General features: G+C 45.2%; 7 protein-coding genes across 13 annotated transcripts; 1 reads left to right on the plus strand and 6 right to left on the minus strand.

Annotated features, from left to right (window-relative positions):
• Positions 1-8,805: 8,805 nt before the first annotated feature.
• On the minus strand, positions 8,806-36,240 carry LOC124470169 (alpha-2-macroglobulin-like protein 1). Of its 4 annotated transcripts, none has more exons than XM_047023932.1 (35): positions 36,149-36,240; positions 28,778-28,964; positions 28,391-28,547; positions 26,751-26,803; positions 26,490-26,510; positions 26,190-26,358; positions 26,002-26,086; positions 25,668-25,906; positions 25,444-25,553; positions 25,061-25,231; positions 24,737-24,967; positions 24,450-24,513; positions 24,225-24,370; positions 23,928-24,077; positions 23,396-23,545; positions 22,279-22,351; positions 21,991-22,102; positions 21,557-21,782; positions 12,673-12,799; positions 12,459-12,580; positions 12,312-12,363; positions 12,133-12,216; positions 11,767-11,943; positions 11,415-11,496; positions 11,166-11,322; positions 10,960-11,034; positions 10,713-10,878; positions 10,373-10,569; positions 10,056-10,271; positions 9,863-9,978; positions 9,637-9,727; positions 9,483-9,551; positions 9,243-9,348; positions 9,124-9,165; positions 8,806-8,968 (listed from the first exon to the last, which is right to left on the minus strand). In XM_047023932.1, exons 2-34 carry the CDS (start codon positions 28,946-28,948, stop codon positions 9,125-9,127), a joined length of 4,206 nt encoding a protein of 1,401 aa, XP_046879888.1. In that variant the 5' UTR covers positions 28,949-28,964; positions 36,149-36,240; the 3' UTR covers positions 8,806-8,968; position 9,124. The 4 variants fall into 4 exon arrangements, with proteins under 4 accessions (XP_046879888.1, XP_046879887.1, XP_046879889.1 ...); XM_047023931.1 differs by lacking the exon at positions 36,149-36,240 and adding an exon at positions 31,278-31,363; XM_047023933.1 differs by lacking the exon at positions 28,778-28,964.
• A 12,726-nt stretch (positions 36,241-48,966) lies between these two features.
• eif1b (eukaryotic translation initiation factor 1B) lies at positions 48,967-50,664 on the minus strand. The gene is made up of 4 exons (XM_047023396.1): positions 50,406-50,664; positions 49,694-49,857; positions 49,390-49,491; positions 48,967-49,173 (listed from the first exon to the last, which is right to left on the minus strand). The coding sequence occupies exons 1-4, from the start codon at positions 50,434-50,436 to the stop codon at positions 49,129-49,131; spliced, it is 342 nt and encodes a 113-aa protein (XP_046879352.1). The 5' UTR covers positions 50,437-50,664; the 3' UTR covers positions 48,967-49,128.
• Positions 50,665-50,750: 86 nt separating this feature from the next.
• On the minus strand, positions 50,751-56,632 carry zgc:163022 (putative ferric-chelate reductase 1). Its single transcript, XM_047023395.1, has 15 exons — positions 55,821-56,632; positions 55,544-55,674; positions 54,872-54,969; positions 54,577-54,703; positions 54,257-54,454; positions 53,493-53,594; positions 53,108-53,249; positions 52,744-52,854; positions 52,388-52,503; positions 52,066-52,152; positions 51,726-51,817; positions 51,554-51,612; positions 51,326-51,463; positions 51,202-51,227; positions 50,751-51,115 (listed from the first exon to the last, which is right to left on the minus strand). Exons 1-15 carry the CDS (start codon positions 56,005-56,007, stop codon positions 51,023-51,025), a joined length of 1,707 nt encoding a protein of 568 aa, XP_046879351.1. The 5' UTR covers positions 56,008-56,632; the 3' UTR covers positions 50,751-51,022.
• A 985-nt stretch (positions 56,633-57,617) lies between these two features.
• On the minus strand, positions 57,618-76,474 carry LOC124469892 (glycogen debranching enzyme-like). Of its 2 annotated transcripts, none has more exons than XM_047023394.1 (34): positions 76,389-76,474; positions 75,712-75,860; positions 74,847-75,057; positions 74,360-74,529; positions 73,586-73,789; positions 70,360-70,541; positions 69,001-69,112; positions 68,557-68,683; positions 68,252-68,354; positions 68,062-68,159; positions 67,823-67,962; positions 67,198-67,385; positions 65,546-65,669; positions 64,934-65,097; positions 64,729-64,830; positions 64,333-64,488; positions 64,039-64,189; positions 63,731-63,855; positions 63,080-63,192; positions 62,845-62,979; positions 62,549-62,679; positions 62,250-62,386; positions 61,674-61,807; positions 61,351-61,526; positions 61,100-61,202; positions 60,620-60,845; positions 60,317-60,428; positions 59,898-60,033; positions 59,607-59,719; positions 59,240-59,451; positions 58,818-58,915; positions 58,499-58,586; positions 58,260-58,393; positions 57,618-58,096 (listed from the first exon to the last, which is right to left on the minus strand). In XM_047023394.1, exons 2-34 carry the CDS (start codon positions 75,791-75,793, stop codon positions 57,979-57,981), a joined length of 4,605 nt encoding a protein of 1,534 aa, XP_046879350.1. In that variant the 5' UTR covers positions 75,794-75,860; positions 76,389-76,474; the 3' UTR covers positions 57,618-57,978. The 2 variants fall into 2 exon arrangements, with proteins under 2 accessions (XP_046879350.1, XP_046879349.1); XM_047023393.1 differs by lacking the exon at positions 65,546-65,669 and adding an exon at positions 66,734-66,857.
• Positions 76,475-77,578: 1,104 nt separating this feature from the next.
• On the plus strand, positions 77,579-84,421 carry frrs1b (ferric-chelate reductase 1b). Its single transcript, XM_047024014.1, has 15 exons — positions 77,579-77,666; positions 78,326-78,518; positions 78,667-78,818; positions 79,003-79,097; positions 79,333-79,474; positions 79,615-79,797; positions 80,014-80,112; positions 80,238-80,502; positions 80,972-81,087; positions 81,379-81,465; positions 82,318-82,415; positions 82,550-82,608; positions 82,703-82,846; positions 83,572-83,630; positions 83,734-84,421. The coding sequence occupies exons 2-15, from the start codon at positions 78,326-78,328 to the stop codon at positions 83,824-83,826; spliced, it is 1,785 nt and encodes a 594-aa protein (XP_046879970.1). The 5' UTR covers positions 77,579-77,666; the 3' UTR covers positions 83,827-84,421.
• A 46-nt stretch (positions 84,422-84,467) lies between these two features.
• On the minus strand, positions 84,468-93,044 carry LOC124470232. Its single transcript, XM_047024012.1, has 4 exons — positions 92,975-93,044; positions 86,150-88,172; positions 85,889-85,980; positions 84,468-85,705 (listed from the first exon to the last, which is right to left on the minus strand). Exons 2-4 carry the CDS (start codon positions 88,059-88,061, stop codon positions 85,619-85,621), a joined length of 2,091 nt encoding a protein of 696 aa, XP_046879968.1. The 5' UTR covers positions 88,062-88,172; positions 92,975-93,044; the 3' UTR covers positions 84,468-85,618.
• Positions 93,045-93,314: 270 nt separating this feature from the next.
• On the minus strand, positions 93,315-101,772 carry LOC124470541 (palmdelphin-like). 3 transcript variants are annotated; one of them, XM_047024475.1, is made up of 8 exons: positions 101,623-101,772; positions 100,289-100,369; positions 100,060-100,190; positions 97,873-97,987; positions 97,408-97,432; positions 97,096-97,212; positions 95,194-96,537; positions 93,315-93,834 (listed from the first exon to the last, which is right to left on the minus strand). In XM_047024475.1, exons 1-8 carry the CDS (start codon positions 101,665-101,667, stop codon positions 93,794-93,796), a joined length of 1,899 nt encoding a protein of 632 aa, XP_046880431.1. In that variant the 5' UTR covers positions 101,668-101,772; the 3' UTR covers positions 93,315-93,793. The 3 variants fall into 3 exon arrangements, with proteins under 3 accessions (XP_046880431.1, XP_046880432.1, XP_046880430.1); XM_047024476.1 differs by lacking the exon at positions 93,315-93,834 and adding an exon at positions 93,850-94,274; XM_047024474.1 differs by lacking the exon at positions 93,315-93,834 and having other exon boundaries at positions 94,551-96,537.
• Positions 101,773-103,258: the final 1,486 nt, after the last annotated feature.

Genomic DNA, 103,258 nt, shown 5'->3' on the forward strand with positions numbered 1-103,258 from the left:
AAAGTGTGTCTGTTTCTTAGTTTTACACCATTGAGACATATATTTAAAAACATTCAAAAATCAGTTGCGAGACTAAAGACGGATAGGCCTATGCTTTGTGTAGTGTTGTGTACTACACAGTCGGTGTCGCCAAGTTTGGTATTGGACCTGGATGTTGGCCAAGGGACGGCAGATTGCGGATCACATAGGCTACCCACAATAATCCCCGGGCGAATGCATTGTCATCTTGAGAAATTACTGCGACAGAATGCATTAGACAGACATTTGACTGACTTTAATGAGATTTTGATTGTTAAACCTGTACAAGAATTAAAATGTGACGGGAAATGTGTGACATGTTAGCCAAATAGGCCTAGCCAATGTGCTGTGAAACATTTCGTTTATATCCATCTCCATGTGGTGGAATCAAAAATACTCACATACTTTTGAAGGCGTAAAATAAACATTCTAGACCTATGCGAATAAATTGGTTATTTTAGACCAAAAAAACACATGGCTACATGCGAAAAACAAGTTTCTATATCGAAAGTCGGAGTCGAGCATGTGTTTGTCTTGAGACGTCTTTCTAATATCAAGGCCCAGAAAGGTGCAATAGGATAAATCAATCTGACGTGAAAATTGTTAAAATGTTTCCACATACGGAAACTTCAGGTGCTAGAGGCAACACGAAGCACAATTGTGAAGGTATAAAGGACTACAGTCAAATGTATCATATCTTAATAGTGTTTTATGGTTATGCTATATTGATAATAAAATGCAGCGGTTTGAGATAGTAACGAGATTCTCATGGAACGCTAGCCCAACATTTTGCTGAAATTCTTTGAGACAAAACAGTATTAAAAAAATCCTTGAAAGTTAAGCCAACAGTGTCAACAATAACTATGTTATACAACTATACTAGTTAGGCAGGCTAACAATGCTAGCTTAAGAAAGGCAGTCACCTGAGTATCTCTGGGGATGGCCTCCTAAATGATAGGCTATTAATACCATCGGTGTAATTAAAAGTGAGAAATGCTGTTCACTTGTGATGTTGATTTATCTGTGTTGGCTGATGATTGTGACAGTCAGCTGACACCTCTGCTGCAGTTGGCGAAAAAGAATCTCCCCCCCCCCCCCCCCCCCCCTCTCTCTCTCTCTCTCTCTCTCTCTCTCTCTCTCTCTCTCTCTGTGTCACTCTCTCTCTTTCTCTTTCCTTGTGTCTATTTCACTCTCTTGTTTACTTCGCCCCCACACCCCCTTACCCTATCTCTCCCCCCTCTGTCATCGTTCCCAAAATTTGCCAAAAGTCCCGTGCCGCAGATGGTGGGGGATGCAAAATGTCCCCCCATTAAGTTTGTAATGATCTGCATGTTTTTTGGGAGAGGCCTGCAGTGGGGCCTTTGGCGGAAGGATTTCTAATTTTAATTAGGAGGTTTAAGGAGCTAAGCCCTTTTGAAAAGCAGCTCCTTAGAGAGCTGGGTGCAGGTGAAACTCCAAACAGAAGTCACACCCCATCGGCAGCCAACTATTCGTTTGCATACTAGATTGGGGTTGGTTTGGCAGCAGTCCTGGCTAATACAAGAACTCCCTCTGTATCTGGACTTGGCACACTTTCCAGTTCTGTATTGGCAGAAAGGAAATAGTTTTACTATAAAGGGGGTCAGGGGTTCGTAGACTGTTATGATAAGAGGTAAATAACACTGTGAGTCATAGGTGTGTGTGTTAATGTGTGTGTGCGTGTGTGTGTGTGTGTGTGTGTGTGTGTGAGAGAGAGAGAGAGAGAGAGAGAGAGAGAGAGAGAGAGAGAGAGAGAGAGAGAGAGAGAGAGAGAGAGAGAGAGAGAGAGAGAGAGAGAGAGAGAGAGCATGCATACCTGGCTAACAAAAGGAAAATATACCTTCCCACAAGAGTGTTCAAAATCAAAAATGGATCAAAGTCAATTACATGTTTGAATCATGTCTGCTGTGCCATTCTTGATATTCAAAAATTGTATGAAATTGCTGAACTTCAACAAGTGCAGTTGATGATGGCTGTTGGAATGAGGAAACTGTATGAGGGCCACTGACATCATTTCTCTGTGAAGGTCATTAGTGGGAGCAGTTAGCCCGGGATTAAATATGTAAGAACTCTTCTTATCGGGACACATTGTATGAAGTTTGTCTGCAGTCGGCAGGGGCTAATCAGAGACACATTAACAGTCATTTGGAAAGGCTGTCTGACAGTGAAGCCATTTATATTAACAGCTAATGCTAAACCAAAAAATACTAATGACCCCAAATATTTAATTATTTTATATCTCCACTAATTTACCACACCGGGCAATATTTCATCGGATGTAAAGGCAAAGATAGAGATCAGATTCTGAAGAGTTAAGTCTCCCTGTGATAAAGTAGCTGCTTGTGTACAGGCTGGTGATGGCATGCGTCTTATTTAGTGCCATATTTGGTCACAACTACCTTTAGCAGTGCTGAGTCATGTTATTTTGCTTTGTCGTGGTCCTTGTCCTGTACAGAAGGCTATAATGAACCTGGCTAGGGCTGCTGGCTAGAGACCAGGGCTGGGCACACTGCTGCTGGGGCTCGACAGGGGGTTTGTTTAACCTTGACACACCAGTCGTTTAGTACACATCAATGTAAGGATAGAGGCTTGTTGTTCCTGTTCGCACATTTGTTGTTCCTCATCCATTTTTCTATTGTCTGTTCAATTTTTACTTGACTGTGTGAGTGGTTTTTTTTTTATTCAGCATGTGGTTCAAAACCTGGTACTTTTTAATCAATGCAATGGTTATGTTAGTCATAAACGTGTTTTGCAAGGTAGTTGTTCAAGATTAAATGTGATTTTCTATGGAATGTAGGATAAAACCCAGGGATAGGACATTATTAGGAACAGATTTTTGAGTGTTTATCTGTATGTGTGTGTGTGTATCTGTGTATGAGAGAGAGTGTGTGTCTCAGTGAGTGTGTGTGTGAAAGAGAGAGAGTGTGTGTGTATCTGTGTGTGAGTGTATGTGAGCAAGGCAAAGAGACAAAGACCAAATGCTCTCTTGGCAGGAAACTCAAATCTCTGATCTGCTCCACACACAGCCAGCATCCCACCCAAATTGGAGCTGTTCAAGTACGTTGTCAAAATAAGCTAAAAAAGACCAGTTACAAAGCTAATACCTGACAAGACACTCTCCATTAAAGCACCAAAACTGTATGAAATCAAACATGTGAAATCAAATATTATAAAAGCAGATCATGAATATACAACCTACTATAAAGCTTTACTGCGCAACTCATGCATATGTCTGAAATCCTTGGATCATGTTAGGGTTAGGGCATCTAGGTATAGACTGGTTGCATTCTATTCATCTGTGCCTTCTCTGTCTTTTCTGTCAGGAACAGACAGTCCAGGCTCTCTTCCCCCTCCTCCTCCCAGCGCTGGCTAAGATGCTGCTTGAGTGTTTGGCAGCACATATGTTGCACATTTCTGCATGTGAACGTGTGTGTGGGTGGGTGATGGGGCGTTACAAGGGTGCCAGTGGGTTGAAAGAAATCACACTGAATTTGAATGTTTCGGATTTTGCACTTCAATTAAGTAAGCTCATAAAATGTCTCTTCTTGAAATGGGATGCCTGGTGTTGATCGAGCTCACGTCTAAAAAGATCTCTTCACTTTTGACAGCATGACAAATGGTGTCTCTTGAAAGACAGGGTCCAGACTTGGCCCACGTGAGACAGAGACCAAACATATGGGCTTCTGGACCTTGAAATAGAACCACCAAAAAATGGAAGTGGCTTGCGGAAGAGACCATGATAAAATCTTCTATTAGGAGCCCAGTGACAAGCCATGGTGTTCTCCCTGGCATCATGCCACACACTCCCCCCACACCAAACCCCCCAGGGAGACCAGCTATCCCAGGATTCCGCGGGTGTGCATGCCTCACTGCAGCCTCTGCCCCATTATTGAGGCAGGAGGGAAGGGGGGCCACAGAATGTGTGTGTGTGTGTGTGTATTTGTGTGTGAGCGAGAGAGGGTACTGTAGAGAGCAATGAAGGGGGAGGGGTGTGCGGTCTTGCTTGTTTCGAGTTGGATTTTGGTCAAGATCCAACAAAGTGTCATGTGAGGACATGTCACCCAGAGGATGCAGAGATACAGAAGTAGGGAGAGACAGGGAAAGAGAGCGAGCGCGAGAGACGAAGGCAAAGGGCTCCACATGACTCTTCACATCGAAAAAGGAATTCTGTGGAGACGACTCATAGTGCCTGGTTTGCTGTGTGTGACAGAATTAAAAACCAGGAAGAGTGAATCCTGTGAAAACATCCTTGAAGTGAGTCCAATCCAGTGTTCATTTTTTAGATGAATAGGTGTCTGAAAAAGGGTGGAACATCCAAATGAAGAGTTTCTTTCAAGCATTATCGCAGTAAAATCGCCTAATGATTTTCTTTATTCAAAGGCAGAGCGTAACATGTTGGCAATTAATCCAAACAAACCCAACAGAACAGACTCCTCTAAAGCAGAGCTGCAGCCATTCTTACTCAATACAATTTTGGATTAAATCAAAGATGTGTTCTTGAAAAGGGGGGGAAAGAGTAACTGAGAAAAAAGAAAAAAGCGTGTGAGTTGTAAACAGGCAGAAAGGCAGGTGTTGTGGATGCAAATGAACCAGGAGACAGATGGCAGGAGACGTCTTTGCTCACCCTGTGGAGAACTGATAGATGTCATCAAATTCTTCAGTGAATTCTGGACTTTCTTCCGAACTTTCTCTGTCGACTCTCCATCAAACGGGCACCAAGACACAAAAAAAGGATAAAAAGCCTGACCGGTGACGTCTGTGAATCAACATCTTTTTCGGCTGTTGCAGCCATGGCAGTCTATGGAAACAATGTCCTTCTCTATTGTAATAAGTCACAACAAGCCTTTAAGTTAACACCCTGTCATGGATTCAGAATCAGAAGGAATGAAAGAGGTCCAAGAGGTGTGTGTTGGTGCACGTGTGACATCATCATGAAGACATATTCAAACACACCCTCACAGCAGTGTGTGCAGGGTGGGGTCAGCACAGGGTTGCTTGATTGCAGGAATTCTGCTAGTATCCTCTGGTGTTGTGGGTGCCAGCATGCCAGTCTGTGGTGTCATACCTTGCTGCTTTTTAAGATTGCTCTGAGGAAAAGAATGGGAATAGGGGGTGGTAGTGTGTGTGTGTGTGTGTGTGTGTGTGTGTGTGTGTGTGTGTGCGTGTGTCAACCGCTACACACTGCACTCTAAGATCCCAGGAGATTTGTGAGTGAAGGATCGTTGCCAACATGTTATGCCCGGGAGAGTGCATGGTTGGTGGGATAAGAGCTCAGGCCCAGTCCAGGACCAAGCACCACACTGGCAGCCATGGAAGAAGAAAAAGACTGGAGGCTGTTCTCTGGAGGTCACTTGAACTATCAGTGACTTCAGGAAATGCACATGTGAGGAAAGTCTTGATAAGATCTATACATCAGACTGGAGTGATGCACGGATATTTGTGTGCAGACATGAGGGCACGCCACAATTCTCGTCTTTATCGACGAATGGCATGTAGATGGCAAAATGTAAATGAGATGGTTATTACACCAGCGTTCATCAGGCCGGGCTGGAAAGACTTCAATAGCTTGATGAATATGCATGCAAATTTGTTAATTAAGTTAATTATTCTGCTGAAAATTCATTTGTCTTCCAAGGACTCTCCTGCAATGATTTTAACATGTTTCTGTCATTAGTCATGCACTATGCTATTTAAAATCACTTTGGTCCACTTTTTAAAAGTTTGACTGGGCCAAAAATGAGAGGGGAAGAGATAAAGAGAGAGAGACACTATTTTAGCAGGATGTATTTTGGGATTCCAGGAAAGAGGGTAATAAATGTCCTTGAGTATTACATATGGATATCTTAATACAACTATCCTCAATTTAGAACCACAGTTCCAAGCTGATAAATCTCAAATTTCAGTAAGCTGAAGAAAGCTTAATGCAACTACTAAATAAGCATAAGGTGCACTTGACATTAAGACTTTAAAGTACTAATAACTATTTGGTCATCAGAGGTTAAATTGCATTGAGACACACAATTAGATTATTGTATATGCACAATTTCTCTAGAGACTACAGAGATCCAAGCCGATATATCTATACAATATTGTTGATGTTATTTTGTCCAAGTTATTAAATAGACTCATAAAGAAATGAAGACATACTTTTTCTATTAATATAGTAACTGTGTAGGCTAGAGTAGCATCTGGTAAATGCTGACTGTTTGTCTGAGTGCATCTGGTCGTTTGAAGATTTAATAAATGTAATTTCCTTGTGATGTTTTATGTCTAAATATGCTACAAAGACGGCTCTTTGAATAACATTTGACTTGTGATACAATTCAAAGTGTTTAAAATCCTAAATACATTTTTTGGGACAATAAATTTCAATTTTGAAAGTTAATTAAGGCCATTTAAAAAACTTCTGACTACCAAACGTCGTGTTAGACGTGGTAAATGGCCGCTTAGAAAATAATTTTTATTTGAGTCTATTGAACAATTAGCTTTACACACGCAGTCTTGTTTTAGGCCTTTTTTTGCAACTAAGAAAAACCACGGCTGATAAGACGTTAAAGACAAAGCGCGAGCGTGAACGACACCCCGTGAAGCGATATACCGCAGTGACAGGTGTTGGAGAAAAGTACGGAGTGATAGAACGCCGTGTTCCTCCCTCCCTGTCATCCACTGTCAGTGGGACACAGCTGCCACAAATGGACTGAGCCAGCATTAATAAATAGAGCCATATTGTTGGTATTTTATTTATCGTCACTGTATGTCTAACACTATATTTCTGTTACCCGAGCTTTACAGCACACACGCACGCACACTCTGTGACAGAGAGAGGGACAAACCATTTAGCATGTTTTATAATCACATCATGAATGCTCAGAGGGGTCACCGAATTTGCAGGCAGGCAGCCGTCAGGGCAAACAGCCACACGCCAATGAAAGCACATAGTCCCCTGTCTTCCTAACAGACACTGTTCGGCTTCGCGGCTAAGTCATTGAAACTAGCTGTTTTGCTAACTATAAGGCTTACTATGCGGTGATTAGACTTTTAATCACACCTCTACTAATAACTCCCGCTGACTGGAAACATTCGAACTGATTCAACTAGTGAACAACAGTGAATGCTGTTATTACAATCCTTTATTGTCGTGTATGAGGAAGGAAATACGATAAAATACATTTTACCAGATCAGTATTAGCGAGAAACCTCATTCGCTTGGCTGCTGAAGTTTAACTATTAAACATTGCCATCTGCTGGGACTTAGGTAAACGACAGGGAAATACACCCAAGCAGACAATAATTTACAACGAACGTCATCAGATCTTCAACCAAAACCTATGAATGCAGGGACCTTTCAATGAACAACCAAAAAAGACAAAACATCTTTCAGGCATTTATTAAAGAAAGTTACAGTTGCCTACATCACCAATGCCCCTGTGTACAAAAAGTGATTGCCTCCTTGGTCCATAACTGGTAACACCAGTATTACTGGTTATACAGTACTCCAATCAAAGGATTTCGACAGTTATTTACGAGGGTCACATTACTGTGGAGGTATTTTGCCAAACTCTTCCTGCTGTGTGTTCAGCCTGGACTTGGATTTCCTTCTGGTCTTCCAACCCTTCTGAGGTAGACTTGCTTGTAAATATCAGCTAATCGTCTACTGCATAACCCAGCTACTCTTCAGGTTCAGTTTACGGGCAGATGTTTTAACATGGATAATTATGTGACACAAAGCAGAGTTAATAGCTCCTCAAATGATAGGAAGGTGTCCAGGTCCTGATTCCTTTCGTTATCCTTAGGGAAATTCGCCGTTAACATAGGCAGCCACTAAATTACGTTTTTAAGAAATGCAGTTTAATGACACACACTGACCTTGGCCAGGTTTCCCAGATTCGTTAAGAAGCTCTTAACGCTAAGAGCTTCTTAGGAGCGTTCAAAAAGAGTTCTAGAGCGTTCTTAGAACGCTCCTAAGAAGCTCTGAGCGTTAAGAGCTTCTTAACGAATCTGGGAAACCCAGCCCTTAACTGAGGCCAGAAAGGCCTCAAGTTCTATGGATGTTGGTCAATGGTTCTTTGACTTCCTGGAACATTTTTTACCTTGAGAAAGATTATGACCGGACAGCCACTCATTGGAAGATGAGCAACCATTCCAAACTTTCTATTTGGAATAATATGACTCTGCGGAGCTCTCGAACATAATAGCTTTGTAACATTTTGAAAAAGTCTCAGAAATGTTGTTTGTGGTATGATGCACTGGAAACTCTGCTGTGAAGTGCACTCTAGGTCCAACATCATATGACCATTTTGAAATGGTTAGGACAATCCCAAACAGGAGCTCAGCCATAATCACTGGCAAATTAATAATCACAACTTTAATTTGGTTGCACCATTCTAGGGGGCCAAATACACCATAAGTTCTCATTATTCCTTTTGGACCACGCATTCCAGAAACATTAGAAAAATGAATTTAACAACCACACTGAGAGAACTGAATAGCTGTTGGAACTGCTGTCCTGAATCATTGCAACATTGAGATGTCAGGACAGAGGCATGGTTCACCAAGCCTCTGTACCCCTGATGTCTATACTGGGCCTTCTGGCTGCACTTCTTTAAGTGTTAGTGCTCCATCATTTGTACATGGAGGAGCTAGCCTCAACATTGACTATGCTGATTGTAGGGCTAATGTTTTCCTTGTCCATCTTAAAATGCAGGTCCCATCTTGGGGCCTAGTCATTTAAATACCTTTGAACCTGTAACCCAGGTAATTGAATTAAAATTGCGTCACAAAAGTGTTTTATTGCTGGAACAACAAAGACTGTAAAATCGATGTATGTTGGCTCTTAAAAGCTGCCAATGGCAAAGTAGGTCCACTTGCACCGATGCAGCTGGGTCTACAGATGTCTCAGATTGATGACATCATGACCTGTGTAGATGTAGAACTGCCAAACCATGGACAGGATGTGTAATTTGGGCAAGAAAGAGAAATTAGTTACAGCAAAGGTAGTAAAAGGCCAGATTGCATCCATTGCGGGAAAACAGTGCAGCGAAAAGATTAGGTTACAGGAGTTGTAGTAAACCAGAGGTGATAACTTACTCTATACACATGAAGAGCTGTACTCCATAACCGCCTCATCACCTGAGGAGAGACTCAAATTTAGAACAAGCATATTCACGTATTACACCCCCCATGGTGTGTGTGATGCAGGTGTTTACTTGTTTTGTAGTAGTCGTAGACCTTGACCACTGCAGGTCTGAGGTTGTTTACACTGAAATCCTCCAGGATGACAAGGGCAAAGGACACGGGCTCCTTCTGCTTCAACTGAAAAACAAGGTCTTGCATTAGACTAAAATGCCCTCATTTGATATCAGGGGTTACCTTCTCCAAGATGTCCAGATTTAGACAGCCATCAAAATTGAAGATGTACAATTCAGACCAAGAGCTTTGTCACCTACCCTTTCTACATAGATGATCACATTCCCATCCTTTTCATCGACACGCTTTACCGTATTTGTAGTCTTAAGCTGTAAGAATAGGAATGAGTTCAACAGTTCAGATGTACTATACATGTCATGAGCCAATTCTAGTGAACTTCACTTCTGAACTCACAGCATCGAGTGAGCTCTTGTCCAGTATAAAGCCAGAAAGTAGTTTAAAGTCAATAATGACCATGTTGGTCTCCTTCCTTTGACCATTGTACCTAAAAATACATTTTAAACAGGCAGGTCATACCTCAGAATCAGAATACATCCTGCTTTAACCTGCTTTTAACCGTACAAAAATAAGCATTTCTATTGCATTCAAACTGCTCAAATTGTTCTAAAAGAATCAGTACCTGACTGTAACCACTACCTTGAGGGAGGGTTTGGGTTTACATAACCCTCCCACCTCAACAGTCAAGGTAAAGCTTGAGAAATCTGCACGAGGAGGGATGTTGTAATGGAGAGAGATCTGAAACGCATTGGACATTGGTCAGACAACCACAGCAAGGTTGGATCGGTGTCGTTTATGGGGTCCAGCAGTCTGACCTGGATAAACACGCAGCTCTGCCCTTCAACGCGGATGGTGTAATCTCCAGGAACATCCTGTAGTGGCTGTTGCTGGTACAGCAGACGGTTCTGCTGGTTCACCGTGAACTCTCCTCTCCAGCCACTGGCAGAGGTCACCACCACGCTAGTGGAACCTTCCGGACTGTAAGTGGCAGCAGCGTACTGGGCCAAGGCTTGTAGCGCCACCACAGTGTCCTAGTGAAAGACGGAAAAACACGGTCAGCTGATTCATTTAAAAACAACCCGACAGTATGTGGGTTTGGCTCATGCTAGAAGGTAGAAACGCAGGTTCGTACTTGTGTGGAAGAGAATCCTCCATAGGAGTTCTGTTGCTTGACTAGCCAGTGGACTATGGTGACTGCGTATCCCATTCCAAAGTCGTTCATGATCGGCCCAGAGAGAAGCGCAAGCAGCACGTACGAGGTCATCTCCACATCGATGGAGTTCAGGCGACTGCCAGGAGTGGCAGCTCTCTCCCAGTGACGAGCACCATCTGCAGGTGTGTGTGTGTGTGTGAGTTGCAGGGGCAATCACAGACTGGATCTCTACAAAAAAGTTTCTCCACCCAAAAAATGGTTGTACCCACCACTTGATTGCTACAAAACTATTTGTCCATTCAACCAACTGGCCAAGTACCTGCGAGGATGGAGGCTTGGTCCAGTTGTGTAACCAGCATTCTCCGTGTGACCTGGTCCCCCGCCAGGGTGAAGGTGTAAGACAGCAGGGCAACAGTGTAGAGGTTGTCCAGTGGGACCGCTAGAGCACTCCGCAAGCAGATCAGACATTTCGTCACCATGGGGTCCTGGGGACACAGCCAGAGTCAGGGTTACAGGTATGGTCATGGGTAGGTTACAGCAAGACCCGACAGTCATTTCCCACTCACAGTGGTGCTGTGTCCCAGCTCCAGAAAGGCAGCAGTGACATAGGCAGTCAGGGACACGTCATCGCTCACCCCTCCCTGAAAACAGACAAGTCACTCAGGAGAACTAGAAAACAAAGTTGGCCAATAACAGGTCGGCAATAAAGTGAGCCAATCATGGTTGCTACAATATATGGGTTGTAATGAACTGGTCCACCTCTCTCCTTTACCTGCATGTCATTGTGGAAGAGTTTCCCCACAGAGCTGATGCAGCCATCAGGCTGCTGCAGACTGGCCAACCATTCTTTCGCCATGGTGATGTGGACGGGGTCGATAAACATGAAGGGCTGCGCCCCTCCGAAAGACTTCATGACGAAGGTGGTCAACCTGTGGGCGTGCACACATTTATCTAGTGCCATCAGTTGAGAAATGTTGTAATGACTACAGCGTCATTGCCATGTATTGCACGTTTAACTCGCCAGGTGTTGCCAGACCCATCCCTTTCGCCAAAGGCGCTGTACGAGCCATCCTTGTGTTTGTAGGTGAGCTCATTCTGGTAGCCTGCAAGAACACCGCAGTTAACGAGAATGCAAAAGCAGAAAATAACACCAAACACCTTCATGAGCCAGCAAGCCAACCCCTTCCCATTCATCGAAGCATTTGTGACAAGTGCTGGTATTGTAGTGTACATATAGGTCATGGTCATCTTTCCTGTTTTTCTACAGCTCATAAAAGTGCAGACTGCATGGTAGGATAACCGACATGTCACCCAACTGTCCATCACCCAACTGTCCAGCACGTGTCACCTAACTATCCATCCCTCTGACTCACCACCCTGCAGGAAGGCTACGGCCCTGTCCCTGATCTGAGGCGTCAGCTGATGGGTGCTCTGCAGGTACGCCAGGATGTAGACGTTGGGAGCAAACTGAAGCATGGTCTGCTCCCCGCAGCCAGAGGGCATGGCCAGAAGGCTGTCCAGGTTCTTCAAAGCTCGGCCCAGCAGGTCACCTAAGAGGAGGGCAGCAAGGATCAGTAACGTTGTTGGGGAAAGTATTACATCTACATGGGATACTGTGGCACCATCAAGTCGAAATAACTCCCGCTTATGGGAGCCAATGAAATTTGGAAAAAATACAGCATCTACAGCAAAGTGGCAGAAGTACTGAAGTTTGAGGGTACAGTACTGGAGGTTCTTACCCAGGACAGAGAGCGATGCCTTTGCAGATCCAATCACAAACACGGCGGGCAGCCGCAAAGAGATGCTCTCCACTTTTGCACCGTCTAGAGACAAGTGGACAAGACCATTACCCATCAAAAACCTCAACCAACAGATCTGCAACCCACCAGTGTCATGACACCACCAGCAGCAGGGTCACCTGCAGGGCAGAGCAGAAAGTTGTAGCTCACAGTCTCCTGGGTGCCCTCAGCCTAGAAGAGCAAAGTACAACATTTCAAGGATTTTGGATCACAGGTTATACACATTAGGTTCAGATGGGCATGAACCCTTGATATGACTCACTCACCTCCACCAACAATGTCTGGATCACCGTGTCAATGCGACCCCTCTCGGGAACAATGGGCAACTCCTCACCACAGAGATCCGTGGTCTTTATAGCCTCTGCACTCACCTTCACACTCAGCTCCCCTAAAGACAATTTGAAACATTCAGAAACAGGATGCAAGTCTTTGCCTGGTTTCTCACCTCACTTGCCCCTCAGTCCCACGCTTTTATGTCACCTAGGGCAGTGGGGTGGATAATCCAACGGAGAGTTTGGCTCTCGCCGGGACACACACACAGCTGGAACTGGAAGGCACCACAGGGTGTTACGCAGAAATGGTCTGCTTCTGACAGTGTCACCTTCACCTGAGCAGAGGTGTCAAAAGTATTCACATTCATTACTCAAGTAGAAGTATAGATACTAGGGTTTAAAAATACTTTTGTAGAAGTTGAAGTATCAACTCAAGCTTTCTACTCAAGTAAAAGTGTAAAAGTACTGGTTTCAAAACTACTTTAAGTATAAAAGTAGTAATGTAAGGGGTAAAAAATAACATTAAGGCTTAGGCTGCACCACAGGGGCCTATAATGCACGACCCCCCCCCCCCCCCATTTGTTTTCCTAATGGCCATATTGACTATAATGTTATATTGAAATGTTAATGTTGAAAGAATTGGGCTGTACAATGCAAATACATTAAAGAACCATGTGTACTACTTAACATTAACATGTGTCGTGCATGGATCTAAAGATATGATGACTAGTTGCCTATAATTATTGTAATAGTGCAAAAGTCAAACTTCAGAGGCAAGTTATCAATAACCTTTATTAAAATTAGACAGCGAGTTTTTGAAAGCCATTAGCTGTGGTACTTGGGTGCGCAGAGTTTGCAGCGCATTCGAAAGTTGTTTTTTCATCCAACCATTTAAAAAAAATATTCCAGGTACGGCCAGGCATGTAGAAGGGTTGTCTGGTCTTCCCGGCTACCAACCTCCTGGCTGGTGCTTGGTTGGGACATTTTTTTGAGTCTCTGCCACGGTCATCCTAGGCTACATACATCTGCTATTTCCTTGCCGGAGTGTGACATGATTTGCGTCATGTGCAGGAGCGATGGTTTGCATACAAACCAATAGGGTGTCGGAATGGTATATGTTTATACTTCTCAACCAACCACAATCAAATTCACTCTATCCGGATGGCGCAATTTATCTGGATAGGTTATTATTTTGTGTTTTTTTGAACGATGACAAGCCGGAATGAAAACAAGCCAAACTGAAATTAGAGTAACGAGGCTATTTAAAAAATGTAAGGAGTAGAAAGTACAGATAATTGCGTGAAAATGTAAGGAATAGAAGTAGAAAGTCGTCTGAAAAATAATTACTTCAGTAAAGTTATGTAGCGACCCACGGATTGGTCGCGTGTTAACTCGCGCTGTTGGCGCAAAGGATTGTGGGTGGCGCAATTCACATACTTGTTTCATGTTTGGTTAATGTTGTATGCATGTTTGAGTTGAGTGTTGTTGTTCTGTCAATTAGGTTTGTCAGTGGATGATGTATGGATATTAGTAACTATAAGTTATCGTTGTTGCCATAACTGTGAATTGTATGTGAGTTAATGACTTGTTGTTGGCATTCACATGTGATTGGTGGTGTAGTAATAAAACCTGTAGTCGAGCGGTGTATGGGACACAGGATAAAAAGGTCTTCTTCTCTGCGTCCGATTATTACGCATCCACTCCAATATAGACCCCTAGCGCCATCGTTACATTGGTGTCAGAAGTGGGATGGCGCAACCACGCAGGATGGAGGAAAAAATCGCAGATCTTGAAGAGACCATTAAGAGGACTCAGCTACACCTGGAGAAACGTAGGCTGAAGATGGAGCGTTCCAGGGCAAGAACGTCGTCCCACGCTGATGGGTCCAGTGTGCCACGGCCTTGTCGCCCCCTAGAGGCCGGGAGTGGAACCACAGAACACACAGCCATAGCTGTGGACATCCAACCTGACCTACCTGGGGCGTCCCCACAGGTGGATGTTGGGGCCATCCTGCCCCGTTCCACTGCCATGCCAAGAACACCAGCGAAGGTGCCCAAGTTCAATGGAGAGACGCTCCTGGAGCCATATCTTGCCCAGTTCCAGTTGGCAGTGTGGCATGGTGGTTGGAGCAGCGAGGAAGCCGCCACTCATCTTGCCCTGGCGCTGGAGGGAAATGCGCTGCAGGTGCTCCTGGATCTGACCCCGGGAGAACAGCGGAACCTGGAGACCTTGACCGGGGCCTTGGAGAGGCGGTTCGGGCAGCCACCATTCCCTGACCAGAGTAGGGACAGGCTAGCCAGCTGTCGCCGCCAGGAGGGAGGGAGTTTGGGCGCTTTCGCCGCAGATATCCAGCTCTACGCCCGCCATGGCTATCCAATGTTCGACGCCGCTGCAAGAGGGGAGCTGGCTCTCCATGCATTCCTCAAGGGGCTTATGCCAGAGCAGCTACGCCAGCATGTGCGTCTCACCATGCCCAGAACCCTGGAGGGGGCTCTTCAAGAAGCGGTACGGGCAGAGGCGGTGCTCTGCACTCAGGCTGCCCCACGGCTGTCCCTTCCACACGTCCGGGCCATCGACTGTGAGGGTGAGGAGGCCGAGCCAGTTTGTCAGGTGCAGTTTCAGCGGCGGCCAGCCCCAGCTGGGAACCGTCGACCTCGATCCACTCTTCGGTGCTATCGTTGTGACGAACCTGGTCACATTGCCCGTGACTGCCCAGCACCAGCACCAGTCTCCAGAGCACCACAGCAGACGGGAAACGACGGGGGGGTGGCGCAGTGAGGGGCCCGCCACCCCAATCGTTGGCCCCTCCCTTAAGCCAAGAACTGTTGATTGGTCGTGTAGGCAACACTAAGGGACTGTATTTGGACTGCTGGCTTGATGGCCAACCCTGCCAAGCTCTAGTAGACACGGGGTCTACCGTCTCACTGGTGCGTCCTGGCGTCCTTCCAGGAACCATGGGGACGCTCTCCGGCGCATGGGCAAAGTCAGACACGAACCTGGTGACGGTGACAGGGGAGAAGGCTGCTACAAAGGGGAAGAAGCATCTGCGGATCCAGGCTGGGAACCAGGAGGCGGAGCACGAGTTCTGGCTTGCCAATATTCAGGACTCGTGCATTATCGGCCTGGACCTGTTGTCCCGTTGGGGTGCCTATGTTGATGTCCTGAGGGCAGCCATCACCCTTGGTGGGGAGACTGTGGCGCTCCAGGCCGGCCAGGACAAGAACACAAAGGTCAGAGACCAGCAAGCCAGCTGCCAAACAGCTGCCACCAGCGACTCCATGCCAGGTCAGCCTACCAACCATACATCGGCGGAGACGTCTGAGGCGGTGAGGGAACTCTGCCGCCGCAGCAGTGATGGCCTTGACCAACAGCAGTGCGGCCAGTTGAGGCACCTCCTAGAGGACTATGCAGATATCTTTGCAGCAAAGGATGAGGACTGTAGGCGGACGGGGTTGGTTCAGCATTCCATCGACACCGGTACCGCCCAACCCATCCGCCTGCGGCCTCACCGGCTGGCCCTCGGCAAGCGACAGGTGGCAGAAGACAAAGTTAGGGAGATGGCTGCTGCTGGGGTAATTGAGCCCTCTGACAGTCCGTGGGCCGCACCAGCTGTCCTGGTTCGAAAAAAGAATGACAGCTGGCGGTTCTGCGTGGACTATCGACGTCTCAACGCGGTGACCAAGAAGGACTCTTACCCCCTCCCTCGCATAGATGACGCCCTCGACCATATCACAGGCTCCAGCTGGTTCAGTTCCCTTGATCTGCGTAGTGGCTACTGGCAGGTGGAGTTGGCCCCTGACGCACGACCAAAGACTGCCTTTACCATTGGACAGGGACTGTGGCAGTTTCGTGTTATGCCGTTTGGACTCTGTAATGCACCAGCGACGTTCGAACGGCTGATGGAGAGGGTACTGGCTGAAATACCACGGAGTCGTTGTGTGGTATACCTGGATGACCTGCTGGTGCATGCCAGCGACTTTGACCGAGCCCTGGGTAACCTGCAAGAGGTCTTTGAAGCCATTCGTCAGGCTGGGTTGCGGTTGAACCCTGCCAAGTGTCGCCTGCTGACAAGAGAAACGCAGTTCTTGGGCCATGTGGTCAGCGCGCACGGGGTAGCTACCGACCCCGCTAAGGTGGCCGCAGTCCAGAATTGGCCACCCCCTGCCAACGTCACCGAACTGCGGAGCTTCTTGGGCCTGGCGTCCTATTACCGGCGTTTCGTCCGGGGCTTCGCCACGATTGCCAAACCCCTCCATCGACTGACTGACAAGGGACAGCCCTTTGACTGGGACGACGTGTGTGCCGGAGCCTTCACCCAGCTAAAAACTGACCTTACCGAGGCTCCCATTTTGGCCTACCCAGATGCGGAACAGCCCTTCATCGTGGACACTGATGCCAGCAACGTGGGAGTTGGCGCCGTACTGTCCCAGAGTGTTGGAGGGGTGGAGCGCGCAGTAGCCTACTTTAGCCGCACTCTGAACCGAGCTGAAAGGAACTACTGTGTGACCCGGCGTGAGCTGCTGGCAGTGGTCCTGGCACTGCGACAATTCCGGCCGTACCTGCATGGCAGCCATTTCCTTGTGCGCACCGATCATGCTTCCCTTACCTGGCTGTTGAACTTTAAGAACCCGGAGGGCCAGGTGGCTCGCTGGCTGGAGGCCCTACAGGAGTATGACTTCGAGATCCAGCATCGACCAGGGCGGTTGCATGCTAATGCTGATGCCCTCTCCCGCCGCCCCTGTGCAGTCTTGGAATGTCGGTATTGCCAACGACAAGAGGAGCGGGACCAACCACTGACGGTGGCAGCCATTCAGACAGCTGACTGCGAGGGGAGTTCTCCATGGACCTCCGCTCAGCTGCAACAATGCCAGGAGGCCGATGCAACCTTGGCGGTGGTAATCAACTGGCTGGCGACGGGGCGGCGTCCCGAATGGACAGAAGTGTCTGCCCACGGACCGGAGGTTAAGGCTTACCAATCACAGTGGGGCAACTTGGAGCTCCATGACGGGCTGGTGCACCGGAGGTGGAAAGCTCCTGGCCGGGGAAGCGACCTCCTACAGCTGCTGGTACCCCGTGAACTCCGCCAACAGGTCCTTCAGACCGTCCATGGCTCGGTGGGGGCGGGGCACTACGGCATCGCCAAGACCCTCCGCCGCCTCAGGGGCCGATTCTATTGGCCAGGTTGTCGACGGGACGTGGAGCTGTATGTGCACTGCTGTGACCTTTGCACTGCTAAGAAAGGGCCAACGCAGCGCTCCCATGCCCCATTGCAGCAGTACCTGGTGGGGGCTCCGATGGAGCGAGTAGCGGTGGACATACTTGGGCCCTTTCCAGCGACTGATTCCGGCAACCGCTACGTCCTCGTGGCCATGGATTATTTCACCAAATGGCCGGAGGCATACGCGGTGCCGGATCAGAGTGCCACCACAACTGCGGAAAGGCTGGTAGAGGAGATGTTTGCCCGCTTCGGGGTCCCTGCGGAACTCCATAGTGACCAGGGGCGGAACTTCGAGTCCCAGGTCTTTAGCGAGGTCTGCCGACGGCTGGGAGTATCCAAGACGAGGACGACACCTCTCCACCCTCAGAGCGATGGGCTGGTGGAGCGGTTCAACCGCACCCTGGCTACCCAGCTCGCCATCCTGACCAGCCAACATCAGCGGGACTGGGATCGCCACCTGCCCCTGGTCCTGTGGTCGTACCGGACGGCCGTCCAAGAGTCCAGCCAGTGCACACCAGCTGCCCTCATGTTTGGGCGGGAATTACGGACACCGGTGGACTTGGTTTTCGGGACCCCGCCCGAGCCGGAGATTGCTGGAGGAAAGGAGATGGATTACTACCGGAGGTTGATAGATCGCCTCCAAGTAGTCCATGAGTACGCTCGTCAGGCCCAGGCTAACTCTGGGGTGCGGCAGAAAAGAGCCTACGACACCCGGTGTCGGAAGCTGACCTTCAAGCCCAGTGACAAGGTCTGGGTGTATTGCCCTACTCGTAAGAAGGGGGTGTCACCCAAGCTATGCAGTCACTGGCAGGGGCCTAGTGAGGTTATGGAACGGGTTTCTGAGGTGGTGTATCGGGTGCGCATGCCTGGTCGGGGGCGTGTGGTGGTGCTGCACCAGGACAGACTATCACCATATCGCCCGCTTGCTCCAGAGACGGGTGGAGCAGAGAACGACACCAGCGGCACCATTCCCACTGGACAATGTAACCCCCCCCCTATGGCACCTTCTACCAGTCCCAGGAGGCCAACTCGGCGGCGGTTACGGCCAGGACACTTAAGAGACTACCTGTTGGGTGATGGGGTTGTCGGGGACGACTGACCCCTCAGGTGGGGGCTATGTAGCGACCCACGGATTGGTCGCGTGTTAACTCGCGCTGTTGGCGCAAAGGATTGTGGGTGGCGCAATTCACATACTTGTTTCATGTTTGGTTAATGTTGTATGCATGTTTGAGTTGAGTGTTGTTGTTCTGTCAATTAGGTTTGTCAGTGGATGATGTATGGATATTAGTAACTATAAGTTATCGTTGTTGCCATAACTGTGAATTGTATGTGAGTTAATGACTTGTTGTTGGCATTCACATGTGATTGGTGGTGTAGTAATAAAACCTGTAGTCGAGCGGTGTATGGGACACAGGATAAAAAGGTCTTCTTCTCTGCGTCCGATTATTACGCATCCACTCCAATATAGACCCCTAGCGCCATCGTTACAGTATAGATACCCAAAATTTCTACTTAAGTAAGGTCTTGACACCTCTGCACCTGAGGAGCAAAGGCAGGACCTTCAGGATTAGTCTGGTCCTAACCAGACTCTCGTACATTTCATTTGTACAGAGAGTCTGGCCTTGCTCCATTGACAAGCGTTGACTTCCTTGTAGGAGGGTAGTCAGTTGAAGTTTAAAACTATTGGATCTGCCCAGAGCCACTCTGATCTGCCATAACCAATCGCTAGCGTTCGCCTTAGCCAATTCCTTCACCACCACTGTAACAGAGCTAGCTGCCGTACCTGGAGAATCAAACCTTTCCCGAACACCGTGGGGAGGAGGGCCACAACATCATGGCCACCAACAAAACTCAGCAAAACTTGTTCTTGCTCCGGCTTTAGCTGTCGGATATTCGGCAGCGTTACCACAACGGACCGAATGGCTTAACTCGCATCTTTCTCCAACGCCATTGCGGAACTACAACACAAACTAACGACATCAACGTCATCGTTCTCAGCCACTCCCTCTTTTCGCTAATTGAGCGGAAGTACGTAGGACGGCAGAGCCAGGCTACTTCAGGATACCTTGCCCATCAAGTATCGCTCAGTGGGGGGCAGAGCTCCAGAAACTTCTGTTTTAAAAAAACTTTTTTTCACACTTTTTTATTTACTTATCAAACCCATTAATTTAAATCTGTTCAAATAAAACATGGAGAAGAAGAAGGGCACTCTCACCTCTCAGAAGGCGGCGACAGTACTAGCTACGAGGAGAACGACGCAGTTGCTAACTAACTCTGCTAACGCTACAATTCAAGACGTGCTATCCGCCATCAGAACTCTTAAGTGAAAATGTGGACAAGCGGTTTATAGAGTTGATGAACACCACTATCACAAGCTTGAGAGCCGACGTGTCGGATATCAAGGCCAGAGTGACCACTACGGAAGAAGCCACTGTCTCTCACGAGAAATGTATTGAGGATTTATACAGGCTATGTACTAATCTAGCTTCCCAGTCCAAGCAGCAACAAGCTAAGCTATATGGAAGACCGTGCTTGCAGACAGAACATACGTATTGTGGGCATCAAGGAGAAAGCTGAAAATGGCAGCTGACTGATTTTGTGTCAACACTGCTTCACACTCTTTTAAGTGAGGAGCATTTCAGTGTGCCAATCCGAATTGACAATGCATTTCGAAGCTTTCGAATCGCGAGCGATTTTCGCTAGCGATGGCCAATCGCATTGTTTTCTTGTTTCTCGTAATGTAGCAACCATGGTAAACATTTCTAGCTTTTAGTTTTTAACAGAGCCTGTTTAAGAAGATAAGCACCCCCCTCTCGTTTGCATGTGAGATCGGAAATAAATACAGCACAGAAATAAATGTGGCGTGGAAATATATGTGTAAATAAATGTGGTGCGTAAAAGTCTCAAAAAATAAATAAATGTGGCATTAGGAAATAAAAGTCCCATGAAGTAAATAAATGTTGTCTTTAAAAAAACATCATTTTGAAATAAATAAATGTATTTATTTATTGATGTCGGTAAATGGATTCAGCTATATAATTATATAATGCTATATTTATATATTTATTGCTATCTTTTTTATTTCACAGTTTATTTCATAGCCATATTTATTTATGTATGTATTTATCTATTCATTTATCTATTTATTTATGTAATTGTGACTAACTCGGCGTTCCATACTATGTTCAGTCCATAACAAGGAAAAAAGTATCGCTCAGTCGAACTCCTAGTTTCAGTGATTGTGACACCACTACATCAAACTCCAAATCCCCCGCATCAAACAAGATCAAACCATAGAGTTAATATAACTAGAGTAAGCTACTTTTGTCTTCCAAGATGGCGTCCCCATTCATTTCTATGAAAAGTGCTTAGTGGCGCAGTGAGGCAAGCGAGATCGCGAGACTGGACGCGGCCATCTTTCCACTTCCGTGTCTTCCTGTCTAGCTTTAAACAGTGGCTCTTTTTTTCCCTAGCTCCGAGAGCTCATGTAAATCAGCTATCGGCCCATGTGAACTTTTGTGCTCGTGCCCTGTTAGTATCCGCCAGCAAATTTGCAAGCAACTTTCATTGACTAAGCAAATAAATGGGTTGCTAGTTTACCCATTTTGGATTGGTTTCAAACTTAGCAAAAATCAGGAAAAATTATTCTATGAAAAAGCTAGTAGTATGAGCCAGGTTCGAGAATCAAACTAAAATTATTGGGGGAGATGGTCTTGTTAATGTTGAATGGAGTTAATAGAATAAAAACGACAGGAAGAGTCGGAAACCTAACCATACATGCAATACCACCTACATCCACCGGGCCGTTGCCTCAAGCCGAGGGGCGAGGGGTGGGGGCTTGGATCAAACCCGAACACAAAGAGTTAATATTTACCATGATGCACTTGGTGAGGTAGTTGAAGACAGTGGCCCGGAGGACAAACACTTCGCCGCGGATGACTGAGTACGGTAAGGTGAGACTGACGAAGAAGGGCTGGAAGGCCGTGAGGGCCGTACTGGGAGCCAGCCCTAGACCCACAGAGGACACGCAGAAAGCACCGGCAGCCCACTTAGTGATGGTGTCAGGTACGGTCTTCTGAACCGTCACTGAGCCAGAGTTTCTGGAGAGGGAGAACCTGGATGGTTAAGTCTGGAAGGATCCAACAGCATGCCCAGGCTACTTAGTAGTTTTCATTTGAAATCTAGCAATGATGATTAAGTTGGTCCAAGTATTTTGGGGAAGTTCCACAATAATTCTGACGCTGCACTTGAGCTAAAATGACCCAAGCTTATTTATTGAACACTACAAAAAATCTGTATTATCTTTACCCAACAGGCACCAGGTCCCAGATCCAGGTCTCAGGGAAATACGTTCGCACATTCTCATCTTGGACATTTTCGAGGGCTGGTGGGCTTGGGATGTCTTGTCGGGCCATCATAACTGGGAATTACGGTTCATGGTCAGTCCCAACATGTCTGAATTTCAACTGTATCCAGTAGAATTTTTACCGCTAAGGTTGACATCTTGTGTATGAAAACTACACCAGTAAGATGTAGCCTTTATATTCCAAAATGTTAACATGGGCCATGTTGTTGCATGTTAAAACATTGACATACTAGGCCAAGGGTACTCATCACAGTTGACAGGCTTCTTCACGTCAGAGTTAGTCAGGAGTTTCATTCCAATAGCCTGAAAAGAGAAAGCTACAGGTCAGAGCTGCACAAGTCCCTGGTCAAAGACAATAGTATGAACCTGCAGAGCCGGAGACCTGCAGTTTCAGGACCACAGTTCTAGGACCCTCGTTATGACGTGTCACTAGAGTACCTGTCACTAGATCGCAACAAGATAGGCTATTTGAATGGTTTGGGAGAGGCAAGAAACCAAGAAAACTGGGGAATTTGATCATTCAAATATGGATATATTTAATATATCTACACAATAATAAACATTGCAGTATCACATCCACCGCATCCCCTCCACCAAATACACCTGCATCGCTCCATCCAACTCTTCATCCTTCCCTCCACCCCATCAACCACTCTTGAGAGCAACATTTTGAAGGATTTCTAGATTTTCGCAACCACCAAAAGACCAAAAAGAGTGCGACCAAAGCAGTATTCCCCACAAACAATACTTTCTGTCTTCAACTTGGTTTTTAGTTGTATGTTTGGCAATCAGTGTAGCTCATAGGTAAAAGTAGCTAATGTGAATCACGTGTGGCTATGTATAAAACCTCTCCGGTGTCGTGAAATGATTGACAAAGTTGAAGTTAGCTAGCTAATGTTAACTTTATTGTCAAATTCAAGACACCAGAATCGTTTTATACATAACCACACGTGATTCAAATTAGCTACTTACACTCTGATTCTCGTCCATCTTGTAATGAAACAAGCTAGCCTACATCACTTCCTCTTCTTGTTATAATTTAATGTTGAGCCGTAACCTACATTCACTACTGCAGGAAAATATTTATTATCTTGTTCCGGTCCATGGTTATGTCAGATAAAACGAGGGTCCTAGAACTGTGGTCTTGAAATTGTGGTCCTGAAACTGCAGCTCTACGGCTCTGCGGCTCTGCAGGTACATGCTACTCGTCAAAGATGGAGAATGAGTCCATTTCAAATGACTACCAAAAGTAGTACAGTAACTAACATCGTTTTCATATTTCAAATGGATAAAAACGCACACACAATGTGTAATATATTTAAGATGCCATCCCTCCACAGGACTCACTCTGAAGACAGTGTAGACGTCGTTCACGTTGCGAGGCAGCCAAAAGAAGCCGAATCGTCTCCCATCTACAGCAGAATCACAGGATGATTCATCATCTTCTATATTGTAAACATAGCCTGACAGCTTCTGGACTGGGAGTAGACGATACACCTGCATACACAAAACAAACGGATACCTGGAACAACTCTGTGAGCAGGGACTTGTGTTGATATGGTGTTCACCAGGGCTTGAAATGAACTTGGTGGCACTGGTGCTCCTACATTTGTATAAAGATTTAGAAGCACCAAAATCTACAATTTTTATGTTAGATTCATTTTATGTGCTAGCTCGCTCCCTGTCACATTACAGAGGCTAATTAGCAAGTGTTTGGTAAAGAAATAAAGTAGCACCATAACGATCATTTGCAAAGACAACAAATGCTCTCCAAATATATTTTGAGGTCGCAAAGACAATTTCGGGAGCGTATGCAACCAAAAACTGTCAATTTCAAGCCCTGTTCAGAGTGTGTGGTCAGATGGGAGCAGTAGGGTACAGATTTGATGCTGAGCTCCTCTTCAGGCTGCAGCAGCAGGACAGACTGGTCGATGGCCCTGACGGAACAAAGGGAGCCGGGATGAGCCGTCAGCCTGAAAGATGTTCCCTCTCCAGGCAGTTCCTGGGATGACGCAAACTGCAGAGACACCTGCACACAAGGCAGATAAACACCAAGCATGCCAAATACACTACACATGCACTGTGACCATGTATACATCTCCACAGGGGAATTGATTGAGCATCTATGGAGAAGAGAAAGTCCTACATGCACAGACACTGATTGAGACAAGCCTACCTTGTTCTTGAGGCAGAGCTGTATGGGGAAGTCCAGGCTGTCGGCCACCACCACTCCACTGGGCATGATTGCGTACACAACCACCTGTGCAACCGGGGAAAGTTCAGCCACGTTCCGAAGCGGCACAAGCAAATTCCCTTGGTTGTCTAAGACATAAAAGCATGGTTAGGTCTTGTAGGAAGTGAGGTCATCTGATGGTAGAAGTGACTGATTTCTGGACTGTACCTGATTTCTTCTTTAGTGACACTGAGATACGCCCATGTCGCATCACACTGCCTCTGGACATCACCTGCAGAGTACAACCTCATGCTGTAACAGCAGAACACGCTTTCCTCTTTACTTACCATTAGTCAAGACACATCTTTAAAGCTAACGATTCACAAGCACAGGCTGGCTATAAACTCCCATTTCGGATTGGCTTGCTTTGAGTCGATGTGACATGATGAAGACAAGTCAGGAAGTTGAAAAATGTCCCTGTTTTAGCCCCAAGATGTTCTCATCTAGCATCTCACCATGTAAAAGAAGTCCAGAGTCCTTTGTTTTGCATCCCCTTCATTCCCCTTGATGATGTAGGTGATGAGTATGGCAGGATTAGCCTCACAGGAGAACACCTGGTTGGCATACTGGAGAGACACAGAGCTTTTGCTCTTGGAGTAGAAGGCTGTGATGTAGTGGGAGGCTGGGGGGTATTCAGGCCTGCGTTCCTGTCCAAAAAACATGTCTTCTTCCGGCCTAGAGCGAGCCTAAGACAGACGTGGTTCACAGTGTAGGTGTTTATGTGACATGGTAAAGAAGAAAAAAAACAGTTTATCTTTTCTTTTATGGAGAAGGCAGACCTGTAGAGATACACTGTCCGTCCACAAGGTGGTGACCAGAGAGAAGACCACCATGCCATTGCTGTCTGTTGTCAGGGCCCAGTTATCAGGGCCCAAAGACCCACCAGCAGTCAGGAACAAGAAGACCAGCTCGTTGGCAGCAGGAGAGGAGTCTGGTCTAATCATCTTGATCTGGAAACCCACAGATGATAAGATGACTGCAATACAGCTACACCAGAGCTGTCTGCTCAAAATTACCTCTATAAAATATACATTTTCAGTTTCCAACAGTATACATACAACTTCCAGAGCATAGGATGAGCAGGAATATTTGACCTTAAACCGTCAGTATCTCAAGTTAATTACAAGCTCCAGAACTCTATGGCTTATGTTCCAGTGGTCACCTTGCCCTGGTAGGGGACGCCAGGCTTGTAATAATCAGAGACGTCTTCAAACGTGACCTGTCTGATGATTCTGGTGAACGTGGCACTGCCACTGCCCTTCAAGACAACCCCTGCAGGAACAATGAGGGGACAGCTCACCATTAAAACAGGCTCCAACCTCACGGCTGTACCGGTGCCATTTCATCAATGTGTATGGGGCCTTTACTCGTCCCCCTCCATCTTACCTGTCCCGCTCTCTTCAATCTCAGCCTGAACCTTGAACAGGTCTTCATATCCCCACTGGGACAACCCAAATGAAGTCACATTCACCACTTGTGCTGCACATCCACTCGGGTCAGTCACACCCATGTTATACTTCTCGCAGATGTCGGAGCCTCCTCCGCCGGGCCTGCGAGAAAATTGGTACGACTTCCTGCAGACCTCTGCCGTCACGGAACCCAGGACTGGCTTCCCATACGTGTACCTGAGGACCAGCAAACAGACTTGGCTTAATGCTGATGGAATACTTCAAATGGGACCGAAAGGGAGTCATGTGACCAAGGTTGCTGTAGAACTTACTTTCCACACACCCGCAGTGTGACCTCTGTGTCCTGGATGGTGATGACGCTGGGCAGAGACACCGTGACCTCGTACTTGGGCAGAACTGGAATGACAGACGACCAGCATTACATTGCAGCACCAACCACATCGCCAGGGGCCTGGTCCTGGCTCGGACAGTCAGATGCACAGGTAAGGGCCATACTGACCATATTCTTTGAGGTCGAAGCCAGTGGAGGTCTGCTCGTCATTCTCGTTCCAGACGGTGATGATGTAACGGCCCTGAGCGGCCTCTGGGGTTGTGGGGTGAGAGAGGTCTAGGATAGCATTGACTGTTGGCTGGTTCAGCCACTGAGCGATACGGTTGGAGTTTGGATCCTGAGTGCCAATCAGAAATGCAGAAAGTGTCAGAATTCCAGAATAGAATCAATTCAGACAAGCTTTTGCTGCCTAGACAATGGCATCCATTAGGTTTTTAAGGTTAGTCGTTAGATATTAAGTATTCTTACCTGAATCTCCACAGTTTTATACTGAAAAAAAAGAAAGCAATGTTAAGTCTCTTTGTGCAAGGTGTTTCCCCTTCATGCAACTGTTACCCTCTGCATCTCTTCTTCTGAAACCTAGTATAAAACATTAATCCACAGGTCCCCCCCCCCCCACACACACACCTTACTGAAACTAGAAGTTCTTAAAATCTGGTCATTATGCCTCCTCTAGCTACACACAACTAACAGAGCAACAATATTCCATAGTCACAGGAAGTAGCTCACCATCTGGTCATGTGACCCAAAACCAGAAGTTAGTGAGACGACTCGAAACAGAACTGTGAATAGGGAAGACAAACAGTCAAATACAGGAACAATACCATGAAGCAAGTAGACTTGATTAGACTAGCAAGTGTGCCACAGACTATCCATCTTTACGCCATGCAACCCGGTGTTCAACACCATACAGAGCAATGTGACTTCAACAGCAGAGGGGATAGCTTGTCAGAAGGGTGTCATACGGTGGCCCTGAAGTGCAAATGACACCCCCTAATTTGAGTACGTCCCCCAAATGAAAATACTCCCCCCCAATACGAGTCAACTCCCCCCAAATCGGATGACTTGTTCACCTCCCCCCAAAAATGAAAATACTCCCCCCCAATACGAGTCAACTCCCCCCAAATCGGATGACTTGTTCACCTCCCCCCAATACAAAAACGCGCTCCCCCCCCAATACGAGTCAACTCCCCCCAAATCGGATGACTTGTTCACCTCCCCCCAATACAAAAACGCGCTCCCCCAAATGGAAAACGACATTAAATTAACTCAAAAACACATTACATTAACTCTGAACGGAAAGGGTAGGTACTACACTTTAGCGCTGATTGGATGCAGTAGGCTAACTAACAAGAAATAAGAAATTGATCGACAGAAGTACAAAATGCAATAGCCTGGCAGAGTTACGTGCACCAGAACATTTGTTTGGCTATCGAAGAATGTAGCAAATAGTAGGCTTCTTAGACAAAAGTATTTTGAGTTAAATGTAAAAATCGATAGCCAAACAACTATCCTGGTCCACGTTACTCTGTCATTGTGGCATTTCATTCTTTTGTAGTGGACTATTAGTTTTTTATTCTGAAAAGTCCTGATTCCTTCAACTGCGTTTTTAGCGTGCGCATAGGCTAGGCTACTTATATTGTGAAACGTTAACAGCAGATCTAAGATTATTTCATAGGAATTACCCTGATTAAAATAAAGAGTAGTGTAATGACTCTGAATTGTAAACATTAATGTTTCCTCTTTCCTTCAAATCAAAACGATTAATTTCATGATAATGACAGAGTTACGTGGACTAGTTGTTTGGCTATCGATGTTTACGTTTAACACTGCAATTTATGCTTTTGCATACATAGCCTATGCTACATGCTTCAATACCCAAATAAATGTCCTGGTGCACGTAACTCTGTCAGGCTGTTGCATTTTGTACTTCTGTCAATCAATTTCTTATTTCTTGTCAGTTAGCCTACTGCATCCAATCAGCGCTAAAGTGTAGTACCTACCCTTTCCGTTCAGAGTTAATGTAATGTGTTTTTGAGTTAATGTAATGTCGTTTTCCATTTGGGGGAGCGCGTTTTTGTATTGGGGGGAGGTGAACAAGTCATCCGATTTGGGGGGAGTTGACTCGTATTGGGGAGGGGGAGCGCGTTTTTGTATTGGGGGGAGGTGAACAAGTCATCCGATTTGGGGGGAGTTGACTTGTATTGGGGGGAAGTATTTTCATTTTTGGGGGAGGTGAACAAGTCATCCGATTTGGGGGGAGTTGACTCGTATCGGGGGGGAGTATTTTCATTTGGGGGATGTACTCATATTAGGGGGTGTCATTTGCACTTCAGGGCCACCGTAGTCTCAATATGAATATAACCTACCCCTTTGGCCCGGTTTGTAGATGGGCTTGTCTGTCTGGACAAGGGTGATTAATCTGGCAGGTGTAATGAAGATCTTGGTATCCTTGGCCATTGACTTCACCCCTCCTGTCACATAGACACTGAGGGTGGCCACTGTGTCAAGGACCACATGAGGTACCTGGAAAACATTTCAAATCTAGATTTGGGCAGTTTGGTTTGGCAGATTAGCTGGTGAAAATCATGAAATGTGGATACCCCAGCAAAGTGTGGAGTTCTCAGAAAAGGTACATGTATTGCTTTTTCTCGTGGCCTATACAAAACTACTTTGATAACAAAATGAAGTGCACGTAAATAAGAATGTATGAAGTAAGACAGGGACAGGCCAAAAATACATATAATATAACACACCCTAAAGGAGATGCAGCGATAAAAGTTATGCCTGATTCCAGGCTTCTCCAGCAGCGTGGCAGGCTGTGCCTGCCCCAGCTGAAGGATCACCCTCAAGGAAAGCAGCGCTGAGGGGTTGTGAATATGGGCACACAGGCTCTCCATACTCCCACCCACCACCTGGGAGCTCATAGTCACTACGTAGACACTGCAGAGGGGAGGGACATACATGATCAGGGGTCTCATTTATAAAACTGTGTGTAGGATTCTTACTAAAAGTGTACGTATGCCCAAAAGCCTAAAATGGCGTACGCACACAATAATTCAGATTTATAAAACCATGCGTACGCACACCTGTACGCAATGTTCCCTTTATAAATCACAGACTACCCACAAGTGTGCGTACGTGAATCAGCATGTTACCCCTCCCTGAACACGCCCATTTTTTTTTATCATAAATGGTCAATGCAAAGCACCTCATCAATGCTAATCTAGTATCTCATGACCCTGGCATTGTTCTTCACGCTGAATCATGGCAATCAAAAAAACGAAAGTGCTCAGATACTGTTAGCCAATTAGTGGAGGCCAGAAAACCAAATTATTTGGTGGCCGGTGGATCACCAATAAAAAAAAACTGCGAGTGGCGTCAACTGTGCCGGACGATACCCAGAGTTGAGTTACAATTTGAGAACAAACGTTTTTTGTTATGAACAGTAGTCTATTAAAGTCTGGACTGATAACGAGGACGTTGAGTGTAGCGATTGCACGGGAGCTTAACGACTGTATATATCCAGTTTTTGACATATGAGGATATTTGCACAGTATTAAAGAAATATATTTAGTTATACACTGTGTTCTGCAGTTATCTAAAGGTAGGATATGTGATGTTATCCTGTTTTCCATGCAGTCAGGGAACCTCCCCCTCCTGCACTCCCGTAGTGGACAATCTGATTGTGAGGAAGCGCTGAATTTTGATTTAAAATTTGAGTTGGATTGTACAAGGTGTTTATGGAACTAGTATCACTCAGTGCAAGCGCAAATAACTCTGCTGGATGTAATCTTCATGCTAATCATGAAATTGAATGAAAAAAACGTGTGTGAGGAAAACAAAATATGTAAATATTACGAGTAGCCTACTGTTCTTCCCACATTCAATGTCTGCAGTCTGACTACAGTACGGTCATCTGCGTCGCCAATTCCAACTGTTGTCAAAATGCCCGTAGACCTACGGGAGGTTCAGAGTTGGCGTGGAGGACCGCACAGGTGAAGTTAGTTTCATATTCGACATTTGACATTCGAAAAACGCAACTTTGCTGCGTTGCGTTAGGGACCGGTTAAAAACTACACATACAATTTTGAAAAATTATGAGTTACTATTTTTATGAATATAAAACCTCAAACGGACACCAGACTACGCTAACAATGTCTGGTGTACTTCCTCAGCCTTTACTTTTTCAATTAAGTTTCCAACACAATTATAGAAAATCAGTAATCTATGAAAATAGCTTAATCCCCACACATCTTAATAACGTTTTCAAAATTGTGTAAAAAAATCTCTAATACACACCACATTATTTTAATAATGTCTGGCCTACTTCCACATACAATACAAAATAAAAAATCTTTGGAATTCTACATAGGGCTGATGTGAGGGGAACATAATATTATTGAACAATGTGAACTTTCTGAAGAACAAATAAATGACTGACACAGGCAGCAATGAGCACCCAACAGTGCCTGATGCAATGTCTGCTCATCAAGGTATGTCCTCTGAAAATCTGTAAGATTTAATAAGTACGTAAAACTGTAAAGGTATGATATCAGTTATATTGTTTGTGTTTGTTATTACTATAGGAATCTATAAATAATGGACTGCTTATGGGTGCTCACCATAGCACATAAACAATGCCAAGCTAGCACAGAAAAATTGGGGGATTTCTTGCTAAATCTGGTCCAATTAGCACACCTAATGAGTGTCACTCGGGAAGCCACGCGCGTGGCCTTGCTTGCAAATATTTTGGACCAAATTAGACTTGGCCAAAAGTGTGCACTTGTAAAATGCAAATGTAAAGACGCAAGCATTGAGCGCTCCAAGTTAGAAGGTATGCCTAAATCTTTATCTAGCGCTCAGTTTTACAGTTGCAAATCTTTAACAATTCATTATCAAATTCTTCTGGTGGATGCATCCGTCGGTGTTGGGGCAAACTAAAGATGTATTCGCCTGAATGACAATGTTAAATTAATTTTGAATAGTTAATAATTATTGGACAATACGGCAATGATCGTCGGAACAAACAGAGATGAATGCACGTTTTCCGAACAAACACAGCAAAACTATTGAGGAGTCAAAATCGCATAGGCTACTTTTAACGGCCGGGTTTCCCAGATTCGCTTCTTAACGAATCTGGGAAACCCGGCCAACATTGGTAAGGATCCGTTCCCTCCCTGTTTCCCCGCGTGAATTCAGCCCATACACTCGTTTATATATATTAGTGCGCAGAAATACAGTAAATCAACTTACTCTTCGTTGTACTGGTGCGTCGTCACAGTTTGCAACAGTATAGATAAGATGACTAAAACAAAGCACAGCATTTTGAGAGAAAGTTGTCTGTTCAGTAGAGACAATCATCAAGCGCCCCTTTAGGAGAGTTTAAACCCCCAATTAAACGGCCGAGAACTCATCTTTATACACAGGTCCACTCTTCCTATTGGCTAATTCAGGGGCGTCGTTAGACCCTTTTTACTGGGGCACGTGCCCCAGTATAAATCTGGGGGGCCCCAGTAAAATCTAAAGTTTGAGTCTTAACAATCTACTTTATTAGTCAGTGCATTCATTTAGATTGATAATTCCAGAAAAAATAAACGCAGTATCTAAATCAACGCTTGTAAAAGTGTGTAACCGAAAACACAAACCGATGCATGCAGAATTCCATGTCATTCTGAGCTTACCAAATAGCCACTGCAGCACTGCGGACTGGGCACACAATTCAGAATTGAAGTAGGCTAAGAAAACATTACAAAACTAAAGATAGTTTCTAAATGATGATCATCAAAAACAATTAGAAGAAGCTCCAAAAAACTGTATTTGCACTCAAATGAATGCTTTTTTTTTTCCACATTCCCTTTCCAGCCGGACCATTCAAATATGGGAAACCAGTTTCCCATGGTTCACGCTTTACCGTGCGTGTCCACTACAGTGGAGCGGGCGCCACGTCGGCTTCCAATTCATTTTCAATGAAACCCTACGCCCGAATTGGAAGCCGACGTGGCGCCCGTTCCACTGTAGTGGACACGCACGGTAAAGCGTGAACCATGGGAAACAGTAACAGCACTGTAGCCTCGATTTTTGCTGATTTATTTGAAACTTGCAATATAATTTGCTAGATTAGGCTTTAAGAAATGTATATAGGCCTACCTTATTTGGCCAATTTGGTCGATTGTGTATGAAAGTCTGAACCTTTTTTAGTTATGGAGAGGTGTATCCAGTAGGGCTGTCCCCGACTAAGATTTTCTTTGGTCAACCAAGACTCGACTGAGCACTTTTGAAAATCGACTAATCAAAATTAGATTTTTTTCTATAAATGTCACAATGTTTTTCATCAAACCATTGTGTGTGATGTTTTACCTCACTGTTTTAAGAGATAATATGAAAGAAATACATACGTAAGAAGGGAGATTGACAACATTTTCCCGATCTGACTCAATGTAGTTGCTGGACATTCCAGATTCAGCCTCTATAATATTACTAATAACAAGCCTCATGTCACCAGTTCTGTTGTTACCAAATGCCGATATTATACAAAATGTCTGATTATTTATTATCTCTTACAATGTAATACAAATTAAAAATACTGTTTCTTTAACATGTAAATCAGCGCGCTATTCACTGCCTGAAAAAGTGCAGCATGCAAACTTACGTAGAAGCCGAGTGGGGAACGATGCAACAGTGAAAGATTTTGTTGTCTTGGCCGGAGACGATAATATCGTTCAATTTGGATGTGATTCTTATAATAGGCATATTCATTTGTCAACCCAGCACGTGTTAGCATGAGCTAAGTAGGCCAACTTATGGTTTTCAGGCGGTACGCCACATCATATTCAACGTAGAACTATGAAAAACAAACCGTTATTGGCAGAGTTTGCATTTAAAGTTTTTTGAGTCACCCGGTACTTTGTAAATGTAAATGTACTGTAAATTAAATGCTGCCATACAACACATTTCTTTGCCATTTTGCCTAATAACACTGACAAAGTAGGCTATAGGAGAGTTTGTAGTTCGGCAGCCAATTGTGCTCATGCCGTGTGCAAAAAACAAACAAAACAAAGCACAGTTTAACGAAAGGGAAAACAATAACACATTTTTTCAAATAAATATATGTATTTTTGTTGCTTTATTTGTCTTAAATAATATAATATACACGTTCTGTTGAATATTTCTTTAATTCTGCAATGGTGACAGATCAGATCTTACACTGCCATACGGCAGCTCGACAAAAAGAATCTTAGTCGACCAAGAGCATATCGTTCAGAAAATCGATTAGTCGACTGAGTGGGGACAGCCCTAATATCCAGCCAGAGTGCTACCTACTTTTTGGGGGAGGGGAATTCCGTTTTTTTTTATGTTCCACTAATCACCAGAATCGTCATAACTTTTAATGAAAGGATTTTGTTAATCTGTCTTCTGTTCTACATTGCCCACAGATGGAATTTTCCAGAATGTTGGCTTAGGCTGGAAAGGGTTAACTATTGACATCCTTGCCAAAGCTGATATCACACTTGTGTCCCTGAACTGTTGTATCGTGCTGCCTTCGGATCACAATGACTCGAAGGTTCACAACGACCCACGGTTGTGCTGCGACAAGTCTACCCAATGCAAAAACAAATAAAAGCATTTTCTTTTAACCTTCGGGTGTGTGACAGTCAGACGGTTAATAGAAAATGGTTCACTTTATTTGTGTATGAGTTGTCGCAACACGTGGGGGGGGGGGGGTCAAAATGACTGAAGGGTCACAATGATTCCAAAGATAACACAAGCAAAGAACTTATATTGACAAGACGTGAATGCCAATTTAACGTTCCATTGCAACACCGGTGCCCAGTAGCAGAGCTACGTTTCCGCCATTTTGGGGTGAAAGCGACTTGGCAGTCCACTAGCTTTCTGTTGCTTTTGGCAATATCAGCTGTTTTGTGAAAAAGAACGTAATGATGACAACACAGAATAACGTAATCACTAGCAGGGTTCTCAAGCTTCACGCATTGACCGTGAGACACACGCATTTCAGCCCCTTCACTCATGCCACACCTAGCATTTCTCACGCTGAGAAGGCAACGGCAGCCAAGTTGTCCTTGTATTCATTAATGGTCGCACAATTTTCGGTCTAGATAAGCAACATAGAGACTAACACACGTGACAGCTCACAGACAAGTCTTCCACTTTTTTCCCACCAAAGGTTTGAAATTGCGCTGATTGATTTTCTATTGCTCTGATTTGGCTGTGAGATTTGCTGATTTTGGTTGTCCAAGATATGATGGATTCTGAACTGTATCAAGAGTCCAGCCATGTAGCCTACAGGGCTCACCATTAGCTTGTCCGGGACAAGTGTTTTTTTGTACAGGTCTGGAAGAGAAATGTACTTGCCCCACTGGACAAGTTAAAACTCGTACAAAATAAAAATCATTACGTCTATTTTACCGATTTTATTTGACCAAATTCTGCATGAGCAAAACACGAAAAAAGTGGCTTTGTCCCAAGATCTCTACAGACCGTGCAGCTAATTTAAAGGTCACATAACATTAAAACTTCACTTTAGGAGGTTATTTAACATTAATATGAGTTCCCTTAGCCTCCCTTTGGTCCCCCAGTGGCTAGAATTTTCGATAGGTGTAAACCAAGCCCTGGGTGTTCTTCCCCGGCTTTGAAAAATGAAGACTCAAACTCTCTGTTTGAAAATCTGCTCCTTGTGACGTCACAAGGAGCCAGGCTACCGCCCTTCTCTCTGCTTTGCCCGCCCAGATAATCTGGCCCGCCCATGAAAAACTGAGCTACGATCGTGCAAAGGCAAGTGCGATATCGGTTTTTCCTGGAGAGACATGGCTAGCAAACGAACGAAGCATAACAGTCAGGGGCGGTTTTAGGCACGGGCCGACCGGGCAGTCGCCCGGGGCATCATTTTTTCATGTCACGTGGGGGGCGCACAAGCATAAAAATAATAAAAAATCTCTCCGCCGTGAAGCGGTTTTCTCTTATCTATCGGTTGACTATGTGAGAAATTGGCATATTGGCGCCCCCTTCAGGCTGCTGCAGGCACCCCTGCTTGCTCAGACTGTGCCGTGCAGTGCATCATTTTCCGTCGTTTGTATATCCACTTGTTTCTCCAGCAACCAACGGGTGCTGAACTACTTCCGCTTTCCGGTTTTGTGTTTCCTGTTCAGCGTCTAACTTCTACTAGCGTCCCATGATATCGACAGAGAAGGCAACATTACATTGATTAGAATAAGTTGTGTTTAATTAAATGTTGTTACTAAGGATAGGCGCGCTCTGCTTCCAAAATAAATTAAAAAAATCCAAATATTCCAAAGAGAATAATTAGGAACAGCAGTCCATTTAATTTCTGTGATGCAGCAGGAAGTTGCGGAGAAATGGTAGCCCACGCTCACTAAAATATACTGAGCACCTCGAGTGGAATAACTAATGTTAACCGCGGAAAATTAGTCTTATTGCCGAAAACAGTGGCAGCGATAGCCATGGCGAGGGAGCAACTTTCAATGAAGAAATTATTGATAAAAAGGGTTCGTCTTCTTCAGTTATTTGGAAGTTGTTTGACTTTTTTGAAATCCAACAACGAGCATAGCAATGTTCGGTGCAAATTGGTGTAGCAAACAAACAGGTGGCTTCAGTACCAAGTCTGGTAATACGACAAACTGCAAATGTGGACTCGACCTACGGTCTCGGTTAACAAACGTTTTAACAAATCCCTGCTTACAAAGGTGTTTGTAGATCTGTCGAAAAGTCCATATTAGTTTTTTTTAATGTAATACAGCTATCTGTGCTGTTGTACAGTAATTCCAGTTGGAATATTCACCCTAAAATGGCAGTGGCACTACCGAAGCGCAACCTAGTGTCTGTTAGTAACAGTGTTACCAAAAAAGCATCAGCGTTTCGCCTTCTGTTCTTCTATATTCTTTGACACAAGGGAGTTTTTAATAGCCTAGTGCATAGTGCGCCGCAAGCTTGAAAGAAAACAAGGATATGAATAAGGCCTGTGCCCCAGTAGAGTTGTGTGTCTAACAACGCCTCGGGGTTAATTGCTGCGTTTCCTTTTGCCGCATGATCATCTTGCTCAAAGCTAACCTACAAATTGGACACTCAATATCCTACATTCACCACCATACCTGGTAAACACTCACGTGTTACCCGGGAGTCTCCCGTATTTCACACCTATCTCCCGACCCGGTCCGTGTACCTTGTGGCCATTGGTTTTTCTATTTTGCAACCCGTGTTGACAAACGCAATATAGGGCCGTAATATCGTTTTGTAATTTTAGTAACTCAAACACACTTAAGTATTACGGCTTGTTTTTGGTTGTTTCGTTTTTTAAAAAATAATGAAATAACCATATAACACAAATGGTATAACGAGCCATTAATCGTTGTTTTGATTATTCCATATCCTTTATGCTAATATCTGCAACAACAAAAAAATAGCCTCGTAATATCGATTTGTTCATTTTGGATGTCAGAACCAGATTATGGGGAAAGGCTTGGTTTCCGTTGTTTTGTTTCATTTTGGAATTACGGAATATCCATATAACACAAACGGTATAACGAGCCATTTAGCCTACTCGTTTGTTTGATCGGCCGTATTGTGCATACTGGCACAAGTGAAAAAGAGAGGGAGAGATGATAAACGATTGGGAGTGTTATTACTTCCGAACACCAGAGGGCAGCAACGACCTGTGATCTGTATGCCTACACTCTTGACGACATAGCAGCAGGTTCTTTAGTAGAAGACCCACACCAAACTGGAAGCACATGTTGACCGAGTTTGCTACTTGCTACTTAGTTAATAAATCTTTGATGAACCCAAGTTTCTTTAATATATATTAGAAACATTACAAGACGGGGCTCCAGTGTGTGTTCAAACAAGGCCAAAAGGGCCCGATGGTATCAGTTGAAAAAGACAATCACACCTGTGCAAGAAACCCTCCCCAACCATCCCTCCCCCCACCTAAATTACCTTTCAGCTCTGTTGTACGTTTTAATGAAGTGCATTGAGGCAATCAGTGAGGAAATCTTCCCTTTTTTAAAATAAAAAACATAATATTTTCCATCAATGTACAACACTACACTTGTTTAGCCAACATCAATGCATTCCCGCTGTTACACACCATTTTAAAATGTCCTGAGAAAGGAAATTACTGTTCTGCTTGTGACGATTCGTATAGTAGTCTATACTTCTGTGCTTAAAGTTAGTATACTAGCTTGAGACCACCGTAGCCACAGGAATGAGAATGAATGCAATTAGAGGGGCGGCTGTGTCTACATACAATTTTTCTTGTTGTTTGTTCGTAATTTAAATATTAAGTTAGTTCCAACCAAGTAGGCCTACTTTAATTGTACAGGAGGCATTCCATGAGTGCTGATATTTGACAGCCTCAGACAGCATGTCTGCCACTGGGCCTTATGAAAAGGCTCTTGTCTTGATTTGCAATGTAGCTAGGCGAGGTTCTAGACCATGAGGGGGGGGGGGGGGCAGTTACATTGGGGCCAGTGGTGCTGTTAGAGGGGCCAGTTACATTAAACATTATTGTTGTCATATCGTTTTCTTCATTGCAGTGCAAGCATAAACAGGCAAAAGCAATGGCACCCCCAGAAATGTTTTATAGGAGTGGCCAGATGGGACCACTGAAATCTTGGGGTGGCACTCCAAAATCAAAAGCCATATCTGAATTTCAGGGATTGTATTACGCTGTTGTAGTATATAAGTTAGTTGAAAACAGCAGTGGGCTGGGAAAGGGTGATGGGATCTCAGTGTGGAGAGATATATGGATTGATATGCCGGATTGTTTTGATATACAGTACACAGTCATCTTTTATGCAGGATACAGAGAGAATAGAGTATAGAGACTTAAACAATTGGAAAGCGTGAGAAGGTAAAGTGAGTGGAGAAAAAGAGAAGCAGAAAAGTGCAACACCCTCCCATTACCATTATCTCTAATTCACTCTCATCTGTGTTGTATGTCTGCAACCTGCTATAGCATGGGCCTACACACACGTTATTAAAGTCATTGGACTTGTGTGGGGAGGATTTGACAAGTGTGATGACTGTATTCCTCCACAGATACCATGGGCTTGGATATGGAGTTGGACCAGTTACTATTCACTTTGACTTGATGCCTGTGACCTGTGAAGAATGAATGGCACCATTCAATGGTGAAGGGCTATAACCCAGGGTTGATTGCAACTGGTGTTGGAAAACACATGTAGTAGGGCATAATAGAGGAACTGGTTTGGTCCCTGGTTAGTCCCCAAAAATGTTGCAGAAACAGCTGATAATATGACATAGCATTGCATCAAGGCCCAATTGGAGCAGAATTCATAGGTTATTTACAATTGTAGTAGGCCAAAAGATTTGTTTTAAAAGTTCAAGGGTGTAATTTGTTGGATATAAAAGGTGTAGCACAGACAAATGAAATCTGATTTTCCTGGGAACCCTCTCGTTGCTGCTCCGTGTTGTTTATGGACTTTGAAGAAGTTGAATTTGGACATTGAATATGTTCAGAACTTTGAAAACAGTATCCACAACAGTGCCTCTGTCAGTTGTGTGTCTATGTAAAATGCAAAGGTAGCCCTCATGACCTCAACTTGCTCACTATGATTGCGTGGAGTGTTTCTTGCAAGGGTATGATTATCTTTTTCAACCGATGCCGTCTGACACTTTTGGCCTTGTTTGAACACACACTGGAGCCCCGTCTTGTAATGTTTCTAATATATTTTAAAGAAACTTGGGTTCATCAAAGATTTATTAATTAAGTAGCAACTAGAAAACTCGGTCAACATGTGCCTCCAGTTTGGTGTGTGTCTTTTACTAAAGAACCTGCTGGTAATTCTTCAAGATTGTAGGCCTACAGATCACAGGACATTTTTTTTTTTTAGCTAGTCGTTGCTGCCCTCTGGTGTTCGATAGTAATAACACCCCCAATCATTACACGTCTCTCCCCCTCTCTCTCTCTTTCACTTGTGCCAGTGTGCATAATACGGCCGGTCAAACAAATGAGTAAATGGCTCGTTATACCGTTTGTGTTATATGGATATTCCGTAATTCCAAAATTAAAATAATTCCATAAAAGCCGCTCAAAAAAGCTAAACTTAAAGTCCTGAACCAGACTTGAATAAGTTTAATTAGTCAAGCGGGGCTTAAGCGGTTCCATGAAGGCCAATTTCAGCTCACGCAGTCCTACCAATTCAAGTCAGATTTAAGTAGTCAAGTTTATTGCGCGTAAACTTGCTTTAAGGAACAGGCCTCTGGCAACCATACGACCCAGTTGTGCTGTTGATATCTGCGCAGGTAGACGGGAGAATTCGAATAGTAGACGGGGGAATTCGCAAGAAATGGCAATAAAAGTCCAAAGCTGAAGTGTAACCAAATACGGGGCAGCTATGGAAGGCATTTTGTTTTCTTTAGATTTTGTCATGCTCCCTCTTGTGGCCAACCCTTCGGCGACACCTGGCATTCCATGCAACACAGATGTTTATGATCTGATCCGATCACCTGGCTCCGCAAGACAGGAAGTATAACATCATTAATGTCAACGCTGTTAATGGATTTTATTTTTCCACTAACTAAATTATTGGGCGGAGAGGCAGGATTGCTGAATAGGAAATGTGGTCTTGAGGTGAACGGTGTAGCCTACAATGTATTGGGAGGATTTTGAACTAAACAAGTAAAAACGTTGCCTGTGGCAAATATCGACCAAATAAATACTTCATTCGTCTGCCAATAAAGCCCAGTGATGTTGTTCCACATTTGGTTGACACATACGCCGCATAACTCATACATATGCAAGGCCATCGTTAGACCCTTTTTACTTGGGCACGTTGCCCAGTATAAATTAGCCGTGCTGCTCCAATCCAAGTGAACTGTTCCTGCTGGAGAAGAGGTTCAGGGCAGGAGAGGATCTGTATCAAGTCGTCATTTTAAAGGGAGTTATTGTAGCTTCCCATTAAGGGCTGACAATTATGAGCAAGAAACAGAAGGGTACTGCACATTTTTACCCTTCTAGAATCAGAATCAGAATTCTATTCCTTACTCAACCATTTAAAATAATTTTCCTAAACCTTTTTGAAAGTGAAAGAAAAAGGTGCAGTGGTATGTCAATTTCTTCCAGAGATTATGTTAAATGTCTTACCTTCAAGGTAAAAATATTCACTGAACAGATAGGTGACCATGTCAATACAGGACATGCTAGGACTCTTGCCATGCCCAATCTCAATACCGATCTGTCACAAGGATGATACTAAGCGTTTTATTGGAAACACTGATAGACTCCATGTTTTCTACCCATACCCACCCAGAGACATACATTGTTGATTGATAGGGCTGGGATGTTTTGGTACATTGAAGTAAATACTGGAAATTGTGTTACATACATGGTTGTATATGGAGACTAGAGCCAAAAAAACCTGCCGGGTCCGCCCGTGCCTAAAACCGCCCCGAAGTGGGCGTGGTTTCAGCGACCTAAGCAAACACGCCCCCAGCATTTGAGATCTGAGAAAACTGCTCATTTTTAAAAGATTTTGATCACTTTACTTGGCTTCTTTAAAAAAAAACATTTGGCTGGGTGGTTAACAACATTTTTCTGTGGTGTGACAAGATCAGAATACATATTCTATTGTCACTTACAGAGACTTTAATTTGCATTATATGCCAGCTAAAACAATTTCATTGGTTCGTCATATTCATAACATAACAGGTCATGTTATAACAATTAATAGCTTTGATATTATTTTTTATTTTATCAATCCAGATGTTGATTCGGATTGTATATATTTGATCCAACTGCTGATTTTGATGGGTACATTTCATATTCTTAAATGTAAGTGGTCATTGTCCAAGCCAAATTTCACACACTTTATTAATGACTTTAACATGTACACTATGTCTTTATGCAACATTTTAAATACAGCTCAATGCTCTTAAGACAGTGGAGATGGTTGTGGACTTCAGGAAGAACACAGCCCCACTCACCCCCATCACCCTGTTTCATTGGAGATTGTCCATCAAGTCCACTACGTCCTAAAGTCCAGTTTAGACTACACATTTTGTCAAGTTTACATTGTAACAATATTTGTAGGAGTTTATCTGTGTATATTTTGTGTGTGACCATTCATTATTCTTTCCTCTATCCAGACATCCCAACCTGCAGACACTCATTTCCGGGAGGCGAATTCCCCCCCCCCTCCGGGACGCAATCCGCACACATGATGTAGGCTACTCCCTCAACCAGCACGTACCACCCCTCCCCCCCACGGGACGCAATTAGGACGCTCGATATGCACCTGTTTCGACCTTAATTGGCCATTGCACAGTCTTGCGCTCGCTCTAAATACAAAACGCATGAATTCTGGGACATTGTATAGCATTTGCGGGTGTCCGCTATTGAAATGCGGGAGACTCCCGGAACTTCCGGGATACTTGGGATGTCTGTCTATCAGACTCCCCGAAGAAAACACTAGTAGTCCATCTCCACTACAGCAAGCCCACGTGAAGCAGTGCAGTAATAATCATCAAGTAGTAACCATCAAAAAGCAATACCAAATGAAACACAAAATGATAACTTTATTGAGAACAACATTAAGTCAAGCATCTGTGTGAGCGAGAGAGAGAGAGATAGAGAGAGAGAGAGAGAAAAAACAATGAGAGAGAGAGAGAGAGAATGTGTGTGTGTGTGTGTGTGTGAGAGAGAGAGAGAGAGAGAGAGAGAGGGTGAATGTCTGTGTGTGTGTGTGAGAGGGAGAGAGAGGGAGAGAAAGAGAGAGCGCGAGAGAGAGAAAATGTGTGTGTGTAAGAGTCACAGAGACATCTCTGTGTTGTGAAAGACAGAGAGATAGAAAGAGTATGAGTATGCATGCATGTTTGTTACACATCTGAACAACAGCCGCATATGAGTTTACTCGACAGCCACTGGAGAAACCTGTCAATCATAAGAAAAAACATCAAATGTAATCTGCCATACCAGTACACATTCTCTCATCCTTACACTGAGGGTCTTACTGCCTTTACCCACATTATACCACCCCTCCCTTTAGCCTTTCTGCTATCTGTCCTCACCTCTTTCCCGCATTTTTCTTTTTCTTTTTTATCTCCTCCTTCACATTGTTTCCCTCTGGCTGTTTGTTACTGACTTCCAACACAGTCAGTTGTTTGACATACGTCTTCTCCCCTTTGCCAATCTTCTTCTCCTCCGTCACATCCTGAGAGCAGAACACAAGCTTACATGGACAAATCAATTGGCAGAGAAAAAATTGAACCAATGAAATCATGGTTCGTTTCCAGCCTCATTAGTCTGCAATTAACACAGTCAATATTGTGCAAATTGGGATTTATGCTTTAACAGTGAATATCATATATTTGCCTATGATGATGATGACCCACCTGCTGGAGCTCTTCCAGTTCTTGAAGCAGCTTCTTTGCATCAGTGCTCAAGTTTTGGATTGGTGCCAGACAAGGGGGGGCTAAATGCCCCACAGCAGGTGAAGTCTCAGGCCATGTAGGACTCACAGCTCCAACGGTGACATGGTTGAGGGGAGTCAAAGCCCGGGGAAGCTGCTGGTTGGGGAAGACGGCCTCGGGAGTCTGAGGATTCAGAGGGCGTGAGTCCGTGGCATCCTCAATAGCGAAGGGGACCACAAGAGTGGTCTCTGTCTCAGATAGATCCTGGGGAGACAAGAGAAGACATAACCTTTCGGCATGAGGGACCTGGGATCTTTCCATGGCTCTTTAGGATGATAATCAACAAACAGTGCCAAGCCATACCTTGAATCAAACAATAGCTGAATAAATGAATACGTACAGTCTCTGTATTGATTACTTACAAAGGGTTGGATGGAGGACTTCTGTTCCTGAGAGGGTTGGACCTGTGGTGGGGAACTACACACCTCGGGTGTTTGGACCCTCTCAGTGCAGGCCCTGCAGGCCAAGTGCAGCCTCTTAACCTCTCTCTTCCAGTCCTCCAGGCCCGTCAGATTGAATTCAGCTCTGCAGTCGTTTTGGATCCCTTGGATCAGCGCATCGAAATCTTGTCTGACCTGTATATACTTATGCGCCTGAATCCTCTGGAGCCTTTTCCCTCTGACGTTATCTACGAGTTTTCTCAGAGACGCACCCATCCGGCCTTGTCCCTGGATCTTCATACGAGACATCTCTTTGAAGTACTCGTTGGTGTTCAGGATGTCCGCCTTGGTTTTCATAAGGTCCTGTTCCAGGGCAACCAGGGATTTTTGGAACCTTTTCATGGCTCTTGTGGCACTAAGAGTGGCACTAACCCTAACCCTGTCGCCCCTCTTCTCGTCTACCATGGTGGGGTGCACGTCATTAGTGGCACAAGGCTTGGTCACGGCTCTCACAGAGGAAGGAAGATGGGCCTGGGCTTCGTCCTCCATAACATGATTCTAGGGAGACCAAAAGTTAAGTACAATGTGCAGGAACAGGGCAGAGAGAAAATGTTCAAATGTAAAGATCCATATGGTGAGGGAAAAGCTGATTCAGCACTAACAGAAAAACAGGCCAATCAATTGACCTTTTGTCAGACACATACCAGGCTTTTATCTGGAAGTGGATTCTCCTGGTGGTCACGGTCCTCATCAGACTGTGGGTTGGATGGGGAACATATTGTTCACACAGTGTATCTACAAAATGTAATCTACCTTGATGCTTTAGATGCACAAACTGACCAGAAAATCTGTCTCGCTGACTGAACACAGAGAGAGGTCATCATAATCTACGGTCTGTCGGCGAGTGTTTCCACCACTTTCCAGTTCCTATGTTAGAGACACAGTCACTCAGAGGTATTTGACCATGTTTGCTGTTTAACCATTTAAGTTTAAGTTCATACAAACTTGTATCATATTGTTACATCCATTTCACTTATCACTATGCACAGACTTACCAGAAAATCTTCATCATTAAAGGAGTGAAGAGAAAGTTGGTCCCAGTTTTTCCAATCCTTAGTTGTCCCATCATCAACTTCCTACATTAGAGACACAGTCACTCAGAGAGATATTTGACCATGTTTGCTGTTTAAACATTTAAATTTAAGTTGATATAAGGCTCTTACCATTTCTGCGTCGTTCGGCATGTTCGGCTCACAATGATTGGCTGTGAAGAAATTGAGAGAGAAAACTTGTAACCTTTGTAGTGCTGTTGAGGTTTGTTTTACAGGCCATTTGTGGACTGAGTCTTGTCACTTTTTAATGATGTCGTCAGTTATAACAAAACACAAAAAGAAAACCATGTATCAAAACTTGCTTTAACTGTATTTGATGCAATGATATTGACGGTAACTGCATAATGAAAGTGTGGATTAAATTTAGCATAAAATTATCTTTTGTGTAACATTACAATAAATACGGGAAACATTCATGTGTAAATAAGAATTACTCACCAAAAAGCACACAATTGTCTGAAGAGCCTGAGAAAGTCTTCTGAGAAAGCTTATAATAGTCTTCAAGTTACTATTCACCTACCTGTTCAGAAGAAATGTGAAGTATCTCTGTAATGTTTCAAAGTATAATATAGGTACACCATTATGACGTGTTCATAGCCTACGTCACATCATGTGTAGCATTCAGACATACTTTTATACAGATAGAACGAATGAAATAAGCATGTCAATATTCCTCATTAGAAATGTATATTACACACAACCATGTAGCTCAGATGAGTCCAATAAATAATACGCAAACAATGCCCACTATGCAAACTACAACACGTAGGCTATGCGATCATTGTTACTTGGCCCATCTGCAGTAAACGTTCCGTCATGTAGGACAGATTTGATTTCAAAATACATACAACCCATGCAGCAGTCCATTACATTGGCAACATCTTTCTTGTCTGTATAGGTACCGACCACCAGAGCCATCAAATCATTATTATTATTATTAAGCTTTATTGATTGATTTATTATCAAAACTTGCTTTAAAAGTATTGGAATTTTGAATCTGAGAGACATTTTCTTAGTTGTACAGCCATGATATTTACGGTAGCTGCATAACGAAAGCGTGAATTAAATTTAGCATAAAATTACGTTTTTTGTAAGATTACAATAAATAGGGGAAACATTAATGTGTAAATAAGAATTACTCACCAAAAAGCACAAAATTGTCTGAAGAGCCTGAGAAAATCTTCTGAGAAAGCTTACAATATTCCTCAAGTTACTATTCACCTACCTGTTCAGAAGAAATTGTGAAGTAGCTCTGTAATGTTTTATTTAAGTGATATACACCATTGTGACGTTTGTGTACGCCACATCATGTGTAGCTATAGCATTTGGACATGCTTTTATACAGATAGAATGCATCAAATAAATATGTCAATAATCCTCATTAGAAATGTGTAGTACACACAACCATGTAGCTCAGATGACTCACAATAATACACAAACAAACTACACGCACTACACTGCACTACACGTTCCGTCATGTATGACAGATTTTATTTTGAAATCCATACACAGCCAGCAGTCCTTAAATTGGCAAAATCTTTCCTGTCTGTATAGGCCAGGCAGAGCCATTTAATTATTATTACTAGGCTTTTCTTTTATTAATTTTTCAAGATAAGTAGTACGACTGCTCACGATTCCCTCGAAAACATTTTAGATATCTACTTTGCATGACACCATCTCTCGCTAGCTGGCCCCGCCAGCCCGTGCCCCAGCAAAATCTAAAGTTTGAGTTTTAACAATTTAATTCATTAGTCAGTGCATTAATTTAGATTGATAATCTCTATAACGCTTGTAAAATCATAGCAGTTTAACCAAAAACACAAACCGATGCCCGTAGAATTCCATGTCAGCGCGCTCTGAGCTTGGCAAATAGCCACTGGGACACACACAAGGCAGGTGTTTTATCTAATTGGGCACCCTGGGCAAAGAACAATTTTGGGACCCCAATAGCCCCCCCCCCCCCCCCCCCCCCTTCAGAATAAGCACTATATCCATTTTTATCAGAGTATAAACCGGACTTCTAAACACACGTTACCGTTGCACCATTAAGCAATTTATTATTAAATAAGCACATTATCTAAACTATAGACCATAGCATTACACATATCAAAACAGAACGAACACAACAATAAAACTCGCCTATTTAACTAAGCTTAATTAAGTAGCATTTCAGCTTGGGCAGGGCAGGGCATTCTGGGTACCAAGAGCAATGCACATTGTGTAACACCTGTGGATTAGCCTGACGTTTTCATACTCATAATTCTCGTCAGAATATGAGTCTGATAACTCTCCGTTGGGCTGTGAGTATGTTCAACCGAACTCTAAAACAAATACCTCTTCACTCAATTAGACCTACAACCAATCAGAGCAACGTAATATGTTGTTTGTGGAAAACAAATTTAACCCAAGCGCTCTTTGGTGACGTGGTTGATTAAGTTACTGTTGATCATCTGTCCATCATCGTATAAAGCCCGCCCTGACAATTTCATTGGTCCGAACAGCTCCTGTTCGGATATAGTTTTTCCAGGGCTCTGGTTTTCCGCCACCGAGCTTTTTTGGGGGGCGGGGCTAAATTGGGCTGGCAGCCAGGCTAGTTGTGAATAGTAGGTTCAGAAATGAAGCCAAGTCACTCATTTAGTGGCAGATTAGCTGTTCTTATACGGCTATTTGGGCTACAGTTTTGGGATAGGCTTAGCCTACCTGTTAGGTTATTAATCTATCAGATACAGAACCCTTGCTCTTTATTTAGTTAGACTTGTGTGTTTTAATTCCCCGCCAACACTAAAGAAAGTTTCTAAATGATAGGCCTACCGATAATCATATTTTGACTAAAACATAAAAACAATATTACGTATGAAGCTCAGAAAAACAGTAGGCTATGTGCGCCCAAATGAATGTGAAATAAATGTGCATGCTGGCATTAATTATTGATGTCCCGGCCAAAGCTGATATCAAACTTGTGTCCCTGAACTGTTGTATAGTGGGGTTAAGCAAGCAGAGTTTTTATAGCCTATAGTGCATTGTGCGCAGCAAGTTTGAAATAAAAAAAGGGATATGAATAGGGGCCTGTGCCCCAGTAGAGTTTTATGTCTAACAACGCCCCTGTGCATTGCCATTCTGTCAGCTCTACAGAACAATATTTTTTAAAGGTAGGCAATATCATATAAGTTGTATAAAAAATTTGCTAAAAATGTGTCTGGGTGTGTCTGTGCTGTTAAAAATTCAAATAAAACATGTTGTGTGAATGTGGTTGTCATTAAAACGTGCCTGTTGTGCTGAGTTGCAGGATGGAGAAACATCCATCATTAACTTTACCCGTCTCTCCCTGGTTCCCTTTGGCAGGGATTAATTGAGACGCACGGGGAGGAAAGTGGGTAGCCTGGGGCACCACCAACTCCCTCCCTCCTCCGTCTGTTACTTTCTGGAACCTCTTGAAACTGCTGACGACCATCAATTGTGCTGTCCCTTGGAGGTTGCCTTCATTGGGCATTGTCCCATTGTCCTTTATAGCTGCAGAACACACAGGAGGGAGCATGAACCAATAAGGGCCGGGTTTCCCAGATTCGTTAAGAAGCTCTTAACGCCAAGAGCTTCTTAAGAACGTTCTAAGAGCGCTCTGGGAAACCCGGCCAAGGGCATTACTGCCTGTGTACATTTTGACCTCTATGGGCTTAGAAGGAGGCTGGAGGGAGATCCGTGTACAGCTAACTGGATTACAGGTCTAGTCTGGTGGCCACAAGGAGACAAAGGTTAGGTGGAAGGAGGGATAGTGGTCTGTCTAGAAAGTGTCAACTAAGTTCCTTTAGTTCTAAAACTGTAATTGATTTGAAAGATGATGCACTGATACAGTTGTATTACACTAAAACACTCAGTCTGTCCTACTCCTCCAAGGTCCCAGACTGGTCAGGTTTGACTAAAGCTAAGGAGTTGTATCTCGGGGAGCATGCAGTCTGTGGCATGTTTAAAGCAGTATCAGTATTGCCTGCCCATTGTCAGTCTCTAAAAAAAGACACAAGTCAGAGGTAGTAACCAAATTGAAACAAGGATTTAATAAAGGTAACTTGATGCAAACAATTTGATCAAAACTGTCAAGACCATGGACCAAATAAACCAACAAAAAGGATTTGATAACTTTAACATGAAGACCTTGGTCAGGATATTATAATATATTATAGTGATCTTTGCATTATAGTCTTTACAAATGTAAACACAATGTCAAAGACTGCAGACCCCCATTAGTCAATTTGGTTTAATACTCCAAATCCATTTCCCAGGCCCAGCCCCCCTCCAATCCTTGGCAGTGAATGTAACCATGTGATTAGACTCCATTCCAAATATTCAACAGATTAACACAGAGGTGTCAAAGTACCCAAGGGATTAAATCTGGACTGGCATTGAGTCAGAGTATGACTCACGACCTGTATCATACAGAACAGATGGTCAAAGTAACCCACATGTGAAAAGGTTTACCATTCCACTTATAGCACCTATTGTCTATGAAAAAGACAAATCCATAGCAATATATCACGCTGCATGCATGAACTGTCTTGTCCACACTTAAAGGTTAATATATCTAGGGAAAATGTGGCTGGCCCGAACGATGAGATTACCTTGTAGTGTGGGATTAACTCAATTCAACAGTAAACTGAAGCTTCTGGAAGAATCTGACACAAAAATACAACACTGAGCATTGATATAATGATCAAATGTACCTAGGAACTATGGCAAGGTACAGAGCAGTGTACAGCTCTGGCTAAGATGTTTTAACAAAATCAGTGGATATAAAGATATTGCATAGTACAGATCACAGTATTTTGCTGAGTGATATATTTTGTGTGAGTACATAACTCCACATGTAATTCCACACAAAGTATCAGCCATGGATTCAGTCAGCACTGCTTCCATCCGAGTGGAAGCCACTGTCAAGTACAATCTGACAGCCAGAAAGAGAGAGACCGGGAGTTAAGAAGAGTCGAGATTGGAGCGTTTCGTCTTGAAAAACGGGGACATGGTGGGTGTCTTTATTGCCTCTCAGAGTGTTACATCAGACATGTATGTGGCTAAACTTGACGGGTCAAAGCATAATGAATAGACGACTACACAGGGGTGGTGGTGGTGAGGTCCTGGTCCGGAGGCAACAGCATCACGTTAAAATCCGTGGACTTTCAACTGCTCCTCCCTGACAATACCGATCTGGGGAAGGAAAAAAGCAGTTACACGCTGGAGCTGGAGACTGAAGATACAATTCAATTACCATTTCGTTGAGCAGTGATAATCCACAAGCACAAAACAAGACAATATAGAGCAAGACAAAGAGCAACAAATTGTAGTAAAAAGATATAAACATTTAGTGCACAGTGCTGTTTTTCTCAACATAAAAACAGATAGAGAGAATTGGAAGAATCTCACTTCAAGGAGGAATTGGCAGATGTTTTTCCTCTGGTCTCCTTGCAGCTGGATGACCTCACCGTACTCAGGGTGCTCAATCACAGTCCCATTGCATGCAAATTTCTGCCAAACAACCAGAGACCACACATTGAACAATACCCATATGCTAATATCACTGGTAACACTAAGTTAACTAGTTTATCGGTCTGTGTGGCAAAATACCCCAACATGATTGCATGAGTGTGATGGAAAGAGGAACGTATGCTTAATCATCACGTACAAGTTCTGGCAAAATTGCAAACCAATAAGAAACCGGCATTGTCACCTTTTTGAAGGCTTTCACAAGCTTCTTCTTGTCGTAGTCTGTTGCAATCCCTTGTACTGTGGTCAGGGTCTTGCGTCCGTTTCGTTGCTGTATCCTTATGTGGATTTTATCCTCAGTCCCGGCAGGGAGAAGGTCGTCACCCTTGGTTGCATCAGCAAAGGGATCTGAGTGTATGAAAAGCGAAAACAATACTTTAAGTCTGGCGGTATCGTTACGTAGCTATAATAGGCAATGCACTCTAGCACTGCTGAAACATATTATCTTAGGATGTATCTATCTTGCTACAGTCAGGGTTTGAATATTGCTGTTGTCTTTGATGAGACAGCTAGCATTGATTAACTAGCTATAATTGGAAAATATAACTATATCGTAGACCAGGCATAGCGCGTTAGAAAGTACAGTTCCCCTGCCAAATTCCATCCATTTGTTGGTCCAAGTACAGGAAGCTAGGCTAGCTAGCTTGCCAACGGCCTGAAAATAGGCAAGCTAGCTACATGACAAGATTTATTTTCACAATTTAGAGTAAGATGAATTTAAACATGATATATCAAAAATTACAAGGGGATGTGCTAGTATTTTTTTCAAAATGACTACTGTACATGTTGTTTACCGACAACCTACCTGCACTGACTAGCGCGTAACGAGCTAAGGCAGTTACTGCAGTGCTAGCGCCTTTAGTGCTAGCACTAAGCTAGCTAGATACCTTACTTACCAAAAGATTGGAGGTTCTGAATAGAGGACATGCGATATTAGGGCGATAACTTTGAAGATATGAAATATCTCGGCGCTTTAATGCCGTATGAATTAGTCTGTCCGAGTCGATTTAGCTACAAAACAGTGATGAAATAGGACAAAAGCCAAGACAACCTCAACGTTCGCCTTTTTGTCTCGCTGACGTAGGGAAAATGGCTTTTGAGTTCCAAATGCTTTCTCTCAACGATGGTGAGGTAAGCAACTCTCAACTCAAATATTTTGTACTGCCACCTATTGCATCGGAAGATGTCGGTGCCTAGCCAAGTGCCCCAACTACAATTAAAGGTGAAAGCACACAATTTGATTTTCATGTTTTGAATTTTTTATTACCGAACATCTGCTACACATTTTCCCAAAATACTTTCAACATTGTATTGATGTGATACTATTTACAGAGAGAGGTTTGATGGGAATAATGAATGTCAAGTTACATAGGCTATTGAATTAACTTCGTTTGTGTATCATCTTGTATCCTTTTCAATCAAAATCATTCAATAGGCCTATAACTTATTCCATAAAATACATAAATGCTTGCGAATTTCAGAATAATTTCAGAATTTCTCCAAACAGGGACCTTCATCCTGTCATGCCAATTCCCACAAGTAGCGCCACCAAAAAGACAATGTTTCCAAGGAAAAACAGGAGTAGTAACAGCCCTTTCATGCTTGTCTGTAAGGAGTAACGAAATGGACACGTAATTAACAAACAAACAGACTTGTACTTCATACAGGCTACTGATAAGTGAGTTATCTTACCGATTTAGAATCCACATCTTCACCTTCTACGAGAAAGCACAAAAAACATGTTTGAAAGGCTCCAGTCTCAATCACAAAACAACAATGTAAACATTACCCAACAAAAGAATATCGCCTATCTTACCTGTTCTGTTGCACCGGCTGTTGATCTCCATAAGGATGAAAAATAATGCCTCCCATCCAACAAAACCACCCATAACCTTTGGCATCCAGCTGTCTTCAGAGCTTTCAATTAACTCTAGTCCAGTAAATATTGCTGCCACTGCAAGACAATGTGAGGATCATGTAAAAATGTAAAGCCTACATGCAACCAGTTGTAGTTACATTACAACTTATATGATGTGTTCCTTACCAGCCAGTATTTTCATGACCAGTGCATTGATTGCATGTGCCCAGTTGAATATAAATCTCCTGCGAACACAAACAGAATAAATCTGTGTGTATTTTATACCCCAGTTGCTCGCTCATGCATAGACACCTATGTACACAGACACACACACCCTATTTGATCATAACTGGCTTACCAATGGTGATGTGGTCCACAGCGAAAGATTGCTGCAGTTGGTTGAAGTAAGGCGAGGATCATAACCAGACAACCGAGAACAGGATGAGCTCCCTGCAGACACATCAAAGTTCAATGATCTTTCATCTGAATCAATTTTGCATATAGATTAGAACCCAATAATTAACACTGAACTACAATGCCAGGAGAATGACACATGACATTACACATAAGAATTATATTTCAGAGGGAAATAAGCAATCCAAAATATTCAGTTGGATGTGTCTTCTGGACAGAGGATTTAGGTACAATAATTCCACACTGACGCAGAAAAGTGCAGTGCGGTAACCTGCTGTACATACCCCAGCCCAGTCCTTCGCAAATGAGAATGCCAAGATGAAGGCGATACTAGTGGCGACAACACTTAGGCTCATCAGAGAGACATGTGACTGAGGAGAATAGTCATATGAGCAGAGATCAGAGAAGGCATAAATTAAAATAGAATTTCAGAAATCAAATATTGTAGCTGTGCTAGGCTGAGTTTGGGTGGACAAAATCGAATGCAAAGTACTAGTTACAAAAGTGAACGACTAGTTAATGTGCCTCTTTGACAGTGGACAAGCAAGTGTTCGAAGCATGTGAACGAATGTGAAAATGAGCACAAAATATTGGACAGAGACTCACCAGAAACCAAACATCTTTGCCCCAGTATTGTGTGCCTTTGGCGAGGCCTTTGAGATACCTTGCTATGAGCATCCCTAGACTTCCTGTTGTCATCCAGGAAATCAACATCAAACAACCTGAGGCAAAACAAATTAAATGGATGACTAAGAACTGATTTTGCTTTGTCTGTATGTCATAAAAGTGGGTTTGTCAACACCTGAGGCTGCATTGTTTTCCCCAAGAGTAAGACTAATGTTCCATTCCCCAGGTGTAGTGCTTGGACCTTGGTAGGCCAAACACCGAGATTTGATCCCCACAGTGAACAAGTGTACATTTCTAGACAAGACGGTTTTGCTGTCTTCTAAACACAGCCTTACCATGTGCCTTGATGATGTTTGGAAAGACTTCATGTTCCACAAGCTGTGGGTTGGAAATGTCTATTGCCCTGTCACTAACAAAGGTCTGTGAATGAATCTGGATTTGACCACCTGCCAACAAAATATATGGAATAACATTACCACTTTGTTGAAATAATAATAACCCTCTTACATAATTATAATTAGATGGTGAAGGGAAAATATAGAGTCAAGCCTCCGTAATAATTAACAGTCAAGTTTACACTGAACAGCGATAAAAAACCTACAGACAACCTAGCAACCACGGAACAGAAGGTAATTTAAAGATAACAACAGGGCCGATAACTGGTCTGCATTCTCCAGTTTCTGTTGACCTTCTACTGACCATTGGTGGTTCCATAGACAAACATGAGGTAGTACGTTGTGCCGAACCCAGTACTCCGCTGAGTGGAGATTAGGTTCCAGGAGGTGAAGGAACAACTGATGACGCCATTACTCATGCTGGTTTTGACTTGAGAAACATTTCCCTAAAAAAAAGAGTAAAGATAGACAATGGCACTTTTAAGTGAATTTAACTGAAGGCATATTACAAGATACAGAGGAAAAATAGTTAGGCCACAGTATTGTGTACAGTGTTGACAAAAAGATATCAGGCTGGAGTTACTTATCAATTTGAGGATATCATTTAAGAGGGGTTTCAAACACATGGTTAAAAAAGTAATGTGTTAGTCTTACTACCATGACAAGCTGGGACATAATAAGAAGTGTACCAGAGGAAGTGGCCCTGGCGTTTTTCTTCCTGTGGAGTAGACATGTTGCAATTGGACAACTCCGTTATTGTCCAAACCACAGATGTAGATGTCATCACTGCCCTGCATAAAAGAGGAGTATGAGTAATGTCAAAGTCATTGACATCATCCTAATACTGGTGAAACACTTTGTATGGAGGATATTTTAACACAGACTGGTTGGAGACATCGCTAATAGTCCGTCATTGCCTGTGAATTCATGGACAGCACATTATTGGCATGCGGTTAGTATTAATTCAAATTAAACCATATATTGTTGATTACATTACATTTACTGTAGTAATTAAAAGTTATTTTCAGTCTATTGATCAATTTATGCATTAAACTATTAGCCTGTTATCGTTTCAGCGCACACGCTTATGTGCAAAATGCTAGATGACAAGGGGATGTACTAGCATTTTTTATACTGGATGCTGGGAGTAGCCATTTGGTGTAATGTGCTTTGAACCTTTGAAGAAGTTAATATACCAGTTGAACAGGTACTATGTTGAGCAATGGCTTTTCAGGAAAGCAACCTTTGTTAAATTGTCTATCCCCTATACCATCTAGCCTATAACACTTAATTCCATGTCATGACAAAGCTATTTCTATGTACCTACAATGTTTTTACTATGAGAATTGCTGTGGCAGTTTGTGACGTGCCAAACATGATGTCCTTGACTCGGATTCATTCAAGGTGCCCCACTCCATAGTAAAAGATCAAATTAGATGCTGAAGGTCATTACCATGATCTGGTCATCAGAAAAGCCCATAGCAACGTATCCTGTTGACGCACCAGCCAGCTCAAACTGGAATGCTGTATCGTTAGGTGAGGCCATCATGGCTGACATGAAGTAGCAGTTTGCGGTAACATTAGGGTCACAGTTGGGAGGTTGGCTGAAACACACCTTACTGATACCACATTCAGCACTTGAAATGGATAACTGTTGAAGAGGATACATGTAAAGTTGATATCTCAGTCACAGATCATTCAGTGTAGGATTCAAATAAAGCAGGACAATGTCTGGGTATTATCTACTGAGATATTATGACCATCTGTACTCACTGATGATGAGTATGAGGATGATGATGATGAGGATGAGAAGGATGAATTTGAGACTGCATTGGTACTTCTGAGCAGTGGACCTTTCACGCTAACCCAGTAGGTTTTGGTATCTTTCACCAAAGATGCACTATGAGGAAGGAAATTATTCAAAGAACATGGTGTGAAATGTTCCAGGCAGTGCCACAGTTAGATGGCAGTGCCTGTGTTTTATCTGGCAGTGCCTGTGTTTTATCTTGCAGTGCCTGTGTTTTATCTGTATCTTATTCCAAAAATTAAATTGCATGTCCTTGCCCACCTGAACTGGATGGACTGGACACTTCCTGATGCTGGAGCCTTCCATGTCCCCTGGATAGCAGTCTTTAGTGCACCTGACGAATGAACCAATGCCGAATACTGCAAATGGAAAGAACATTTTATCGTTTGTGTTTTGTACTACTGATCAATCACACAATTATACTGAAGTCTGATCAATCAGTTATCAGTTCCTTAATAAACAGATACATTTTTTGATCTGCAGTTACTTCCATCACAAACAGAAGCAACTTCACATAGTAAAACAAATCAAACAATGATAGGTATTTAAGAGGTCGTTTAAAAAGTATGGGGTTTTTAATTTGAATGATTACAAACAGTAAGTTGTCACAAAATCTTAATACGCTTATGATCGTTCCTTTTCCAAAGGGTAACTGTCTGGGACACTGCGTAACTGTCCAAAATTGCTGAGCTAAATCAAACAAGTGCGAGGTTGAAAGCAATGGAAATGAGACGTATATATAGCCTACAAGCCATATGCCTATAGGCATATGTGAAACTAGATCCAAGATTCCGCCCTTTCCAAGAAATTATCATTTTCGCCTCATATGGAAATGTAATGACTTCAACATGACATTTGGGAACATTCAAGCGCGTTATTTCGAAATAGAACCAGCTTTCATGAGAGCAGCGGGATTTTTGATAGTAGACTCACAGTTACTCCGTTGCAATTGAGAAGTCGAGTGCCAGATCCTATTGTGCTGAAGGACCCCACATTATTGTTACTTCCCACCTCTCTAGCTTGTAACATGAAACCTCTGAATTGGGTAGATGCCTGGAGATGCACTGTAAAACAAAATTAAACAAATAAATGAACTAAAACATATTATTGGCCCACTAACATTCAGGCGTATCCGACGTAATATTTAGAGTTTTAGACTATACCTGCTGATCAACCAGCAGTCCAATTTTGAGATTAAGATGAGGCTCACCTGTTATGGTCACGCCATCTGCATAGCTGGTCTGGTCGGCGGTGAGAGTGAACGGTGGAGTACTCTGCTGAGCAGTTCCGCCGTGTAGCGGTCTCATATCCAAACAACTTTTCAAAACATCACCTGAAGGGTAGCATCGCACGACCTGCACAATGCAGGCGAGTATTAAAATGGGTCGAAACATCATACAGTAACCTGATGGAGGTGAGTTACTGTAGCTGTGAAGTCCTTCGCGTTATGGTAATGTCTTCAAATAAACTGCTACCCATTAAACTCTTTCCCAGTCGGTGTTGAATCTGAGTCAATATGGGTGGGTGGATATTATCTACGAGGGTGTCAGTGTTGTACATTGTCACACACTGGGTGGAGACATCCCAATAGCCTAGTCCGTCATTGCCTGTAAATTCACGGACAGCACATTATTGTCACACCCCGATTCGTCACCTGGTGTTCCATAATTGTCTTAGGTATTTAACCTGTTATCTGTTCTGGCAGTTGCCGTATCGTCTTGTGCTTCACAGTCGTTTCCATGAATTCCTATTAGGCTACTAAGTATTCTCGTTTGCTCATTCCTGTTTTTTTCTGTCTTCATGGTTTTTGATCTCTGCCTGTTTAGTCTCCCGACCACAAACCTGCGTGCCCCCAGTGTACCTCTGCCTTGCTACCTTGTTGCCTTGATGTAGAAACAAATAAACTGTTCTACTGCAAACTACCCCGCTTCCTGTCTGCATTTGGGTTCACTATCCTGCTTTGTGTCCAATAATGGCACGATGAGGAAACCGAACATACTGTAGTTATTTTGTTATTTTCATTCTACTGATCATTTCATGCATTAGGCTATTGGTTTGTTATCGTTTTAGCGCGTATAGGCACATGCTATAACACTATAAAGGTCTGAATGAGAATGACAAAGCAGTTTTTATACTGGATGCTGGGAAAAGCAATTTGGTGTGATGTGCTTTGAACCTTTGAAGTTAATATACCAGATGAACGGGTATTATGTGAGCAATGGCCTTCTAGGAAAACAACCGGTGCATTGCTAGAAAGCAACAGGTGAAAAAAACAGTTCCGAGTTGATGACTTCAGCATTTATTTCTTTACTGATGTGATTTACGTTAGTTTTAATAACGAGAATGATTAGATTGCATGCTACGTATCACACAAGTGCATACTGAAAAATGATCATATTTGTCAGAATTTTAAGAGTGCAGATATGAGAATAAACATGCCACATTGTAATTATTATTAATATTGCAGATTTACTCAGATCAGGGTTCGAAATTATCTGACTCGTTGGGGTTCCCCAACAATTGTATCATAAAACCTTTTGATTAGTATTTTGTTATTTTATCCGTATCTTAATCACTTTATAATGTTACAAAATCTTAGGTTTGGAATTTGAATATTTTGTACAATAATTTAAGATTAGCCTACTTGATATTCACTGAAAATTATATCAAGGTCTACTGACGTGATACATAGTGAAAAATGCAAGTTTTGTGGAACCCTCAAAAAAAACCTATTGGCTAAATTATTGTGGGGGTCCTCAGACTTATGGAGGGTCTCTGATCCCCCAGCCCACCCTCATATCGACCCCTGACTCTGATGAGTGACAGAAAAACCATGCATGGCACATACGTAGAGGTAAACCACATTGACACGAAACAAGATAATCAGCATTGTCACTGTGACTCAGCATTAAGAGGTATCTAATGTCATCCACTGGGCAAAGCTTTCGAGTAGTGAGCTATGATGCCAATCTATGAGATTTCTCAGGTCACAATCATACAAAGTGTGTGTTGAGAATTTCTCTTTATCCAGGAAGTTATTTGAGTCCAGAAAGACAGGAAGGGTGGTACAGTGTGTAAAATCTAGTTTGCCTCAAAACACCAGAGGTATTAGATAACGTTCTTGCATAGTAGATCAGAGATAATAGGCTGACACACAGTGATGAAAAAGTAGACATCAGCTCGGTCACAGAGGAAGGCTATAAAGACTTGACAGGACTACAGTTGTGGTCCTCCATCACAGACCAGACAGGGAGGTCGTGTTCACCCTCCACAGTTAATTGAGTATTGAGGAAGCTAGTGGTTTTGGTTCACAGTTCATGGAGGACAGGCAGACTGGCAGAGAGCTGAGGGGACGAGGGTCTCGCTGGTCACATGTCATGCAGGACCTCCAGAATGGTGGCAATGGACCAAGCCTGGGTCTCACAGCTGAAGGGGCAGTATTGGCCGTTCTCATTGGTCAGCTCTGGCAGGCCCTTCCATGACGACCTGACGGCGACGAGAAAATAAAGGGCTTGTGGATATTCTGTATCTCCATTGACAATGTGTCATGGATTACAGAAATAACAGATGTTAGTGGATATTACAGTCCATTTATTATTATTGGTTGACCTTTGACCCAAAGAGTCACCAGTGTGATCACGAATCGTACCTCTCCAAGTGGACGTTGTGCCGAGAAAGGACATTTTTCACCATGTAGACAGTCTTGTTGTATATCTCAGGCCCCATTTTCTTGGCAAAGTACAACTTGGCTCGCAGGAAGTATCCCACAGGCCAAAGCCACTCCTAAGAAGGAAACAGGACCCCACGAGACGTCAAAATGGCCTCCAGAGAGAAGCATCAGAGTGTATTAGACAGGAGACTGTGGGTAGGAGCAATAAAGACACTCACGGGTCCCTGATGATAGTTGAAGCCCTTTGCCAGGTTGTGGTTGTCGTTATCCAGACTATTGTTGTAGACTCCGCAGTACACCATGTCACTGTAGGAGAATGACAAGAAATGGAGAGACAAGTCAAGCTGCACACCTTGACAAGTCACATGTTTCTGCCAAGGATTTGTTTTTTGTTATGTCGGCCATTTAAAGATTAAAGTAACAAACAAAACAGTAAGTGGTGTACTTGTATATCTAGCTCTGTATCCTGCACTCCTGGTCTTAGGAGTAAACCTGACTGGAACCCTTGTCTGGCAGACTGGGGTGAATCCAACTCACTCTGGATCCAGTGTTTTCATCCCGAGGGGCCCGAGCAGCTTCTTCTCAGCTACATCCAGGGCCTCCCAGGCTTTCTCCACAGTGAACAACTCAGGGGCCTGAAACACACACACACACACAGTGAGGACATGGGGGGAGGGGGGGCGCAGATGTTCATTCACACCCGCACACCTATACACATTGTCACAATTGTCTCGAGGCTGTGACAAAAAAAGGAATCCACACACTGGAGTAATCATGTCCAGCCTATTTACTAGGCTAAACAAAGATGACTGACCAAAATCCAAATGTGTGGTGTGTCCAAACACAGGAGCAGTTAAATTAAAAGGACGTCACTCCACGCACACACGCACACACGCACACACACACACACACACACACACACACACACACACACACACACACACACACAGCTTACATACCACGACCATGGCAATGGGGAAGTTGGATCGTAGCTGGTAGTCACACCAGGGGCTAGAGGCCCCATAGCTGTCCTTGTAGATGCCTCTCTTATGGACCAGTTCAGGGTGCTTCTCGTTGGGGTCCTGAGGGTCATGGGACACGTAGAACTTCAGCTCAAAGTTCTCCTGGATCTTCCTGTTCCACTCGTCATAGGTTATAGAGAGATTCCGATCTAGCATAGATCACAGAGTACCATGAACAGAACACACAGTACGGAATGACGAAAAAAAAAGAATTGACATTCATTTATACAAATATTATGGGTTACAAACTTCATAGTATGAAAAGGAACATAATCATTGGTTATAAGGGTGCCCCCGAGAGTACCTTCTCTACGAATGGTGACGGTGGTGTAAGGGAAAAGTCCCTTCTTTTGGAGCTGGATCAGCCAGCGGATAGTGGATTTACACAGCCCCACTATCTCCACCGCGGATCCATCCCTGAACACACACGCACGCACACACACCACCTTCAAATACATGCCCTCTTCTACAGAACACATACTGTATGTTTTGTAAACGGATATCAAATGTGCTCTAGATGTATTATATCTATTTGTAGAACATAATGTAGGCAGTCTTTAATAGATTATTATAATGAGCTGGATGGACACATTACCTGGGTGTGGCTGGGACACCGTTGTTGTGAGCTTTCACACTCTCTCCCATCTTATCCATCCAGGTGCCGCAGTTATGACGGTTGCCTCCATAAACAAACCCGGTGTCTTCACTGACCTTGGCCTCAACATTGAAGCCTGTGGGGCAGTGACACAAACATTCAACATCATTCTATTTTTAGGACATTCTTTTTTTTTTTGTTACGGAATCTTTTGATTATAACTGCTTATATTAATTGGTTTCCTGTTTATCTACAGTACATGTACATACAGTCAAACAAAACATGGACCATGTTGTTTTCTAAATGAGCCAAATCCCAACAATTGCCTTCTAGTTTCACACACGTTTAAAAACAAACCAAACAGGTCTGCTGAAGACGTCAGGGAAGCGTGACGCATGTATTGAACCAGGACAACTTGCCTTCATCACTCATGTGGCTGTCAATTTGCGGCCCGGCGTTTGGCTCCCTGAACTCAATCCCCTGCATGTGACGCTGCATGGCTTCCTGGATGACATCATACAGGGGCTGGTCCTGCCGTAGTGACATCACGGGTCGCGGAGGGACAAGGAGGAGAAGTATATCATCATATAACACAGTCAGCTATCCTCTGTCTCTCTCATATAAATACACGCATACAAAAACAGTACAAAACACACAAACTGCGTATTTATTTCATGACAACATCTGGATCCTCAAGCTCCTCCCTCGCCCCGCCATCTCACCCAGGCTCCTGCGGGCTGCGGTTCAGACACGTTTGTGGGGTACATTCTGGAGACGGGGCACATGAGGATGTTGCCTCCGCCGGGCACCAAGTGCACGTAGTCCTGGATGCACTGCAGCCACCACCACACGGCGTCACGGCAGTTGTAGCGGGCGCCGGTGCCCTGGCCCAGCAGGTTGGGGATCAGGCCGTAGCGCATGGTGCCCGCGAAGGCCAGGATGATGTTCCTATGGAAACCGGGGTTAGACCACGGTTAGGGGATGGGTATTCTGGTTTGATTGATACACTAGGGTACTGTACTGAATGGAGTACTATTCCGACAGTATTCGCCAATCGAACCCAATCCTTTACTTACTTTTACTCTACCGCACCTCTATTTAACCTACTTCTTCTTTACCTTTACTCTACCATACCTCTATTCAATCTATCTGACTCTCTTCCCCCCCTCTCCTCTCCCGTCCTCTGCTGGTTAGGTTCTGACCTGGCCTCCAGGTGTCTGCCAGTCACCAGCATCAGGCCTCTGAGGGCAATAAAAGTGTCTCTGCCCCAGCAACGGAAAATCCCGGATGAGAAGTGAGGCAAACCTGAGGCAAACAAACACAAATATTAAAACTCCAATTTGTTCGCGTCTAAGTCTGTGTCGGTTCGATGAACAGCAGTGAAAGCTTTGCCTCTTCCAGCAGTGCGTGTACAATATTATTCAGTGCTGTAGCCCACAACACTGTCTCTGACCTGCTGCCATGGAGACGCAGCACTGCTCTTCCTGCTTGGTGACATCACTGAGGCGGTAGGGCACATCGTTGAGTTTAGGGGAAAGGGGGGGCAGGGCAGGGAATTTGCCCACCCCGCACATCTGCACTGAGCCCAGGGAGAGCTGCTTCACAAAGGTGGAACCATTCTGCACGAAGCTAGGAGAGCCAGAGAGAGACACACACATTTCAAAGTGATGCATGATGGACGTGCATGTTTTTGTTTTGTCACAACGGGCCACACACCTCCATCTTCAGGCAAAAACATGCCTCTTAAGTTTGCCCAACACACAACATCAAACGAACCCGGACATGTTCTTGAAGACGACATCCAGGGCAGTAGAGTAGGCCCCAACCATGATGGCGTCAAAGTAGCAGGGCACCAGGTAGCGAGGGATGTGCTTCAGGTAGCTGAACATGGCCTGGAACCAGGCGCCCACCTGGAGGACACGGCAACACACAACTTACTGTACCTAACCTGGATCACCGCTGCACCGTCACTAGACGACTATGGTCAATGGCCGGGTTTCCCAGACTCGTTAAGAACCTCTTAACGCTAAGAGCTTCTTAGGAGCATTCCAAGAGCGTTCTAGAGCGTTTCTTAGAACGCTCTTAAGAAGCTCTTAGCATTAAGAGCTTCTTAACGAATCTGGGAAACACGGCCACTATCGGTACGTACAGTTTACTGCCTACATATCTACATAGCCTACAAATCTACATATTATATAATAAGTACAAAATACAATTGTATATATTAGTAAAACAGAAATGTTACTTTACTGGTGAAAGTTTACTGGTGTGTTTGTGGCTTGGGCTTTTGTGTGTGTGCGCATGTGTTTGAAAGGGGGAACGACCATAATAAAGGTTCATCTAATCTTTTACCTCCCCCAGGGCCCCTCCCTTGGCGACCAGGCGCTTGCTGACGTAGTCGATCATCCAGTCACCCTGACGCAGGTTGTCACAGAATGGGTGGCCCAGGTCGTTCTTCGGACGGATCTCTGACATCACCGACATCAGACCTGAGGCAAAATAACCGAACGCCACTCACTTCATCTTAAGTGAACAAACTCATAATTTCATGTCCATTCTGAAATGTCCTGACCAGGGACGCCAACAGACAAGAATTGAAATCCCTGTACTGTAGAGGGTTGGGAGACTTTTGCCCCACGCAGGATTTGTACCTTGCAGGCCACCGTACTTGAGAGGCATCCAGGAAGGGATACCGTAGCAGCCTCCCCCATCCTCTTTCTCCTCTTCGTCACAGCGGAACAACAACATGTTCATGTCTGCCAGTGTGAGGTTAGACATGATACTGGAGGACAGTGTGTGTGTGTGCGCGTGTGTGTGTTTGTTTGGACAGGGACACAGACAGGGAAAAACAGATACACAAAGAAATACATATAAATGGCAAAAAGTATATGTACATATATGTACTGTGATGTAAGTGACTTCCTCCTCTGTTATTGGGAACACGTACAAGTCCAGAGGAGAGGTGAGGATCTCAGGTATGTGGTCACCCTGCACACTCCCTGCCTCGTAATGGGAGCTGAACTGGATCAGGTGGCGCCTCAGGATCCCAACCATCTCCTGGGAGGTGGGGTCAAGACTCACCCTGGAGGGGGGGGGGATTGGGAGAGGAAAGACTGTCAGAGGAGTTTGAGCCCCTCAGTGACTAGATGACTGGATACGTCCTCGTGCCACGCGTTGGGTACCTGAAGACAATGACACTCCCAGGAGTGAGGTGCTTGAACGCGATCTCCTGGATGAATTCACCGCGGCCTTTGGCCTTGACGTCAGCCTGCTTCGCGATCTTGCTGTCCCTCAGCTGAAAGAAAGACACCTGTTGGTGGGGTTCTCACGTTCCATCGCGCTAAAGAATCAGAAGGCCACCTAACAACAACAGGTCTTCAGACAAAGCCTGTAATGTAAGACGATCCCTTTTTTTTGTTAATACAAAGTATCAGGGGATGGGGAGGGAGTGGCTTTGAAAGAAAGACAGAGAGAGAGAGAGGGAGGGAGAAATGGAGAGCGATGTAAATAGAGAGGGAGATAATCGCACTAAAAACGCTTTGTCAACTTTAGCTCGGTTACTGTAAGATCTGAATGACTAAGCAGTTTTGTGTGTCGGAGGCAAGATGGTGCAACATCTTCTGTTTATATACTGGATCAACAGGTATTTTGCTGCGCAATGGCATTCTAGGAAAAGTCAAGGAAAGGAAGGCGATGGATGCGAAAGAAAGAGACACAGAGAGAGAGGGGGGGGGAAGGAAAAAGAGACGGAACAAAACAGACAAAGCGAGAGAGAAAGAGAGCGAGAGAGAGGGCGAGAGGAAGGGAACAGGGAGAACGAGAGAGAAGTGCACCTGGATGTGTTCTCGGATCTCCACAGTGTAGCCAGGCAGACCGTTGATGTTGTCCTCATCCTTCCTGTAGGGCCCGGACATCCTCTCCACAGTGCTGGCCTCGAGGACCACCTCCTCTATTTTACCTGTCGAGATTTCAACGTCATGCCCGCTTTGCCTTGCATTTTCACACTATGAATGACCCGTGTATTACTGTGCATACGACAAATACATATTTTTGACTGTGACCGTCTATACTCTGCCCTGAATTGCAATTTTACACACAGCCAAAACACATGACCCCACATGACACACATGTGTGTGCGTACCTGGGATGAACATGGGGGGGGCATCTTCTTTGTAGGGGTGGGTCTTGGGGTTCTTGAATGCAGTGCGAGACACAGCCACCACTGACTGGTGTGTGCTGGGGCTGTGTCTGGTCACAGCCACTACGTCCTCATCCACTTGGTCCACATAGACCTGGACACGCACACACACACACACCATATAACAAAAGAAGTACACAAGGTCAGTTCCGCAAGTTAAATCCTGTTTAATAACCTTGTAAATCATGACTACACGGGCAGAGTATTTGCATGCCATTTCCACTCTCCCGAGCTAACCTGAGAGAAGCCCTGTGCGGCCAGCTCCTTGTGCAGCTTGTTGAGGGCCAATTTGCCAGCGTTGATCCCCGTCCTGATGTTCACCTCCCCTGGGGACGCAGGCTTGGCGTCTGGATTCCACCGGGGGTAGAAGCGCTCCTCCTTCACCACCGAGATCTGGAGGGGAAGCAGGGACGACATGGAACGACAAAGAGGCAAACACTAACCACATCCTATTAACCTGTCCATCCATGCATGCGGGCGTTGTTGTTTACATCTTAGCCACCTGCCAGGGGACAGAAAATGTCCGATTCACAGAAACAAACTTTTGGAGGGCACTATATATAGACACACAAACACACATTATGAACCTGCCCACTCATCCATGCTAATTGCTGTTGTTTCCAGTTTACCCACCTGGTGAGGGACCAGCTCGTCGTATCCTCTAGTGCTGCCTATAGCACAGCAGGCCATTGAGACGATAGCAGAGCTGGGGAGGGAATCGTACACGGAGCGAATCTACAGTTTTCAAGGAGGGAGAGAGGGAGATATATATGAGTACATTAGTCCATCCACAGCCACAGTTTCACAACACTATTCAAATCCTGGTTGGTGGTCCCACCTGAATGGGGCACTCGTTGTCGTGGGTGACGTCCAGGAACATGGCATGGGCGATGGAGGGCACTAGAGGCCTCAGACTAGGCTGGACGAACGAGCCCACAGGCTCCCCGCCAAACCTGTACACCAGTCTGCCCTCCTCTTGGCTGTTCCCTGCACTCATGGCCTCTGGCACACACACACGCACACACACACACACACACACAATGTACTTTTGTGATTTGGGTGACTGGCAACCGTAAACAGTCATTAAAATACGTCATGGCAAGAGACACTGAATGTCATGAAGACATGTCATATCACGTTCAGGCTGCACTATAATTATGACCATATCCATGCAACGCACACACACACACACACGAGCACAAACAGATATCTATCTTCCTAGCTCTGTATGCATATTGGAGCTGTGTACTCCTACTGCATATGGGAGTACTGTTTTGTAAGTATCGCGTTCAAGTATCGCATGCAAGTCATGCACGGGTGTGCAATACATTGTACTGTACATGGGCGTACTGTAACAACTGAACTATGTCGAGTGTTGTGTGACTACTGCATGGGCTCACTTCCTGGGTGTACTGTGCGAGTACGGCACGCTTGGGCCGGCATGTCTTACCTCGGATGAGAGAGGTAATGCCCAGCCTAGTGACAAACACATTGTCCAGCTCCTCACTCCCGGTGAAGAGCTCGGCCACCACATACAGGTCAGGCCGCTGCTGGCGAGCGTGATCCAGCATGTGCTACAGCACAGCGAGCACGGCGCGCGCACACACGCGGAGCCCAGAGAGGAATGACACACCAGGGAATGGAGCGGGTGGAGTGAGAGATGGAGAGAGAGGGAGGGACGGAGGGGTGGAGAGAGATGGAGAGAGAGGGAGGGACAGAGGGGTGGAGAGCGATGGAGAGAGATGGAGAGAGAGGGAGGGACAGAGGGGTGGAGAGCGATGGAGAGAGATGGAGAGAGAGGGAGGGACAGAGGGGTGGAGAGCGATGGAGAGAGAGGGAGGGACAGAAGGGTGGAAAGCGATGAAAAGATAGGGCAAGGAAGAGTGCAAGCGAATGAGCTTAGCAAGAAGTCGGTATTAAGACCACACACAAAAGAGGAAGACGTGCAGTGTTAATGAGCAACATGCAACAACCACAAGAGGAACAAATGTAGTTTAATTAGCAGCATGTAGGTCAATGGCAAGGAACAGAGAGAAGAAAGAATTAAAGGAGGAATTCAGTTGGTGTACAGATAGGGTAAATTGTTTTTTAGATTTGTTAATTAAAGAAGGGATTTGGTGAAAAAGTATTGTTTTAATTGGGCCAGAAATGTCAGATATAAATACAAGGAATTCGGTTAAATGAAAAGGGCAGCGTGTTTGTTTAAATACAGGTATTAGAATATGTTGTAAGGTGAGACGGTAAGTGGAGTTTGCCAATTGAACAATTGATAGAGAGAAAGAAAGAAAGAAATAGAGGGCAAGGGGAGGGACAAAAGTACAAAGATTTAGCACCATGCACAGAACAATGCTTTTTTCACTACACTTTAAAGGATGTTCCAGAACATGCTAACTGAGGATTAGCCAACTCACTTTCCAAAAACAAAAAATCCGAAAAAGATGATTTTGAGCTTATAACTTACTGATCCTACTACATTCCAAACATCCCAACACATCAAGGCATAGTTTTTTTGATGTCCAAGAGAAATAAACAAGCGCCAAGTTATTTAATTGTGAGTTGGCTAACTAGCTACAGTCGATTTTCCAAAACAACCCTCAGTTCCACTCAGCTGAACGTCACGCGGAGAGCTGGCAAGTACCTCGGACCAGACTGGTGATCCCCAGCCGGTTCACAAACAAATTGTCAATCAGCTCGCTGCCGGTGAACAGTTCTGCTATCACATACAGGTTAGGCCTGACTGCCCTAGCAGCTGCCAACATAGCCTATAGAGACAACACACCACAGTTACACCAGGCTTACTGGCCTCACAGACATGAATACTAATACTTCATGTGAAATGTTCAATTTAAACATTTACGGAGGTAAAAGAGAGAAAGGTATCAAAATAATACTGTTGGAGAGGTTACAGAAGATGATTTTGGACTTGATCTGATATACATGGGTAGCACCAGTGACAATCAATAAAAGCCCTGATGCTGGTACTCCAAGAAGCTCAAGTCTAACGATGCTACAGGTTGATATCTACAGTAACGTTAGACTTGAGTATTCTTGTCCGACGTTGTGGTAGATATCAACCAGACTTGAGGTTCAAAATTCAATTACCTCAGCCACGTGCAGGGGTGTGGAGTGACAGTTGTCGAGGCGGACGCCAGCGAAGTGCTTGGCTGTGATCTCCGTGTACATCTTCATGTGGGCCCACAGGTAGGGACAGTCCTCGGGCTTGTCCCCGTAACGCAGCTTCACGCTGTCCCCCCAGCAGATCAGCTCCCTCCGCAGGTACACCTGAGAGCCTGGACATGGAGCAAATCATCATCCTGATGGGTCTCTCAGAAATAGACCGGCAGACAGTAATAAACTGTTATTTGAACTGTGGTTACGTGAGATCTATGCATGGTCATGAATTTTCCCAAGGAATATCAGTGCCGGCAATGACATCTGAACTGAAGAAAAAAGTTCTGACATCTGAAGAAAAAGCACAAATCTCTAGCACCCCCTTCTGGTACACACTGGTTGTTGTAATCTTTTCGATAACACATTTTGAATTGAGTGAATTGCACTTGAATATGGGGCTACAAATGTGCAAAACACCACAAAATATACAGTACAAATACAAAACATTACATTTGTTAGGTTAGGTCACTTATTAGCTACTCCTCAAGCTAGCTAGCAGGATGTCAACTAGCCCAGCTACTGTGCGTTAGCTACGTATAGGCTGAGGTAAGCTGACCAGGTTCTGCGAAGTTCTTCAGTGGGTCGTCTCCCATCACCCAGCCATTGTGAGCCAGGAAGTGACAAGCCTTGTCAGCCTGGTTCTTCAGCTGCATTTCCTGCTCGAAGCTCACTTCTTCAAAGGGGAAGGTGAAATATCTGAATAGTAAGAGATGTTCAATTAGTTTGGAACTTTTTCTGTTCAAATTAAAGGACAAATTTAAACTGTTAAACCAACCAGTTCAAGAGATCAGGTACCTTGTTACAAGTGGATCATTCCTTGTAATGGGTCCAAGCTTGGGCCCGTGGTCTGCAAGACGTTCGTAAACTACAGTTCCCATGATGCAGTCGATTGCCTGACAGCAAATTAAAACAACAATGAGTGATAACTGTGAATCAAGAAGAGCATGGACAGTCCCACACCCACATACAGCGCACAAGCATATACCTTCTCCTGGTGATGCTGCATTTCCTTAACCCGTTCCAGGTTAACCTGTTCAAGCTTCTTCTTGAACAAGTCACAGCAATCTGTTAGGGCCGAGGGCCCATTACTGTAAAACACACAAAACAGATGTCACACCTCACTTTGCTATCAACAAAACACTTCTGAAAGGTATAACAGCTTCTGGCCTGTGACAGTAAAGTCAAGGCCTTCTTGCCGAACCACAACTCTTGATACCTCTACACGGGTTCTAATCCATGTTTTTTGGTATTAGATGTGTCGCATTGTTCTAATCTCATGTATTGGCCCACCGGTGAGGTATGAAGAGCTCCAGGGCAGAGGACATGTCCACAGAGTTCCCAAAGCGCCTGCACTGGGGGTCCTGGAGGATCCTTAACTGCTTCTTACTGTCAGGGTCTGCTGTACCTGAGATACTACCTGAAGGAGAAGGCCCCACACAGGATGGGATTAGAACTGGTTGTCAAAGACCTCAAAATGATCGTGTTTACTTAGTTACCTAATGTTTTTTTGTGTCATTTTAGTCTGTATGTTAAATGCTGTTTGTGAGCCCCTAACTTAAGACAATAGTCTATCATTATATATGTTTTTTTTGTTTTTGAAAATTATCAAAGGCAAAGGGTTTGGAGGTGGAAATTCATATTTACCTCAGAAGCTAAGGGCATTGTGTCACAACAGTTATGTGCCGTCTGCTTTCCATCCCTTTACAACAACAAGAACACCACCACCACTCTGACCTGACTGCAGCAGTTTCAAGAACTGCTCCGCTGTTTTCTCCACGTTGACCTGGAAGAACTCCCACAGCTTGAGTTTGGGGTAGACCTCCTCCGACAGCAGCTGGCGCAGTGCCTGGGGGAACACAGACACCGAAACACAGCTAGAGCAGTGCCTGGGAGAACACAGAGACAGCTAGAGCAGTGCCTGGGAGAACACAGTCACAGCTAGAGCAGTGCCTGGGGGAACACAGACACAGCTAGAACAGTGCCTGGGAGAACACAGTCACAGCTAGAGCAGTGCCTGGGGGAACACAGACACCGAAACACAGCTAGAGCAGTGCCTGGGGGAACACAAACACAGCTAGAGCAGTGCCTGGGGGAACACAGACACAGCTAGAGCAGTGCCTGGGAGAACACAGTCACAGCTAGAGCAGTGCCTGGGGGAACACAGACACAGCTAGAGCAGTGCCTGGGGGAACACAAACACAGCTAGAGCAGTGCCTGTGTGAACACAGAGACAGCTAGAGCAGTGCCTGGGAGAACACAGAGACAGCTAGAGCAGTGCCTGGGAGAACACAGAGACAGCTAGAGCAGTGCCTGTGTGAACACAGAGACAGCTAGAGCAGTGCCTGGGGGAACACAGACACCGAAACACAGCTAGAGCAGTGCCTGGGAGAACACAGAGACAGCTAGAGCAGTGCCTGGGAGAACACAGTCACAGCTAGAGCAGTGCCTGGGGGAACACAGACACAGCTAGAACAGTGCCTGGGAGAACACAGTCACAGCTAGAGCAGTGCCTGGGGGAACACAGACACCGAAACACAGCTAGAGCAGTGCCTGGGGGAACACAAACACAGCTAGAGCATTGCCTGGGGGAACACAGACACAGCTAGAGCAGTGCCTGGGAGAACACAGTCACAGCTAGAGCAGTGCCTGGGGGAACACAGACACAGCTAGAGCAGTGCCTGGGGGAACACAAACACAGCTAGAGCAGTGCCTGGGAGAACACAGAGACAGCTAGAGCAGTGCCTGGGAGAACACAGTCACAGCTAGAGCAGTGCCTGGGGGAACACAGTCACAGCTAGAGCAGTGCCTGGGAGAACACAGAGACAGCTAGAGCAGTGCCTGGGAGAACACAGACACAGCTAAAGCAGTGCCTTCATCCAACCCTGTCCTTAAGCAACACCAATCTCCGACTTGTGGATATTCATTTAGCAGACACTTCTATCCGAAGCAACGGGGTGGGATTTCAACCGGCAACCTCAATCTGCAGTCAAATCAGCTCTCACCACGTCCCATTCAAATCGGAGCTATACCTCCTTCCATACTCGGGATCCAAATACACCAAGCACCCGACAAGCCTTAAAACGACAGACTCACCTTCAGCTGCGTTTGGGTCTCTACGAGGGCGGGGACCCCCAGCTCGGCGTATACCCCGTCAGCCAGGTCGCAGGTGAGGTGCCAGAAGGCGCGGTCCAGCACCCAGGCAGGTTTCAGGTGGGGTGAGTTCACCAGGTTGTAGCCACACTCTGGGTGAAGCCGGATCCACTTGCTGTTGGCAGCTGGGTAGAATGGAGGGGATCCTCAGATGAAAACGTAGGCTAAACCAGGGTTCCCACACACCTTCTTAAACATCAAACCCAATGACTTTTCAGGCCCAATTCCCTCAAAGTCAAGGACCCAACGGCATCGTTTGAGACCGGCATCAATATTCATTGCTATTTCATAATGAGAACTTGCAGGCTTCACAGAAACTCAGAGACAACAATTAAAGAGAGAGAGAGGCTTGAGTGTGTGAACACTTCTCAATTGTGGCTTGTGGTAGGGATATAATTGTTAAAAAATGAAAGCTCTTACATCATATGCCCTCAGGCAGAGGCTGGCAAACTTTGTTGTCTCTTGCCTTCTCAAGCACAGCAAAGATCTGCAATCTCTACTCTTTTGCAAAGAGATGTATAGCTCTTTTTTCACTAAAATGCAGAAACTTTCAAGGTTTATGGCCAAAGGGAACCCTGGTTGAACGCATGTAGAAGGACGTCACCTCACACAGTAGGGGGCTCCGCTCCATGTACAGGGAGGTTTACATTTACAAACAAACTAATCTAGGGCTAAAGGACTAATCTAACAAACTGTTTATTCTACTTGAATCCAGGAAATTCCTATGGTATGGTTGCGTTTCACTAAATCTTAGACCGATGTCAAGGTTAGACAGTTAAAAAGTTTGCTTTTCCTTCACTGGCCTTCTTAGTGTGGCCTATGATGTTACACTGAGAACACATACCGTACATAACACACTCACACTTTCTCTCTCACACACACACACACACACACAAACACACGTGAACATTTATAGATTTAGACAGGGGATCTTCTCTGACCTGGTACATTGCGTTTCATGTTTTATGTCGGAGCTTGATGGTGTCCCTTTCTGACCAAGCCACCCTGGCAACTCTGGACTCTATAATGACTGAATATAAACAAGTTAATGGCAGTGATCTCTGTCACTCTTCCTGGTCTCAATAGATGAAAGAAAATCTACTGGATAGCTACCAGGACAAAAAGCTCTCCTATTATTTTTAACAGATTCTTGATGGGATTTTGTCACGTCTCAAAAGAACACGTTTCCAACTGAACCTACAATAGGATGGTATTAGCTATTGATTAAGCTATTTGAGGTAGCTGGCTTCAGTATACTATTTGGCAGCTCCAGCCTCACTAGCATGTTTTGTATGTGTCAACACCCATATAGAATAGCAGGCTGCTATATTTAGCATGCGTGCAGCTATACAGAGCAACACCAAAAAGACATGTGACATGTGTACCCAGTGCTGGTCCTTGCTATAGGCGACATAGGCAGCAGTCTAGGGCGGCATGAAGAGGGGGGGAGGCAATTTCCCGAGTGCATCCATTTAAACGCACTATCAGCAGAGGGCGCCAACTGCGGCATGCCCCTGTTTGCCCCCCCCCATCCCGCCTGACGGCCCCCTACCACCTTAACCAACACATTTTCTGCGGGAAACCCTGGATTCATTTAGCCTGGTCCTAACCAGACTCTCGTACATTTCATTTGTACAGAGAGTCTGGGCTCGCTCCATTGACAAGCGTTAACTTCCTTGTAGGCGGGTACTCTGTTGAACTTTAAAACTATTGGATCTGCTTAGAGCCACGCTGATCTGCCATAACCAATTTCCAGCGTTCGCCTTAGCCAATTTCTTCACCACTACTGTAACAGAGCTCGCTGCCGTAGCTGGAAATTCAAACTGTTCCCGAACCCCGTGGGGAGGAGGGCCACAACATCATGGCCACCAACAAAACTTAGCAAAACTTGTTTTTGCTCTGGCTTTAGCGTGCAGCGTTGCCACAACCGACCGAATGGTTTCGCTTGCATATTTTTCCGCCGCCATTACGGAACTACAACACAAACTAGCGCACGACATCAACGTCATCGTTCTCAACCACTCCCTCTGTTCGCTGATTGGACAGGTAGAAAGTTAACCTGAGACATCTGACTTACGTACCTCATTCCCAGACAGAGTACAAAAGCAAAATTGAGCGGAAGTACGTAGGAGGGCAGAGCCAGGCTAGGATTCATTACCAAACGGAACTTAAATCCAGGTAAACAGTGAGCAACACTGTAAGAAACCCTGAGGCAATCATGTCCATTCCAAATACATAGTCCTGCAACGTTCCAGCCTAAAGCACTCCTCAACCCTTCCACGATCTATTAATAGAAAAGTCCAGTACAACTGATTGATTCTATCTTGGTCAGCTTGGTCATTGCTGCACACAATCCAAAGCACATAAGACCGACTGGGGCCTTGAAGTTGACAGCCTCCCATCCACCCAACTTTCCCCTCCACTATCAGACTAAAAGAGGAGCCGAAGACACTCAAGTCCTGTGCTTTTGGCCTTTTAAGACGCCATGTCATGGGGTTATGAGAATGTGTTCACCTCAGTTACCTCCGGTGTGGATAAGATCAAGCCAGGTTGGCAGGCTGTCCAAGTCCAAACTGAGACCATGATGCAAACCCCACAGCTGCAGCTGTAATGCCGGTCTGGCCAAGAGGAAAAGGCCATTCTGAGGTCAGCACAGATAGTTCTAGACCAGGCATCAAAGGTCGACTCAGCACTGTGGCATACTCTTCCTACATTGCAGGGGGAATTCCTGTTTGCAAACAACAACAGGAACTACCTTAAAACGTGCCATTGTGTGTGTCTGAAGGGTCTAATTGGCAGTCAGCAACAGCTTGCGTACCGTCAACAGACAGTAGAGGCCGAAAAGTAGATCGGAATTCTGCTGCTGCTGCCTAGCAGCCAGAGAGTTGCCACAACCTACTTTGAATGATGAACACAAGTAGGATGATGTCATATTTATGAGACAAATTCGCCAGCATTGTTATAACACCCCACTAACCTACCACAACTGCCAATATTCGAAAAGAGGGAAAGGCGTCCTCATCTGGCCTCAAATGAACTGAGTTATGTCGTAAAATCTCCTCTCATACCGTATGTAACCTCATTTGACCATGAACCAACACGCTCACGTCTATATCTATCGTATGAATCCCATGTCCCTCTTTATCCCATGAATGGGTAAAGAGCTAACCTGTGTGATTGTAGACCACGTCGGTGATGCAGACCATGTTCCACTCCTTCTTTAGCTTGTCCACCAGCTGACCCACGTCCATCCAGGTGTAGTTCTTCCCCGGGGGAGAGAAGTCCGGGTTGAGCTCCAGCTGGTCTGCCAGGGAGTAGCAGGAGCGAGAGAGGCCCAGCTTCTGCAGAGGAGTGAAGTGGATCATGTTGTAACCTAGAGAGAGAACCAAGAAAATAAAAAAAATGTTGATGATTATGGTTGATTTCTGTGACGGACAAGAGTAGTCTAGTCTCGATGGATTACTGAATCAATGAACAAATGTGTCTATTGTGTCATTAATAGTGGTTAGTGGAAACATGATTGTATTTCTTTTTGAAATGTACATAATATTCACGTTGAAATGAACTGATAAGAAGCTACAACAGCAAAGTGGACCTCAGGGTTCATTTGTTGCGAATCCTGGATAGGTTCAATGACCAGCAGACTATGTAAACAGTCCCGTCATATCTGTCAAACACAATTATCTATACATACCCTGGGATGAGCATGGGCAAAAACAACAAGCAGGATAAACACTGTGTTTTGTTGTGTCCAAACTGAAGATATGCGTTTGAAGATATTATATTATTATTTGAAGAACTTCTGTGGTCTACAATAAGTAAATATGAGTTTGCTACTAATGTGAACCTAAACATGCCACAATTGTACTGTAAGCTTTCCCAGAAGTGTAATACAACTAGTTTCCTCACTTCAATATACAACTTCCCATGATGCCCCTCTCACCGGTCTCCTTGGCAACCCGGAGCCTGTCAGGCCACTCGTCCAGGGTTCCGAGGCACTTGGCCAGGTAGGTCTGGATGGTGACACAGTCCAGCGGCAAGGCGTGGTTATCTTCCCCCACGCGCAGGACAGGGTCCACCACAATGTGGCCACCACCCACCTTCTCATCGTTCCTGACCCACAAAACCCCCAGAAATGGAAGGATTTACCACTGGCATAATCAGTCGATGAAGTATTACCCTATATTACCTCATTCATATCATAATGTATATTATACATGATGTAAACGTTTGAATCCTCACACTGCTACCATATTGGTTCTGAAAGGGGAGAAACATATCTGTAACTCGACCCACTTCATAACAAATAAAAGGAAGCTACGTCAGACAAGTCCCTTGCATTGTGGGTAACGACGGTGGGATTGCTTTCATGGCAAATCAACACTCCCATCTCTACACACACACTGAGAGGGGAGGGGAAGGGGACCTACCCACAACCGAAGTAGTACTGATATGAGCCGGCCACCTTCAGGTCCAGTTTACAGAACTTGTCCGAGTCATCCTCTTTCCCTGCGGCGTTGACCCAGTCCAGAGGACGGAACTTCACACGTTCAAACTTCTCTCCTTCTGCTGGGTAGTTGGTGTGGACGTGGACATGCTTTCCCTGCAGAGTGGGGCCCAGGCGGAACTGGAGCTCAAAGCCTGTTGGGTCATATGGTATTGAATAACAATGATGTGGTGAGGACAGATGTTTTCTAACATAGGCTGCTATGAGGGACGATAAGAGAGGCTTAAAGCTACAGACAATTTACAACGGGAGTGTGTAGAAGAGTATATATTGTGTGCTTGTACAATGTGTCCCCCCCAGCACATGCCATGGTGGTAATATTACGCAACGACGAATGACCTGTCAAGGACAGAAAGTGGACTTCTGAAAGTGGGACGTTTACATTTCTGTCCACATGAATTGCCTGTTCATACATATGTCGGCAAATATGACGGCAAACCAAATGTATGCCTATTTTGTTGATATAGTAGGTCTGCAGATAAGTCACAGAACACATGTGGGTGTGTCAGTTCTACTACAAGTAGATACAACAATATATTGAGTTAAATATTTTTTAAGCCACTCAATTGGCTATCGCTAATGTACTTTCATAAAATGTGTCATAGTTGAAACCCTTGCCATAAAAAAAGTTTAAATAGTTCAAGAAATCCGTCCCTACTTGAATAAACCCACTTGCATTCTTTAATACTACTTCTTAAACACATGTATATTGCTTCTATTAAGTGACAACAAAGAGTATAGGCTCATTCATAACAAGATGGTTTATAATAGAAATCGTAGTGGCGTACCTTGCTCAAGCCGGAACAGAGTTCTCTCCAGTCTCTCCATGTCATTTACAAGCAATACGCGGGTCTGTCTGGCGCGGACCATTTTCTCGTTCCTTTTTTAGGATGCCCTTTACGGAAGCGATGCCCCTTTCTCACCCCGCTTCCCTCTACTTCAATAGAGGGGGAGACAGGGGGTAATGAGATAGCATGGATTGACGCCACAGTATGAACATACGTGCTCATCTGCTTGGCTTTTTAGCATAAATTCAAGGGCAGGACATGAGTTGCTCAATAGTGGAGCAACTACAGAGTGTACTTTCTGCTTCTCCACAATGAGAAAAATGGACTCTGAATTCCAAAGTGTTTTTAACTAATTCAATTAAACATACTTGCACACTACGAATTCGTGTTGCCAATCCAGATATTGTTCAAGATTGCAATGTCAAAGTGAAAATCAACTGCCAGAGTTGAACATATAGTCAAATTAACTGTTGTCAAATAAACATCTAAGAGCACGAATAGTACTAAATAACTACATTTGGAGATATACATGCGGACATGCATACAGCCCAGCAAGACCTGAATGATGCGTGGAAGCAGAATTGACTGTGCATTGCAGGATTCGCATAGACATAGTTTCAGCCCCATACATTGGACTATGGTTGCATAGCAAGTTAATTCGATAAGAGCAAAATCACCTTGTTCTTCCGCGAGTGAGCAGGCCACTGCGCACGATCAGCTTTGAGGGCTGGTGTACAGTTGCAGTGGTTGGGGGGCGTGGCGTCATTGGGACACTTTGCCAACCCCTTTTGACATTTTACCCTTTATGTCCTCTGACAGTGTTGAATAAGTATCGTTGACACGACTCAACGCTTAAATTAAGTAGTTTGGTTATCAAGGTGGTTTACAATAGCTTGTTTTGTGAAACATCCGGATGAGACATGCCTATTATAAGTTATTGCTGGCTCAGCTTAAATGTATTTAATTTAAAATAATTAAAACAAACAATTGGTTGCTTACTGAACAAATACAATCTGAAGTTAAAATACGGACCAAATGGCCAACATTGAATAATCTTTGTGCCTGCCCCAGGCGACTAGTGATGGGAAGTTCGGTTCTTTTTACTGATTCGGTTCTTTGAATCTCGTTCAGTAAAATGAACGAATCTTTTTTCGAGTCATTTGTTCATTTCGGGGGGGGGGGGGGGGGGGGGGGGGGGGGGGGGGGGGGGGGGGGGGTTGGGGGCTATACGTCCACTGCACTGTAGGTTAGTGCATGACATGTGCACCAGCAAATACTATTTCAAAATAAATTCCTGCATTAAAATAATGTATCATGAGTTTGTATTGTTTGTTCATGTATTATCACACTAGCATTTAATTATCACGTCAAACAATTACACTGCACTAAACTGTAAGTGTAAATGTAAAGTGAAAATAACAAAACCAGTCAGTATGATGACTTGAGCGAATATCATTCATTCACGTCTTACTAAAACAGCGGCCACGCGAAAGGGAATAAGGAAACTGTTTCCTCTACTAAAAAATACAATGCGGGTCATGTGAAAAAAGGATCCAAAGACTCGTAGAAAGACGGAGTCGGGGAAGGAACTAATCATTCGTTTCCTCTAGCTACAGAGCCTATGCAGGTCACGTGAAAAATGATCCAAAGACTCGTAGAAAGACCGAGTTGGGAAAGGAACGAATCGTTCGTTTCCTCTAGCTACAGAGCCTATGCAGGTCACGTGAAAAATGATCCAAAGACTCGTAGAAAGACCTAGTCGGGAAATGAACGAATCACTCGTTGAGAGGACTCGTTACTCCCGAGTCCTTATAAGGATTCGTTCAAAATGAACGAATCGTTCACGAACGACACTTCACTACAGGCGACCCACTGATAGAGTAGGCTAAAGACCGCCCCCTTTACAGTGTGGTCGGGGAATCTTAGATGAATAAGTTCAACGAAACTGAAACGAGGTAAGAAGATATTGATATCCATATTAGCTTTACAAATACAAACTTCTTGTCAAGACAATTGCATAAACACTTAAATAATGTTTGCCAATAGTTGATCAGCATCTTGAACAACAGCATTCCTTTCACACTGCTATGCGGACACTTATGTGGCGGTGTACGAAGGAGAATCTTTGAGCATACGCTTTGCAGTTGGCCCTCGAGGCAACAATACTTGTCATCGGCAGTGTTCTGGGTGTATAGATAGGTGTTGCATTCATAGTGTTTACCTGTACGACAATTGTTTGTACATTTGTGTTTACATGGTAAAATTGGTGTAAAGTTTATTGAGAAACAGCACACATTTATCGAGAAACGCCTTCATTATCTCTGAGACAGCTTGGTTTTCCGTCTGCAACAGGCTGATAAAATACATCACATACGCAACTTTAGGAGGAAGAAAAACCATCAGAAATTCCCTTCCCGTGAACCTGAACGGAACACATGTACAGGATCCAGTCATGGTGCTATTAGTCAGTGTCCAGTCTTGGATAAGCTTACTTAAATCCACTTAAATTTAGACAAACCGGTTATTTAATCTCATCGGTTCTTTCCAGAAGGTTCCTTAGTTCTCATAGTATTCTTAAAAGACATTCTCTAATGAAATCTCTCTGTCTTTTCAGATGCTGGCCTTGCATCTCTTGTCAGTGGTAGTGGCTGTGTGTATGGGGCCAGTCTCTGGCTTTAGCAATGGGAAGGTTTCCCAGGCCTGTGGGGACATGGTGCCAGTGCATGGCTCTGAGTCCAGCCCCCTGCCTGCTCCTTACAACATCTCTGTACACACTTCGACTTTTGGTCCTGGGGACAATATAACAGGTAACTGCCCCCAGAGCATTTAGTGAGATCCTTAGACAACCATGTGAGCGAAACATCTTTTTGCAGACAGTAGAAGGTAGCAAGACCGATATTGCAGCATTTTGAGTGTTTTTTTATTTTATTTGTTTTTTTCCCTGCTCATCCGCAGTGACTTTATCCGTCGCCACTTCTGGGTCAGGCTACTTTAAGGGCTTCCTGATGGAAGCGAGGGATGCTGGGAACCCCACTGGCTCTCCTGTAGGGTCGTTCATCCTGGTCAACCCGGCTGTTTCCCAGCTGCTGCGCTGTGGCCGCGCACAGGTACTGTGAAGGGATGTTTGACTGGCCTCTAATCCCTCAGGCTTTACCTTAGTTATGGCATAACAAACCAAGAAAAATAGGTTTTACTTGACTTGTTCTTTGATAGAGCTTTCCTGACAGTAATGTGGGGTTTGGTGAAAAACCTTGTGTGTTTATGGTTGCCAACCAACCCTGTCATTTGAAGGGATCCGCAGTAAGCCACACCAGCGATTCCAAAAAGACAGAGGTCCAGGCTCTGTGGGAATGTCCAAGGAACCCTCCAGAAAAAGTTCAAATCCTGTGAGTAATCTCCACTTCTGTTCCTGTCCGATACAGTTAGTCAACAAACCCTCTCAGTTTGCCTTCTGCATAAAAGATGGCATTTTGGCTTCATGTTCGTTATGTAGTACTTACAGTATCACATGCTTTTGTACCTTTTTTTTAATACAACATCACTGGTTGTACTGTGTTTTAAGTAGATTTTCAGACCTATTCAATGTTCGACTACATATGCATGCTTATCTTGTTGTATCAGGGTGACGGTGCTGCACAAATATAAGGAGTATTGGGTGAAGGTCCCTGGTCCTGTGTTGTCTCTAAAGGGGACGACTCCGGAACCTCCTAGCCCCTCTGCCTCCACCACTAAATCCCCCACCCCATCTCCACTGCACAGTCCTGTGAGTCGCCATCTTGGTGGGGAGGGGAGGCAGAGGGAGGGGAGTGGAGTGTAGGGGAGGGGAAAGGAAACGAGTGAAGGCGAGGAGAGGAGAGTGTGACACAGTGATTCTAACTGTCTTTCTCCCCCTCTCCACCTCAGTTCACCTTGGTTGGCTGCGGCAGCAGCAAGTCGTGTTTGCGGGACCCTGTGGGCTGTGACCCAGAGGCCGACCTGCACTGCTTCTTCCTGTCCTTCACCCCGGAGGGAAACACTGTGCTGTTTGAGCTGAGCGGGCCGGCGGAGGGATACATGTCCTTCGCCCTGTCACTAGACAAATGGATGGTTCGTACAGAGACCGCGTCACTCGACCAAAGAAGAAGCAGTTCCGTACTAAACACTCACACCCGAGTGCGCATGGCGCCTGAATAAAAGCATTAAACTGTCAGTAGATGGCGCCACAGTGTTTGTCTACTCGAGTTAATCCTCAGAGGGCTGATAGGAATGATGCTCCTTGGCCCTCCAGATATTACAGCAGGTGATGTGTCTGTATGTTTGTAGGGTAACGATGACGTCTACCTGTGTGTGACAGACGGCGAGAGCGTGAACATCGACGCTGCCTACGTCTCGGGACGAACACACCCTGTGCTGGCAGAGAAGGTGGACACACACACGGACACACATACGCCTGCTCCCGTTGAAATACGTGTACTGTCTTGTTGTTTTGTTGCGGAAGGGAAAGTGGGCTGTTTTAACCACGGGACTTGTCTCTGTGTTTCCCGCAGGATGTTCTGTCAGAGCGGGCCTGGAGGATCGCTGACGGGGTCATCCAGTGTCGTTTCCGTAGAAACGTGCGGACTGCGCAACAGGACGACGGCAGGTTCAATCTGGACCAGAGCTTCTTCCTGTTCCTAGCACACGGCAGGTCCGAAAACGGCGCCATCCATCGACACGACCGCCAGCCTTTGATTTCCACCCATCCAAAGGTCCTAACAAGCACTCCTGAGGATCTGATTGGCTCACGATCACCTTTGATGATCAAGTTCCATGGTGAGTGCATATAACCCAGTTCTAACTCCTGATAATACATCATATTAAAAAACCCAAAACCACATTTTATGAGTTACAGATAATAAAAGGCCTTAAATTAAAGGAAATTCCAATTGCCACCTCATACAATACATTTAGTCATTTAGCAGACGCTCTTATCCAGAGCGACTTACAGTAAGTACAGGGACATTCCCCCGGAAGCAAATAGGGTGAAGTACCTTGCCCAAGGACACAAAGTCATTTGACATGGCAGGGAATCGATCCATCAACCTTCTGATTACTAGCCCAACTCCCTCACCGCTCAGCCATCTGACTCCCACCTCATGCTACCTCCCCATCCATTCCCCAGCAGTAATATACATACACATATTTGTGGTGGTCTATACCTGGCTATGAAGGCTCAGCCCTTCCATCAAGTCTGCACTTCTCCACAGCTCTGAGCTCTGAATCCCTCTCCCTCTGTCTCCAGGTGCATTGATGCTTGTAGCCTGGATGTTTACTGTCAGCACGGGGGTTGTGGTCGCTCGCCACTTCAAAGCAGACTGGCCGGAGAGGACTGTATGTGGGCAGAAGATCTGGTTTCAGGTGCAGCCTTTCAGCATCAACACACGACTGTCTTTCTCCCTGTTCTCAATGATGATGACGATGATGATGTGAATGCGTGGGGATCAGATGGCTGAGCGGTTAGGGAGTCGGAGTATTAATCAGAAGGTTGCTGGTTAGATTCCCGGCCGTGCAAAATGACATTGTGTCCTTGGGAAAGGCACTTCACCCTCCTTGCCTCGGGGGGAATGTCCCTGTACTTACTGTAAGTCGCTCTGGATAAGAGCGTCTGCTAAATGACTAAACGTAAATGTCATGTAAATGTGCCTACAGGTGCATAGAAGCCTGATGGCCGTGTCTGTGGTGCTGACCTGTGTGGGGTTCACCTTACCCTTCATCTACAGAGGAGGATGGAGCAAGGTGAGTCTGCTCGGCCTTCTCCTGCTTCTTACTTTAATGGCCGCCTGTAGGATTCTGCACCGCCAGCTGGTAATGAGTCAGTGTTCAACAATGCACCAGGCTCCTCTAGTTCCTGTCTGGTTGGCTGGGGTGACGGTCTTTCTTTCTCTCCTCTCTTTCTCTCCCGCCTCTCTCTCTGTTTTTCTCCCTGCGCCTCCTTCGCTCGTCTGTCCGTGTGAGTCAGTTGTGTGGTCACATGTTGTGCTACCCTGGTAGAGAGAGGGAGGGAGAGAGAGAGGGTTGGTGTGTAGAGCATGGCTGTGATCCACCAAAGTATTTGTCATGCCTGACTCACAACTTCAGGAACACTGGCTTGCATTCCTGAAGTTAGGAACCTGGAGTAAGAACGGTCATTTGACTTGGACCCATTGACCTCACTGAGAAGCCTTTGTTGTGTGTCTGCCTAATGCCCTCTGTGCTGTTGACTTCACTCTTGTTTTCTGAGCCATGCTTTGAAATGATCACTAGGGGTCCCTCTTTCTCTGGGAACAGAGACTTGAGTTGAATATTTGATGAGTGCGTATGTACCTTGATGACCAACTTTTGAAACTGTATTCTCTGCACCCCAGCAACCACAATACTCCCGGATCACACGTCACAGGAAGGTCTAGTCAGCGCTGATAACGCCGCTCTGCTTTGAGTCGTACTTGAATATCAACCTCAACAGACCCCCCCTCCCCCCAGGTCCCCCCCCCCACATACATGTTTGACCCCTCAACCTTCGAGTACTGATAAGTCGGTGGGAGTGGGGAGTGGAACGTTTGTTCAGGGTTAGTTCTAACACCCCCCTCTGCCCCCCCCCCCCCCCTACAGCATGCCGGCCCCCACCCTTACCTTGGCAGTACCGTCATGGCGCTGTCCGTGATCCAGCCCACCATGGCCTTCATCAGACCAGCCCCTGACTCCTCACGGTAAGAGACCCCGGTTCTACCCAGCCCGATCATGCTTGTGGGCCATAGTGGGGTATGAACCAGCAATACGCTATATTATGTCCGGGCACCATCTATTGACCCAATGCATTGAATCGATCTATTTCGTTCCTCAGGAGGTATATCTTCAACTGGATGCATATGGGGACAGGCATCGCCGCACAGGTCCTGGCTGGTAAGGGAGGAGGATCCGAATGATGATGATGGTGGACGTGGTGATGATCACACAGGAACCCCCAGTCTCCTTCCTCACACTCTGTCTCCTGTAGTTGCAGCCATGTTCCTGGGACCCCAGCAGCAGGCCCTGCTCCTGCCCAGCCCCTGGCCTACGGCCGTGCTTTCTGGCTGGGTGGCCTGGTTGGTCGTGACCCACCTGCTCCTGGAGCTCCTTACTAGAAGAGCACTCGCCACAGGTGTGCCTCTCTCCTCTCTTGCTGGGATGGAACTTTTGGCACCCATGGCGTTTAGGGGGCAACAACAACATGTTTGAAATACGAGTGTAGCCGATGTAGATGAGTTAAACTCACTCCTCGGGTGTATATATACAAGCCACGCCGAGTCAGCGAAGCGCTAGCTTTTCATTGGAGTAGTTGGTAGTGATCGCGCTTGTGGAGTCAGGAGTGTCGAGTTTGAGTCCTGTCACAGGCGGTTAGGACCCCGGTATTTACAGTATAGTTCTTTACCAACACCACTATTACCAGGTACCAAAACAGACTGACCACTTGATATTAAACCTTAAATTGAACCTGGAAGGACAAGAAACAACAGAACGAGAACGCACAGAACAGTGTGTGCCTATTTGAATGATTCATGCTCAGAGGCGAAGCACACCTCATTATCAATTCCATTAAAAGCAGAAGTGGGGAAAACCACAAACCTACTTCTTTAATGCGTGGGCGTTCATACCATTCGGGTTTGAAATGTAATCTCTGGCCGTTGGTCTTCTATGTTGCAGACTGAATGTTCTGAAAATGGTAAGGGATGTTCTTGTTATGGACTATTACCCCACAGGGTCTATAATCACATGTACTCTACTCTATTCTACTTGGCGCTGCTCTACTGTACATCACCTTTCGTCTGCTAAATGAATTAATGTAATGTATTTGTCTGACAGTTCACTGTTTCCACTATTTTACAGATTCAGAGGATAAGGACATCTTGGTCCCTCAGGTTGAGGAGGAGCAGAGGCAGAAACAGGTGAGACTGAGCTGGAAATCAAACTGACTTTGTAGATTTATTTCTGCTCTGTTTCGCTCTCATCTTTTAAAAATGGGATTGTGGTTTTTCTCATCCCTCTCAGGCGACTTCATATACGAAGATTGTCCTGGCCGTGTTCCTCTTGGGAAACGTGACATTCCTGGCTATCCTTCTAAGTGTTATTGCAAATGTATAACTATAATTTTTTTGTGATAAGTATTCTAATTTATTGTGATTACAGGTACATAATTTGTGTACCAGAATTGTTAATCATTTGTTCCACACAAGCCAAAATGGTGCTACTGCCTCTGACATTGAATGATTTGTTTAAAAATCATTTTAAGGAACGCACACTGGATCAGAAGTCTCTGTTCAACAACACACTTTTATTGTGGATTTCTTCAGCTCGTTTGAATAAATACCACATATTACATGTGAACAACTCAAATCAGAATGTTAGTTATTTGGTATCTGAAAGGGGCTTGATTAGGCACAGCCATGTCGATGCTGTACGTGTTGCAGTTTCACCGCGTGCCGCTGAATACCTCCTCCAGCTCGCCTCGCAGAAAGGGACTGGGCTTTCTGCTGTTATCCTACATAGTGCTGCTCATGAGTGTTATCTTCTGTGCTTTTTGCTGAAGCGACAACTCGTTCCAGCCAATTACATTCAAATGTGCGCATGCTAATTGTGCTCTTCGGATCGCCTCAGTATGTCACCACTGTGACTGCAAGTGCCTTCGGCCATTTATGGGAATTTTCTTCTGATTAGAGCACTGGATCACTTTTTGTTTTTGTGTGTGTGTATTGGTCAATAAAATGTTATTGATGAAGCGTAAATGGAATTGGTCATACATATTTATTGTTGCACTATATCCTCTTATACACTAGCTTTGAGAATGCAAAGGAATTCACCCGCAGAAGAGAATCATAAAAAGGACAGCCACAGTGCTTCTCTCATACAGAGTGATCCAATGTAAGCAAGCAACTCTGGTGACCTCTAAACTGGGACAGGAACAATTAAGCTTACAAACATTGTATGAAATGGAAAAACAATGACGGAAGCAGCTTTGAGAAATGTGAATAAAATGGACAGGAGTCAGTATTTCATTCTTTGAAAAAGAACGTCTGATATTGACTGGAACATATATTTGACTTCATGGATTTTTCGAGGTAGACCAGTGGATCAGTCTGGTGCATTGCAGAGATGCCTCTGCTTGAGTTTGGTATATAGAAAGTCCCAATAGTACCTTTTATATAGTGTTTTTAGGACAGAAATCAAAAAATCAATAACAGACGTCAATACTGTTTAAAAATCATTTTTTTGTATCGTACCTGGCTATACTGTAAAGTAATGTTCATTTGTTTTGAATTAATCAAGGAAATTGTTATTGCATTGTATTGTTTGGAGAATATGCTGGCCTGGCACAATTCTACAAGATTGTCTGGAAACCACATCATTTGTTTCAGAGGAATACACAGTACGAAAATACAATAAATATAGTCTTTAGCGAGACAATACATTAAAATATGTCTTCAGATTTGCTTTACATGGAAATGTCAGAAAACGTTTGCAACTGTGGACTAAACTTTACATTCAGATTACATAGGCATCTTGGTAAACATACACTGCAATAGTCACTTTAAAAAGAGGTCCCCTTTATAGAAAATATATAGACGCTCAACTATCAATAAAAACTTACAAAATACACTTACCATATCTTGCTGTTGCATAACAACAGAGTTTCAGTTCACTTTGCTGATAGCTAGTGTCTATACATGATCTATAGTCCCGTCAATAAACGTTGCCCATTAGTCTGTCTCTGTCTCTTTCCAGAGGCTCATCAACAACACAGAAGCAGCGAGCGATGAAACAGCATGTTGCGACAAGAAACAAACTGGAGTTTATAGCACAGCATTGAGATCTGGTAAAACAGCTGAAATTGGACAAGAACGTGTTTTCATAAGGATCAGCTGCATTCTATTGGTGTTCAGTCGTCATTGTTTGCGAACTCCCCGGCCTCCCAGCGCAGTGCCATGGCGCTCTTGCGCCGCCCGCCGGTGTACACCTCTGGAAACTGAGAGAGAAACGTGTGTTAACCACCTTGGTTTTTAGATGGAACATGGCCGAATTTATCATGAACCAAGTTGGAGACTACAATGTATGCCATTACCAAAGAAAGTAACCTCAAATATTTCCGTATAGTTGACATCATCATCGGACCCTGACACTTCCAGTGTTTATTAGAGATACAACTTACTCTGTGATCACAGGAGAGCGCGGAGCGATCCATCTTGTATGGTGTTTTCATCGGTGATGATGGAGAGGACTTGCACTTCATAGGAACATCAACTGAAACAAGAGAAACATGAATTTCCACACGCTGGCTAAAATAAACATACAAAGTGCAGGTGAGGTATTTGACATGACTATCTCAACGTAAAACGTCAAATTGTTAATCATATATCATATTTGAGGTCATTATGGGGTTTGGTGAGAAAGGTTTTGTGTGTCAGCTCACCTGAGTTTTCAAACGACAAGCTGTCCATCATATTGGGGGTCACCAGGCCTGTTTTGGTGTACATGCCGGCCCTCTCTCTCCTCAGCTCCTCCTCTCTCTGCTTCACCATCTTGATCTCCTCGTCCACCAGCGACAGCGTGGACCGCGAGCGCAGCTTGAAGAAGGGGTTCTGCAGGAAGCCCTTCTCCTGCGGCTGCTCCTCGTCGCTGGCCTTGTTCAGGCAGAACTCGGACGCGCTGCGGACGATCAGGTTGGACGTCTCCAGGATGATGAGGTTCGAGCTGGAGCTGTGACTCTCATCCGAACGCCATTCGCCCGTGCGGGCCGAGAGGGTACGTGCGCTGCCACCATGACGCGGGCTCGCTGGATAGTCGTCATTGCCGGGCTCCAGGAGGACAACGTTGCTCCCTGCCATCTCGTCGAGCGGCGCCTTCGCCGGCGAGGAAGTAATGATGAAGGATGGCGTCAGGGGGGCGCTGGGGGATTTGGGGATCCTCACCCGCGGCGATTCCGTGGTTTTGAACGTCTTGGAGAAGCCCCGCTCCTTCCGGAAGTTCTCCTCTCTCTCCATGGCCAGGCGGATCTCCTTTTCCATGGGGGTCTCCGGGTCATCGTAGGGGGACCTGTAGCTGGAGTCATCCAGGCCAGAGTCTTCAGAGCAGGGGCTGAACTGGGTGTGAGGGTAGTCCCCTAGCAGGGGTAGGTTCTCCAGACTAGGGTCCTTCTTGGGTCTGTCAATGTTCCTTACTGGGGTATACATGAAGCTGTGGCTGCCATGGAAAGTGGGGGTCTTGCTGGTGGGTGAGAGGACCTGGTTCTTGGTCTGCTCTTCCATCTCGAGCCACTGCCTACGGGCCAGCTGGAAGTCCACATGCTCCGTGCTGACGTTCTCGCTCTTGGTCTCTTGGATCACGCAGAAATCCTTGGGCATTTTCTTGTTGGGGTCGCCCGTGGCGTGGTGGGGATGTGGGTGCGTGTTATTGGGTTTTTCTTCCTCGTCGCTGTCTTCGTTCTGCGATAGGTCGTGGAGGGTCAACGCGTCAAAGATGACTTCCTGCGTAGGGGTCCCGTTGTAATTGATGTCGTCTGGTTGCTCTACGACGACGACATCCTCTTCCTGTTTGGTCTCCTGGTCCTCATCTCCCGGGTAGCCGTCGGCGTGGTTTTGCATGTTGTTCACCTCAACCTTCTGGACAAACAGCTCTTGCGCGCTGAGCTGCAAGCTGTCCAAGTACGAGTCATCGTCCTCCCTGTTGATGGACGAGGAGAAAATGGCCCGCCATTTGTCATCGCCGTCGCTGTCGGACGAGGCGGCGGCGATCTCCACCCTCAGACACTCGTCCAGCTCCTCCGGGTACTCCTCGTTGGAGACGTCGGACAAGGCCTCCTCCCGGATGTACTGCTCCAGGATGGATTCCTCTGTAACGTCCTCGCCCAGAGGTTCGCAGGCGTCCTCCTCACATACGTAGGGCTCGGCGGTGTGGACGCTGGCCGTGTCCTCCTCGGGGCTGGGCAGGGGGTCTTCAACCTGGTCCTGCTCCTGGGTGTCCTGCCTCTTGCGATGAGCCTCGTTTTCGTACACGCTGTCCGCGCTGGACAGCGTGTCAGAGACGGACGAGTTGATCGATTCGTTCCTGTTGAGTTCTTCGCGGGCCGTTTCGAGGATCAGGGCTTCTCTCTGATAGGGTCTGTGGCCGTTCCCCAGGCCTTCCAGCTCCTCAATCTCGATAGAACCGGTCGGCAGCTCTTTCAGGATGTCGACCATGGCCTTTTTTCCTTGGGAATCCAGGCAGTCGGCGTCGAGGCCAACCTGTTCGTCTTCTGCACTGTGTTTTTCAGGTGATTCACTCAAGGCCAGTTCCTCTTCGCAGTCCGTTACCTTGGCCACCTCAGGTTGTTCGCTCGTCTCCATGGCAACTAACTCTGTGTCGGATCTGGGTTCGTCTGGATTGAGATTCTCAGGGCTACTGCAGCTTTCTCCTGCTCCGTTTTCGTCCGTGCCTCTCACCACAGCCGTAGCTCTCTGAAAAGGGAAGAAGGGAATTAATAATTCCTTCGTCAGAGAGGGAGACTGGGGCCTGTTAGCCTAGTCCCCCGCTGAAGGCAGGATTGCTGAGTATCACACTTTGGAAATGAAAATAATTTGTCTCTATCTCTCTCTCTCTCTCTCTCTCTCTCTCTCTCTAACTTCGACACGGTTTGACAGCTTGTTTTTACATTTGTGGCTGCCTCTTTTACCTCAGCGTTATCGGCCGTTGTGAATGTTTATTTTTCTCCCCCTTTATTTCCCCAGTGAGCTGTAAATCCCTTAACACACATTCTTTACAAGACACCTCCCAACCATGCAACTCACCTCAGAACATACTTTCTGTTGTGATCTGACTGCTGATGTGGCATTGTGTTTCACCCGCTACAACGCCCAACAAATGTTTTTATTCACGCACACAGAAGCGTTGCGCTCCACCCATTCTCTAGGATGGGTTAAATTGCACCATATAACTACTACACTGCATACTGTGGTAAATGTGCAAATTAATCACATAATATCCTGGATGAAAACAATGTTGTAAACACGATGACACAGCCCACCCATATCTGTTTATCCCAGTGTAAATACTATTCATCTGACTTCTAATGACTGGCACAAAAGCCAGTCCAGCATTATATGCTAATGTTAAAAAAGGTACTTCTGTCTCCCATCAAGGGCCCTCCAACTCTTTGTAGCCAAAGGCCCAGGGGAGACAAGAGGCTTCAGATGAAATAACGAAGGGGGGGGGGGGGGGGGGGGGGTGGAGTGAAGGTAGTTTGTTTACTATTGATGTGAATCATTCCGCGAAGTGGGTTATGAACAGAGTAGTGAGGCAGAGCGCAAAGCCAGCTGAATTAGATGTTCCGTTATGTAAGACTGCGGGGACCGACGCTGTCGCCCACACACCGCGCTGTGTCCCTGCAGTCGATTAGCTGTGTCACACCAGAGGGACTCTGGAGAATGGCGAGGGAGTCAAGGGAGGTGGGCCCAAGGAAAAACAACACACCCCATACGCGCATGCCAGCTGCTCCGTGCTGAAACTGGCCAACACTGTCATATCAATACCTTGCGAGTAATTGTCAGTCGTGAGGATTGACTGCTAGGTCAACACCAGATATGGAATTCCAATCATTAAACGGCTGGAGTCTATCATTTGGGGTGACCCCCCCCCCCCCCCCCCACACACACACAAAAACAGGCCGGGTTTCCGTTGACCTCTCCGACAGTGATGTCACCAGTGCCAGCCTGCCAAGTGCCGCAGCGATGCTGATCCCGGGCCATGGGCACATACACCCTCAAAGCTCATGGGATTCATCAGCAACCCCAGGGCGGGCTTTACCAGAAAGACCCGCCATGCTGACACTCCACAGTAAGGACAGCCAACCTCCAATCCCTGTAATCCTCATCCTGTGCCTCTCCCCAGGACCTCTCCCTGTAGGCACATTCCGGAACAGACCAGAGCTAGCTTCCAGAGCTCGAAGGAGGACAATGTCCAGAAGGCAGAAAAGGTTATTTATCCGACCTTCAATCTTGTATCAGTAGCTCAGCCTTTACTCTCAGTCAAAATCGTAGACATACTGTATCTTGTAAAAGTCAGCACCTGTAAATATTCCATGAAGGACTATTTGTTAATGCAAGTGATCGGATCTCACAGCAATAATGCTTTATTGCTCCTCCTGTCTAAAGTGTTGACGTGGCTGTCTTGGGAAATTTCAGCTGAATAATTTGGCAGTTGACAGTGTGATATTATACCTTCGCTGTCAGCTGAATCAACACCACAATTTCACAGAGACAAAATACTGTTTCTCTCTCTCCCTCTCAACACCACACCTACAGTATCTGTATAGAAACAGTACAACAGATTGCACGCTGTTTGATTTGTTGTTCTTTTTTCACTCCATTATTCTTATTAATCGTATTTTCTTATTCAATGATCCTGTAGGTTTCATGTACCACTAGTCATTTAGCAGACACTCTTATCCATAGCGACTTCCAGTAAGTACAGGGCTATTTCCCTGAGGAAGGTAGGGTGAAGTGCCGTGAAGCCTTGCCCAAGGACACAACGTCATTTGGCACGGCCGGGAATCGAACTGGCAACCTTCAGATTACTAGCCCGATTCCCTAACCATTTAGCCATCTGACTCCCTTTCATGTTAATGAGTCACAAAAGTTACAGAAACAAACACAGATGTCACACAACAGATATTGGAGTAATGTCAAGGTTCACATCCGCTCCGTAACCTAACCACGTAAAACCAATCTCAGCTATGTACCTGCAAGCCCAACAAAAAAAGCAGAACAAAAGTCTGTGAAATCTTTCACAGAGAGAATGACAGACTGAGTATTGCCGATTGCCATGGCAACCTTTGGTAGGCATAACACTTAGTGCATATCTCAGCTAGTGTTCCAGTGTCCACCTCCTCACAGACTCTCAGCTCTGACACCCGAGTCTTGAATAATGTGAAGTAAGTAATGCAGTGTCAATGCCATTTGCATCAGAAAAAAATGCCTTTAGAGCCATGCAGACAAACGAGTTAAAGGGATAGTCTGTCCCCATATTAAGTCAACAGAATGAAGAATAAACAGAAATACGTATGGAGTAGATATTTACTTAAAGTTTAAGGGAAAACTGGTTTCGCTTGTTCGACTCCCTAAAATATAAACTTCTGTTTCCGATGATCGCGACGTTAACTAAAACCAGGAGCATTTCTTTTCAGATTTTTAGCTCCTTGGTCAGTTACAGAGAAATGAACAGGAGTCCAGGAGGAGAAAGATGGTAACATTAACAGTCTCTCCATGTCCAGTCACCTACCAGCAGCCTTAAGCAGATCCGCCAGAAAGAAATCATCTTCAGACCAGCCACACAGTCACACCAACCCCAAAACCGTCCTCGCACCCGACCCCTCTTAGAGACTGTGTACACAGCATGAGGCTGTTCGGTGATTATACCCACACTGGAGTTTTAAGAGGTCAAATGGCACCCATGATGAAGCGATGCAGGGACGTATTGACAGAAATGCCATTAAGATGAGTCCTGCTGCAGAGACTGGTGCCCCTCAGGGAGCTTTTCTAACCACTGGTGTACGTGTCGGGTCATGGCAGTGTGACCATGGAAACCGCAGAGTGGCCTCCTGCTACAGGGCTGTCAATAGGTGACCTGGGGGTCACAGGCCATCCCCGAAAACAATGAGGGATTGATTGTCGTGTTATTCTTCATTGACAGATGGACTGTATGTCAGACGGAACATTTAGGAGGTTTTCACAGTGTTTTGGTCTCATGTCCTCCATTCACAAAGCAATCAACAGGCAACATGCACTTAAATTTGATATTCGATTGTCCCAGTGTGACTATGGGAGGCCTGGCAGAGATGTTACACTTGCCTTCCTGCCTGCTTGCCCGCCCGCCTGCCCGCCCGCCTGCCTGCCTGTCTGCCTGCCTGCCTGCCTGCCTGCCTGCCTGTCTGCCTGCTAGCTTGCCTGCCTTGCCTGCCTGCATTCATTTAAAGGGTGTTTTTTTCCACCTAGAAGACACAATGGCCAGGAACACGCATGCCTTCAATAGAGGCCCCTGTGCATGGGGGAGCCCTCTGAGAAGAGAATACAATGCTGTAATGTAATTGCCAGATTAGCCAAATGTAGCTATATTTATCTTTGGTCATTATCACTACTCTTTGTGACAGCACTTGAGAGATGGAGGAGGAATTAGTTTCTGTGGTTTTTGGAGAGCCCTAGCCTTTGCCTGGCCTTTTCCCACTGACGCTTGTGAGAAGAGGAAGGAGATTGAGTCCTCTTCATCAGCCATCTGTATATTGAAGTAGATCATTATCTCGCTCTCTCTTTTTCTCTCTCTCTTTTTCTCTCTGTCATTTTCTCTCTCTCTCGCTCTCTCTCTCTCTCTCTCTCTCTCTCTCTCTCTCTCTCTCTCTCTCTCTTTCTCTCTCTCTCTCTCACACACCCTCCAGCTTTTTTCTCTATCTCCCGCTCTTTTTTTTCTGTCTCTTTCTCTAGCTCTCTGTCTGCTTTAGCTTAACACCTGCCTACAACTGAAGAAGCATAAACAGCTGCTGATAAACTCCAGTAAGATGTTTTAGGAATCCTGCCATGTTCTGTTCAGAATTAGTGAAAGCTCCCACGACCACACATTAACTCCGACATTCCAGATAGTGTCACCTCACTTTGAACTTTCACAAACAGGGTTCAGATGAGGTGTTTACCAAATAAATGGGTGACTCTATGGAAGCTATTATATACTGCATTTATAGCATCTAAAAAATTCAGTTATATCAGAATCAATCATTTATAATTCAAGTTTTCCATTCAACATGTCACCTAAACATGAAAGCAATAATGTAGGCAAAAAGCAGAAATACTGCTTTCTATCACGATATAAGTATTTACTGTTGCAACTTGGCACTAACAGTGAAATAGTCGGAAGACATTTTTTATAATCTCTCTCTCTCTCTCTCTCTCTCTCTCTCTCTCTCTCTCTCTCTCTCTCTCTCTCTCTCTCTCTCTCTCTCTCTCTCTCTCTCTGTCACACACACACACACACACGCACATGCTCACACCATAGACAAATAACCGTCACCTTCCGATCAATATCCATGCCGTTGTTCTTCAACCCCACCAGGCACTCACGGAGCATTTGACAGTTACAACAATCAATTCTCAGTTGCATCTGCAGACATCACAGCACACGTCCGTGCCGAAAAAAAACACACACTTGTATCCCTAACATCCATCAACAGGGAAACCTCTGCTAACTTAATGTGTGTTGATAGCTGGCGTGAACCTACCTCCCAGCGCCTGGTCCTGATGGTGATGTGCCGGTGCTGTCTGCTGGAGGCTGCGAGGAAGCAGTGTAAAGGCTGGTGGCTCTCAATTTCTCACTGAGTGTCTGTCTGTGTCGGTGTGTGTTGGGCGGATGAGGGGGGTGGGGTGGGGGGGGCAGCCAATAGCAGAGCAGTGATGCAAAATTACTTTTCTCTCCTTTTCTCTCCCGTTTTTCTCCACCTACCCCCTCCCCTATCTCTGTCTCTCTCTCTCTGTCTCTCTCTCTCTTTGTCTCTCTCTCTCTCTCTCTGTCTCTCTCTCTCTCACTCTCACGCACATATTGGCACAGCACTTTAAAAACACACTGCAAATGAATTTGTTGGTTATGTGCTTTGATTTTCGAGTCATATTTTATTTCATTTTATTTTCTATTAATACCAATATGGCCGTTGGCACTTCATGTTTAGGAATCATTTACCTGGTTTTCAAAACCTTGTTTTAATGAAACAGAACAAAGGGTAACATAAACCTAACTACATGAGCTGTTAAAGTACAGAAAGCAGCAAGAAGAGGCAGAAAAAACACTTTGGCATCAAAACTCACACAGCCATCTCTACACGTGGCGACAATGTACGTATCTTCAGTTCTCAAAATAACACCAACTTAATAAAGGAAATATTTGATTTCAATCTTGACACATTGACATTTCAATTTCGAAGGCTGTCTAATAAGTCCTGTTTTCTTGTGCAAAGTTGAAAAAGACCCAGTTCCATTGGATTCTCTGTTCCTTTTTCTTCATGGAATATTAATGGTGGGGAGGGACAGGATTCAAACTCTGACGGTTACACCTTTTCTCCTAGCTTTGCCATTCTCATTGCCAAAGCTGTGGAGAAAAGAAATGGAGAACGATTCAGTGTTTTACTTGACAAGTCCATCTTCCAACTGATGCTTTTCTGCTCTCTTGTTTAATCTCTTCTAATACACTTGATTTCACAAATATCAAATGCCCCGGTGTTTTATCGATTTGCGTTTTGTCTGGAACAGGTATATCTGACAATAATAACGTTTATCAGAATGTACGTATGATCAGAAATTTGATATCTTATATAATGCAAGACAGGAGCTTATGTAACTGTTTCTCAAGCATATATGCTGAAGAGGCCACTTTGGATTATGCTGGCTCTGTTCAGATGCCTGTGAGATTGCTTGGTGAAAAATGAAGCACTCAAGGACAAGCGCTTCACAACAGACTCAGCCCGTGGCAGAGCCCACGTGTTGTCTGAACACCTCGCTCTTCCTCTCAGTGTCGTAGCAACCCAGGGACTGAATCATGAAGGAATGGTTGAGAAGAACATGTTTAATTGATGATCCAAATCTGATCCAAATGAAAATGTGTTAAATGTAAAATGGTTAGACTAATTACACTTATTCAACATCAAGTAAAAAAGGTTATAGTTTTGTTGATGGCAGTCAGTGTTAGAACTGTTTTAGTACACTTGGTGCCAGTAAAGGAACTTGAAAGATTAAAGGGTGTGGTTGATGGCATTGTTTCATGAAAGAATTTCTAATTTCATGGAAGAAAAAAGAACACACGTTGTTATTATTGTTATGACAAAGTTTTTTTTAATGCATTTTGAGTATGTAAAGAAATGCCATACAGTTAGAAATTGAACAATGTTTACCATTGGGCATTAATGATAAACATTCATCTTAAATACAATTCAGTAACAAGATAAAGCATCTTATTTGCCGATTGAGGTGTATCTCATAGAAAGCAACTGATTGATTTTTGGTTTTCCTTCAAACACCAAGTCATCTTCACTAGATGGCGCTGAAGTCTCTAATAAACACAAAGCAGATGACCGGTCATGTCACAACTCATTTCTGCTGGCAGTTTCTTTTCATATGAATTATATGATAAGAATCTCGGTTGGCAAAGTCGGTTTACGTTGAGGTCATATGAGTATTTTTGTGTTCCACGACTGTATGTTGAGCAGAACGTAAGCAAGAAGCGGTAGAGATGGACCATCCTAAACATAGATTGTGAGTAAGCCAGGCAGAGACAGACAGCATTGTAGGATCTTCAAAGCCCAAAAGATCAGAACGAATCTGTTAGGAGGTTAGCGAAAAGAAGAGGCCCAGTCAATGCTGGATGAAAGGGAGAAAGAGAGAGGGAGCGACAGAGAGACATAGTGAGAGGATCTGTACGTTCGCCGTTGCTTTTTGATGCTGTTGTTGATACCTGCGGTGGCGGAGACCTCGTTCCCCTCCCTGTCCGTCTGTCTGTCGAGGCAGGGGCTGCGCTTGATCGGTTTGTGGCTGAACGTGGGCCGGTGAAGCTGGAGATCGTCCGAGTTTGTAGAATCTTCCGGATATCCCGCGAGACTCAAGGCTTTTCCTGTCAGGTGGGGCTGGAAGATCTGACTTCGGTAGCCCTCGGGGTGGTACGAGATGAAAGAATCGTTGCTGTTGGGGTCGTCGTTGTCATTGCCAATGACGACCAGCTCGGCCTGGATATCTTCCTCGTCTTCTTCGTCCTCCGCCGTCTGGTAGCCCATGAAAATCATAGTGACGGGTTCGGACGCCAGGTCTGGAGGCAAGGTGTTGACGACGTTGAGGGCGGACTCGTCGTCGAGGTAGAACGGCGACTGTCGCCTGTACTCCTGCACTGTGCCCTCCATCAGAGGAACGGGGCAAGGCGACTCTCCACACCTCTGGGCTGAGGAGAAGGTGGACGGTTTGAGCCGGTTCGGGCCCGTACCTGAACCACCTCCGTTACTGAGGCCGTTCCCCTGTCCAGTCCTGATCTCCTGGTGACCTCCAGGGTGAGGCGGGTGCTGGTAAGCTGGGGCGTGGATGTTTGGAATGTGAGACTGGGACTGCTGAGTTTTCTCTCCCCAACTCTGAGCTCCATCTCTGGGTGTGGTGTCCAGCTGAAAGGGGCTGGGGGTCTTACTGGGAGCCCTGAGACCTTCTTCCCAATTTGGAGCTTGTTCCCTGGACATCATGTCTGGCTGGAAGGGGCTAGGGCCGGGAGTGGGTGTCTTGCATGGTGTCTGTCTTCCTTCTGCCCAAGTTTGAGCTCCGTCCCTGGGTATGATGTCTGGCTGGAAGGGGCTTGGGCTGGGTATGGGGGTCTTGCGAGGTGTCTGTCTTCCCTCTCCCCAATTTGGAGCACCATCCCTGTCCACAGGTTCATTCTGAAGAGGGCTTGGGGTGTTGTCCGGAGTCCGGTGCCCATTTGACCCGGGGCTGAGCTGCACCTCATCGGGCCTCTTGGGGGTGCCTGGCCGGCTGGCCGTGTACGGAGCGGCGTAGACGGGCTGGTGGTACTGGACCTCACTGGGAACCTTCCCCTCTGTGGCCTGGCGTAGCAGCTCGTCCACCTCCAGGTGGCTGAGCTCCCCCACGCCGTTGCGGGCCTCGCTGCCCTCGGAGGGCAGAGCGTAGACGGACTTCCTGCCGTCGTCGAACACCTTGACGCCCCGCTGCTGGAACTCCTGGGGCGTGACGGTGGCCGTGGAGACCACCTGGCTCTCGCCGGTTCGGTGATCCTTCTCGACGCTGATCTCCATGGCAAACATGGCTACGGGCAGAGAAGAGGAAGGAGGAGGACGTTGAAAGCACACCTTCATTTCTCGTTAGGTCTAAATCAAAAGGCAGTGTGTTTCTCAAATAGCCCATTCCATTTTCTACAGCTTGAAAAGAGGAAATTATAGCTTGTGAATTTGTATAATTGGAACAGCGGAAAGCGCAATCACTCACATAGTGTGACAGTGCTGATTCAGAGACTATGAATGGCTTTCTCTCTTTTACCTGAAACATTTTACGGAAATATTCGGAACAATGCCCATCTGTGCTGAACTGACAGAATGGATATCACCTGCACGTTATATCTGCGGGTCACCTATAATTGTCTGGGGGTCAGATGGCTGAGTGGTTAGGGAGTCGGGCTATTTATCAGAAGGTTACCGGTTCGATTCCCGGCCGTGCTAAATGACGATGTGTCCTTGGGCAAGGCAGTTCACCCTACTTGCCTTGGGGAGAATGTTCCTGTACTTACAGTATGTCGCTCTGGATAGCGTCTGCTAAATTACTAAATGTCATGTATATTGTTAGATGGCTCATGAGGTACGGTTGATACCTTTTTTGGGCTCCTCATCTTTGTCAGGCTGTGGTTTGGGACTAGGGTTCTTCTGTGGCAGAGACTCATAAAACTGGGACAAGTCTGAGATGGGTGAATACATGTATTGGATTGGATCTGTGAAAGACAAACAAACGGCCAAGTGTGAAGTAGTTTGTCTTCATTCTTATTGATGGATATTAAAATACATTAGAATGTGTATTAGAAACACCTAACATGTTAGAATACTACAAATTAAAGCTCTGACATTCATACAACTCTTTACATGACCCTTCATTATGTAAAAAGACCTTAAGGAATGGAAATATTTACCTGTCTGGTATTCTGCATTTAGTTCCTGTGAGAAGATACAGGTGTTCAAAAAACGAGAGAAAGAATAGTTGAGAAAATTGATCAAGACCAAAAGGTTAGAAGTTTAGGATGAGGCACAGCAAAGCGATTACTGTCAAACGTTTGAGTGTTCGGCGATCTTGTTAAAGTCAGACAGCACGCGGTGAACCAGAAACCCCAGGCGAAAGGTTTCAGAACATACTTCTCACACTCCAATCGATCAATCAGAGGACCCTTCCCTCACCTCACAGCATGTAGAGGAGACAACCCCTAACCAGGACCTCAAACCAACCCGTGCATGCATGCACCCACACAGCAGGCGACAGCAAGAAGGAGTTCACCTATCGTAGAATCATGTCCCATCCCCCACCACCCTCCCCTCTTCCGTCAACCGCCGGCCAATCAACGCGAGGCGCAACGGGGAGCCAGAGAGTGCCGAAGCGCTACCTTGATGATGTCTTCCGGCGTCTTCTCCACCTCCTTCAGCCTCCTCAGGATCACCTCCTCGTTGGCCGAGATGCTCAGCTCCTGGGTCTCCAGGCTCTCGATCTCCTCCTCCATTCTGTCCACAGAAGACAGGCTCACATGGTCACACGGCACGTACGGCCCGGCATGTGTTCCTGCGCGCCTGCCTTCAGGCCTACAGACGCAGGTCGCTAGAACATGCTTCAGAACTCAGAAAACCGTCAATTTCCTAGGATCTCTATCTCAATGTCTCAGCCCCTCAGACGGCGTTTTAGACAGCAGTGTTAAAAAAAAAAAGTGTTATGGTCTTGGTTAAAGTGAGGGTTATGTTTGTCAGAATCCTCATTCTGAGCCTTGATTGGTTGTTTGTCCAGGAGATTGGGTTGGAATATCTCTTATGATGAGTTTGTTGTTTTTCTGGAAGCTGTGATACGGCTCACTGAGCTCATCCTCGGCTCCATTAGCGAGGGCTGGCAGCTATCAGGGAAGTTAGTCAGACAGGTCGCTGAAGATCAGCGCTCCCTTTCGCTAATGTCAAGGCCATAATCTTCCTTTCAAAACAAATGTACTTTGTGGTATACGTTTGGACAAATGTATGTGTTGGAATAATGCTATATAGCATGGCATGAACGTATTACATTTACATTTAGTCATTTAGCAGACGCGCTTATCCAGAGCGACTTACATTAAGTACAGGCACATTCTCCCCGAGGCAAGTAGGGTGAAGTGCCTCGCCCAAAGACACAACGTCATGTGCACCGGCCGGGTATCGAACTGGCAACCTTCAGATGACTAGCCCGATGCTCTACCCGCTAAGCCACCTGACACCGGATTATCGGTGACTGTCAGGAGCATGGGCATTTTACACAGCATATGACTGTGTTAACCTGCTGAACCCAAGTAGCACTTTGAGATGCCTTCCATTGATAATAAACTTGCGTGTTTATTTCAATTGTCTATAGAGTTATGATTGACACGTTTTTCTTACACTAGGTCAAAGTAATGGAGAGCTTCAGCAGTCCTAGAAAGAGCTGCTCTTGGTATTCTCAGTGAACACTGGCAAGATATAAGCAGTTTTTTTATTTGAGTTGTTGTGGTTTGGTCCTGTATGTCTTGTTTGTCTTTCTCTTGCGATGTACCTTCTTGTGAGTCTGAAATAAAGTTTTGAATTTAAATGAATGATTCTCATTGTCCCATAAGTGGTAAAAAAATATTTGTAAAACTACAAATCAACCTCATGTTTGAGTGTATGTGTGTGTGTGTGTGTGAGAGAGAGAGAGAGAGAGAGAGAGAGAGAGAGAGAGAGAGAGGGGGGGAGGGAGAGAGGCTTCAGATCCCCATGCAGTGTGAGTGGTCAGAGCGGAGCGGTCTGCTGCTAAGAAGACAGGTTATGTCATGTGTGTCTGTGTGGGGGGGGGGGGGGGGGGGGGGGGGGGGAGGAGGGGGGAGGGTAAACTGTCTGAGACACAAAGCTCATCAGCGCGGGGTTAGGCACAGTAAGAAGTCTCTGCGTAATCCACCAAGCGCTTCCCACCCTACCGTATCATAAGGTAAAGCCATGGATGGATGAGGGGAAAGCCGTGGTGGGGCTGGTGTTGACGGAGGTGCACGTGTGTTTGTTTGTGTGCACCCTCCCTCCAATGCCCTCAGGGTTCCTTGATCACTCTTCCTTCTTTCTTACTTGCATTCTTTCTGTCTTTCTTTGCATTTCTTTCTTCCATTCAGTCTTTCTATTGATCCCACTCTCTCCATCTCTGTCTCACTCTTTCTCACAAATGTACTCAAACCCTACCCCCCCTCCCTTTTTAATCACAGATTTTGTCACTGTTCTTGTGTAAATTCCGTTCCATTCAAAATGCAGTTTGCCCAAACCGCTAACCTTAACTCTACCTCAACTCTAACTCTAAAACCCCCAACCAACTCCTAATCCAAACCCTAAAATTCACTCTAGCCCTCCCACTCATTCTAACCCAAACACCAACCAGGAAGCACCCTGGAATCAACACCTGAACTTGTGAGGACAATGAATGTCCCCCACCTGTTCAAACGCTCCTCGTATTTGTCTTGAGGGGACTTCTGTTCCCTACGAGAAGAGTGAAAAAAGGCCACACACACACACACCCACCCACACACACACACACACACACACACAGAGAGAGAGTGCCCTACCTGTCGATGTTGGACTGCAGCAGGACAGTCTGGTCTTGGTGATCCTGGGCCTGCTGTTTGATGGCCTGCTGCTCCTCCTCGTTCTGGGGGCTCAGCCCGTCCATCAGCCACTGCTCCCTCAGGGCCTTTTTCTGTTCCGACAGAGAGCACGTCAATACGGCTCCCCTTCCATGTTCTAGTTTGTTCTAGGCTTTTCTGTTTTTCAGACATTTGAAGGGTGATGTTGTACCTTGAGGTATTGGAGTTTCAGTTTCTCCTCTTCGATTTGTCTCCTTTTCTTGGCGATTTCCTCCTGGACTCTTCTCTTGTCCTTGAAGACAGAAGAAACAGATGTCAGATAGATCGATCGGTTTCAAGACCTTATCTATCCCCTCTGTAGCAAATCACTTCATTTTGTCCATGTCAGTCAGTGACGTCAGTGTATCCCAGAAACCTGTTGTCATTTTCACATCCTCAACTTTGTCAGCTGCTGAACAAAGCCATTCAACGATCTCGTAAATCGTCCAATGGGCCATCCGAGAGACCCACCGTGACCAATCAGGATCAGGACCAATCATTCTTTCTGTTACCTGATATGACCTCATTGCTAGACCCATCGTGTGTGTCGTCCATCTGGCCAATGTGACAGTTTAGCAGGTTCTGTTTATTATTAGAACTGGGCCTTGACTTCGTGTTCCCTGTTGTTTCAACATATTCTCAGCCTGGTTCACTGTTAGTCAGACATAATTTTATGTTCCAACAGGATACATGTATAGGCTTCTGCTTTAGTTGAAAGAATACTGTTATTTTCTTGTGCAATACTTTTAGACTTTTAGACTTTTAGACTGGAATGTTGTCTTGTGTGATTGACATTATTTATAGGATCTTTGTTTTGTTCTTGTTTTTTGTTGCCGTTTCTTTGTGTAATGCACTACTGGAGTGGCGCTCCCAATTTTGTTGTGTGCAGAGCTATTCATTGACAATGAAGTCTTTCAATCAATTCAACTTCAACTACATTGGGAGTTTTCTTTCATTAAGAAAGTTACCCTCCCCATCACTCATAAGTTGGTGTGTACACAAATGTGTGCAGGTGTGTGTTTGCGCACACGCATGAAACAGTCATTGTTGTCAATTTTGAAACTCTGCTGCCTAGGTCCCTGTCTCTCTAAGCCCTTAGTCATGACTGTGAGCCCCTAGCCTTACTGTACTTACTGTAAGTCGCTCTGGATAAGAGCGTCTGCTAAATGACTAAATGTAAATGTAAATGTAATGTAGCCGTGAGCCCCCCCACACAACCACTGCCCTCACGCTCAACAGAGCTGGGTTACCCCCGAGGACACAGGCAGAGAGATCTAGAAGAAGGCTGGACATGGATCCGACCAGAGGGGATCTCTGTGTACAGAACCCACATCATATTAGAAAACCCTACACAGAGCGTAGCGAACAGTAGACTCTTGACGGGGGGGGCGTTGATCTTCACATCCCACAAACCAGAGCTCCTTCCCTCGTCCTGAGCCCCGCCAACCATAACGCGGTGGGGCCGCTCGCGGCGCTGAGGGGGTCGAGGCTGTTAGCATTGCTTACCGTGATGGCCAGGAGCCTCTCCTTCAGCAGGTCGGCTTCCTCCATGCTGCCCTGGAACACAGAGAGCGGAGAAGGAACCCCACGCGGATGAATAAAGGAGTGTGTGTGTTAGAGACAAAGAGAGTGAGTGAGAGAAAAACAGACAGAGAGAGAAAGACAGAGAGAGAGAGAGAGAGAGAGAGACGGAGAGAGAGAGAGAGAGAGAGAGAGAGAGAGAGAGAGAGAGAGAGAGAGAGAAAGAAAGAAAGAAAGAAAGAAAGAAAGAAAGAAAGAAAGAAAGAAAGAAAGAAAGAAAGAAAGAAAGAAAAAAAGAAAGAAAGAAAGAACAGAGAAGCTGATGGATTGACAGAGAGAGACAACTGGGGGTTTGGGGTGTCCAGCAGCCTGGGGACACCAGAGCTGGTCAGGTGGGAGCAGAGTGACAGAGTGACAGGAAAGGGAGAGGAGGGCAGATCTGAGGAGTCAGCAGAGGACGAGGAGAGACAGAGAGAGAGAGACATTTTTAAACCAGGTCCTCATTGTGAATGACTACAGCAGAACGCATCTCCAGTAAGGGCAAGTCTACCAACGGGATGAAAGAAGGAAAGGACGGAGAGAAGGAAGAAGGACAAAGGAAGGATTCCACTTAAAAAGGAAACACACAGACGCATGTGTGTGTGTGTGTGTCTGTGTGAGCGAGGAACAGGAGGGGGTGGTTAGAGATGGGTCAGCTCGTCCCTAATAGAGTCCTGCTGAGATAACTAACGTGTCTGTGAGACACATGACACGCTAGCTGGATCCAGTCAGGTCAACTGACAGACAGGTGCTCAGACAGAAAGACCTGCTCTGGCCTGTTGTTCTGGAATCTACTGTTGCAGTCGTCTATTTGAATGTCCCACAGTACATAACTGTTAAAGACTGAAGTCACACACACACACACACACACAGTCATAGCTGGAAAAACAAAGCCGGCATAGAACTGTTGAATGACCTCCATAACTAGAGATCCTGAAAGTGTACATGATTGGCTGAAATCAAGGGCCAGAACTCTGAGAAGAGTGGTGCCCAATAAAAAGGTTGAACTCTCGCGAAAAATACCAACCATGTGCAAACCCTAGTGCCAAGGGCCACTGTGATGTTAGTTCAAGACCCTCCACTTCCCAACACAGGACGAACACGCGCATCTTTATTGCAGCTGTAAAATATTAGCTCGCATCATTGTGAGTCGACCAGCATGCTGTCATGGGCTTGGATGCTAGAGCCAGTTTGTCAGTTAGCCGGGTTATTTATGACGTGATTATATGTTGATGTGATATTAATAGTGTCTGGGGAGGGACTTTCCCTCCCTCCTTCCCCATCCTCTCGCGTCAACACTTAAGGAGGCAGGATATACAATACATCTCCTCGCACAGATCCACAGAGGCACAGATCCAAGGTCAGAGGCCACTCAAATAACAACCCTGAGCTATGAAACAGGACAGGATCCCATTGCTATCTGCATGCTCCGACAAATTCATTACACACACACACATGTATACAGCACACCCACACACACATTCATACCACACACACATGCACACATTAATACACCACACACACATTTATACCAGACACACACACACACATTCATACCCCCCCCACACACATATACACAAGG

The sequence above is a fragment of the Hypomesus transpacificus genome, chromosome 8, assembly GCF_021917145.1.
Source record: "Hypomesus transpacificus isolate Combined female chromosome 8, fHypTra1, whole genome shotgun sequence".
Taxonomy (NCBI): Eukaryota; Metazoa; Chordata; class Actinopteri; order Osmeriformes; family Osmeridae; genus Hypomesus; species Hypomesus transpacificus.

Excerpts from the sequence above, each read along its gene's own strand:
- frrs1b (XM_047024014.1), top strand. The coding sequence starts at position 78,326 with ATGCTGGCCTTGCATCTCTTGTCAGTGGTAGTGGCTGTGTGTATGGGG. Across the intron at positions 78,519-78,666 it reads TCCTGGGGACAATATAACAG|TGACTTTATCCGTCGCCACT; the intron begins GTAACTGCCCCC and ends GCTCATCCGCAG. Across the intron at positions 80,503-80,971 it reads TTTGATGATCAAGTTCCATG|GTGCATTGATGCTTGTAGCC; the intron begins GTGAGTGCATAT and ends CTCTGTCTCCAG.
- LOC124470541 (XM_047024474.1), bottom strand. The coding sequence starts at position 101,667 with ATGGAGGAAGCCGACCTGCTGAAGGAGAGGCTCCTGGCCATCACG. Across the intron at positions 97,433-97,872 it reads CGCCGGAAGACATCATCAAG|GAACTAAATGCAGAATACCA; the intron begins GTAGCGCTTCGG and ends ATCTTCTCACAG. Across the intron at positions 97,213-97,407 it reads AAATGCAGAATACCAGACAG|ATCCAATCCAATACATGTAT; the intron begins GTAAATATTTCC and ends TGTCTTTCACAG.
- zgc:163022 (XM_047023395.1), bottom strand. The coding sequence starts at position 56,007 with ATGATGTTTCGACCCATTTTAATACTCGCCTGCATTGTGCAGGTCGTG. Across the intron at positions 53,250-53,492 it reads CGCCAGGGCCACTTCCTCTG|GGAAATGTTTCTCAAGTCAA; the intron begins GTACACTTCTTA and ends TCTTTTTTTTAG. Across the intron at positions 51,818-52,065 it reads TTGCGAAGGACTGGGCTGGG|GGAGCTCATCCTGTTCTCGG; the intron begins GTATGTACAGCA and ends ATGTGTCTGCAG.
- LOC124469892 (XM_047023394.1), bottom strand. The coding sequence starts at position 75,793 with ATGGTCCGCGCCAGACAGACCCGCGTATTGCTTGTAAATGACATGGAG. Across the intron at positions 64,190-64,332 it reads CCGCACAGGGCTTCTCTCAG|GTCTATGTGGACCAAGTGGA; the intron begins GTTAGCTCGGGA and ends GTGCGTGTCCAG. Across the intron at positions 58,916-59,239 it reads TCCCCATTGCCATGGTCGTG|GCCCCTGAGTTGTTCACTGT; the intron begins GTATGTAAGCTG and ends TGTGTGTTTCAG.
- eif1b (XM_047023396.1), bottom strand. The coding sequence starts at position 50,436 with ATGTCCTCTATTCAGAACCTCCAATCTTTTG. Across the intron at positions 49,858-50,405 it reads TCAGAACCTCCAATCTTTTG|ATCCCTTTGCTGATGCAACC; the intron begins GTAAGTAAGGTA and ends TCATACACTCAG. Across the intron at positions 49,174-49,389 it reads TCTGCCAATTCCTCCTTGAA|ATCGGTATTGTCAGGGAGGA; the intron begins GTGAGATTCTTC and ends TTCCTTCCCCAG.
- LOC124470169 (XM_047023931.1), bottom strand. The coding sequence starts at position 31,348 with ATGCTGTGCTTTGTTTTAGTCATCTTATCTATACTGTTGCAAACTGTG. Across the intron at positions 28,965-31,277 it reads ACGCACCAGTACAACGAAGA|TGTCTACGTAGTGACTATGA; the intron begins GTAAGTTGATTT and ends TCCCCTCTGCAG. Across the intron at positions 21,783-21,990 it reads TGGGACCTGGTGCCTGTTGG|AAACTCTGGCTCAGTGACGG; the intron begins GTAAAGATAATA and ends CTCCCTCTCCAG.
- LOC124470232 (XM_047024012.1), bottom strand. The coding sequence starts at position 88,061 with ATGGAGACGAGCGAACAACCTGAGGTGGCCAAGGTAACGGACTGCGAA. Across the intron at positions 85,981-86,149 it reads CTTGTCGTTTGAAAACTCAG|TTGATGTTCCTATGAAGTGC; the intron begins GTGAGCTGACAC and ends CTCTTGTTTCAG. Across the intron at positions 85,706-85,888 it reads CGCTCTCCTGTGATCACAGA|TTTCCAGAGGTGTACACCGG; the intron begins GTAAGTTGTATC and ends TTTCTCTCTCAG.